We start from the raw sequence: 117,692 nt of genomic DNA on the forward strand, positions 1-117,692 counted from the left end.
AAAAGTACTCCTGGCCATTGCTGCCACTTGAGCTTCCCTATTAGTGCTACGTCAAGGAACACGCGCAAACGGTGTGCTTGGTCCTTCACGGGGAGCGCAACTCTATGTAGGAATGAATGCAACCCTTAACAGGATTCTCTGGCAAGAAAAAAAGTGGTGGGAAACACAGGAGGGTTACAAATGCAAGACAATGACATATGGGCTCCCCCCATAAAATTCCACGAATGTGGCAGTGCAATTACACAGCAAAACTTCATCTGGAAGCACTCACACTGCACAATATAAACAGAGAAAACAAAGAGACGCCTGTATTCAGGATCGATTCCTCTTACGAGCAAGCAAGTACATACTCTCCTTCTGGATCCCCCTTTGAGTGTTGTAATTGGGCTTTCTGTCCAGTTGATATGCTTATAATGAACAATATCTGATATGATGCCCATAGCAATCTTGGCAGATTCTTTGACTGAAATTCAGTAATTTGCCCGAGGCATTTCTTTAAATCAGAATGGTAAGAGATAGAGTGTTCTGTTTTAATAGCAATCTATTTAAACAGAACCATCTGGCCTGGTTCACATGTAACGAGAAGCCACCGTGGGCAAATTTCCCCATGGGGCTTTTTGTTGCAGTGGGGTCCACCATTTTGAATATTCAGACTCTGGCGGAGGTGTGCTGTAGCTTCTCGTTATGTGCAAACCCAGTGTGGGTGGGTTGTTGGGGTGGTTGACAACCCACCTGCGACCCTAAAACAGCCCATGGGTTCTGGGTGGCTTGTCAACCATGCCGGGTTCACATGTAACAACAAGCTATGGCACTTCCCCACCACAGCTTGAATATTCAAAATGGCTGCTGCCGTGACAAGAAGCCCTGTGGGGAAATTCACTCACAGCGGCTTCTTATTACGTGTGAACCAGGCCTCTGTCTCTTACCGTACTGATATTCTTAAGAAAACTCAACTGATCTGATTGGCTTCTTTCATGCTCTGTTTTACAATGGCTTACCTAACCTGCCTATTGGGTTGGATCTTACTGACAGCACAGTCCTATGCATATCTATTCCAAAGCAAGTCCTACAAGTTACTGGCTGGGTTCACACAATCACCGCAGCCCACCGTGGCTTACAACCCACCCCTGCTGGCTTTGAACAGCATTTATTTCATTTCTATGACAATATTCATAGAATGGTTGTCCACATGTGCCACAACCTATCGTGGCTTAAGTCAGCCATGGTGGGCTGCTTGATCTTCCAAACCAGCCCAATTGGTCTTATTCCCAGGTAAGCATATATAGCGTTGTAGCCTTAGTTAGCTGTAACTAAGTTCCATTGATATCAGTGGGAATTAAGACATGACTATCTTGTCCCATTGATTTAGTTTGGATCCAACCCATTGCTTCTTCTTGATTTTATGTTAAGAATGTTTTTAGTATTAGCGGGATATTCTCGAATACCCTAATTCTGATAATGTTTACTTGAATGACCCACTGAGTTTAGGCTGAATGAAGCCTAAATGAACATGCTTAGATCTTCTTTGGGATACTGTGCTCCATATGCTATCCCTGGTTAAGATGTAAGTAGGTGGATATATGGGACAGGACCTTCTTGATTGTGGAGCCTGAAAGTAGATTCTCTGCCTCTTTCCCTGGAATGTTCCTGTTAACAGAACCTACAGACTCAAAATACAACAAGCAGAAGTAGGCTGAAAGCAACCCAACATTTACTTTAAAAGTCATTTGTTCAAAAATCAGTCCACATAATGGTTTTAGGGAAAACAATATCATACTTACTTTGGTTACTAATTTGCTGGTCACATATTTCCTCACTAGTGACAACATTTTCTGACCACTATTTTCCTTTTTAGTTTTAATAAAAATGTAAGTGTGATCAATATTTTCTTCTACTGAATGGCCCTTCATTTTCTAAAATCTTCCCACTTTTAGAAAGATACTTCGATTGTACCTAGGCATTCCAGTAGGTTTTATTAAAGTAATTATTTATTATTATTAATTTAATAATAGTACATTTAGTACATTGGGTGTGCTTCACATACACTCTTGGTTGTTTTCCTTGATTTAAACTGGAGCCTAGATTGATTTGCATCCATCATTGTAAACTTTCACTTCTTGCTATAAAGCTTTATGTCAAATTGTATGTCAAATTAGAAAGGTAGATATTGAAAGAATGTGGGGGAAACAGAGACAAATGAAATTTTGCTTTCCTCCATTGATCCTGTATTTTGTAAGAGTCCAAAGGATTCACTCATTTGTCTCCCTTCATACATACCTCTACCACCCTCTTCTATATTCAGAACTGACAGCTTCCATCCTTATTCCGTAAGTGGAATTGTCATAAAACAGCCCAAGGTGCTATCATCAAGGTGCTATCACCACCCCACCCACCCCCCGCCCTCCTGGATTGAACATGCTGCCTGTACATGGCTCCTTGGCTGATCAGGGAGAGAGGCAGACAGGGAAAAATAATTAAATTCAGCTCTACTTGATGGCAATCCAGAGTGCTGCCAGGATATCCCCAAGCAAATCTGATGTCAAATCATTAATTAACTGTGAAGACAAGTGATCTGAGACATGCCAAACCTTACTTTTTTCAGTAAACACAGTTTTGTAATGTTATTTGACAATCCCACATAATAAATAAGATGCACACTTCACAACTTAATCCAGATGGCTGAGTCGTCTCTCCACTCAGATCCAGAGTGTTTGACAAGACCCTTGTGAACACAGAAGGGGGATAGCTAGAGATATAGGTCCAGCCAGGTAGATAATGGATAGCTAACAGTGCAATGCTATGGCACAAAAGCGAAGTTCATAGAAACTAATCTCTAGTAAAATGTTTGTCTCAAACATGATATACTCTTCTGATCAACACATTTAATTAAGCATGTGGACAAATTAGTAAGGAGGCATTCAAGATGAGGCTGGACAGCCATCTGTCAGGACGCTCTGACTTCGATTCCTGTATTGAGCAGGGGGCTGGACTCAATGGTCTTATAGGCCCCTTCCAACTCTACTATTCCATGATGGTATGATTTAGAGCCTATGGAAATTATAAAGGACCTGCAAGGAAAGTCCTATGAAGCAAAATTAAAGCTGCCTTCCCCAACCTGATGCCCTCTACATGTGTTGGACCACAATTCCCATAATTCCCAGTGACCAAGTTTCAGAAAGAAGTAATGGTTTTCTTTCCCTGCCCCAGACAGAGGACAAGATGTAATGGGCTTAAATTACAGGAAGATATATTTAGATTAAGCATGGGGTGGGGATGTGCTAAATATAAAGAGAAGTTTAGAAATTAAATCAGTTGCTTAAGGAGACCATGAAATCTCATTGCAGGTTTTCAAGATAAAAAGTTGGACAAGAATAATAAGAAACGGCCAAAACAGATATCCACAATACTTGTTATTACCAGAAGATAAAATGCAGACAAGCACATAACCAAGGCTCTCTCTCGGTGTACTTGATAATTCCCTTTCAAGGATACTTTGGAACTATTATGAAAAACCAAGAACAAAACTGCTTCAAACCAACATTTGCTATTTATTCTTCCAAGCCAACAGAACAAGTCAAAATAATGTTAATCTGAAATGAAAGCATTATTTGCAATGGTTAGTATATTTTCCGGCATCCATTAAGCCTGATCAAAACCATCTGGGAAACATCTCAACAAAGATATCAATCTTCATGGTTTCTCCTCGTCTTTCATTTGTAACAAAAGTAAATAAGGGCGCAATCCTATGGGGATAGTCGGCCACCTCCGAACTTGGAGGCAACTGACTACCCAATGCATGGCAGGTGGAGCGGATCTTCTCCTCTGCGCTCCAGCCACCCCGCATTTGTGGCTAGATGGCCAAGTTTGGCTGTCTAGCTGGAGTGGCCAGGACTGGGGTGGGGGAGTGGGGAGGAAGGCTGGATGGCACATAGGAACGTTGTACCGGCGCTTCCGCCATCCCTGCCCCTCCCTGCCCCCAGGAACACCCCCTTTGCCCCTGCTTCACGCTGCTCTTCCAAGCAGCCAGGGACGAACCACACCACCTACAAGGTGGTGGGGGTGGGGGCAGGAAGGAGGTTTTCTGGGAACCAACCTTGGAGTGCTGGCTCCGGGGTCGGTTCCTGAAAACCAAAAAATCCCATGGCCGTCTAGCCACTGCCTAGCGACCATAGGATTGTGCCCTAAGTTCCTTTATCATCATGGAACCAGATCCACTAGATCCACTCAGACCATATAGGCAGTTCCTGGTGTGGCCTTTGAGATAAGATGTTATTTGGAACAACAAATTCTAAGTTTATGGAACTCAAAGTACTTTTTAAAATATCAATTGACATTCTACTTCTGCTCAAGTCTACAATAAAAAGGTTGTTGGTTGCAAGGAAATTTCTTCATCTTCAAATGGCATCAGAATGGGCCGGTTGGCATGATCAGTGTGGTTTAAACATGCCACAGTGGCTTGTTTAAACCATGATGCATGCCGGGCATATTTGCCAAATCACCTGCCTGAGCATAGCTTGTTGTGTTGTCCGAACCTGGGTGGCATGGCTTGTTGGAGGGAGAAACAACCCACAAATAGCCCATGGGCTATTTTAGGGTTGTTTCTTCTCCCTTGAACAGGTCATGCTGCCCAGGTTTGGATGACACAAGCCACATCCGTACAGGTGATTTAGGCAAACCACCATGGCTTATTTAACCCACGATTGTGTAAACCAGGTCAATGAGTCCAATCATGCCTCATGTGTTCAGAATAGGTTACGTGCTGCCAGGAAGAGGACACTGACCAGTCTCTCATCCTCAGTGATTGAGGGCTTAGAAAGGGTAGCCATACGTACCCTAGCAACTATTTATTTCTAACTAAGGAGCTTAGGGTAGCATACATAGGGCAGCATCCAATGCTGCTGCTCCGCTTATGCCATCAGCAATCTGGTTTTAACCTATAAAGCCTTACATGGCTCAGGACTGCAATACCTGACAGAACACTTTTCCCAGCTCGAACATAGCCATACACTACACTCAGCATCTAAGGTCCTCCCCTGGCTGCCTATTCCGAGAAAGGTTCAGAAGACAGCAACTAGGGAGAGGGCCTTCCTGGTGGTGGCCCCCAATTATGGAATGATCTCCTTGATGAGGCCTGCGTGGCACCAACATTGTTCTCTTTTTTGCGTCAGGTCAAGACTTTTCTGTTTTCCCAGTCATTTGGCAGCATGTGATGAGTTTTAATTGATCCTGGATTTGTTTTAAGGTTTGGCTGATTTCTCAAAGTTGTTTTTAGATATATGTTGGCTCTGTGTATACTGTCTCTGTGTTTGTTATGTTTTTAAGGGAGCAATCCTATCGAGATAGGTGGCTGCCTCTGAACTTGGAGATGACCGCCTATCCAATGCAGGGCGGGTGGAGTGTGGAGGGGATCTTCTCCTCTGTGCTCTGGCTGCCCTGCATTACTGGCTGGATGGCTGACTTCAGCTGTCTAGCTGGAGTGGTTTAGAGTGGGGGCGGGGTGGGGTTGGGCTGGCCGGCTGATGCATAGGAAGCATTGCAACAACGCTTCCACTGTCTCCCACTAAGGAATGCCCCCTCTCCTCCCGCTCCGTGCTGCTTTTCTGAGCCCGGAGTCTGGGACAATCCGCACTGCCTAGAAGGTGGTGGGGGTGGGGAGGCAGTTTTCTGGGAACCAACCTCAAGAGTGCAGGCTCCGAGGTCAGTTCCCAAAAAATCCTATGGCCTTCTAGCCGCTGTCTAGAGGCCATGGGATTGCACCCTAATTTTTTCATATTGTATTTTTAAAGTTTTTAAACTTTGTAAACCGCCCTGAGAACTTTGGCTATGGAGCAGTATAGAAATGTAATAAGTGCTACGCCACTATTGTAAGCTGGCGTGATGGGTTTTCTAAAGAAACCAGTCATGCCAGCTTATGCTATTGGCATAGAACTAGAGATTGCTTAAGCTAGTGCTAAGTCAATGGCATAAGTGGAGCAGCAGTGCTGGATACTACCCATAATTTCTCCCTGCCTCATTTTATCTTCCCAAATTGATAAGGTAGGTTAGATTGAGAGATAACTAGCAATGCCTGTTGTCATCACTGTGGCTGCTCAGATGCCTGGGATGTCTGTAGGCCATTAAGAGCATAAGGTCTCCCTGGTACCCACACAACAGTTGCCCACTGATGACAGTTGCCTTGGTATGTGTCCCCGGCCCTGCTGGCAGCTGAGTTGTGGTCATGCAGATCCCCCCCCCCCCCCATGCATGAGTGCTGCAAGCTCAAGTATATGCATGTGTGTGTATATGGAGGGGAAGAGACGGTCCTTGTCAGGCAAGGAACAGCATAATTCAGCCATGGCATGGTGGTAGTTTTACATGTGACAACATGCTGGGACTGTATCACAGCAGATCTACCCAGCTGCTCTCAACTCTTCATGTGCCTGGCTGCCCACTGGACTGTGTCTGATAAAAGCACTCTTTCAACCATATTTTAAATTTTCATCTAATTTTGAAGAATATGTATGGCTGAACTCTGGAAACCAAGAAAACAGAAGGAGGTGAGCATCCAAAGTAAATCACAAAGAAGAGGAACAGGTTCTCAGGATGCAAAAAAAAAAAAAAATTACTGTAGGGAGCCCAACACATTTCAGCCTTTTTCTTATTCTTAGGCCTTCTTCAGGGGGTAGAGAAAGAAGTCTGCAGAAGTTTTTCCGCAAAAGATTGTCTCCTGTGTCAATCTACAGGCAACATTTTGAATCCCCGGTTGCAACCATGGTCTACATTAAAAAAGAAGTGTGTTCCCTTTTAAAGTAGGTTATGCCATTCTGAATACAAAAAACAGAAACAGAAAGACAACTGTAGAATGAGGACAAGCTATTTAATAATATGATAGCTATGTTAAGTGAACTAGTTTAAAATGTAAACATCTGCTCTGTAAGCCTATTAACACAGATTTTCAAAATACAATGTAAACCATATGGTTCTACTTCTAAAGGGTAGTTGTACATATGAGGATGAAAATATTTTGCAACAAAACAACAATCAATCTCTTCTACAGACCTAGAATTTAGTATTTCACACAAATATAATGAGAAGATTTGCATCCATGTTGCCAGTATAACTCAGTGAGTCAATTTATCTTGCAAAAAGAAAAAAAAATCTGTTTAAATAGCTTCATTTTGGTCTCCATTTAATGTCCTTTACACCATGAAACTGTCTTTTCAAGGCTTGACTGTCAGCCCATTCAGAATCTAAAAATGAATCATCATCATTTTCTTCTAATTTCTGCAAAAAGAATTAGCAAAGAAAATGTGTTATAAATTTCAAAAATGTTTAGCCATCTTGTTTTCTACAGTATAAATATTGCAACCACACTTGATACCTTGAGTTCCTCTTGCCTTCTGTGATAGAAAAGAATCATCTGTTTGTGTTCTTCATTACTTATGACAGGCTCACGGGCTGGGGCTCCTTGTCCTTTCTGGAGAAATAAAATAGTACACTTTATTCTGTAATGATCCTGACAACAGACTAATGTTACAAGTCGCATGACATAAAAGTTCACAGCACTGTCATGCTCTAGTGTGATACACACACACACACACACACACAGAGAAATCCAAATGGCGTTACACAGATATGAACAACCTGTATTCCCAGGATAGAGACAAGGGGAGTCCTATTTATTTATTTGACTTATACTCTGCCTTTCTATCAAAAATGGCACTCAAGGCAGCTAACAATCACTAATTAAACTTGATAAAAGCAATAATAAAACAAATACATTAAACACAATTAAAATCACAACAGTAACAGAGTAAAAGCAGCCTGCAGCCCAACAGACCTGCTTAATAAAATGCTCTTTGCTTGCCAGTGGAAGGGCTGCAGAGAGGGAGTGAACCTAGCCTCCCTCATCATCAGGGAGTTCCACAGCCAGGGAGTAGCCACTGAAAAGGCCCTTTTTAGTGTTGTTGTCACCAAATGCGCCTCTGAACACATTGGTCTGAAAAGAAGGGCCTCTCCAGAAGATCTTAAGAACTGGGCAGGCTCATATGGGAGAAGGCCATCTAGCCAGTGAAGCTGCTGTAGCAAGGGAGTCACATGCTCCCCCCTGTAACCAGCCCCAGTCAACAGTCTGGCTGCAGCATTTTGGACCAGCTGAGGTTTCTGAACAGTTTTTGAAGGCAGCCCCATGGAGAGTGTGTTACACTAATCCAAAGTGTCCTAGAAGGCACCCCTCATTTCCCACTATGTAAGCGAAGAGTAGCACAAACAGTATTCACTACTGTGGGGAACACTGCTGCACTTGGGGACAATGCTGTGGCAAGGTGCCCCTCCACTACTGACACAGGGTAACCAAGCCTAGCTGACAGCGACCTTACCGGAGGGTGCAAGGCGTCTTGCCTGCACAGATCTTAGTATTTGTGCAGTACACAGGAAGCAGCCTTACACTGTCAGACTGTTAGTCCATCTAGCCCGGTATTGTTGATACTGACTGGCAGCAGGTCTCCAGGATTTCAGGCAAGATTCTTTCCTAGCCATACCAGGAGATGCTGGGGATTAAACATGGGACCACTGAGCTATGGCCCCTCCTTCATGAGCCCTGCCTCCCCACATACCTCACCCACAACAATGATGGCATTTTGATATTCTGAAATAAAGGCCAGAATCCAGGAGACCACAAGCAGCAGCAGAAAAACAAAATCCTCATTTGTACAATTCTATGGGTGGATGCACAAGCATCCTGTACACAATAGCTAAGCAAAACTGTCTTGCATACACATAAGAGATTCTCCAAAAGCGTCTTGGTAAGTGGAGACCTGTCTTTTCTATTTCATTCTATTTTCTTACAGTCACCCAGTGATCCATTCAAAAAAAGCCTCAGGCATTTCAAAACCAACTTGAGATGAAGCACAAGGAGCTCCACAAAAAAGATGGGCAACCGCACAGGGTGCCATATAAGAGAATAAAAATGACAAATTCCTGAACAATTGTTCTGGGACAGTGAGAGAGAATGGAAATGTAATGAAATATGGCAAGAGCGCTGGTTCTGGACACAGCCTTAGACACTGGCCTGGTTTGCATGTCACAAAAACCCAGGTTCTTAAAAAAAATATACCGGTACTATAGGGTTCCAACTCTGGGTTGCCTCTCCCGCAACAACCCACAGTTCCAATTTGCACACAATGGAGCGGCCCTGGGTTGTCTGCTCCCCCTGTAAGCGGGAGGGGCTAATCAGGTGGCAGCAGCCATCATGCTTGCTTATTCTCGCTCAATTCTCAACAACCACAGGTTTTTTTAAAAAAAAGCTGGTTTGTTGTGATGTGTGAACCAGGCCAATCAATATAGAACTCCATAAAAAGACTAGGAGTTGTACTTACTTTCTGTATCTTGACAATAATTTTGGTTTTCTCATTTTTGCCCACATAGCTGGAAAGCTGGTTTGTCCTTTTCAACTGCTTTGCTGCCCACCACAGTTGTGCCTCAGGTTCCTCAATAATCTCAAGGGCAGCCTATGACAGATGAAGCCATTCAGTGCAAAGGGTTTTCCACAACAAATATACAGCTTAGAGCTTGTAGTTTCCTTTTAGGGAGGAGCAGGAGCAACTTGTCTGACAGCACTATGTACGCCCTACCGCCAAACAGGTCAACTGAACAAACAGAATGGCAAGAGAACAGAAAAGACTGTTTGCCTCCTTTTAATAACAGCAACAAAACAAACAAAAACAGGGATGCAACATCTGTGGCTGGTGCAGCGGAGTACGCGCTTTTCAAAAAGAGTGTGTACATCAAATATTGGCGGGGTGGTAAGTACCTCCACTACTATGGAGGTAAGGGTGTAGCCTCACTTCTTTTCCTTTTGCATCATGAGCTTACACTTAAAGTATAACATTACCATTGTCCATGGGGTGAGCTTTCCTTACAGGTGACTGATTATGCAAGATGACAAAGAGTGGGGTTTAAGGGTACTCTGGTTTCGTTGTGATGGGAAGCTAATTCTAACGAATTCACCAAATTCTTGCTAACTTTTCTATTCATTTCAGTGTAATGCAACAACAGTTTCTTCAATACAGACTTCAGCATTTATGTCTAATAACCACATACGATACATGTTTTTAAGATGGATTCTTAAAATAATTGCTATCCTAAAAATCAGCTAAATGGTAAGTTAAAGGAATGTCATGATTTCTAATAAATGTTAGTTTGCTGAATTTTCACAAAGCTGACATCATTAGGATGTAAGCCTGCTTCCCCTGCCTTCCAAAAAACAATTCTATAGAAATGGTCAGTTGCTCTGTCGTGCAGAAGCAAGGAGAAGGGGACTCTGGCCCCAGTCACCAACCAGAAGTAGCAATGCTGCTGGGAGGTTGCCCCGCTACCTCCCAAAAACATCGGCAAGGGGGAAAACCATTTTGAATGTAAATGTATGTAGTTGTATAAGCCACTCAGAGCCTTTGGGATGAAGGAATATATAAATCAAGGGTGTTGAACCTCTTTCAGCCCATGGGCTTCCATTTTGGAGAAGGGCTTAGGGGCCACATTCCAGTGATGGGCGAGGCCAAAAGCAAAGGGGACAAAGCCACAAATACCAGCATATTTTGGCTTATACCACTTTCTGCCAGTAACGAAGCCTTAAGAGAGGTGTTACAGCATTTTAGAATGGGGAATAAACTGCACAAATGCCAAGGAGCTAGCAAATGATCAGTGGTTGGGGGAAGGGCATGGCCTTTTGGGGACCCCTCGAGGAACAGATTTGGTCCCAGGGCCTGAGGTTCTGGAACCCTGAAAAAAATAAAATACATACATGAATAATAAATACATGTTCTACAGAAGCCTCAAACATTTCATTCTTGAAAGGGTAGCATTTTTAAAGCTAGAAACCATGTAACCCGAGTGAAATTATTACTTGAGTTCCTGACAGATCTTCTTTATCTTCAAACTCCAATTTAATTGGGTCATATGGAGGGAGTCCCATTGGATAAACAATCATTACAGCTCCACGGAGCTGGTCCAGCGCATCTTTCACCATATCAGTATTAACACACACATTGGCTTGCATTTGTTTCTGCAATACAGACAGAAGCCATTTCATTTATCAAACTTATAAAGCACAGAGAAAAACAATGTTTTCCTTTCAGCCCACAATGTGACTCAGCATGATATCTGAGTAAAGCCAAGTAATGAAGTATGCTTCGCTTAAGCACCAGCATGTAAATGTTTGTCTTACTGTCCTTATAGAGCAGTAGAGCAGTTTAGATTGGCCACGTAGAAATGAGATCTCTTACAAAAGATTCCATTTAAAATAGCTGTGCCATATATGTATAACAACCAGGTTTGTAGTCAGCACAAAACTGGATATGGGATCACTTTTGTTTACTATTTTTTCCAGAGTTATACAATTAAAAAATTACTTTCTATATTAGTAAAAATGAGCACCATGATCTACTCAGAGCTAAGCAAATTAAAAGTCCTTTGACGTCTGCTGGGGACAAACTGAGCACCTGTTTAGTTTTCCTACTGAAATCAATGGTACTTGCAGATTTACATTTTATGTTTTAGTGGGATTCTTATAAAAAGAAATCACCCTCATCCAAAAAATTAGATCCAAGTAGGAAACTGGAAAGAGGGAGACTCCTCGTGGACAAGACCTGTATTATTTCTTCCGTAGCTTTGAGACAATTTTGATTGGGAAAAGTTATTTCTGTGGAGGAGAGGTCAGACATAGGAACATCAATCACGAATCTCCTGAATCACAGCTAATTCGGCCTTAATAAAACTCAAGTGTACAAATGTTTATGTTTTCGCTATTACTAACTGGTGTTCATACTTTGACAACAAAAAGGTTAATGCCAAATTAAAAGGTTAATGCCAAATTAAGTGGACGGATCTGGTGGGGTTTAGCTTGAAATAAAACATATTCAGGTACTATAGCATCTGCAATCTGTTTTCTTTTACACAGTTATTCCAAAGAAACTTAAAATATACAGGAGTCAATAGCAGCTGCGGAGCTCTTAAGGGTATTTCTAGATAACCACCATTTTCCCAAGCCATGGGCTGATAATCTTTGGATGGCTTGCAATGCTACACTGCTCCAGCTACAACTGTTAGCACAGACTCTTGGGGTCTGACCATCAGTTGTTCCTTTGAATATATAAGTCACTTTACTCCTGAAACAACTGCTTCTGACAAAACAGAAGTGCTAATAGTCATTATGTCCAAATTAAGAAGTGTCAATTAAATGTCTCATATTTCATACTAAGAAGACAAATATCTTACCTCAGATATTAGTGCCTTAGCTTCTTCTACTGTTGCTTTCAAAACCTGTTTCATTTTTTCATTTGGAGCTTAAAATAAGAAAGGTGCATTTATTACCACATGACATCTTATAAACAGTCAGGCTGTTTGAAAAAGCCAGTGGGCAGTATTCTATACTGCCACTGTGCCTTCGCTAGTTCTGTTGCGCCTGCAGGATTCACTGCTAGCGCAACAGAAACTAGTGCATTCAAAAGCAGCCTTGGAAATGCTTGTTTCCAGACCAGGACAAGTCGGCAGAACTCACTTTTGTGAGCTCTGCTGATCTGCCCCGTTCCAGAAATGAGCGTTTACACTCTTTCCAAAAGCTTCAGGAAGTGCACTGAGTCCCACTAGCACATGGACAGCATAGGATACTGCCCGATGTTTTTGCATTAAGAGATGCCACTGGAAATGCCTCCAAGTCAAAAGCCAGGTATCATCAAAGCTTATACTATTATAAACCTATTAAACTTATAGAGACCCCAGTGGTGTAGTTAGGCAATTATAGACTCTGGACTTAATGCTTGTACAACTCCATCCTCTTCAGAAAGGTTAGATGGAATGTGTGACTGGCCCAAAATTTCAAAGCTGAGTGGAGATTTGAATCTGTATCTCCCCAGTCCTAGCAAGTGTATCCCAGCTGCCAGCTTTCATACCCAGTTAGAGAGGGTGGAGGCAGCCAGGAGCGCCCATCACACAGGGAGAGTCTTGAGAGCTAACTGAACAGAAATAAAATACTTTGCTACCGAAAATTTCTCATGCAGCATCCAAGAAAATTTCAGATGGTCCCTCTTTCCAATAACATGACTGGAGAATGGGGAGGGAAGTCCATTTCTATCACCCCTGACAGAGACCAGCAACATTTGGACCTAGCTGTATCCAATGGATATTCATTCAACAATAGCATTTTGCAGCTAACCAGCAGCTTGGGCAATGACAGCAGAGCTTTTTAACCAGAAAAGAAAATGAAAAGGGGGATGTGCAATCAGTTATTAATTATTATTTATTTATTGCATTTATATCCCGCCTTTTTTCCTCTTGCAAGGAACCCAAGGCGGCTTACATTATCCTCCTCCTCTCCATTTTATCCTCACAACAACAACCCTGTGAGGTAGGTTGGGCTGAGAGTGTGTGGCTGGCCCAAAGTCACCCAGTGAGCTTCCATGGCCGAGTGGGGACTAGAACCCGGATCTCCCGGCTCCCAATCCAACACTCTCACCACTAAACCACACTGGCTCTCTTATACACACTGGCTCTCTTATACACAGTTCTTATACACATTTACTCAGGAGAAAGTCCCACTGTGCTCAGTAGCGCTTGCTCCTGAGTAAAATGTAGAGGGTTTCTGTTCAAACAAGCAAAGCAGCACCAACACTGCTGACAAGAGCGCTGGAGGAAGGAGAGAGCAAGAACAAAGCCAAGGAAAGAAAGGCAGCAGAGGCATTCCAGACAAGGGGGCACTTACTAGAGTTTCTAATGGGCAGGCTGGTCCTAATCAACAAATGTGTGAGTGGGGGTGGGGGGTGGTATGAGAGGGTAGCCAGTTGCTGCAGGAAATATACTGGGTTGGATCCAGGATCTGTCAGAAGGGCTTTGCCTGATTTTCAGAGATCTCCCACCTCTCCACTGCACCATAGCTGATCCCATTCAGCAAGGTCCCCTGGCCCTCTGTGTAGCATTTTCAGGGCAAGTTATTTTCTGTCAGCCCAGCTGCACATGCCGAAATCTGAATCCAACCCACTGTCATGATGAATGCAAACGCAGGCAGGTAACATATATTGTGCTTCTGACACTAGATTGAGGCAGGCCAGAGTATAGTGTTGGGCATAACAAATATTTGGGGCACACTTTTTTTGATCGTGCAGAAAGGCCCAGAGTATATATGTTATATGCATGCAAAGATATAAGTTTGATGACAAAGAGGAAATAACTAGTATTATTTCCGTAACTTATGTTCACCATTCAAGATGCAAAAGTATGCAATTATCAAAATACCAAATATGTTCTTTATAAAACCCTGCCCTGACTATTTATATACAGAAAGATATGCATGCTTAAGCTACATTTATTTATTTACCATGACCATTTCTCCTTCCAATTTCATCTTTTTTAAAGACGCTTCCACCACTGGGAATACATTTTTCTGCCCATTCATCCTTCAGCTTCAGCTCTTCAATCTGTTCATCTGTCAGACCTTGCATGTTAGGAGGTAAGAAAATACCATGTTCTGCCAATGATTCCATTTCTATAAAAATGTAAGAAAATAGGTCAAGAAGCTAATGTTATGTCAGATGCTCTGTAATGGCCTATTCAGTAGAGATGTCTAAAAACCAGAAGTACAAAAACTGAGCACTGTGGTAGCATTAGAACATAAGCTTATTTTATATCACACAGTCATGTTTAAAAAGATTATTACACCTTCATAGTCGACTCCTACATGGATATTCAAGAACCATTAGAATGCTTCCATTTGAAAATAAATAGCAGTCAACACCAGACTGAAAGAAACCTCAAAGTTAGCATAACTCGGCAGCCTATCAGTGTCATCAGGCATATTAACCTTTGCATGGCAGAACTAGGCCATGCAGTCTAGGAAGGACTCACTGCCACAAGAAACTACTGCACTGGTTGGTAGAGCCAGCAACAGGGAGAATTGTCTCCAACATTCAGAATCCTTATCCAGAATCATGGGAGCTTGGTACAGTGGCTCATACGACTGAGCCATAAAAAGACTGAAAGGGTCTCACTTATCAACAAAAGGAGCAGCATGTCTATATTCGCAAGGGTGTATGTTAAGACAGAAGGAAAGTGCTCAATTTCCTTGAGAGGGTTTGGGGAGAAAAGGCAATTTAATACGGTAATTTGGCACCTGCGCAAATACGCTGAACTTTGAGCCTTCCATTGTAGATCTTGGCCACTTCCCGTGTTAAATCTTCGATGGAAACGCTGCCCATTGTCTCCAGCAGGAATTGGCTCTCATCGCCATGCTTCACATGGAGCAGAACCATTTCTGCAAAAGCACACAGACCTAGGTCAAACCCAGGGCTGACCCAAGACACAATGTTGCCCAAGGCGGAGGGAAAAACTGTCCCCCACACCCTCCACCACATTCCATATACAAAAGCTGACTGAATGGGCAGTTAAATCTTACTTTAACACTGACAACTAGACAGCATCCGCCACTGCATCTGAAGGCAGCAGCGATATTCTGGGAACCCTCTCCATATGAGATGTCTTTATAAAAGGGTACATGTCGTTCTTAATTTAAGCCAGGACTCACCCTCAGAAAATGCAAGCTCCATCTGGCAGCCTATTTCCCTGGTAGTTCTGTACCATGAAACATGAAAAGCAACACTAAATAAAGAAGCCCTCTGAGCATATACAGAGTTTATATGCCACTTTTCTTAATTACAGCAGGGGTGGGGACTGAGCAGGGCTGATAGGAGCTGCAGTCCAACAACATTGGGAGGGCCACAGATTCTGCACCCCTGATTTATAGCTGCTAAACTTGGGCCTCCTAGTCTACATTTACTCCACCCTTAAACCAAGGAGCAAGCTGTCTAGTTCAAGGGTTTGTATTGGATTTCCATCTTTTTTATCCCCAGAAATTAACTACTGGGTATAGAGCAATAATAATTAATCTTCCCCTGTCTCTCTCTAAAATATTTGAACCTTCCTTCCCAATCCTCCCTCACCCCCAAAACATTTTGGTTAAAAAAGAAGTCAAAACACGTTAAAAAGAGTGTAGTGGGCTCCTACTTGAAAGTAGCTTATTTACTAATTCTAGTTCATTTAATACAGGGGGATGCAATATTGTGGGGCCTATGGGCACATCTGGGAATTTGAGAAACTTTCCTGGGCACCATCACAAAATGGCTGCTATGGGAGGCATGGGTAGTCTCAAAGGACAAGTAACCTGCCCAAAGGACTGAGCACAAGGCAGACGTTGCATCTCAGACTCAACACTCCTTTGAACCCACAGTGTTCAGCGCCAACACAGATCTATTTCACAGGCGGTAAACTCTTATTTCCTCCCGCACTCCTTGCCAGCCAACACATGCATACAGACACATCACATGCCTCCATTGCATGTGTGTGTGTGTGTGTGTGTGTCTCACACACACACGCACACTCACCTCCCTTCTTCTCACTGCAAGCACACAAAAAAACATACTTTTTCAGGAACCCCCCCCCCCCAGGCAATTCCTTCTCTCCCCCTCTTGCTTTGTCACACTTGTGCAGACGCCATCCATTTAGGGCACAATCCTAAGGAGATAATCATCAGCCTCTGAACTTGAAGGCTGACTATCCAGTGCAGGGCGGCTGGAGCATGGAGGCAATCCTCGCCTGCGTGTTCCAGCCACCCTGCATTTTTGGCTAGACAGGCAATTTCACCTGTCTAGCTGGAGCGCTTTGGAGCAGTAAGGGAGAGAGGTTTCCATGGTCTCCCCACTGCCCCTGGGACCGCCCCCTTTTCGCCATCTCCACACATGTAGCTGGTGCATAGAGAACCACACGGGCTATGATGGGCCGGGGGAGGCAGTAGGGGGTGCAGTTTCTGGGCTCCGAGGTCAGAGCCCTAGTTCTGACCTCTGAGCCCAGAAACCGAAACATCTTATGTTCCCCAGACACTATCTAAGAGACATAGGATTGCTCCCACCGACATACACACTCACAACACTCCCCAACCTCTCAGCTGGCTCCCAGTGTCTGCTGGCTTTCTGCTGCTCTCCCCCTCCCCGCTAGCTTCCTTGGCCCCACCTCCCATGCTGGCTTCTTGCTGGCCTTCCTAGCTGCCCACCTGCTCTCTCTGGCCCTTCGCTGCTCGCTTTAGCCCACTGAGCTTACCAGACAGAAGTGACAGAGGTCCTTTTTTCTCCCCCTCCCCTTTTCTTGGTGGCTGGGCCCACTGTAGAGGAAAGTATTGGCCTACCATCTTCATTTCCTATGACATGTTTATGAATTGTGGCCCAGAGAGATTCATGGGAAATGAAGGTGGCAGCAACTGGAGGCCCTTACTTTGCTTTGAAGCAATCCCAGCCGCTGGTAAGAAAATGTTAATTTCTTTTTCTTTGTTTTAAAGTGGGAGGGATAAGGCACCTCACCTACTGCCAAGAAAAGTACCTGGGGGACACACTGGTGCCTATGGGCCCCACGTTGCCTACCTCTGATTTAATGTAATGTCTCCCAGCTTTTATTCTTAGATACTAGAAGATATGGAACTGACACGTTCTTACATAAATGTTTCACCCTTTCTTCTTTTAAAATAGCCTAATTTGTTTTACAGAACTGGTAGCTATGCGCTCAAGGAACGTGTCTGTTGGCAAATTATGTGCACTAATAGTGGGGCGGGGGTGGGAGAAGGAGCGGCAGATCTTCCACGACATTTTGGAGCCACATCAGTGTGAGATTAGGATAAGGGGTTGCATATGAACTGGTGTGGGGTTACCACCTTTCCTTTTCTGGAAGGGATCCTCTATTTGTCAGTGGCACAAGAGGCCCAAATTCCGCTGCTGTCCTTTCCCCATCAGTGCATCTCCATTCTGGGGAAAGAGGTAACTACATCGTAACTTGCCTGTCAAGAAGCTGTTAAAAGGCACACAAACCTCGCAAGAAAATAAAAGTAGAGGAGCTGTGCGCATATACAGAGGAGACTGAAAACCTGGAATCTGGGAACCGACTTCAGCCTTGTAACTAGGTGGCCGGGTTGAAGGAGGCCAGCTGAAGATCAAGAAAAGGAAAAGAGAGGGCGAGGGCAGCGGGGGGGGAGAGATACCCTGCACACTCCGATGCTCCGCCCCCTTCAACTGTTACTTCCGTATCCATGGAAACCAACAGGCGCAGGGAAGGCAGTAGGCGAGCAGCCCCTTCACCTTCCCTCTCCCTCAGCGACCAGAGCTCGCAGAAGGTCCTCACCTGGAACTGCGGACGGCCCAAGCCCCGGCCGCCCCTCCTCCCACTCTTCTTGCTCCGCCGCCGCCGGGCCTCAAGGTGGCACGCCGTAGATAGCAGTACCAGCTCTCGCGACCCCGGAAGTGTTCCCCTTCCAGCCAATCCCATGCTTCGTACCCAGGGGACGATCTCGCAACTTGCCCGTCACTCAGCTGCGCTGGCCCCGCCCCTGCCCCTATAACGGGTGAGAAAAGGGAGCCGGAAAAGAAGCGCAGCGCTGCATTTTTAAAAAGCCAGGCCCCTATTAAGGCGCGCTTTGCCAAGGTGAGGAGAACGCAGAGCAGACTTGAGCGCTAAAGTAGCGCATTGCCCATGGCCGAGCGTGGCGAGCTCCCGGAGCGGGCGGGGAAATCCATTCGTAAAGCGCGTGGGTGGCTCCAACACGGGTTTGCTTGTTCCCTCTCCAGCTGCATGCAACCCTTTCTCGGAAGGCAGGCAAAGAACCTCTGGGAGACGGGCATTTGTTTTGCCCCTGATGAAATGGAGAGGTGTCCCCAAAGCGAAGGTGGAACCGAGAGCAACATGCCGGTGATTCTGTTTCAGATGCTTTGAAACGGCCCAGTGGTGCTTGCATGCTTTGAAAATGCGTAGCCGTCTCTGGAGTGCCTCCGACCACTGACAGCCCCATCTTAAGCATCTTTACTGGGCAATAAATCTCGCTGCACTGCTCTGGTCCCAAGCGAGTGTGCACAGGAGAAAAAGACGGAATAGCCGCACGATGCCTTCGGGGCTTCACACGGAGCTTTTATCCTGCGATTGAGATTGCTCCCTCACCGAAGTTTGCTGGCTCTTTACATGACGTGACCCTCCAGGGCCTCTCCTGCACTAAATGCCCTTTGTTCCGTTTTTAAATAGATCGCAGATAATGAGCTATCAAATTACCCTGTTGTGTTCCGCTTGAGTTCCCTCTGTAAAAAGAGGGAAACGGCAAGAACAGGAGCGAGATCAATGAATGGAAGTCTCAGATGGGGGGGGGGAGGAAGCAGGTGAAAAGGAGTCGTCGTGATCCTGCATTTAAAACTGAAGCAGAAAGCCCCGTTTTAAATGCAGGATTTTAAGCTGTAGAGATGCCCTGGGACCTGTGAGCGGAATGTGAACACCTCACAGCACCCTTCCCCAACCTGGGTCCCTCCAGATGCGTTGGACTTCAACTCCCAGATTTGAAGCCCAACACATAGCTGGCTAGGGGATTTTGGAGGCTGGAAGGCTGCATCACAGCAACAAGTAGTTACCCCCCCCCCCAACCAACCCACCTTGTCCCAGGGATGAGAAATGAGCAAGTCTCCCTAACTGACTTGAGGTAAACACTAAGGTACACCGACTGAAGAACATTTACTTCTCAAAGTGTGTTGGGATAAAGCAAAGTATGTTTTGCTTGCAGAGAACAGATTAAAAGGTGGGAAAAAACACTTCTTTCCAGCAGAGTTCAGGGGAAGTGAAGCAGTGAAGGTAAGTGCTGGTTTCTGGCTCCCTTTGTCAGTGAACCAGTATTCCTGCTCCATCTTAAATATTTCTGATGTAGCACTTTACAACAAGGCCTCTGTCTCACCCAGCTCACTCAACACCAGGAGAAGGGAATGTGTGGCCTTCCAGATGTTGTTGGACTGCAACCTCCATCAGCCCTACTCAACATAGCTAATGAATTGATAAAGAGTTGCAGTTACAACATCTGGAGGGCCAGAAGTTCTACATCCCTGTCCAACACAAACCTATAGAAACCAAGGACATTCCAAAGGGGAAAAAATTGAGACACCACACCCTCCACAGGGGCAAACATACACCTCTGCCATACAACATTTTCAGAGCTACATCCATTAATTCTGCACAATCCTTTTCAACCATGCTGGAAGGTGGGTCAGTATTATTCCCAATTTGCCGATGGCAGCAAGGAGAAGAGAGCCTGAGAGAGTTCATGGAAAGGTGAAATCTGACCTTCTTGGTAGCTAAGTTCAGTCTCTAACTTACCACCCTAAAATAATAAATACAAGAGAGACAGAAACAACTGCTATCACTCCATCTCTCACAGGGGCCATTCCATCCTACTGCCTATGAGCAGGAGGAAGAAGCCAGTCAGGCAAACTGCCATCATTGCCTTCCCATGTGCTGCTGCTTCATGAAGCAGGGACTGGGCCACTCCCCCCATCACAGAGGCCATTCCTACCAGCTGCCCTGTGAGCTGGAAAGGAAGAGCAAGTAAAAGTCACCATCAACTCTTCAAGTTTTTTTTTTTAAGCAATTTGAATTATATAAATCCTCCTCTTATTCCATGTGTGCCATGTCTTAAATTTAGATTGTAAGCCCAAGGGCAGGAACTGTCATGTTTTATATCTCTGTAAGCTACTCTGGGAGCCTTTTTGGGAAAAGGGTATGGCCTTTTCTGCTGTGACACCCCAGCTGTGGAATGAGCTCCCTAGAGAGGTTTGCCTGGCACCTATGTTGTACTCCTTTCAGTGCTAGGTGAAGGCCTTTTTATTTTCCTGGCATTTTAGCACTCTAACCTTTTAGTTCTGGTGTTATAAATCTGTGTTTTAAATCTCTGCATTGTGGCTAGTTTTTATTCTAAAATATTTTATATTGTACTTTTAAGCTTTCATATTTCATATTGTTTTATGTTGTACTTTGTGGTTTTAATTTTTGTGAACTGCCCAGAGAGCTTTGGCTATTGGGCAGTATAGAAGTGAAATAAATATAAATGCTATAAATAAGTAATCTCTCCCTCCCCTCCCTAATAAGGTCTAGTTTTGCACATATGGCTGTTGAAAGCAGGGAAATGCAGGGAACCAAAGCAAAACAATTTCACTGCAGATGTTATGCAAGATTATACATGAAGACATGGAGTAGTTAGGCCATCTGAATAATAATAAAAAGTCGCACATTTTTCTTAGTACCTGAAGTCTGTGTCCCTCCATAAAGGGATAACTCTGAGAAGTTGGACAGCTAAATATCTGAGGAAACAGGAGTAAGCCAAATCTTGAAAACATCAATAATTGGAGATTTATATTCTGAAAGATGGGTATATTTATTTCATTAATGCAACATCATGTTTCACAGGATATGTATGGAATATTGTAGACCATCAAGTTAATACTGCTTTGTAATGGATATAGTAAAATATTGTGTACCACAAGCAACAATTTGTTACACATTAACAAAGCAATGTGCCACAGGGAACACACTCCATGAAAATATATAGCATTTTTTACATAGTTGGTAATTTTTGACTTTCTACTATTAATTACCTTTAGCAATATACATCGTTTAATTATTCATCCTATGCTTGTAGGTGCTTCATTGCAATTTTTGTTGTACTTTGCTGCCAGATTTTGTAATCCAGTGAAGGTGCTAGGGGCCTGCATTTTAAATATATTATAGAAAAATTATAGTAATTGAAATTAAATATTTAAACAAGGACCACATATAACTGAACTGTAATTTGCACTAACTTTCCAGAACACAATTGCTTTGCTAACATCAGATTATACTAAAGCACAATCACATAGATGTTAATCATTAGAATTTTAACTAGTTAAGCCACATACTGAAGCACAAAGGTTATAGTACCACTGCTGTTTCAAAATGTACAAGTACTTTTAAAAGCATAATACAGAAGTCACTGTGTTTACTTTTCTAGTCAACTACAGTTAATGTTTGTGGACTGTTAGATGTGATGATTTATATAAATATGCTGGGGTAGTATTAAAGAATGTAGAAACAATTTTATTTTTGCTGCTCCATGGAATGCTGTGCTTTACTCAGATGCTATAAAAGGAATACATTTTACTAATATAGTCAATATAAGAGCAGACTGCTAAGAGCAATAAGAACAGCCATATTTGGTGAGGCCCTTCTCAAAAAAGATCATTCATAGAGTTGAAAAAGCAAGCAATATAAATAGCTGCAACAACATGAGTAAGGAGTCTATAACTTTCCTAACAAAGTATTGTTGAAAAAAATTGAGTTTCCTTCATGACAGCAAAATACTACATTTAAATGCCAGTTGTTGCAAATCCATGGGGCAGGAACATCTGCAAGTTTACAAAGCACTGTGCAGACTGACAGAATCTCCTTCCATAAATATGACATGGCATTAACATCTAAAAAGCTTGATAGAACAGAACACAAATGGTATTTGTTCTGCTGAAGCCAAATTTGAGACACAGCATCTATACATAGCAAGGGAGGAAGTGAACAAAATTGAAATACATGGACCACATATCTGATTACTTTTTCACCCAGGCCTTCATGTGCGACTACAAAGTTTTCTTCAATTATGAGATTCTGCTCTTTAGGTTAAAATGATTTTTTCTTCATTTTTCTGAGAAGTTAGAACAGGACAGTTCTTTAATATGAGCAATGTCCAAAGCAAAAATTTAATGAAACTGGTTTTTAAATCAAACCACAAAATTTCCCATTTGTGCAAAATAATACACGTGCAGTGGCAGATAAAATATATTACTATATGCTGTTTACTTTAAAAATGTTTCTTTTGACTCTTATGTGGAATTCACCTTTACAAATCTTCATAAACCTCTGGTATACAACTTATTTTCTCAACATTACCCTTAAACAGTCAGTATTTTAACTTTGGCAGTTCTTTGGTAAATACTTATAAATTATCAGATACTGGAAGTGATTCTAGGTTCTACCAGCCAGAAGGATATTTAAAATAGTATTTAAATTCTTATGTAAGAATCAGAAAATTGTAAGAATTATGTGCATTATCCAGCAAAAGTAATTTGTGCATATTGCATTGAAAATCAGTAGAACACCTAATTTTGTACTTCAATATTATGGAATTTAAATATGCATAACGTTCCCTGTACTGTGCCCTATTAGAAGTGACATAGTAAGATCATTTGTGGAACTAGCTTTGTGCATAACCATATATACACACATATCTTTAAAGTTTGTACATAGTGAACTAATATTTAAGGTTCAGTGCATCTGACAAAATTATTGCACACACAGAATTACATCAATGCCCAATTCTACTGGATACCCTTAGCAAATAACATCCAGTTTTAAATAATTTATCTTTCCATAAAATCTTGTGTTGGCAAAACTTTAGGTGCTGGGGAAATTAAAGGGTCTGTAGCTGATTTGGTGCTGGTGGACCTGGATGGTACAGGGGGTGCAGGTGGGGGTCTTGCTGGTAGTGGCTGGAGAGAATCAGAGCTTCTGTTCTGGGCATTGTAAATGGTAGAGTCTGAGCCAAAGATATTTTGTCCAGTGCTCAGTGAACTTGGAAAAAACGGTGCATGCAGGGAACTAGCTCTTTTTAATTCAGTGGAATTGTTCTGTGACCTTAACACAAAATCCTCTTCTTCAAATGTTACCCATCCTTTTGGTTTTCCATTGTTAGCTATAGAAGATGCAGTTTGCAAATTAAAATCATCTTTAACCATATTAAAATAAAATGTAGCCTTGCTTTTATGATGACTGGGAGGCTTTAGAGGTGGAGAAGGATAAGCAGCAGGCCCTTCTGTTGAACAATGTGAAGGTGCTCCAGATTCTTGGGTTTCTGTTCTAAATGGATTTCCAGCACTAATAGCCTTTTCAGTGAATGGATTTGTGCTGTTTAGTCTGATAGCAAATGGATTTGGAGAACTACGCATATGTTCTTCAGGTTTACCATAAGTTGAAATAAATGGCATTGCTGGCATGCAATTTATATTATACAAAGTATTAAAATCGTCTGTTGCAGAAGGCAACTTTGTCAGCTCCTTTTGGTTTAAAGGTACAGTTGGTGACATTTGGACTGATGACTGAATCTTGGATGCAGAAAGCAGCTGAAGGGACAAATCTTCAAAAGGATCATTGTTTAGCTGTGTTTCAAGCTGAATGGCATGAACTCCATTTGCTCTAATCTGAAAAGTAAATACAATGCTCAAACATATTACTTGGAAGCCAAAGGATATTTCTCCATTGTCCATGGCAGAAGCTGTGGATTTTGGACTTTTGCCTTTTGTAATTTGCTTTATGTTCTTAAAATATTCCTGTCTGATTTCCTTTCTACACAAAACAATTTTCACAACCTTCACTGCCCTACCATTGGCAGAATATATACAAGCAAATCTACTAGACATTTAATGTATCTCCCTATTAACTGATGCAGCTGTAATGTTTCAAACAATCTTCTGAACAGAACGGTACATCACTATGGAGTAAAAGTATTAGGCTTTACTATTTGAAAAATTTAAATATTAAATATTTTTTAAAATGTAGTTATACTTTCACATGCAAAAAGGGATGATGTTATTATGAAGTATTTATCACAATGAAAGTATTAGTAACATTGTTTTGAACTTTAGGCTTCTCGATTTTTAAGCACATTTTTTTGGGAGAAAGTGTTAGGGCACAATCCTGTGGCCGCTATGCAGCGGCTCGATGGCCATGGGATTATTCCGGTTTATGGGAACTGGCCTCGGAGCCAGTGTGCCAAGGTCGGTTCCCAGAAAACCACCTCCCCACCCCCGTGTAAGAGGCGTAGTTCGTCCCTGGCTCTGTGCTTGTAAGAGCAGTGCAGAGCGGGGGGAAAAGGGGCATTCCTAAGGACAGTAGAAGCGTCATTACTACGTTTCCTATGTGCCATCCGGCCTCTCCCCCGCTCCGCTCCGCCCCAGCTAGACAGCTGAAATTGGCCATCTAGCCGCTAATGCATGGTGGCTGGAGTACAGAGGCAGCTGACTATCTCCATTGGATTGCGCCCTTAATGTGGTAAATTGTCTGGTTGATGGTTTGGAATCAGGCCAAAATATAAAACATTTCCTCTATTGAACTTCCAGACCAATACTAAGCACACTTAGAAGTATTTCTCACCAATTTCAACCGAACTAGAGCTCATCGAGAATGGAGACCAAACACAGGCCTCATTCCCAAGAAACAGGCACACTAGCAGGTCACTAGCACAATATGACATCAGCCTGATGGGTACGGTAAGTTCAGTACCTACTCTTGGCTAATCCATTACGAATGGCTTGGTTGGTTCTGGGGAAGTAAAGGAGCTTGGCTCAAGTGCAGGATTAAGGTGTTCCTCACCTTTAAGATATATTCTATATTTTTCATTTCTTTAGGTAATTAAGACTGTAACATTTGAGTGTAAGCTCCAATGCACTTAGTGGGACTTCTCAGTGATTAGATCTACTCTTATGTAAAAACGGGGATATTTATGATTACACAAACCTATCTTAGACACTCTAATCCAATATCAAGTCTTACATTCAACAAATCTAAATCAAAGTTTTAAATCTGAAGGTCCACTGCATACTTTGTCTCATCTAAAAAACTCTGCTTTTTGTTTAAAGCAATGATCAATGTTGTCCAATTATAACAATGAAGCTCAAAAAGTAAATATAAATTGAACCCAGGTTAGCATAAGGCAGTTTTACCTGCTGTTTTTATGGTGTAATTTAAAATTTCCAAGTCTAAGAATACTAGCACCACTACTTCGTAAATTTAACTGAATATGTTTAAGCCTCAGATATAAAACTGCCTTTGTCATTCAATGATCCAAGGCTATTTTCATATTAGTCTTGATTAGATAAAATGTAGTTTTTGCTAACATGTCAACTTTTCCTGAAGTTGAGAGAAATGTTGATTCACTTGAAAGATAATTTGAAACCAATGTTATATTTCCCCCCACAATATCCATTTTGTTTCTTCAAAGGGGTCTCAAGTTACCAGCGTTGATCAGTGTTAAACAGTTTCAGAAAGAGAAGTGAAATCAAGTACTCTCTATAGCAACAGTTCTCAAAGTGTGAAGCAGGTCTCCTTAGGCAGGCAAAAGTGAGGCTTCCAACTCATTTCACCATGTTAACTAAGTTATGGAACAGTACTACCACCACCACCCTTCACCAAAGCAACTGTGGGAAGTTATGTATCCCATCTCTTGTATTAATTGTGAGTGCCAGGGGCAGGACTAATAAGGCAACATTTTGAGGCCTTTTTGCTTCTCTAATGTCCTGTCTTAAGCCCCTGCCCCAGTTTTAGAAGAGTGCTTATTACTAACAGATACATTTTTAAAATCTTTTTGTTTTCTTTATTTAGGGAGAGGCTTACATGATACAGTTTGAGAACTTTTGCTCTACTGGGCCATAGTATATCAAGCTAAATAAAGTGCTTTATGTGACAATATGCTACAAAAACAAGAAGGAAGCTATGGCATGTCTGCTATTTATATGGGCAGGTGATTTCAAAGCAAGGGCAGATGTATGAAACAAAACTATTCATACATCTTTTTTGCTATAACTTATGGAGAACACAGAATGGATGGAGATAACATAAGATCAGTAAAGAGTCAGGTACCTTTTACCCTGATGGTTGATCCTGCTTGTGAGAAAGAGACAGACATCAAAGGGAAAGTATTAGGAAGAAATCCAAAGTAAAATGATTCAAAAGTGACTCAGCACTATGTTGGTTGAATTATTTGAGTGTTAGCTATTATTCCAGTAACTTATACATGCAGAAACACTCTACAGCATTAGCTGGACTGGCTACCATAACAATACTTCACTCTAGCCCTGATCTTATGAAGAAAAATGCCTAAGAAGTTATGCATATGTGCAGGACAGGCTTTTTAAAAACTTTGACTGGGTTCAGATGACACAGCAAGTTATTTAATCAACAGCAAGCTGTGGCACCTCTGGGTGCCAGGTTGTGTATGCAACCCTGCTCGGGGGTTGTTGTGTCGTATGAACCCGGCAATTGTGGGTTAAGAGAGGGTTAATCAACCTTTGCATAGCCTGCGCTCACTGGGTTCGCATGACACAACTCCTCCTGGGCAGGGGTTGCATATTCAAAATGGTGCCCAATGTGGTGCTGCCTTACCATGGGTTAAATAACTCACAGTGGGCTGTCGTGTCGTGCAAGTAGCCCCATTGTGTCTTACTCTAAAAAAGAGAGTACTGTTCCATTAATCTTTTCTGTTTTACAAAAAATGAAAACATCAGTGCTTCAAATAACCTGAAAGTTGCCTTACTATAGATTTTGTCCGGCTGCCCAGCCAGTGTTTTGTAATTTTGAAAAAGATAATATAATCTTAGTGACCAAGCAACTATTCATACGACTGTCTCAGCCTCTAGCAGATACAATTTTAGGTTAGCTCCAGTTGACCTTTAGCCCTGGTGGTATGGGAGCTGAGATGGTCATGTAACTGACTAGCATCTTTAGAGGTCTACATGAGTGGGTTTTGGATTCTATTGCAGCCACAGTTTTAAAGCAGGCTGAGGTGATCAGGCTGTATTGGCTTCCAAGGCTCAAAAGCTCTCTTTTGAGCTTGACTGAACTACACCACTACTAAAAGACTACATTTAGATACATTCTGCTGATCTATTCTACGTCTCATTTAGAGATGTGAAAGCCAAGAAAAAAACCTGCAAAAATTCAGAAAAAATGTTTTGTTTTTCCTGAGGACCATTTGTCCCCCCCCCCCCCCCCTGGAAAAATTGAATAGCTTCAGACTATGAAATATTTTCTTTTAAAATTTAAGACAAAGTATTTATATATTACTACCCAGCTTTTACTCCCCCCCAAAATGATTTCTAAAAACTATGTAATAAAAACACTTTTATAGAAAGACTAGAGATGTAAAATGTCTGGAAATAATGCAGCCATGGGGAAAAACACTTTTTAAAATCCACTCTGTAAGAATTCCAGCATAGTTAGTTCTTTCATTCCTTATTAAAATTATTAATCTAAAGTACATTTTACTGACAGACATTTATGCTCATTTCCCAACATGTGAGTAGAGTCACCATTGTGCATTCTTAACAGTAAATGCACATTCTTCACAGCTTGGTTTTTGTTCTAGAGTCCAGTGTTTTGGATGCTGTAGCAGTCATTTAACAGTTCTAATCTATTCAGACAATAATGACAAATTTACTGAGTTTACTTTTAAAAGTTTTAAAATATAATGATAATTTTATGAGCAAACTAAGCCATACATAAAATAGCTTTAGGAACAGAAAGGCTGCTTTATGTTTCCAAAGCAGCCCTTCCCAACCTAGTGCCTTCTGGATGTTTTGGACTACAGTCCCCAGCATTCCTGACCATTGGCCATTCTTCCTGATGCTGATAGAAGCTGAACTTCAAAATATCTGGAGGGCAGCAGGTTGGGGAAGGTTGTATTAAAACAACAAAGTGACTTTAGATCTGTAAAGAACACTAAAAAAAGGTATTGCTTATTTTTCAATTTTTCCAAAAATTCCACCCCCACAAAAAACCTGTTTTTTTCTCCAGAGCCTCAAAATTTCCAGAGATTTTACATCTCTAGTCTCACTACCAGTAGATGATGTTAGCAGCGCTGTTTCAGCTCTGCTCCAAATACCTCTTTGTACACTCATACCAGTTTATTTAGGGAAACTGTATGAAGGACACCATGTACCTGTTTTCTAATTTGCCATGAAAATGGATGTTCAGTTGATTCAAAGGTATTTTACGGCCTTTTCTAATACCTTGCAGGATTTTTGACCCAACATATAGAAGTAAGACTCATCTATTGTTTCCATTGTTTATGAAAAGGGTGGATGAAAATAATGATGTCATCATGATAGGCAATCTAAATTTAAAAATTACACTTGACAGTGTTAAAAGCGGAGCTTTGAAAGTGACATTTCAAGATAAATATTCAGTGGGAACATTGAACAGATTCTGCAATATTAATAAGGGCTGTAAAAAATGTCTATCATCACTTTCACATCACATCCACCCATAGTACTAGAGACTGCGGGAATTAATCACCGCAGAGTACAGTGGCAATCTATGGTTTTCAAACTTCTTATCCTCAAAGAGCCCTTTCCATACAGATTTATGTACAATGAATCCCTGTTTGTTGCTTAAAGAACCCCTGCAAATTGCAGAGAATCCTGGGGTATGTATCAGCATACATTCAGTTTGCATGGGGAACCCATTCTGGCTCCATGTAAACAGAGAGTGTGACCCTTGCAACGTTCCCCATGGCTGTGTGTTTTGAGGAGAGAAGTGGACACACTGTCTTTCAAAGGATTTATCTGCCATTACTGATCTTCTCACTGAAGAAATCTTTGTTTCAATGAACTTGAAGGTTCATAGCAATGCACTTTGAAAACTCGCACACAAAGCAACTCAGGGAAACTTGGAGTACTGAGGGTTAAACTATACATTGTTATAAGCATATTTAAGTAGTGTACTTATAAAACTTAATTGCATAAGTTGAGGGCCCCCCAATCAGGACTCGGGTGGGGGTGGAGAAAGAAGGATTTCACCCACTCCATGGCATGGCGGGGGAGTATTAAACCCACTCCAATGCACTGTTTTCCTGCTGAAAATCCCCTGCCTCCCCCTCACACAGCTATTTGCCCCAGAAGATGCAGCAAGAAGCACTTTGGGAAGAGTTCAAGGGGAAAAATGCTCAAGTGATCCAGATCAGCGCACTTCATGGCTGCTGTCTGATTTAAAAAAAAGTACTGACCATGCCTCTAAACCACACTATTTGACTAACATGTAGTTTGGCTTTTATTTTCTGAATATCAGAAGCCGAACCAATAAGGTTCCACATTTCTTACTTTGCTTCACAGTCTGGGATCAGCATGGCACAACCATCTTTCCTAATGTGACATCTGAGCATCAGGATAGATTAAAATCAATATTCTAAATTTAGAATTAGAATCTACATTTTAAAAAAAATAATTTTTACTTTTTAATAATCAGATTTAAAATTTTCAATTTCAATAACTTAAAATAGACGGAGTATATTATGAACACATTAAAGCCTATATGTTCAGGTCTTAAGACAATCCATGATCCTTTTTCAAACACTGTGAGTTAAAGGCAACTTTTTCTATATAAAAGAATGAATCCTGGAAGAAAATACTAATACATCTGTTAGTCTTAAGGGTGCCAGAAGACTCTTTTTTGTGCTTGTTCATGTAACAGAGTAACATAGCCAGCCCTCTGAAACTTGAACCCAGCTGAGTGATCTTGTACTCTCTATGCCTGCACATCTACAATATGTTAATTTCTCAAATTATGAATAGTTACGACATATCAACCAAATGTCATGGAGATTTACTTCCTATAGTGGACTGAAAAAACAACACAAGATTATTTCACCCAGTAACTATCAGCCCCTTGTTCTGGAAAGCTCTGGATACTTATAGCCCAAGTACTATACATGTTGACTAAAGAAAGAAAATACCACTGAGTTCAGTGATATTTGCTCCCAAGCATGCCTTAAAGAATCCTTGCATGAAGTATAGAGCCAAACAGAAACACATTAATTTTACAACTGCCTCCTCCCCTTGCAGCTCTAGAGGTGCACCGACCTTTCAGAGAGGTGCACCTGCACCGACATTGTGGTCTTTTCAGCACCAGGTGAAGACCTTTTTATTTTCCCAGGCATTTCAATCTTAATCTTTTAGTACTTTTTGGATTCTTCGCACTAATGTTATTTCCCACTGTTGGTTTATTTTAGTTTTAAGCTGGTGCTGGTTTTATTCTGTTTTAGACTTGATATTTATATTTTACTTCTTATTAATTTTTTAGTGTAAAGTATCCAGAAAACCTATTGTGTGCTATATAAATCTTGCAAACAAAGAGATTAATATAAAATGCTCCTAAATAGTATAAACATCCTATTTAGCTGCAAACCAACGTATTATTGTTATAACAACCAAATAGTGTTCACCTTCGTTCATAAAATACATTTCTGAGTACCCATAGCATATGATAAAACAGCTTATTATGAAACTAAGGCTGTAATCCTATGGACACGTTCCTTTGAGTAGCCCTATTGAATACAGTAGGACTTACTTTTGAGTAAACAAGCACAGGATTTCAATGTAAGGAATGCTTACATGTGAGTAAGCCCCAATGAACTCAGTGGAACTTACATTCCAAATAAATATGTATAGGATCAGGTTTGTAATTGCTCCAGTGTCACGTCATATCACATTAAATAGTAGTAGAACCTCCCTTGCCACCACTTCTAAAAGCAGACATGGAAAGCCTCTCTCATCACCCTTCCCTTGCCAATTATGTGCAATGCAACAAAAATATTCACTGATTAACCCACCACAAAGAAGAAAACTAAATTTACAGCCAAATTCAGCTGCACTGTCTTCTTTATCAACTGGTTTAACAAGTTCCCTTTGTGCTTTCCTTCACGTCACTTCTCACAGCCCTGTACTAAGGATTCAAAAGTAAAAGAATGCTGCTATTTAGCCCGTTAAGTGGAGCTGTGCAGAAGCAGTGCTAGATGAGTTGCGCCAAAATATAGTATTAAAAAGAGATTGCATACATACTTGTTTCTGTGAAGGATTGGGTTCAGAAGGCAAACTTTGGGATGATTTGCTACGAGGGGGAGGCTGTGGTGGTGCTTCCAGATTTTGTGGAGAAGCTGTGTGAGATGTTGCTGTCATAGGTATAAGAGGTTCCTGCATCTTTGGGACAGAAGAATGCTGAGAGGTGGGATGAACAGGAACTGCAGCCTGTGGTTTAAGTGGTTCAGGAAGCATAGAGGATCCTAGAGATACAAGCAATGTATACTTCCATGTAATTAGATTTTCTCAGTTAACACAAACACACTTTCTGTGGTTGTCACTCAACTCCAGGCACTCTTGAATGAAACTGATTATCTAGATCCATTTTAATTGGGCTTCAGGCCTGGCTTTGAACAGAAACTGCCTTGTTCGCCCTGTGGGATGACCTTTGCCAGGAGAGGGTCAGGGGGAGTGCAACCCTGTTGATTCTCTTGGACCTCTCAGCGGCTTTCAATACCATCGTCCATGGTATCCTTCTGGACAGGTTGTCTGGCTTGGGAGTTGGAGGCACTGCGCTGCAGTGGTTCCGCTCCTACTTCGAAGGCCAATTTCAAAAGGTGCTGCTGGGGGATTATTGCTCTGTGCCTTGACAGCTATGTTATGGGGTTTCACAGGCCTTTATTCTATCCCCCCAAGCTGTTTAACATCTACATGAAACCACTGGGGAAGGTTATCCAGAGGTATGGGCTGAGGTGTCATCAATATGCAGATGACACCCAGCTCTTTCTCTCCTTTTCATCAAATCCAGGTGAGGCAGTTGCTGTTCTGAACCAGTGCCTGGGCATGGTAATGGACTGGATGAGGGCCAATAAATCGAGACTCAATCCATACGAGATGGAGGTACTGTTAATGGATGGTTCATCTGCCTGCTAAGTGATGTTCAACCTGTTCTGGAGGGGGTTGCACTCCCCCTAAAGGATCAGGTTCGTAGTTTGGAGATGCTCTTGGACCCAGAACTGTCACTCAAGGCGCAGGTGAACTTGGTGGCACGGAGGACTTTTATCAGCTTAGACTATGTCCTTATCTGGACAGAGACAGCCTAGCTGCAGTTATCCACGCTCTGGTAACTTCTCATCTGGAATACTGCAATGCGTTATATGTGGGGCTGCCTTTGAAAATGGTCCGGAAGCTTCAGCTAGTCTAAAACAGGGCAGGAAAACTGTTAACGGGGACTGGCCAATGCAATCATATTATGCCAGTACTTTTCCATCTGTGCTGGCTGCCAGTCCATGTCTGGGCCCGATTCAAAGTTCTGGTATTAACATTCAAAGCCCTAAACAGCTTGCGGGCAGGTTACCTGAAGGATTGTCTCCTCCCGTATGTGCCCGCCTAGACCAGAAGATCGTCCTCAGTGGCCCTTCTCCAGAAGCCCCTGCTGTGGCACCCTGGTTCTCGAATGAGCTTCACAGAGAGGCTCACCTGGTAGCCTACATTGAACTCTTTCTGGCACCAAGTGAAGACCTTCTAATCTTTCCAGGCATTTTAATATTATGGTTTCTATTTTAAGTCTGTTATTGTATTTTAAATCTTTGTATTGCTGCTACGTTTTATTTTGATTTTTACATCTATTTTATACTGTGGTTTTAAACATTTATAGTGCATGTTATATTGGATTGTATGGTTTGAATTGTTGTGAACCGCCCAGACAGCTTTCGCTTTTGGGCAGTATAGAAATGTATAAAATAAAATAAAAATAAAAATCTGTAATTCTAATGAATAGATGAATATGCACATTCTATTGCAGTATTTGTAAACATGAAAACACTCCAAAAGTGGCCACAGAAGTTCTAAGATCTTCTTTCCATAGTAGACCTATGTTTTATAAATTTCTTGTAGGTGTGTAATTGAGACTTGAGACTTTATTCCCATCTGTTTCAAAATTAATGCAAGAAACAGCTTCCTAGCAGCATATAACATTTATAGGTCACCTAAGGTTATTAATGGAACAAACAAGACACTGTTCACAGAATAGATTATATGAAAGGAAGAATACAGTGGGATTATCCAGTGTAGGTTTATCCTTTAAGATGTAGAATAGCTACATTTAAAGAGAAAAACACTAACAAATTTTACCTCTTGGTGGTTCTGCTGGCTTGGGCTGGAGTTCAGGTGTGTGTCTTCCCACTTGAGGACGGACATGGCTTAGAGGTGCACTAATTACTCCAGCTCGGGGAGGAATTGTCTGAAATACATTGTGCAGAGATTCAGTTATGGCTATAATTTGAGGGCTTCTATGATCTGTGAATGAAAGTTCATTTAACTTCATAATGAGCAGCTTGGAACCCCTTAAAGCTATTGTGCAGCTTTCCAGCTATTAGTAGAATCCCCAAACCCTTATCTTTATAGAAGTACATTGCTATGCCTTGTGGCTTAGCAGAAAAGAATGAATAGACAATGGGAGACATTTATCATGGAATTTCTAACGCTGAGCAATTTGTGCTCCCCAAAGCTTCATTTATGAAACATATTTATCTGGATTTTCTGTTTTCAGAAAATGTGCATTGTTTCCAGGATGCTAAGATATGAAACTATTTTTATGCAATACTTACAAACCAGGAGGTAAGTCTGAACACACTGTAATGCCTTCAAACTGCTGGATCACACCAATACGAATAGTGTAATGTGATAAAACATGCCTGTCAGTTCTACTGTGAGCATTGAATCCCTGAATACACTAGGGATTCCATTCTGAACAGCAATATACATAGTTTATTTTCAAATGTATAGCCTGCCCCATCTCACAGAACTGGGATAGGTACCAATAGCAAAAATCAACAAAACTGAGAATTACTACCACTCTCATGGATTTCACCTCCATTTCTAGCTTTAGCTCTAAGACCCGAAGACCTGCTCACATACACTTCTGAAAGATGCTGAAGTCTAGATTTTGCACTTTCCAATGGAGCAAGTTTCATAATTGAGATCAGGCACCCACGCCACTTAGGGACAACTGAGATGTGAGAGAGCAGCCACATTTGTTGTTCATGTGTCTGCCCCATTCACCTATAAAGTAGGCTGTGCGTGCAGGTCTAATTTTATCAAAAGGGCAATATGGGTGATGAGAACTGAATCCTTACTCTCCCAAAAAACCTCCATTGCCCAAACATCTCTGCCCTAGCATACCTCAGAGACTGAAAGTGAGCCAGGCTGGGTGGAAAGTGGCTGCGGTGACGGACTGCAATAAGGCTTTGGTTTCCTTTAGTTTCCTTACACACACCTGCCTTACACACACACCTTCTTTCCTTTGGTTTCCTTACACACACACACACACGTACGTTAAAATTGGACTCACATCCTTCATGCCTGAATGGGGCATGAACATGATTAAACAAATATAGCTGCCCCCATCAGATTTAGTTTGGATGGATTATTGATTGTTTTATGGGTTTTTTATTGAATTATTACCCCACTTTGAACTGTGCCCAAGCCAGAACAGAAGCTAGTGCAAACTTTGGAACACTGCTCTAAAATATTCATTTTAGAAGGCTATGAGTAAAGGACTGGCCATATTTGTTCGACTAGGTGCTTTTAATGATTTGCAAGTCTTATGGAAAATATACCAAACGATCGTCTTCATAAGCAAAGACTTGCAATTGAATGGTGAGTTCAAATTGTATGAATGTTTAATATTTAGGAAACTAGTAACTGGGGAAAGAAGATAAGTCCTAAAATATTTGTGCTAGCATTCAAATAAAATAAAACGATATTAGAAGGGAAGATGTACTCTGAGGTCTTTTTGGTGAGTATAACTAAACCTGAAAAAGTTTTCCAAAAGCTTCCACAATTGTTATGTTCTTCTCCAGAACTTTGGAAGAAAGTACAAAACCCTTCAAGATGCATTACCACAAAATCTGAATGCCTACCGGTCGACATGTACTGTATCCAGATGTGCCTATGCTTGTTAGTCCAGTTGGAGGCGGTGACTGGCTATGAACTATGAAAAGAACAATGTTACTAAATTAGAACACATTTCAAAGTTCAGGTTCTCTGCAATTCAGTAAATATTTAATAGTAATATATGGTACCTATGTCTCGTCTTTGTGGCCCAGGGCTTTTCTGAGCTTTGATACATGAACAACAAAAAAATCAGTTTGTATTATAGGTCATTTAAGGCTTCATATAAATGAGTGATGTTTATAATAAAATATTCAAACATCTAATACTAAAGGCTTATACCACTACCATATCTTCCCCTATCTGCAACACTGGCCTGGTTTGCATAATCAGAATAAGCCATGGTAGCTTATTTAAGCCACTTATTTAAGCCATGGTGGCTTATGTAAATTGTGGCGTGTGATTTCCACAATCACCACCTGGGTGCAGTTTAAACTTGGGCAGCATGGCTTGTTGGAGGGGGAAAACAATCCTCCAATAACCCATGGGCTGTTGTGGGGTTATTGTTCTGATACTCTTTCACTGGCATAGAAATTGCATGCTTTATTCTAAGCACTAATGAGCCAGCATGGCATGCCCCAGAAATGTGAAATGCTCCTAACTGCAAGATATTCTATGAATAGTCACTTTAGTTCTCATCTTCACAATGCATCTAGTTTGCAAAATGGCTTGTCAAAAGTTATAGTAAAATGCCTATTGACTCCAAATAGGCTGAATCTCCTCCAGTGAAGTTTATGAGAGCAGTGTGACATTTCAGTTCCTACTCTATACTATGATTATGCAGTTTTCTATTTCTCAAAAGAATCATTACGCTTTCAGTACAAAATCTGTGTCTAGAGCATATTCACAAGTTCCCTGTGAAAACACCTGCCAGACCATGGCCTCAATAGAAGTGTTGTGATCTCAGTTTCTGTTCAAGATACTATCAAAATTGATAGTAGCAAAACTGATATAGTGAAACTGATAATTTGTCACTGTAAGATTCTATGAATACACACGCACACAGCAAACCCATGGAATACATTTGTAACTTAGAGGTGTTTTTTTTTTAAGTATCCCTTCCTTTATTAATTCCTTTAAAAATGATTGCATTTGCCATAATTGTATATTAACACAAAATGTGAACACTGAAAATTATGAAGTACAAGCAGGAGCCTAAAAATTCACTACATGAATCAAGTTTGGTACAGATCTATACTTATAGATCTGTGTATACAATTCAAAAATCCAGTGTGAAATTAGGGAAAATAGTTACCTTCTTCTCTCCTAGCTACAACAGGGCTGGGAGGAGCACCAAGACCTTATCAGAGAAAAGGAGAAAAGCAGTATATATTGTATAGGGGCAGATTAAGAAAAGGTAGGAATAAACAGATGTGCAAGGCTTTTGTTTTGAATAAAGTTGTCAAAATACACTGCATTACGAAAACAGATGAGCAAGCAGAGAGTTCACATCTAGAAAGGTTAAAGAGCTTTAGTTTTACTTTTGAGTGATAGGATCAAATTTATTTCATAAAAAAGATAAAAATACACATTTAAGAATTTATGCTGCTTGGTCAAGACCTGCATTTTTCAATTATAATGCAAAGTTCAGTGCGCCTTCTCATGTGCACACTGCCATAAAACACCAGTCTCCGAAGGAACCCTTGAATGTGACCCTTCAGTGCAAGTTGGTAGTAGTAATGCTTGTTCACAGAAACATTTTTTCAATATCCTGTAATCATTGTTTCAGCAGGTCTTTTGCTAGGACTCTTTTCAAATTCCCCAAGTAGCTGATATATACTGGGCAGTATCCAATACTGCTGCTGTGCTCCTGCTCAAACCATTGTGCAAGTGGGACCCACTTGCAACTTGTAAAGCAACCCTGGCAAAACACTTTTTTCCAGATTGGGCCAGATCATTGGAGCTTCCTTCTGCAAGCCCCGCTGACCTGCTCCATTTTGGAAATGATCATTTCTGCTAATTTCCAGCTGCTCCTGGAATCACTAACTTCTTGTTGCACTAGTGGTGGGTCCAGCTAGCATGTGGGAAGGATTAGATACTGCCCACTGTCCTGTACATCAAGTCTACTGTTAAGTATTTGTCTTTTACTTGACAGAAGCATTATAGCTTGGACCCAAAGGTATTCCGCAAAGTGGAAAGTTATTTTCACTCATGCAATTGGGGGCACCTTTATTTTCACTGATTTCCCCTTCTGGATGCTTCCCCTTCTGCCACTTCCCATGCTGTTCCAAGACTCCCAACTCCCTTCTGAACAAAATTGGGAAGGGGGGGAAGAGACAAGGGGCTACAGCAGGAAGGGAAATGTGAGGAAGTCCTATCCTAGCCTTCCATAACCTGGTGCCCTCCAGATATGTTGAACTACAACTCCCATAATCCTGGCTGGGGGTAATGAGAGTTATAGTCCAACACATCTGGAGGGCACCAGGTTGGGGAAAGTTGCCCTGTCCTGTGAGCTTTCAAGCTTGTGTGTATGTGTGTGTGCATGTGTGTGTGAATCTTTTGTTCACTGCTTTGGATATTTTTCTTTAAGCAGAAAAGCAGGTAAGTATTTAAAAATAAAACACTATCAAGTTGCCCTCCAGCTAAAAAAATGAATAAAAGGACAACCAGATCCTAGTTACCAACTTGAGCACTAAGGGCTGCTGTAAGAATTCACCACTTCCCATCCATCAAGAACCTCTCTGTCAGCATTGCTGAGTCACTTCCATGGTGTAATAGTTATTTTGAGGGCATGGGCAGAAAATTAAGGGAAATTTCTCTCTTCTTTTAGAAGACATTTTCTCGTTTTCTGAGCTAGCTGTCCCAAGTTCAAGGAATAGACCTGTATGTAATTCAAATAAACCAATGTACTCCCCACATAATCTCAATTACAGGTTTATTCACTTTTATAATCCATATTACTTTGTTTAACACTACCTTTGAGACTGAGGCACTAGGTGATGGCTTTACTATGTTTAGGGAAAGATAGCATCTAGACTAAGAATGTGTCATACAATGCTTTGTGTTTAACAAATATATTGCTATATATATGTTACCTGACACAAAATGTTTACTCATTATTTGAGTTACATTTCAACAGATATTACCTCCAAATTCTTTTCTAGCAGGTGCAGGACTCTTACCCCCTTAAGAGTACGAAAGAAATGCAGCAGTAAAGAAGAGTATCAATTGAAAGAATTATTAGAAAAAACAAAGAAATATCAATAAATTGCCCATTATTTTATAGTGCCTGAGGGCTTCATGTGCTTAATACATAACATTAAATATGACAACAACTATGACCATCAGCACAACTGAACACAAAGAAATCAATGCAGATGTAGCACAGAAAGCTGAGAAACGTAGCCAAAAGATTCAGATATGTTAACATTGATCAAGGGATCCAACCATCTGTTAAAAGTTACTTTAGTCACAGAGTTAACACAGCATCAATAGAAAGATAACAATGTTCAGATATCAAACTAAACCATACATTAGTGTGACAAGAACGAGCCTAGATCTTGTACTCGCCCTCCCCTCTTCTCCTCTGGTGTGGCCAGGAGGAGTTTGGAAGCTTTTGCTTCCTTTTTTGCTTAAGTACTACTTAATCACAGCTTGTCACATTGTTTGAACCAATAAAGTGTGGTTAATGTTAACTATGGCTTGTTTGAAACAAGCCAACTTGAAATCAATAAGCTGTGGTTATGTCATGCCCTGACTGGAAGAGTCCTCCTCAGAAGACGAGCTAGAGGCCCCAGAAGCCCAGGGTACCCCAGACCAGGGACTGCCACCAGACCCACAGGAGCCTGAACCCTCAGGGGAAGTGGCTGCAGGGCCATCCTTGTCAGGAGAAAGGAACTCTGTCTTTGAGGCAGAGGCTGAGCCACCCCGATCCCCGGAAGCATCATTGCCTCAAGCGACAGATTTTGAAGCTTTGGGGAGGAAACTCAAGAACTTTGGGGCCCAGATAGTTTTCTCATCCATACTTCCAGTAGTTAGAAGAGGGATAGAAAGGGAACAAAAAATACTCAGAGTGAATGCCTGGCTACGAAGGTGGTGCCGATGAGAGAGATTTGGATTCTGGGACCACAGGCTACACTTCCTGGAAGATGGGCTGTTGGCAAGGGATGGTTGCACCTCACAAAGGATGGGAAGAATGTGTTTGGCTACAGCATGAAGAACTTCATCAGGAGGGCTTTAAACTGAATCCTACGGGGAAGGGAGATGTAAAGTAACAATGGACATAGGCTCATGCACTGCAACAGAGAGAACAGCTCTAATAGTGCCCAATAATAGTCTTCAGACACATGTAGGAAGAAAGCCAGACTATGAAGCACATGGTCTTCGATGTCTATACACTAATGCCCAGAGTATGGGAAACAAACAGAACGAACTTGACCTTTTAATACAAGAGGGAAATTATGACTTGATAGGTATAACTGAGACTTGGTGGGATGACTCTTATGACTGGAATACAGCAACTGAAGGATATAACTTGTTCAAAAAGAACAGGAGGAACAGAAAGGGAGGTGGGGTTGCACTGTATGTGAAAAATACATATCTCTGCACAGAAATTCAGGAGGATGAGCTTGGTAGCCCCAGCGAGAGCATCTGGATCAAAATAAATGGAGCAAAGAATAAAAGGAACCTGGTGGTTGGAGTCTACTACCACCCACCTAATCAAGGAGAAGACGAGGATGAAACTTTTGAAAAGCAAATAGCCAATGTTTCAAGGAAGCATGATGTAGTAGTAAAGGGGGACTTCAATTTCCCCAATATTTGTTGGGAGACAAATTCTGCAAAACATGGCCCTTCCAGGAAATTCCTGACTTGTGTGGCGGATAACTTCCTCCTACAGAAAGTAGAGGAAGGAACTAGAGGATCAGCTATCCTTGACTTGATCCTAACCAACAGAGATGACGTAGTGGATAAAGTAGCAGTTACAGGAACTCTGGGGGAAAGCGACCATGTTGTACTTCAGTTCTTGGTTCTAAGGGAAGCAAAAGCCAAGTGTAGTCAAATGCGTACCCAGGATTTTAGGAAAGCTGATTTTAATAAACTCAGAACAATGATCAGTAAGGTCCCATGGCAAGCGACTCTAACGAGAAAAGGAGTCCAAGATGGGTGGGAGCTTTTAAAAAAGGAAATTCTCTAGGCACAATTACAAACAATTCCAACAAGAAGAAGAGGTGGAGGACAACAGAAGAAGCCAATGTGGCTTCACAAAAAGCTTAGAGATGACCTGAAAAAAAAAAGGACACATATAGGAAGTGGAAAGAAGGCCAAGTAACAAAGGAAGAGTACAGGCAGGTAGCACAGAATTGCAGGGATGGCGTCAGGAAGGCTAAAGCTGAGAACGGGCTGAGGTTAGCGAAGGATGCTAAAAACAACAAAAAGGCTTTCTTCAGCTACGTGCATAGTAAAAGGCAGAGGAAAGAAATGGTTGTTCAGCCATTAAATAAGGATGGCAAAATGATAACAGATGACAAAGAAAAGCCAAAGGTGCTTAATACCTACTTCGGCTCAAAAGAGGGTCTATGACCCCCCTGGCAAAGGCAAAGTACAGGCTGAAGGAGCAGGATTGCAGCTTGAGATCAATAGGCATATGGTCAAGGAACACCTCATTACTTTGAATGAGTTCAAATCTCCAGGGCCAGATGAACTGCATCCTATAGTAATAAAGGAAGTGGCAGAAGAACTCTCAGAACTGCTGTCTATTCTCTTTGAGAAATCATGGAGGATGGGTGAAGTGCCAGATGACTGGAGAAGGGCTAATGTTGTCCCTGTCTTCAAAAAGGGTAAAAAGGAGGAACCTGGGAACTACAGACCAGTCAGTCTGACATCAATCCCTGGGAAAATTCTGGAGCAGATGATAAAGCAATCCATCTGGAAGCACCTTGAAAACAATGCAGTGATTACTCGAAGCCAACATGGATTTGTCAAGAACAAATCCTGCCAGACGAATCTGATCTCATTTTTGATCAAGTCATCTCCCTTGTGGACCGTGGGAATGCTGTAGACATCATATACCTCGACTTCAGCAAAGCTTTTGACAAAGTGCCCCATGATATCCTGATGAGGAAACTAGCTCAAAGAGGGCTAGATGAAACAACGATCCAGTGGATCCACAGTTGGCTACAGAATTGGACTCAAAGAGTGCTTATCAATGGGACCTTCTCAAACTGGGGAGAGGTAACGAGTGGGGTATTGCAGGGCTCAGTCCTGGGCCCAGTGCTCTTCAACATTTTTATTAATGACTTGGAGGAGGAGGTGCAGGGAATGCTGATCCAATTTGCAGATGACACAAAATTGGGCGGGATAGCTAATATTTTGAAAGACAGAAACAAAATTCAAAGTGATCTGGATAGACTGGAGCGCTGAGCAGAAAACAACAGAATGACATTTAATAGGGATAAATGCCAAGTTCTGCACCTAGGAAAAAGAAACCAAATGCACAGTTACAAGATGGGGGATATGTGGCTCAACAACATGACAAGCGAGAAGGATCTTGGAATTGTTGTGGATCACAAGCTGAATATGAGCCAACAATGTGATGTGGCTGCAAAAAAGGCCAATGCTCTTTTGGGCTGCATTAATAGAAGCATAGCTTCCAAATCCCGGGAAGTACTAGTTCCCCTCTACTCAGCACTGGTTAGGCCTCACCTGGAGTACTGTGTCCAGTTCTGGGCACCGCACTTTAAGAAGGATGCAGACAAACTGGAGAGGGTTCAGAGGAGGGCAACAAAGCTGATCAGGGGACTGGAAACAAAGCCCTATGAGGAAAGACTGAGAGAACTGGGCATGTTTAGCCTTGAGAAGAGAAGACTGAGGGGAGATCTGATAGCGCTCTTCAAGTCCTTGAAAGGTTGTCACAGAGAGGAAGGCCAGCATCTCTTCTCGATCATCCCAGAGTGCAGGACACGGACTAGTAGGCTCAAGTTACAGGAAGCCAGATTCCAGCTGAACATCAGGAAAACTTTCTGACTGTTAGAGCAATACGACAATGGAACCAATGACCTAGGGAGGTAGTGGGCTGTCCCACACTAGAGGTGTTCAAGACGATGCTGGACAGCCATCTGTCAGAGATGCTCTGACTTGGATTCCTGCATTGAGCCTTGGCCTTGTAGGCCCCTTCCAACCCTACTATTCTATGATTCTATGACAGGCTAGCAGGGCTCCCATGCGAATGGAGTGCTCGCCTCCAGAAAATATCTCCTTAGGAGAAAGGGACTCCTCAGGAATAAGCTTTGAAAAGGGAGCTCTGATTGCTGCAGCTGAGCTCTGGGTGGGGTCTGGCTGGCTTTGGGCTTAAAAGCCTTCACTGGAAACCCAGCCTTTGCCATCTACCTTGCCTCCTGAATCGTGCCCTGTGACTGAATCGTGCCCTGTGCCACTATAAATGTTCTGTTTCCTGACCTTTTGGACTGTTCAACAATCCTGCTTCTGGGCTGCGTAACGTACACCTGACTGATTTACTGTGTTTGACCTCTTGCTTGTTATCTTCACTACCCCTGCTGCTGCCTGATCCTTGTTGCCTGCCTGCCTGTGTTGACCTCTGCCTGGATTCTGACCACTCCTGCCTTAGCTTAAACCTCCTTGGACTGAAACCTGTGTGCTTGACCATTTGCTTGCCAACTTGATTACCCTATTGCATCGTTCTCTGTACTTGCTTGAAAACAGCCACAACTCGATCTAGAGCAGGACAGGTTAAGTGAAAGCTTCCAAACTCCTCCATGCAGCCATGTCAGAGGAAGAGAGGAGAGCATGCAAGCCTGAGGCTTGCCTAGGCTCATTCTTGTCGTGCTAAACTAGGGGTGGGGAATGAACTCCAACTCCCTATCCTTAGTTGATGTTGGACTCCAAACTCCAACCAATCCCAGCCAATAGGGCCAATGGTCAGAGATTATGGGAACCATAGTTCAACATCATCTGGAGGGCTACAGGTGTCAAGGGCTCCTTGGAGGCCTCTCAGTCTAATCTAGTAACCAAGTCCAGACACAGACAAAGGGATTCCTTTCAAAGCTTTATTCTTCTTTTACAACTTAACAACTCTACAGGTAGCAACTAGATCTGAGCAGCAGAGTACCTATGCCCTAAGTTGAAACAGTTGGTCCCCGTTTGAAAGGGAATTACTGGCAGACCCCTGAACTTAAGGACTAGGGAGAGTCCCTCCCCTTTTCCCTTGGATCCTCGGGGCGCAGCCGTTGTTTGCGCGCCAACCAGGCACTGCGCCTCCTTTCCGCGCCCTCCATCTGGCACCGCTCTCTGCGTCTGCGTCGCGCATCCACCAAGTCTACTATCTGTGCTCGGTCACTCCCTGGACTGCTTTCTAATCTAGGAATGCTGGTGGGAGGAATCTCCGTCAGCTGTGGGCCCTGGGAAAGAGGAGCGCGCTCCTCTCCCAGGAGCGACTGCTCTTCCTCAGAATCAGAACTACTCTGGGATTCTATGGGCTCAGTGTCCACCCTGACAACAGGTTCCCCATCCATGTGCTAAACGATGGTTTAGTGTAATGTCTGGATGTGGCAAGTATCAAGAATATCCAGTTAAGTTAGTTTACCACAAGTAACAGAAGAACTTTCTAAGGGTATGATTTCCAAATTTTACTGCCTTACCTGATGGTGGAGGGGGTCTCTGTGGTGGAGCAGGACGAGCAGGAGGTGCTCCTGGGCGAGGTGGAGGTGGGCGTTTGGGTTCCAAGCCTTGACTAGACTCTCTTTGTTGAGTAATTGGTTGAAAATCTACTGGAGAACCTGACAACAGTAATTTATAGACAAACTTATTTCAAAAACCAAAAATATTCTTACATCCATATAAATATGGAGCATTTTTTTTTCAAATTACATTATTCAAAGCAGTAGCACACAAATCCAGTACAGAAAAAAGTCTAAGCTAAATCAGTTGCAACACATTTAGCAGTTAAGACAATTGGTTTGAAATATCATAAAGGGCCCTTAAATGCCAGTCACAACAAGAATGCCTTTCAAGTAGTGTGTAAATTCCTGCACACTAAGACAGATGTATCTCACTATTTCAGCTCTTCCAGAGTCTGAGGGGCCCTACAGACCAACTAGTGACATTTGGTGGTTTTGCCCCCACTTATATTCCTTTGTAACACATAGCTTGGCTCATTTGCATAAGTTAGCTGGTTCCTTTAATACAATCGAACACTCTTCACATTGCTTTACTGCTTCCATTGCTCCAACAAAAATATATTTCTGTACGTTTTTTGTACAAAGTTTGCCATATTTGCCTTTCTATCCAAGAAGCTTACACCTCACCTACGTATGTATATATGTATTTTATATCTTAGCTGCCTTTCAAGACCATGGTCTTCCAAATGCAGTGTATAATACAAAACAGTAAAATTCAGTGTCAAATTGTAAAAGCACTTTACATTTAAACAATTAAAAATAAGTCAATTAAAATAAAATACAATTTCAAATATCTAACAGCAGCAATTACCATAAAACATTTTCAATTAAAAATCAGACAACAAATATGTTTTAAAACCCCTTTTAAAAGTAGGGACAGAAGAAGCCAGCCATCTCTCTTTTGAGGGGTAATTCTACCTACCTGAGAAGTAGGGCCTCCTATGATGATCTTAAAGCATGGGCAGATTCATATGGATGTAGGTGGTCCTCCAAATAACCTGGACCCAAACCATTTAGGACTTTAGGGGTTAAACGCTAGCACTTTGAATTATTCCTGGAAATGCATTGGCAACCAGTGCAGCTGGTACAGAACTGGTGTAATATGGTCCAACCAACTAGACACAACAAGTTTGCAAGCGGCCACATTCCATACCAGCTGACGTTTCTGAGTCATCTTCAAAAGCAGCCCCATGTAGAGCACATTACAATAGTCTGGATGTAACAAGGACATACATTACTGAGGCTAGGCTTGCTTTCCCAGATAGGGCTGCAGTGGACATATCAACTGAAGCTGGTAAAAGGCACTCCTGCCTACTGCTACCACCTGTGCTTCCATGGGCACTGACAAGTCCAGAAGGATCCCCAAGCTACAGATTTGGTCCTTTAGGGGAAGTGCAACCCATCCAATACCAGCTGAACCTCTCTATCCAGATCAGAAGATTTTTCTGTCCAAAGTATTTCTGTTTTTTTTTTTAGATTTCAGCGTGTTCATTCTCATCCATTTCTAAACCATCTCCAAGCACCTATTAGTGTACCTGCAGTTTTTGATCTTCTGGGTGTGTAGATAAAGTTGTTTGCCATTTAAACTGATGAGGTGCATTTCATCCTCTCATATCCAATTTACTAAATAATCCTCATTTGTTACATCTAAGCCTTCAATTGAGCCTATATTTGTGTGTGCATGTTTTTGTACAAATAAGTTGATGCAGACATATATGGACATGACAGCCTTCAAGATCAAACTGCAGGACAAGGAGAGAAACATTTGTTAAGACATGATAATACCTTGAGAAGATAAAGGTGGTCCAGGAGTCTTGTTAGGTGCTCTGCTTGGCCTTGATGGAAGAGCTGGAGGTGGCCCATCTGACAGTGTAGGTGACTGGCAGGGGCTTGAACGAGGTGAAGAGCCAGGCGAGGCTCCAAAACCAGAACCTGCTGCTAACTGTAGATGCTGAGGAAGAATTTCTTCCACTTCAGCACTATAATCATCAATATCACCTTAAAATGAAGTAAAATATTCTTAACTAAACAGAACTACAAATCTGTTCAACAGGAACACAATATAGAAAGAGAACTTTTAAAAACTGTTAAATAGAGCTATACAATCTCAATAATCAAACTTCAGTAATATAGGTGTATCCAGAATGGATGGAATCTAGACATCTAACTGCAAATGGGAGTTGAGTTTTCAACTGCTTTAGGTTCCTGAAAATTTCAGTCTATTTTTAAACACGTTTTAAAGTCATGATCTTGCAAATATGTGCCAAATAACAGCTAATCGCTTAATTCAAACTAGTGTTGCTGAATTGATTCCAGAGAGCAAGAATGCAAAATATGTCAAGTTAATTATAGAACCAGTTTTTGTTGGTAAACAAGTATATTTACAAGTTATGAGGTAACTAAACTGTGGTACTATAATACTAAATAGCTGTAAATTATTTGGATTCTGTGGTTTCATTTTTATTCATACTGGCTGGTATAAAAATGGATGCAAACTGAGATGTGTTGCATTTTAGTAATGTGCCACTCAAGCAGTGCAGAACAACCTCTATAGTACAGATTCAAGTCTGAGTTTGGCAAACCTTCCATTTCGTAGTCTGCTGAAACCTCTGCATCTTCACAAAGCAAAGTGGAACTCGTTGATGATGGCAATCCAAAATTAACTCTCTCCAGAATGATCTCTTCTTCCAAGCTCTTAATCCAATCTGGGTTTTTCAAATTAATGTTGATGGTTTTCCCAAGGAGCTGAATTTCAATCAGAGAACACTCATATAGACGTAATAAATTTTTAGATTTAATGGTTTACATAATTCCTTAAACGATCTATTTATATTTTTAAAATGTAAGTAAGAGCAGTTAAACACCTTATAGAGAAATGGGAGAGAGACCAGGCTAGCCTGGAAGGTGCGGTAATCCACACTCAGATGATCTTAAAGGCTACACATTCTAGGAATAAGCTGGAAATACAGAGGTTAAGAAAGTCTGTACATTAATTTTTTTAAAAAAGCAGCCTCAAATAGCCCTGTGAGCTTCCAGGAACTATGAAATGCTAAGGCCACAGAGTTAAGAAAATACTACAGTAATTCGCCTTTGTCAAGAGAGGTTCACAGTGAACACCAAATACAGGTACCTTCAAAGCTTCACTGTTTTGTTTGGCAGCTGGTGGGTGGGAAGACCAGCAACACACTACTGCCCAATCATGGTTATGCTAAAATCCTGGGTTTTTAAATATTCTATCAGCAGCTCTCATTTCTATCCAGGGTGAGAACCTCCCCCCGCCCATGTTCTAAAGCACCGTTGGGCAATTTGTTTGGCCTGCAGCTTCCATCAGCCCTAGCCACATAGCAAATGATGAGTGATATGCCTTGCTGTGGTGAACGGGCTTGTGTAACTCAGTGAAGCCATAAGCTATGCCGTGCAGGGCCACTCAAGACGGACAGGTCATGGCAGAGAGTTCTGACAAAATGTGGTCCACTGGAGAAGGAAATGGCAACCCACTCCAGTATTCTTGCCAAGAAAACCCCATGGAACGTATCACAAGGCTAAAAGAGATGACGCCAGAAGATGAGCCCCTCAGGTCGGAAGGTGTCCAGTATACTACTGGGGAAGAGCAGAAGGTATTTCCAAGTAGCGCCAGAAAGAGTGAAGCGGCTGGGCCAAAAAGCTGAAAGGACACTCAGCTGTAGATTTGTCTGGTGGTGAAAAGAAAGTCCGATGCTGTAAAGAACAATATTGTTTAGGAACCTGGAATGTAAGATCAATGAATCAAGGTAAGCTGGAGGTGGTCAAACATGAGATGGCAAGATTGAACATCAACATCTTGGGAATCAGCGACCTAAAATGGACAGGCATGGCGAATTTAATTCAGGTGACCATTATATCTACTACTGTGGGCAAGAATCCCTTAGAAGAAATGGAGTAGCATTCATAGTCAACAAAAGGGTGGGAAAAGCAGTACTGGGGTACAATCTCAAAAACGATAGAATGATCTCAGTACGAATCCAAGGCAAACCATTCAACATCACAGTAATTCAAGTCTATGCCCCAACCACTGAGGCCCAAGAAGCTGAGGTTGATCGGTTCTATGAAGACCTACAACACCTTCTAGAACTAACACCCAAAAAAGATGTCCTCTTCATCATAGGGGATTGGAATGCTTAAGTAGGAAGTCAAGAAATCACCGGGATAACAGGCAAGCATGGCCTTGGTGTACAAAATGAAGCAGGACAAAGGCTAATAGAGTTTTGCCAAAAGAACACGCTGATCATAGCAAACACTCTTTTCCAACAGCACAAGAGGCGACTCTACACATGGACATCACCAGATGGTCAATATCGAAATCAGATTGATTATGTACTTTGCAGCCAAAGATGGAGAAGCTCCATACAGTCAGTAAAAACAAGACCTGGAGCTGACTGTGGCTCAGATCATGAGCTTCTTTTTGCAAAATTGAGGCTTAAATTGAAGAACGTAGGGAAAACCACTAAACCATTCAGGTATGACCTCAATCATATCCCTTATGAATATACAGTGGAGGTGAGGAATAGATTGAAGGGATTAGACCTGATAGAGTGCCTGAGGAACTATGGACAGAGGTCCGTAACATTGTTCAGGAGGCAGCACCTAAATCCATTCCAAAGAAAAAGAAATGCAAGAAAGCAAAGTGGCTGTCTGAGGAGGCTTTACAATAGCTGAGGAAAGAAGGGAAGCGAAAACCAAGGGAGAAAGGGGAAGATATATCCAACTGAATGCAGATTTCCAGGGAATAGCAAGGAGAGACAAGAAGGCCTTCTTAAATGAACAATGCAAAGAAATCAAGGAAAACAATAGAAGGGAAAGACTTGAAAGATCTTTTCAAGAAAATCGGAGATCTCAAGGGAACGTTTTGTGCAGAGACGGGCATGATAAAGGACAAAGAAGGCAGGGACCTAACAGAAGCAGATGAGTTTAAGAAGAGAAGAACTATACAGGAAAGATCTTAATGTACCTGATAGCCATGATAGTGCGGTCACTGGACTTGAGCCGGACAACCTAGAGAGTGAAGTCAAGTGGGCCTTAGGAAGCATTAGTAACAACAAAGCTAGCGGAGATGACAGTATTCTAGCTGAGCTATTTAAAATCCTAAAAGTTGATGCTGTTAAAGTGCTGCACTCAATATGCCAGCACATTTGGAACACTCAACAGTGGCCACAAGACTGGAAAAGGTCAGTTTACATTCCAATTCCAAAGAAGGGCAATGCCAAAGAGTGTTCAAACTACCGCACAACTGCACTCATTTCACATGCCAGCAAGGTGATGCTCAAAATCCTACAAGCTAGGCTTCAGCAGTATGTGAACCGAGAACTACCAGAAGTACAAGCTGGGTTTCGAATAGGCAGAGGAACTAGAGATCAAATCGCCAACATTCGCTGCATCATGGAGAAAGCAAGAGAATTCCAGAAAAACGTCTATTTCTGCTTCATTGACTACGCTAAAGCCTTTGATTGTGTGGATCACAACAAACTGTGGCAAATGCTTAAAGAGATGGGAGTACCAGACCACCTTACCTGTCTCCTGAGAAACCTGTACGAGGTTCAGAAGCAACAGCAAAAACCGGACATGGAACAACCGATTGGTTCAAAATTGGGAAAGGGGTACGACAAGGCTATATATTGTCACCCTGCTTATTTAACTTATATGCAGAGTACATCATGAGAAACGCCAGGTTGGATGAATCACAGGTCGGAATTAAGATTGCCGGGAGAATTATCAACCACCTCAGATACGCAGACGATACCACCCTAATGGCAGAAAGCGAAGAGGATCGAAAGAGCGTCTTGTTGAGGGTGAAAGTGGAGAGTGCAAAAGCTGGTTTGAAACTCAACATTAAGAAAACTAAGATCATGGCATGTGGCCCCATCACTTCCTGGCATATAGAAGGGGAAGAAATGGAAGCAGTGATAGATTTTATTTTCTTGGGCTCAAAGATCACCGCAGGCGGTGACTGTAGCCATGAAATTAAAAGATGCTTGCTCCTTGGAAGGAAAGCTATGGCCAACCTAGACAGCATAGTAAGAAGCAGAGACATCACCTTGCCGACAAAGGTCCGTATAATCAAAGCTATGGTTTTCCCAGTAGCAGCATATGGCTGTGAGAGCTGGACTATAAGGAAGGCTGAGCGCCGAAGAATTGATGCTTTCGAACTGTGATGCTGGAGAAGACTCTTACGAGTCCCCTGGACTGCAAAGAGGTCAAATCAGTCAATCCTAAAGGAAATCAACCCTGACTGCTTATTGGAAGGACAGATACTGAAGCTGAAGCTCAAATATTTTGGCCACCTAACGCAGAGAGAAAACTCACTGGAAAAGACCCTGATGCTGGGAAAGATTGAAGACAAAAGGAGAAGGGGACGGCAGAGGATGAGATGGCTAGATAGCATCACCAATGCGATGAATATGAACTTGAGCACACTCTGGGAGTGAGCGGAGGACAGGAAGACCTGGCGTGGTATGGTTCGTGGGGTCACGAAGAGTCGGACATGACTTAACGACTGAACAACAAAGGCCAAAATCTGGAGGGCCACAAGTTGCCCACCCCTAGTCTAAAGGGTTTGGAAGAGGGATGGAGTGCATGTATCTAGCTATCAAATCTATGGCTGATGGCAGGTGAGTCATGGAATGTTAAAAGCTGAAAACACACACGCAACTTAAAAAAGAAAGAAAGGAAAATACAGAAAAATAGGAGGGAGTGGACTTGCCTCAGCTGAGATGCTCATCTTGGAGATGAGCATCAGGGTTGGAAGGGATGCGTGTCATGAAGTTTAAGAACTCTCCTACACACACTATATTCTCCCCCTCCAGCTATATACCAATGAACACCTAAGATTCAAATCTGGAAGTCAGCTGTGATCTTGAAGCCCTTGACAGTATATTGCACAGCGGAGGAAGGTTTCAGCAGAGGAAGGTTTCAGCAGAGTGGGAAGCCCCCCACCCACTCAAGAGCACTACAAATGTTCTTGTTTCAGGCTGGCTAGAATTCTGAATGGAAACACTCCTGTTGGGAGGCCAACCGTGAATTGTAACATTTTGTTCCAGGTGTCCATTTTCCAGATACACTTTTGAATCACGGCCCACTGGAGAATTATATATTTTCAGCAGGCCTCAGCTCAAAATTAAGCCCTAAAATTCACAAACTATGCAAGAATGATTCATTGGAAATCTATCTCCTATGAATAAAGAATCCCACTCTACAACAATCAATCAATATATGCTTAAAGTACTAGTACTTAGCAAGCGACAAATATGTTTAGAAATGTTTGTTACCTCAACACCATTCAGGTTAAGAACATTCAAAGCAGAACTCCCTTCCAAAAATGTCACCCACATTTTGTCTTCTACAAATCTAAATTGTAAAATATATCAAGTATTAAAGAGATAAATTAAAATACATTTATACTGTTACCAGAGAGCACCAGCTCACTTCCATTTTGTCCCCACACTTCCAGAGCAGTCTTAGCTTTGCCATTTTGTCTATAAAGGTTAAGAGATGGCTACCCAGGACAAAGGTGTGTTTGCAGGACTAGTCATAACACCATACTGACATGTATGAGAAAGCATACTGGCTGTCTATGCCTCTGTTTAGGGAGCTCTTAGACGCACAAAAATTGATTTCTCAATATCCTAATGCAATCAGGACATCTTGCCACTCATTAATTGGCTATCAAGAGCCCTGGGCTCATGCAATCTTCCAAATACTACTGAAATACTCATCTATTCAAATTATAAGTGGTCTTGGATCCCTGAACTCAGTGATCTTCATGGTTTGTTGTCATTCATGAGTGCTCCTGGAGTGGAGGGTCATGCAAGAGAAATGTCTTGTTGGGCCCTATGCTGCCACAATCTTTTCCTCCCCAAGTTCCCCAACAGGTATCTGCTGTACCCCCTTTTCTGGATTTTTGTCCATTGCTTGAGAGTGTCTCACAGGCAGTACTCTGTCTAACCTTGGAAGTTCTGGTATTGGTGGCTGCTAACACTCTAACCTTCTGCAAGCCTGCCTGATAAAGTCTTCCAGTGCCACCAGAATGCCGGTTTTCATCCCTGCCTTTGGATCTACCCTGACGTTTTGAACTCCCCTCCCTCTGACATATTTCTGACAGATTATAAAGGATGGACAGGTATACAATTTCCAAACTCTCTGCCTCTAACACTACCCCCCCCATCAGCTTTTTAGCTTCCAGTGCTCTCCTTCCTTTCTTCTCCAAATGCTGAAGCATCACCATACAGCTCTTTCCTCTCCCGCCTGTCTTGCTTTGACTGTAGTAAATGCTAACTGCAGTGATGTCAGCAAACCTTCAAGCCTATGGCTGGTTATCCAGTGGGGTTCAGGCTACAACAGAGGTGGTCTAAATTTAGGCAGAAGTCAGAACACAGGCACTCAGTCAGATAAAAAGGATCAGCAGGAGTGGTCACAGTAACAGGCAAGATGTCAAACACAGTAAATCAGTCAGGTACGTTACGCAGTCCAGAAGCAGAGTTGTTAGGTGGTCCAAAAGGTTAGGAAACACAGCTGCAATCACAGGACGTAGTTCAGGAGGCAAGGTGCATAACACAGGCGGGATGGACAAATTTGTTCCAACGCTGGCTGGGTTTTCAGTGAAGGCTTTTAAGTCCAACACCTGCTGTACCTCAGCTGCAGTAATCAGAGCTTCCCTTCCAGACCCCTACTCCTGAAGAGTTGCTTTCTCCTGAGGAGACTTTTTCTGGAGGTGAGCACTCCTTCACACAGGAGCCCTACTAGCCCATCGTTTGAGGCAACCTAATACAGGGGTCGCCGACCTTTTCGGACCCTTGGGCACATTTGGCATTTTGAAAGTATCCTGGGCACCACCACAAATTGATTGCTGTAGGGGAGTCGGATGCCAATCACAAAAATGTCAGGAGTGTCCCTTTATCTATGTTTGTGTGTACGACTACATGAAGTGCATCCTGTGTGTGCGGTACCCACTCTGGCTTCTCTCTCTCTCTGTGGCTTTTCTCTCTTTTCTTTTCTCTGGCTCCTCTTTCTTTCCTTCCTTCTGTCCATCTCTCTGGCTGTCCTTCCTTCCTCTCTATGCCTGGCTCCTGTTTCTCTCTCTGGGCCAGTTCAGACGACATGACAGCCCATTGTAGGTTAATTAAACCTTGAGGGGCTGCAGTGTGTGCCATCTGATATTATAAATATGCAACCCCCAATTGGGGGTTGCCGTGGCTTGTTGTGTGGTGTGCACCCAGCTGGGGAGGGTTATCCAAGGGTTAAACAGCCCTTGTATACCCCATAGCCTGTTCTAGAGTTATGCAAGAGTTGTTTAACCTGTGATTAATCCTCCCTGGTGGGTTCAGATGACACAACAGGCCACAGCAACCCCCAGCTGGGAGTTGTATATTCATAATGGTGGACCACACGTGCTGCAGCCCCTCAAGGTTTAATTAACCCATGATGGGCTCTTGCATCATCTAAACGAGGTCACACTCTCTCTGTTTCTTCTTTCTTTCTCTGCCTTTCTCTCTGGTGGTTCCTCTTTCTTCCACCCCCTCCCCCAGCACATTTCTTTCTCTCTCTTTTTCTGGATTTCCTTTATTTCTTATTCTCTTTTTCTCTCTCTGGCTCCTCTTTCTCTCTCCCTATCCCTATGCAACTGGATACAGCAATTTCTTCCTTTGCATGGGGTGAGAAAAAGCTTCCTGCCAAAAATCAGCTGGAGAAGGAGTGAAGTCCACCCCCCGCCAAGGACCATTGCCACAAGGGTCTTTGGTGGGCGATGCACTTTGCCCCCACTCCAGCCTTTTTTCAGCAGGATGGTTTATTTGCTCCCTGTACAAGCCTATGAGGAATCGCTCCATAGGCCTATATAGGGAGCAAAAAATAGCTTGGCGGTCGTTTCAACCTGGCCTTGCGGACACAGTGGCACCTGTGGGCCCTGCTTTAGAGACCCTGACCTAATAGTATAGGTGGCCCTTAGACATATAAGGATGCTTTCATTTGAGAAGCAGGACAAATATCAATTTAGAAAACTGACAAGTGTAGAAAAAGTTGTAGTCTTTTTATAATGAAGTTGCTCTAACCTTATGAGTATAACTTCACCATAAGTTGCAAACTTTTGAAGAAGTTCATCAATCAAGTTGTCATCAAAATAGTTCTCTTCAGATGAAGATCCTTTGATGGAGATCATTATAGTACCGTCAGGTGGTCCCTGCACTGCAATTACTTCCTTGTAAATGTTGTGCCTCTCTTCTGCATCAACTTCAAAGATATCTATATCAACAAGTGCAACAACAGGCCTGAAAAAATACCAGTAAAGGTTACAAAACATTTGGTAGCTGAGAAAAACCATGAAACTTTTTCAACAAATTAGAAGATATAACAAAAGTTCAAGTTCAAACCTATGATCAGATGTTTTCAGCTCTGCCCTTCCATAATATAACAAAGTTCCAGGATTCCAGGTGTAAATAAGTTTACTTTCATCATGAAAACTGGAATTCAGAAGATCCATATCTTCCGCTAAAAATCCATATAAGAAATTCTATGAATATGCTATAAACATGCAGATTATAAACTTACAATGGGGAAAAGAAGCCTGTCTGGAGGAAGATTTTCACTTTGGTTTTGTACTCAGGTATGTCTAGCTGAGTACAACATACCTGGGTATCTCATCAAATGAGAAGGACACACACAGAATTAGGCATGCATCTATTTAAAGTTAGTGTGAAATGGTCGCTAGGAGAACATTGCAACTTTGCTTTGAGTTTCTAAAGAAAGACCTCCACACAATTCTCCAAGTGTACAGGGTGCACATGCATTTTATACTTCATACTTAGCATTTATGTTGCACGTTTCTAGTGTTTAAACTGCTTTACACACCTTTCATTTATTTGGGCATATGTATTCATGTACAGAATATAAACACAAGGCCATTAATTCCACAGAAATTTTAAAATCTCTTGTGTGTCTCTGGCTATTACTGTGCATATTACAAGAGTCACAAACTATATAGCCCAATAACCCAAAATGAACAAGTTATTTCATACATTGTTTCAGTATTAAATAAAAACATGAACCTTTAAGAATTATACTATCCTATCAGAAGTAGTTATACTACTTGCACTGATAATACTCAATTATCTGACCTGATCGGTCAAAAGGCCATTTTCTTCTCCTCCACAGTATGCGATCTGTCCAGGCTGGTGTACGACATTTTTCACTAGTATCATAGTCATCCGAAAACAAGTCATATTTGTATGTTGGGGCAAAGGCTATTTTTCCTTCCAGAAAGCCTCTAAATATCTGTAGGAAGGAAGGTACAGCATCAGGCAAGCTGCAACATTACAATGCTGCATGCCAGGTGGTGTTTGAATATTCAAGCCACTTGTTGTGTCTTTGCCAGGAGGCGCCCTAGTGGCCTCTTTCAGTAGACTCCAATAGCCAACTCAAGACACAGACGAAAGGATTCTTTTCAAGGCTTTAATCCTTTTACAACTTTATGACTCTTTCAGATGCTAATCACCAGTGACTAAGCAAGGAACAGCAGAGTGGCCTATGCGCTGAGTAGGCAGTTGATACCCGTTTGAAGGAGAGTCACTTGAAGACCCTGAACTTACGGGCTAGGGAGAGATCCTCCCTCTTTCCCTTGGGTCCACGGGAGGCGGCCGTTGCTTGCGCGCCAAACGGGCGCTAAGCCTCCTTTCCGCGCCCTCCATCGCTTGTCGCTCTTTGCGTCTGCGTCGAGCATCCAGCAAGCCCCCCTCCCGCACTTTCTCACTGCTAGGATCACTATCTATCTCAGGAATGCCGGCAGGAGGAATCTCTGCCAGCTGCTGTGCCTGTGAGGGATGAGCTGGCTCTTCTCCCACGGATTGCTGATCCTCCTCAGAATCAGAACTGCTCTGAGGCTCTATCGGCTCAGTTTCCACCCTGACAGTTGTCCAAATTCAGCAAGGGTGAGTTGTTGGCATCGTTAACAAACCACACGGAACCCACGGGCTGTTTTAGGGTTGTGGGTGGTTTATTAACCATGCCAACAACCCACCCTCGCCGGGTCTGGACAACATAACAAGCTGCAGTCACGTCTTGAATATTCAAAATGGCTGTCCTCTTGCACCACATCCCACTGTAGCTTAAATAAATAAGCCATGATGGGCTGCTTGATCATGTGAACTAAATTGGAAAACACACTTTGTATATAAAGCAGTCATTGATAGGACAAACAATCTGGTTTAAAATTCCAGCAAATGAATTTCAAACTCGTACTTGTTTGAACGTGTATATAGATAATGAAATAAGGTGTGTGTGTTTTTTTTAAAGTAATAATATGTATTCTTAAACTACCTTAGGGTAAAGTTGATTTTAGAATTTTTGTTCTATCATTTTGCCATGTAGATTTGTTTCTGAAATTTTGAGTACTACAAATTGAGAGATATATTTTATTAACCCCATAATAAAAATGGGCTATATTAAAGAGTTTGCTCTTCTACTTTTTATTAGGTAATAATCTAAACATAAGTGCTAAACACTATATACATCATATACACCTTTGATCAAAATTATTCAAAGTAATATCAAAGTAATATCAACGATTGCAAACCAATAAACATATGTTCTAGAAAGAATGAAGATGGTTATTTTTTATGGTGTTGCAATCATCAATGTTTTATGGTGTTGCAGTCATCAATGACCACCAGATCTACTACTGTGGACAAGAGGACCACAGAAGAAATGAAGTAGCCTTCATAATTAATAATAAAGTGGCTAAAGTAGTGCTTGGAGACAATCCAACAAATGACAGAATGATCTCAATTCAAATTCAGGGTAAGCCATTTAACATCACAGTGAGCCAAATATACGCCCCAACCACAGATGCTGAAGAAGCAAATGTAGATCAGTTCTATGAGGATCTGCAGCACCTACTGGATAGTACGCCAAAAAAAGATGTTATTTTCATTACAGGAGATTGGAATGCTAAGGTGGGTAGTCAAACGACAACTGGAATTACAGGCAAGCATGGTCTGAGAGAACAAAATGAGCAGGACATAGGCTGATAGAATTTTGCCAAGACAACTCACTGTGCATAAAAACACTCTCTTCCAACAACCTAAGAGACGACTTTATACAAGGACTTCACCAGATGGTGGACACTGAAATCAGATTGACTACATCCTTTGTAGCCAAAGGTGGCGGACATCTATGCAGTCGGTAAAAACAAGACCTGGAGTTGACTGTAGTTCAGATCACGAACTTCTTATTGCACAATTTAGAATCAGACTAAAGAGAATAGGGAAGACCCACAGATCAGTTAGATATGAGCTCACGAATATTCCTCATAAATATGCAGTGGAGGTGAAGAATAGACTTAAGGGACTAGATTTAGTAGATAGGATCCCGGAAGAACTATGGACAGAAGTTCGCAACATTGTTCAGGAGGCGGCAACAAAAAAGTCCCAAAGAAAAAGAAAACCAAGGAGGCAGGATGGCTGTCTGCTGAGACACTGGAAGCAGCCCAAGAAAGAAGGAAAGCAAAAGGCAACAGTGATAGGGGGAGATATGCCCAATTAAATGCAAAACTCCAGAGGTTAGCCAGAAGAGATAAGGAATTATTTTTAAACAAGCAATGTGCGGAAGCAGAAGAAGATAATAGAATAGGAAGGACAAGAGACCTCTTCCAGAAAATTAGAAACATCGGAGGTAAATTCCAGGCAAAAATGGGTATGATCAAAAACAAAGATGGCAAGGACCTAACAAGAGGCAGAAGAGATCAAGAAAAGGTGGCAAGAATATACGGAAGATCTGTATAGGAAGGATAATAATATCGAGGATAGATTTGACGGTGTGGTCAGTGAGCTAGAGCCAGACATCCTGAAGAGTGAGGTTAAATGGGCCTTAAGAAGCATTGCTAATAACAAGACAGCAGGAGATGACGGTATCCCAGCTGAACTCTTTAAAATCTTGCAAGATGATGCTGTCAAGGTGATGCATGCCATATGCCAGCAAATTTGGAAAACACAAGAATGGCCAACAGGTTGGAAAAAATCAACCTATATCCCCATACCAAAAAAAGGAAGCACCAAAGAATGTTCAAACTATCAAACAGTGGCACTTATTTCACATGCCAGTAAGGTAATGCTCAAGATCTTGCAAGGTAGATTCCAGCAATTCATGGAACGAGAATTGCCAGATGTACAAGCTGGGTTTACAAAAGGCAGAGGAACTAGAGACCAAATTGCCAATATCCACTGGATAATGGAGAAAGCCAGGGAGTTTCAGAAAAACATCTATTTCTGTTTTATTGATTATTCTACAGCCTTTGACTGTGTGGATCATAACAAATTGTGGCAAGTTCTTGGTGGGATGGGGATACGAGGAATCTGTATAACGACCAAGTAGCAACGGTAAGAACAGACCACGGAACAACGGACTGGTTTAAGATTGGGAAAGGAGTATGGCAGAGTTGTATACTCTCACCCTACCTATTCAACCTGTACGCAGAACACATCATGCAACATGCTGGGCTTGATGAAGCCAAGGCTGGAGTTAAAATCTCTGGAAGAAACATTAACAATCTCAGATATGCAGATGATACCACTTTGATGGCTGAAAGCGAGGAGGAGCTGAGGAACCTCATGACGAATGTGAAAGAAGAAAGTGCAAAAGCTGGCTTGCAGTTAAACCTCAAAAAAACCAAGATTAGGGCAACCAGCTTGATTGATAAATGGCAAAAAGAGGGAGAAAATGTGGAGGCAGTGACAGACTTTGTCTTTCTAGGCGCAAAGATTACTGCAGACGCTGACTGCAGCCAGGAAATCAGAAGACGGTTACTTCTTGGGAGGAGAGCAATGACAAATCTTGATAAAATAGTTAAGAGCAGAGACATCACACTGACAACAAAGGTCCGCATAGTTAAAGCAATGGTGTTCCCCGTAGTAACCTATCGCTGCGAGAGCTGGACCATAAGGAAGGTTGAGCGAAGGAAGATAGATGCTTTTGAACTGTGGTGCTGGAGGAAAATTTTGAGAGTGCCTTAGACTGCAAGAAGATCAAACCAGTCCATACTCTGGGAAATCAGGCCAGACTGTTCACTTGAGGGAATGATATTAAAGGCAAAACTGAAGTACTCTGGTCACATAATGAGAAGACAGGATACCCTGGAGAAGATGCTGATGCTAGGGAAGGTGGAAGGCAAAAGGAAGAGGGGCCGACCAAGGGCAAGGTGGATGGATGATATTCTGGAGGTGACAGGTTCAACCTTGGGGGAGCTGGGGGTGGCGACGGCTGACAGGAAGCTCTGGCGTGGGCTGGTCCATGAAGTCACAAAGAGTTGGAAGCGACTGACCGAATAAACTACAACAATCATCAATGTCCTCAAAAACAAGAATCTTGTAGCACCTTAAAAGACTAAACAAATTTCTTATTACTAAATGGGTATACTCAGAGGATCTCTCAGACTATTAGTGGACAAAAGTGCTCACTAACAATTAAAAGCAGCACCTTGAATTATGCCTAGAACACAATAGGAAGTTTGTGTAGAAACTTTCACTGATGCCTGGGTTGTAAGGAACATAGAATCATAGAATAGTAGGGTTGGAAGGGGCCTATATGACCATCGAGTCCAACCCCCTGCTCAATGCAGGAATCCAAGTCAAAGCATCCCTGACAGATGGCTGTCCAGTTTTATCTTGAATGCCTCCAGTGTGGGAGTGCCCATTACCTCCCTAGGTAATTGGTGTTATATAAGTTTCCAGCAACTTATATAATATGTTCCGAACAACCTATTCTTGTCAAAGGGTGTGGTGCTGCATTGTGCATTAGCAATAGCTTCTAGCTAGTCAGTCAAAAGCAGACCCACATAGAACACATTACTGTAATACAACATTGAGTTTACGAAGTCATGAATGACGGCTGTGGTATCTACATCCAGTACAAAAGGACCCAGCCTTCTTGGTGAAAGACACTCCAATCCACATCTGCAATCTGCATCCTCAGTACTGTGCCATATCCAGAACCAACATTGTTCTCTGGCTGGAGAAGATTGCAACCTATCAGTGAAAGCAATTCCAATGCACTTTTCTTCTCTAGGTCACACAAGCCGAGCTCTGCTCAAGCTGGTAAACCAGTCTGGGCTGTACCACTTCAGGCTGCAGGTGTGGGAGTGGGGGACTCTCATGACAATGCTCTTCCATAGAAAAAAATCCATCCATAAAGAAACTAGCATGTAAGGGAAAAGAGTTCTGGCCTATCTTTCTCAGTGATATGCTAGTTCTTTATGCACAAGGATTATTTGGTTGGAGGAGGATTATTAACCAGACTAGACATGGCAGGGGAGTCCCAAGTATTTATTCATGTCTGCCCCATTTACATTTAAAATAGAGTGGTGGTAGCAGTGTGTGTGTGTTTTAGACAGGCAATGGAAACTAAGCCATCCCTTCTCCCCGCCTTACTTCACACATCTATCTCCCAGTCCAGCTCTAATACTGGGAATGAGCTCTGCTGTGAGAAAACTGCTTCAAGGAATGGAGTGCAAAGTAAGGGAGCAGAGTTTCAGTTCCTTCCCCTGCACACACAATGGCTTGAAGGAAAAAAAGACACCCCCTCACACTTTGTGTGTGAGTGGGGCATACATATGAATAAAATGTACATGCTTCCCAATCATATCTTATTTGGCCCTCAGTTATGTGTGCCCCCATCTGCATTCTACGTCTGTGTTGTACTTCAGGATTACCACTTCAGCCATAATCAAGCCACAGCATGCCAACAATAGAGATATCAATCCTACCTGGATTCAATATCAATTGGCTAGTCCATATCAAGTCCCCAACTATAGCAACACACTAAGTACCAAGAAAGCATGATCTGAGTTGAAAGGTATAAAGGTTAATGGAACCTAATGCCATACATCTGAACAATTCACCAAGTATCCTCATATATAAGCTGATCAGGAGTGGGACACAAGACAAGACTGAACTTGTAGGACCACTAGCAGAGAACATTAGCAACCATCTTTCATCTCCTTCTAGGACTTCCCTAACAGGAATAAGCAGAGCAGAACCATTTGAGAGATCCTTGTGCTGATCCCCCAATGACAAGGAATGAACCTTTATGGTATAAGAACCTACATTTTCAGGATAGAGAGGGGGCAGGACTATTGTTGCCCTTTGCACCCTAGGTGCTTTCAGAATGCTCCAAGACTCCTAACACTAGCTGCAAAAGTTTCTATTTAACAACAAGTGGGACAAAAGCTTTTGCCTCTGCCTTGCATGACTCAGGATGCCATTGTAGTAACTGTTGTGTAAGCACCTGTGCCACAATAGATCCAGCTAGGAATAGTACCAGACTAGTGAGTTTTAAACCAGATTATTTCTGACCATGCAGAATTGCCCTGATGAATGAGCAGACCAACTTCTACAACCCTCAACAAAGAATGAACACATCCGTAAGGAAACTTGAAATGTTACCTGCCCAGCATTTTTCTGATTAATAAGTTGATCTCCTGCAATAAGAGTATCCCAATTCTGCTGCCGAATTAGTTCTTTTACTTCCTCATTAGGAAGATCTATACGGTAATTAAAATCGCCACACCAGAATACATAGTCATGGGAAAAAAGCATTCTTCCCTGGAAAAAAGAGAACACAACTAAAACCAAGTTTGAACCCAAGTGCTACATCTACTTAAAATCATAAAAGAACATATGAATTTACATTTTTGTAAAAATGAGTAAGATCCATGTTTTGTCAGTCTCTAGGATGTCTGGCCTTTCAGTACTTGAAAGACCAGGTATCCTGCCCTTCCTCCAAAAAGCTCAGGACAGTGTACATGGTCCCCTCCATTTGTTTTCATAACCCTATGAGATAGGCAGGCTGAAAGAGAGTGACTTGCAGTGTCATATTTCACAGTGGCTTGGATGAGGGAAACATTAATTAAACATCATCATTCTTTAAACTCACATTGAGTTAAAATGTGCTGATTCTCACTTCCTGACATCAAGTTGTACAAATGAGTGCAATTATGGGTTGGAACCATACTGAGCATTAGAATGTGTTGACAATAAAATCAACTGGATTTGAAGACATTGCACTGTTCTACTTTGATTTTGGAAATGAAAAGAAAAGGTTATCTTTATTATAAAGCCATTTTTATAAAGCATAAAAATATATTGTACTAAGCTAGCAGATTCAAAATGACCAGTCTTGGCTGATGATTTCACAGTTATGAAACACATGAAGATTAAACAACAATTTAAACTTATTAAAATTATTGCGAGTCCCTTCAAATTTCCTTGCTTACTTCCTGTAGCATGCAAGGTTAGTTTACAATAAATTTACCTTATTATAAATACTTGGTAAACATCATGGACAGAAATAAAATACTATGGAAAATGTATGGAGGTAGTACATGGGTTCCCCTTCATGGATCACTGCCTTGTTGTGGCGAAGGGGCTTGCGTAACTCAGTGAAGCCATAAGCTATTCCGTGCCGGCCCACCCAAGACGGACAGGTCATGGCAGAGAGTTCTGACAAAATGTGGTACATTGGAGAAGGAAATGGCAACCCACTCCAGCATTATTGCCAAGAAAACCCCATGGAACGTATCACAAAGCTAAAAGATATGATGCCGGAAGATGAGCCCCTCAGGTCGGAAGGTGTCCAATATACTACTGGGGAAGAGCAGAGGGAATTTCCAAGTAGCGCCAGAAAGAGTGAAGCGGCTGGGCTGAAAGGACACTCAGCTGTGGATGTGTCTGGTGGTGAAAAGAAAATCCGATGCTGTAAAGAACAATATTGTTTAGGAACCTGGAATGTAAGATCAATGAATCAAGGTAAGCTGGAGGTGGTCAAACATGAGATGGCAAGATTGAACATCGACATCTTGGGAATCAGCGAACTAAAATGGACAAGCATGGGCTAATTTAATTCAGGTGACCATTATATCTACTACTGTGGGCAAGAATCCCTTAGAAGAAATGGAGTAGCACTCATAGTCAACAAAAGGGTGGGAAAAGCAGTACTGGGGTACAATCTTAAGAACGATAGAATGATCTCAGTACGAATCCAAGGCAAACCATTCAACATCACAGTAATTCAAGTCTATGCCCCAACCACTGAGGCCCAAGAAGCTGAGGTTGATCAGTTCTATGAAGACCTACAACACCTTCTAGAACTAACACCCAAAAAAGATGTCCTCTTCATCATAGGGGATTGGAATGCTTAAGTAGGAAGTCAAGAAATCACCGGGATAACAGGCAAGCATGGCCTTGGTGTACAAAATGAAGCAGGACAAAGGTTAATAGAGTTTTGCCAAGAGAACACGCTGATCATAGCAAACACAGCACAAGAGGCGACTCTACACATGGACATCACCAGATAGTCAATATCAAAATCAGATTGATTATGTCCTTTGCAGCCAAAGATGGAGAAGCTCTATACAGTCAGTAAAAACAAGACCTGGAGTTGACTGTGGCTCAGATCATGAGCTGCTTCTTGCAAAATTGAGGCTTAAATTGAAGAACGTAGGGAAAACCACTAAACCATTCAGGTATGACCTCAATCATATCCCTTATGAATATACAGTGGAGGTGAAGAATAGATTGAAGGGATTAGACCTGATAGACAGAATGCCTGAGGAACTATATACGGAAGTCTGTAACATTGTTCAGGAGGCAGCAACTAAATCCATCCCAAAGAAAAAGAAATGCAAGAAAGCAAAGTGGCTGTCTGATGAGGCTTTACAAGTAGCTGAGGAAAGAAGGGAAGTGAAAAGCAAGGGAGAAAGGGGAAGATATATCCAACTGAATGCAGATTTCCAGAGAATAGCAAGGAGAGACAAGAAGGCCTTCTTAAATAAACAATGCAAAGAAATAGAAGAAAACAACAGAATGGGAAAGACTAGAGATCTCTTCCAAAAAATTGGAGATCTCAAGGGAACGTTTTGTGCAAAGACGGGCATGATAAAGGACAAAGAAGGCAGGGACCTAACAGAAGCAGATGAGATTAAGAAGAGGTGGCAAGAATACACAGAAGAACTATACAGGAAAGATCTGAATGTCCCTGATAGCCATGATAGTGCGGTCACTGAACTTGAGCCGGACATCCTCGAGAGTGAAGTCAAGTGGGCCTTAGGAAGCATTACTAACAACAAAGCTAGCGGAGATGACAGTATTCCAGCTGAGCTATTTAAAATCCTAAAAGATGATGCTATTAAAGTGCTGCATTCAATATGCCAACACATTTGGAACACTCAACAGTGGCTGCAAGACTGGAAAAGGTCAGTTTACATTCCAATTCCAAAGAAGGGCAACGCCAAAGAGTGTTCAAACTACCGCAGAATTGCGCTCATTTCACATGCCAGCAAGGTGATGCTCAAAATCCTACAAGCTAGGCTTCAGCAGTATGCGAACCGAGAACTACCGGAACTACAAGCTGGGTTTTGAAGAGGCAGAGGAACTAGAGATCAAACTTTCGTTGGATCATGGAGAAAGCAAAAGAATTCCAGAAAAACTGATGCAATGAATATGGACTTGAGCATACTCTGGGAGAGAGCGCAGGACAGGAAGGCCTGGCGTGCTATGGTCCATGGGGTCACGAAGAGTCGGACATGACTGAACGACTGAACAACAACAAGTACATGGGTTCCTCAGAATAAGAATTCAAAATACGTCAGTATCACAGAAAACATGATCAAAAGTTCATGTCAAGATCGAATGATTTCTGGTGTTGAAATATGAGTAAAGGAATGGATTACAGTCAAATGTTTCTCAGAGATTATATATTTGTTTCATTTCATTATGCAAGCTAGGACTCCTTTATTAAAGGTTCTTACACAATGCCTGCTTTTGATTGCTATACAAGATTTCCTTTCAGGCACCTTGAAAATGAATTAATTGGAAATTTGTTAAAATGCTTTTTAGGAATTATCCCAATGAGGTGATCCAATTACTCCTTACCATTGGGAAGCTCAGTTTTCGACATATTTCCATGAAATCTTCATTTCTCTCTTTGACTTGTGACTGTCCTGCAGCAAAGTGACTGCACACAAAGCAAAGACTGGACGTATGAAACAACATTCGAATTGCTACTGCACCTTTATTACCAGTAGCTCCTCCCATGCCAGTCTTTACAGTATCAACTGCAACATCCCTACAATGATAGTTAAAACAAATTCAGTTGAGCTTTTAAAAACTTGTTGGCAACAGGTTCTAGAAGCTTCATTTGCTTCAAATAAAATCAATTCTATTTTTTTTTTTAACTGAAGGTAATCCGAGCCTAATTTTACTAATCTGTCCTGGCTGCACATATCTATGTTAGTTATTTTTGGCACACACAGCAGGGAACCACTTATTTCCCAGTTTAAAAAAGCTCTCCTGCCTGATCACCTGCAGATAGTTCTTATTTTTCACAGGCAACTGGGTAGTTACAATGGGCAGTGTACAATGGGACGCTTAGGCCCCCACTGATTCTGTTGTGCTCCACTGATTCCCTTCTGCAAGCAGTGCTTGAAACAGAGATTTAGCACTTTGGAGGGAAAACTGGAAACGAGCTAAAACGTTTATTTGTGAAACAGGGCAGGTTAGCAGAACTTGCATATCTACTGAACAAATAATAATGCATTCACAACAGCAAATGCACTGCTCAGTTAGCACAGCTCAGTATTTCAAGTGATATTTCTCCCTGTTATCCGAGACCATGTTCTCCATGAAGTTTAAATGTTCCTTCTATCGGCTTTTGTATCGGAAGTGCTGCCTAACAGAGTCAGCTATGACCTCTTAGCAAATGAGGCTGGTCCTGATGTAAACACAGTAGCTTAAATATGCAACTGAAATATACTTGTCAACCTAAGTTAATTCCCCTTAAATGACTTGAACTTATTTGTTTTAGCATGTCGGTTCACTGACCTGATAAACGGTGCATGCTGAGGTCTGATGAATACAAAGAGGCAAACACCCACCAACTGTTCTGAAGCCAGCAGAACATATTTGTAATCTCTTGAGATAGTCTTCTGCAATTCAGCAGCCCATAACTTTTGATTGGTTGTACTGCCAGTGTGGGGAAATAACACTATTTAGTTTTTACAGAACATAAGGGCTTGCAAACTTTGCCCAAGACAACAAAAACAATGTATTTGTTCTTGCACATGGGATACAATACAAGATGCTAATTTAACAGAATAAGAAACTATAGCAAGGACAGTTTGCTGCAATATTTTAGCCAAATAGGAAAGATGTGTAGACCAAATAAAAGTGACAGCTGTGGTTTGGAACCAATTTCTTTAATTTATAACATGAGTTCCTTAACTCTATCACAATGTGAACCTTGGATTGGACATTTTTTTTTTTATATTTCTGTAGTGTTATAGTATAGTAAAAGAAAATATTTCTAAGATAGACTCCAAAAAGAGCTGTGTAGCCTGAAGACTATTTTAAATTATTATAAATAAGCTTTTCTGACAAGTTACTATTATGGTGCCAGCACAAACCCATGTAGGACTGCAATTCATAAGATAGCATGTACCATAGTAAGTTCAACATTTTGTTCTTAACAGCATTTGTTATACTGCAAACTGCCTCTGACATTCCTCCAGTTTAAAAACCAGCTTGTGATATGTTTCAGATGGGCTGCCATTAGGGGTCAAAGGGATAGACACTGCTGTGCATATACAGGTAACTATAGAATTCCCTAGACACAAGTGAATCCTATATCAGGGACAGGTATCAGCATTTGATGACTAGGTTTTGAATTGTTTAGCATAGCAATACGTTTTCACAAAAATTCTGAAAATTTAACAAAATCTGCTTAACTTGCTTGCGTGTTTTATTCAGCAATGGCACTTACCTTGCACTCACAATGTTTCCTGCATTTAGCTCTACCATTTCTTCAAATCCTATAGCAAATATGTCAATTGGCTTGCTCCTTCGATCTGCAGCTAATATACAATAATTTTAATTATTTTAAGACAACAAAATCAGAATGACTAAAAATCCAAACAAACTGATAATATGGTAATGACTCTCACCTTGGCATTCACTGATACCAGCCACTTTTGGTGCATCTAAAAGCCAGTCAGTGAGGGTCTGGTTTCTAAAGGCAATGCTTCGAAACTGCTTTCCACCATTGACATTCCATGTTCCAACACAAATTCGAATTTTTTGGGGCCTTGAATACTTATAAAAATTCTCACACATGTTCTTCAGTATTTTTGCTGATGCTAGAAAACATTAAGATTCATTTCCTTACAAAGGAATATTTTTGTAAACAAAATTCTAGAACCCACAAGTCAGCAAGCCACACATTCACAAGCTTTTGAGCTTTAATATCTACTGAACAAAATATTAATGCATTCACAACAGCAAATGCACTGCTCAGTTAGCACAGCTCAGTATTTCAAGTGATATTTCTCCCTATTATCCGAGACCATGTTCTCCATGAAGTTTAAACTAGAATTTTTCTTGTCTTCCACTTAGCTATATATAAAAATGAATAGTTTTTAAAAGTTTGAGGTTCCGCATGATGTTTTCCCAGTGTTGGAACTATTTCTACGAAACCAATTTTAAGTTACTGCTCAACAGGCTGTTTTACAACATGCAATAAAACTGAGTAAATTTTATTTTCACAAAGATTTTAAATATATCTGCAGTCAGACTGCAATTACATTAATAGGCTGTTTAAATTATCCATTGGATAGTTGCTATAGCAGTGAATAGTTTAATAGGCTGTTTAGATGTTAGAGCAGTGAACAGTTTAATAGGCTGTTTAGATTATTTAAACTAACTACTTTATAATGGATAATTTCAAAAGCATTTTCATCCAGTTGTAATTAGATGAGTTAAATTTCTTGTGTAATAAAGCAGGGTTCCCAATCATGGTGGGAGTTCAAATGTGTGAGTAAACTCCTATTCAGACCTTGCCGTTGGTCTGAACTGAGGTGGGAGGGGCAGCATGCATGGCCCCATCCCAGCATACGCTTTGAACCCTCATGCATTCTCTTGAATGCCTAAATGGGGCTACTGTCTTCAAGCTAATCTGTATAACACTAATCAGAAATCTCACATTGTAGCAGGGCTTTTCTAGTCAAAATGAACAGTAACAAAGAACTACTCTGCACTACATTCATGTCTGTAAGGCTACAATCCTATACACACTTACCTGAGAGTAAGTTCCAAGAACTCAATGGGGCTTACTTCTGAGTAGACATGTATAGGATTGCACTGTAAATTACTTTACAGTTCCAAGAACATGATTCAGTGCTAAATCTACTTGTTTAGGCTACTGCCAGTTGTAGTATGTAGGAAGTCAGATCATGCATGTTCCGTAAATACGGCACTGAACATCTTATAATATTGAAACATTTATTATCAGTCATTCTGATATTTTAACTGTAACTAAGCATTACATTTTAAAATTTAAGTCGTTTTTGCACTTCACCGTCAATGTGCAGTAGAAAATTGTTCAGAAACGTTTCCACTGCTGTATTTTTTGTGGGAAATTTTCCATTTCTAAGAAATATACAGTTTTATAAAATGAATTTGTAAACTTAATGAATGAATACAACACCAATCAAATTCAGTAGTTCCAAAGTTGTAATTAAAGTTCCAAAGTCACCTTTTATCAGATCACTATAGCTATATTCAGGCGTTCTTAATCTGTGGATAGTTAATGCATGAGGAAGCGGAGCGTGGTCCACTCCATTGTTCCTTTGTCGTTCTCTACATGTGGAGAACAACTTTGTGAAGTGGAGAGCATCCACTGGGACTTTCCACACAATCCTGATTTTTCAGCATTTTCACCCCCTCTTCCCTTTTACTTGCTCAAGTTTTTTTAAATCTGTTACATAATCTGTTACATTACATGTTACAACAGGACATTTATATTAGCATTTGACATGGAATTCACATTTTGTTCCACTAAGTCTAGGACTGTCCAATAGTGCTGTGAATACTATCTTAAATCTTTTCATTCTGCTCTCAAGCAGATTAAGAGTTATTTTAGATCTCTTTAAATTGCTAACATTCTATTAAGATGTCAGCAATGGGGGTTGGACTCGATGGTCTTGTAGGCCCCTTCCAACCCTATGATTCTATGATTCTAAGAATTAACATTTGCTATATAAAAGTTATCATCTGTAGTACCATAATTAAAAGGTCATATTGATAGAGTCAGTTGTTAAAGCAGAATGTCACTATAATTTTCTTCAAGCATGTATTTTGGACTTCACATCTTCATTTGTACTGTGGTACAGAAGAGGTGTTGACTTGGAAGGGCCTACTACAGAAGAGCCATTTGATATAGAACACAACTGTAATTATCCCGTCCACACTACTACTTCAGCTACATAAGTAATTGTAAAAAAAAGGGGGGGGGGAAGCCAGGCTGTGCTTTCTATTCCAAGCACCAGAAAATCCACAATACTTTAATACCCGAGCTGACTAACCCCATTTTAAAAGCAAACCCATATATCTATCAGGGATTCCAAGCCCTCCCACTGAGTAACGAGGCAACTGAGACTCCTAACTGTGCAATCCACACTCTTTATTCCACTAATAGCACTTCTTCACCTCTGAAGCAACTACGAAAGCTAAGAGCTGTCCTCTAGGCCTAATTAGCAAAATAAATCTTTTGGTACAAAAGCTACTGAAAGTAGGGCAGTTGCCTTTCAACTGAAATGGACAGGTTTCCTTGGTGTGCTCAGCCAGCTCTTTTTGGTCTCCTTCCTTCAAAGAAGTTCCTCCCAGGCCAACTTCTGATGGACAGCCAATTGGGTGGGACGCTTCCCACCTCCTCTCAACTTCTCCTGCTTAACTCTGTGGCAGAGTCTGACATCTGCCAATCCTGATGCTTCCTCCCCCTCTGACAGGGGTCAGGCTCCCGTAGGGGGAGAAGGTCTCTGAGCCTGGCCCTCCTCCTCGCTAAGCCCCTGGGAAGGTTCTTTGTTGATACCGGGGGAGTCTTGGGGAATTTCCTCCCCCACACCCTGTCTCTGCTGGGCTTCTTCTAGCTCCGTCTCTGAATCTGAATCAGAGTCTGAGTCCGAAGCCAAACCAGAGGGCCTGGGCTCAATCCTAACAATATAACCTATCACGAGCTTATGGTAGTAACAGTGAACAACTTGTAAAGCATCTTGATCTCAAAAGGGAGAAAAGAAAACATAAAAGTTAGAAAACTCAAACTCCAATACAGAAAATGTTGGAGACCCGAACTTTGTACGGCTTTTGTCATTGCTTCCTACTCCAAGTGATCTTACTGTTAAAGTAGTCTGAACTTTAAAAAAAAAAAAAAGCTAAAGATTCCTGAGAAGACACATTATTGACAAGTTCATGCCATCAACAATTGTGGGTATTAGGCAAGCATGCATCATGATTAGAACTCCTGATCACATGGATTTTGCCTTTAGGGCCAGTTCATATGCCCCCAATCGATATGACCATTATTATAACTGTGTTCTAAAAATAAGGTTGCAATCTTAGACTGTTCTTGCATATACCATTGTTACCCACAGGCCCAATTCATATCCTCCACATAATCAGTGGTGATTTGTATATGCAGTTGCCACTGGTAGTGTGAACTGCCTACATATACCTACGTATGTCAGTCATCATTAATGTGAACAAATCTTTACAAAAGGTTTTCTATCTGGTTGCTTAGAAGAGATTCTCATTTGCCACATACCATAAAGTGGGTATTTACATACTTGGAGTAGTGATCAGAGTTGTATATATTCATGCATAGTGCAGAATAAAGTTAAACATGACCCAAGTTCCACTGGGGGCTTACTTTTAAGTAGATGTGCTTACGTATGACTATCATCTTACTGAAAGCAAACTTTTTTGGGTAGGCTTCATCTCTGAAAGTATGCAGAAAATGTATCTTAAAGGCTCAGAAACTAAGAGGGATTAGACAGAAGGGCTTTTGAGATCTGCATATCTTTCCTGCTCTGTTTCCAAACTCAGTCTCTGCTGTCCCTTTTGTCTTCTAGCTCTATTGAAAAATATATATTTAACAATTCAGCAGAATACTAATCAATCCAAATTAAGAATGTATATTTGCTAATATCTTTGGAAGATAGGCACTTGGGGATTTTGTACAAAATTTTGTTCAGAATATATGAAGTATATGCTCAAATATATTCAAAAGAAGGAAGTGTTTCTATGCTATATAGTTCCTTGTCACTGGCATGTTGTTATGCATTCAAGTAATTCTACTTTACCTAGAGACTGCCCATTGGGTTGGATCAGTACCATCTAGCCTGCACTGCCAACTATCTCCGATTCTCTCCCCTCTATAATCCTTGGATCTATGCTGGAAAGGAAGAGGCACAGGAACATCAAAGTCTTTACTAGCATGTAGCCCTTTCTCTCACCACTGAATCTTCCCAAGCTATTGTGTGACTTGGAAAAGGTGCCAGGTTTATTTCCAGGCAGCTCCAGCTAGGGGATGGAGAGACTCCTTTCAGAAAAACTGGAGAGCCAGTGCCAACCAGTGTAGGCAATACTGAGCTAAATGCACCAATGGTCATACTCAGTACAAGGCAGCTTCCTATGTTGCCTTGTAGATGACAGGGTAGGATGCGAGTACATTAACAGAAAGACCTTCTCCTTCTTTCTTGCACTTTTCTCCTCCTCACAGCACAGAGAGGAGAGGGATCTGACCTGCCAGTAGTGTAAGAGTGTATAACAGATTCTCTTGGATGCATTTCAGAATGAGAAAAATCTCAGAGAAATTTAACATGATAAAGTATCATCCCAGATGTTGATAATTATGGGTTCTATACTATACCTGATTGCAAAGCCTGTTCTGAAACTATGGATGCGATAAGGGAGAAAAGAAAACAAATTAGTTGAACAGTTATATATGATACCAAGCTACAGTGTAAGCTTCCAGAACACTTCAAAGTACACTTTTCATGTCTTAACTTTTAACAGTTAGACTTGCTGCAAAATTACAACTTCCTCTCTTAAATGTCCGAACACTACATCGCAACTGACCACTTTAGTTCATTACACATTTCTTCATGTAATATCACCTATTGTATAATAGCTTTGTTATGCCACATGTCCCTGAAAGAATTGCAATTTAACTCAGCTTTGCAATTACCACTCACCTCCCAAAACCAGATTTTTTTTTTAATGCTCATCTGCAGGTCTGTGCTAATAGGCATTTAAATTTACAGAACATAAGGGTTTTTGTCTTCTAGAAACTGATTCAGTTCATAAAGTAATACCTAGGTATGATAAACCTGATTTTCTTCTACAAATGTATTATGAAAATATTCATTCCTTTATCCTTCTCGATTCCTCAAGAATAGTAATCCAACACTATTAGTTAAGCATAGCAGACTATTTATAAGCAGATTTCTGTGAAGATGACATTAGCACTCTGAAGTTGTACTTAAATACACAGAATGTGGGTTGGCTCCAAAAACCATGTGTGGAAAAAAATAGATGCTAGTGCTGACCCTCAAGTGCTAGCAGAAGAATTTACGTAGTGCTATAATATGTAGACTCTCAAGCAATTCTTATGCTTCTACAAGAACTTGTTCAAGAAGAACATAGTTGGATTTAGTTTTGCTTTTAAGAACATAAGAAGAGCCATGCTGGATTAGACCAAGGGTCCATCTAATCTAGCATTCTGGCATTTTCTTACACAATGCTCCAGGCACAAGGTGTAAAACAGCCCTCCTGTGAGTGGAATATACCTTCTGCATGCAGAAAGACAGCTTTGGATCCAACCATGGTTTTTATTAGTACTAGCTGATGATATATAAATGAAGAACCTAGAAACACATACCACGTAAACTGCCGGTGGTTAAGAGAGCCCGTGCTTTGTCTGCTAAATCACTATTTAGGGTATTTCCCAACAACAAAACGTCAATAGCTTCCTGCTTTGAGCTATCAAAAAAATTATTTTGAATTGTTCTGGTCACAGAACGTGCACCATCCTTCAGCTTCCCAGCCTGTTAGGGAAAAATACGTATAAATGTTTTATAGAATTAAATTACAGAACACTGGCAATTACATACATGCTACTCTAAATCAATGTTAAAGTTGCAACCTACCAACAGTGAGCTAGTTTTTGTGGAGTGTTTAATCTGTTTAGTTTCTATGAATGTCTCTTAATGCTATATGTGGAGTCGGGGGGTATTGGTAGGGTAAGATGAGAAAGATATCCCAAAAAATCCTTTCCAAAAATTGCTTGGGGCGGGGGGGGGAGAAATCATGAAATGCCTGTACCCAATGCAGTGAGACATGAACAAGCACTTAATGCCAATACACAAAATATGCATATACTACATACAAATATGTTTTAGAAGCACATGCTTTAAAAAATATGTTCAGTCCTTTTAAAGCAATGGGTTAAAAATGGAGAGGAGGAGGATCATGTAAGCTGTTTTAGGTTCCTTGCAAGAGGAAAAAATGTAGGATATAAATGTAATAAATAAATAAATGGTATCCAGACTTTCACTCAGCAGAGTTCTGCTCGCACTGGAGGAGGGGGACAAGGCACTGACTTTTGCCAATTATTCCTCCCCACACAGGTGCTCTGCCCACTGAGAAGTTGCTATGGAGCGTTGGGGGTGCCTCTGGAATAGTGATGTGGTGGTGCTGGGAGCTGGAAAAAATTACCAACCCACCCACTTCCTCTAGCAGAAAGCCTCCAGTGGATCCTACTTGCCTCTGCAAATGGAGAAAGTCCTTCCATTCATGGCAGGACAAGTCTGGCTCCAATCCAATGTCTTTAAAGGAATTCTCATTTCGTGTGTGTGTGTGTGTGTGTGTGTGCGTGCATAGAGAGAGAGAGGGTTGACTGCCTAAAAATGTACTGTTACTAAAATCCAAAGATCACTGATAATCCTTTGCTGATCAGATTGTTGAACAACATTGACAAGACACAGTGCAGTGTTGATATATTAACATGTGTGAAAATAAGTAACGTATACAGACCAACATGCATTTTCAGCTACGCTTACAGCCACATTTATAGTGCATATTATACATATATATGCATAACAGCTACTGATGCATATGCTTTTATGCACATTTAAAAAATGCAAATGAAAGAAACTGGAACCATGGTTTCAACTTTATAACTAAGAGTAGGTAGCATGCAACATTTTGTTTGGTCTACAGGGTATAGTGAAAACCTTCAAAATTACAGCTCTCATTTTCAAACGGTTTCTAGATCTGATGGCTGTGGGTTGTATCCATTGGTGTTGTTCCACCAATGGGAGACAGCTGGCAGAACAGATTTCCCCTCTCTCCCCCCCCCCCCCGCTACAGCCCCAAATCTGCTCCAGAGGGTTTGGGGAACCTCTGGAGCAGATTTGAGGAGGTACACAGGGGCTGCAGGGGGAGGAGAGAACAAAGAAGACCCACTGAATAAACAGACTTCCATTAATGCGACATTGGCTCCAAGCCTGAATACCTACTGAAATGAATGCAAAATATCTACCAGATGTTTGGCATGTATCAGGTTCATGAAAATGACAGGCAAATTAAGGCAAATATAAACTTTCAATATGCATATCAATTGTGGCCTTCCAGTCTATGATTTTTTTCAATGGGAAATCGAACACTGAGCCACCTGCCCATGCACCAAGTTCTGTCAACATGTTTCTTCCTCATGCATTTGCATCTTCCCAGTCATTAAGTTTTAGAAGTCAGGCTATGTCTGTCATATTTGTTGTAACTTTAATATATTTTTAGTTGCTGTCTATTTTTACTTCTGATTTATCTGTTTTAGGCCATAGATTTCATTTATTTTTCAGAAATGGTGGAAGGTAGGATGTAAGTTTTCTAAATTTAAAAAACACTTTCCATTTATTTAAACTAGATATGTATGTTTTGAAGAATGAAGTAATGATGCTTTCAAGGATACAATATAAGACATTACTGTTTAAGAAATCTACTATACATTTCAATACCTGTATTTATATTTACACAGTTATTTATATATTCTCTGTAGTTCTTACAATTCTGTAAGATAGATCAGTATTAGTCCCATATTAAAGATATGGGGCTGAAGTCAATAAAAAGCAATTTGCCTAATGTACCTAGAGAACTCATGGCTGATCTGCCATTTAAACTGGAGGCTTCCAGTGGCTGGAATCCAAAGAATCATGGAACTAGTTGTGTTCACCCTAGGAGGCTTTGGGCTTTTGATTCCCAAACAGCAGGTCCCCGTACCACACAGCAAAGCACTTTTGACATTAAAGGAAATCTTAAGAAAAATTTATGATGTGGCATGGGGATACGTTCAAAAGCAAAAAATTCTTCTGCACATGTCAAACCTTTGAGCATGCCTAAAGTAGTTCCTTGGGCTTCCAGGCAGTAACTTTAAAAGGAAAACAGTAAAAGGCATCTCAATTTGATTTTATAAAAGTATAGTGCTACTGGATTCAGTAAAGGAGAAGCACATCATTAAAATCAAACCTTTACCATTTTTCCTTCAACGATTTGGGAGGGAATATTTAAAGTTTTATAAATATAAAACATTTGACAGCAATCAAAGATTAAACTCACCAGTTACATATCAGGCAAATAATTGAAATGAACAGAGGAAAGCAAAAGAAACGTTAGTTAAGATGTTAAACAGTAACACACAGTTTCTAGAAAACATGAAATATTCATTGTTATTTGAACACACATTTTAGGTTATAATTTGAATAATCTTAATTGCATGGTTTGAAAAGCCACAAGTCCTATCAGACAAAAAATGAAGTGAAAACATTGCAAAACCTGCCATTTTTTCTTTCCATTTAACACTTATGCCCCAGAAAGACACAATTCTACAAGGCCATAGGCAAAATACACAGAAAGCCATAGCTAAGAATACTGTATCCAATTCTGTCCTCAGATGTAACACATACATCCTACCCAAATAAATGCAACTAGTATTGAACTCTTAGCTTGTTTCACTATTTGTAACTATGTGGTACCTAGGGATGGGCGGATTCCCTACCTGTCGTTCCGTGAGGCAATCCACCTGTGGGGCGAGGAGATCCGTCCCTCCCCCCGGAATCAGTCTAGGCTGGCTGCATTTAGGCTAATCTACCAGCTTTACAGATGCAAATGGTGCCCACTACGCCATTTGCACCAGGAGACTTACTTACAGCAATACGGCATGGCAATGGCTGCTGGCCGTATCGACATCCGCCAGCAATGGGGAGCTGGTAGCTGGCTCCGCAGGATCGACGTGGAACGCAGCCGGCCTGGATGGATTCCGGGGGGAGGGACGCATCGCCTTTCCCCCCGCAGACTCCTCATTGGAGTCCGTGGCGGAATTCTCTGCCATCCCTAGTGGTACCACTTAATGCTGCTTTGACAATTGTGTGTGAGCAGAAAGCTTTCTGACATTTTGCTTTCTGAAACGCTGCTCTAAATTATTAAGTCAGGCCTATTAAGTGACACTGAAACACATTTTTACAAGATATGGGGGGACAACACAAATAGGTATTTTTGGCTGAGCCATTTAATATGAACTTTGGATAAAGTGGAAAACTTAAATAAAGGATTGCAGAGAAAGGAGTGAGAGTAGTTGAAGTGGACACATAGTGGATAAAGACAGTGCCCACTTATCCCTCACTTGGTAACAATATAGGGAGAAATATGAGAAGAACCAGTTAAGACACTGGTACATATTAAATGTAAGCAGGAACATGATGTAGCCCTTCAAAATTATAATACACACATTTTATGATTAAAACATTATTTACCTTTGCTTTTCCTTCAAGAGCTCCAGTTCCAGCATATATTTTACTGACTGAATCACCATTAACAGACCACATAGACCGAAACACTTCCTGGAATCGAGTAACCAACTGAGGTTTTTCAGTTAAACCTAGCACTTCCAGTTGTTTTGTTAGCATCTGCAACAGTGAAAGAGAAAAGATTTAAACATAAAACAATATAAAGCCATTTTATTTAGGAAGGCTTTTTGGTGATCTTAACTGACATTATATGGTTTGGTTTCCTCTTCTATCTGGTTAAGAAGCAATAGATTATACATTATAAAGTGACCTGGTTTGCACATAACACTAAACCAAGGTTTACTTAAACCATGGTTAGCCTGTGGTTTGTTGTCCTACCCAGGGATTGACCTGGTGTGCACAACATGACAGCCCACCATGGCTTAACTGACTCATGGGGGCTGTCACATCATGCATGGGGGCTGTCGCATCATGTCATGTTATTCTAAATAACCCCCAAACAAGCCATGGGTTGAGGGTTGCTGAACCCTCAACAACCCTTGCTGTCTAGGTTTGCACAACACAACAAGCCATGGCAAGTCAGGCACCCACAGGTGCCATGCAAAAATATCACTTGGCACAATGTGACAGCCCCTGCAGGTAAATTAAGCCATGGTGGGCTGTCGTGTTATATGAACCAGGTGTCTGTCTGGCAGATGATCAAACAAACTCTGGTTTGCTTTCTCAACTCCTGGGTTGTTCACTTCCCTCCTCCTTCATCCGCTCCCTCATTGTATCCCATATACCTTTGTGGCACTGTAGTACTGGCTGGAAGAGAGGCTGGGGTTTTTGACCACTCTTGCCCACCACCTCTGTAGCTTGGCGAAACAACCCATGAACAATCCATGGCTCTGGGTTCACATATAATGACAATGTATGGTTTAAATAACGCAGAGTTCACAACTGAACAGCAAACTATGGGTTCTCTTTTGGGGTTGTTCATGGTTAACAAAGCATGGTTTGTTTGCATGGCTGGGTTCACTCATCACAACAACTCCGAATTCAAAACCCATGGGTTAGCATTATGTGCAAACAAGGTCAGTGCCACCAGGCCAAGGTGCTTTAAAAAGGAATATAAGTACTCCTATCTGAAGGAATTTACAATCCATAATCTTGACATCAGCTCAATTAAGAAGATTCTCCAAAACCATGATTTTGAGGATGGGAAACGAGATGAGGGCTCCATCTCTCTTTCCTCATGCAGCTTCACTTTCCTGTTTATCACTAACCATAGTTCCCCATGACACTGAGATCAGCAGACTGAAGTCACTGCTTACCCTCCAAACCAGAATCAGAAGCATGGTTTGAAGTGGTATTCCATTTTTGATTTGGACTGCAAGTGCCAAGGAGAGTTTGTCGGTTTGGACATCACAGCGAATTAGGGCTAGTACTAAACTGCAAACTGAAAGTGATGGGGAGAGCATATACACACATGTCTCATGTCCCATCTTCTATGGTTCAGAGGATTGTCCAAATTGAGCCAGTGTGGTAAAGACAGGCTAGTAGGTACAGTGAAATTTATGGCACAGCACCAGCAATTAGGCCATAATGCGCCACAAACCAGAACATTGGTACTTACCAAGATGGTTCCTTCTCGGTTGGTGAGTGGAAGGCATCCCACAGTGGGTTGGAAGTGGAAGGCATCCCACCTCCCTCTATTGCCCAGGAAAAACAGAGACCCACTTTACTGAGTTTTAAATACTCTATCCGTCCAAAGGCCAGTTCCATTTGTGGCTAAAGCTCCGAAATTGAGGAAGAAAATGTATCTTTGTATCAGAGGTAAAATCAAAGGAAAGGAAGAACGACAGAGGAATATATAGTTTGTCAGTAAATACATAGAAACCAATCAGAAAAACAAATTCTGAGGATCCTTAGCAGAAGGTCTGGCTAGTCAAGTGCAGAGACAAGCAGCCTGATTACTTATGCAAACAGACTCTGTGGTGCTTCAGGGTGTGGTTGGGACACCTTCCACACACCAACCCAGAAGGAACCTTCTTGGTAATTACCAATGTTCTGTTCCCAGGTTGGTGTGAGGAAGGCATCCCACAACGGGACATGTTAACTAAAACCCTTATTTGGGTAAGAAAAATATCAGTCTGCATCTATTGTACTGCTACTATCTGCTGGAGGACTCTCCTGCCAAAGGAGGCAACTGCTGAGGCATATGTCTCTATTTGTCATGCCTTTTGAAGGAATTAGTATTTGTCCAGGTGGCCATCTTGCAGATTTCTGCCAGGGGAGCATTAGTACTTAAGGCAGCTGATGTGGCTGCTGCCCTAGTGGAGTGAGCTGTGATCCTAATGGCTTGGGGAGGCGTGAAGCCTCATAAGCTGAAAAAATACATGCTTTTAACCACCTAGCTAAAGTAACCTTCTTGCCCATAGCAACAGGGTGAAAGGAAACAAACAGTGAGTCAGATTTTTGAAGGACTCTGCCCTTCTTAAGTAAACTTTAATAGCTCTGTGGACATCCAGCTTCTGCCAGGCCTTCTCCCATGGATGAGAAGGGTTATGGAAGAAAGAGAGCAGAACAAGCTCCTGTGACCTATGGAACAGCAAGCTGAACCTAGGGATAAAGGCTGGGTCTGTTCAAAGGATGACAGAATCCCTATGGAAGGTAATGAGGCCTTTTCTGATTGAGATGGCGGATAACTCTGAGATTCTGTGAGCAGATGTGATGACAACAAGGAAAAGAACTTTTTGTAACAGAATTCATAGTGGGATAGATCTAACTGGCTCAAAGGTAGGTTTAGTCAATAAGGAAAGTACAACTTATAGGCTCTAGGAAGAAAACATATGGACTGTGGGAGGACTCTTTAGATCTGCTCTGCAGAGGAATCTTTCGATGTGAGGGTATGAACTTAATGGCTACCTACTCAGCTTGGAAAGTACTGATGATAGGGTTGATGTTTGTCCGCACAGGGTGCTTGGTTTCAAACCCATCCAGAGGCCTTCCTGGAGGAAAGCTAGGAGTTCCTTGATGCCTGCTGCTTGTGGAGTGAGTTTTTCCCTTTCACTCCATCTGCAGAAGGCCTTCAAGGTTGTTTCATATATCCTGGTGGTGGAATCCTTGCGGGATGCCAGCAGGGTGTGCATGACATCCCCAGAATAGCTCAGGGTTCAGCAAATGGCCCTTTCAGCAGCCAGGTGGCTAATTTGAGCCTATTTGAGTCTGGGTGGAGTATTGGTTCCTAAGACAAGAGGTCTGACTTCTGGGGAAGGAACCATGGTCCTTGCATTGCTAGGGCTATGATCATGGAGAACCAAGGTCATCGCGGACACAAAAAGGCTATTAGGGTTAGGGATAGTGGAGGAATCCAGCTGAGAGGGTCAAGTTCACTGAGCTTTTGGTGGCTGGGCCTCCCCAGATTCCAGTTTGCTTGTCTGCAAGCTGGCCTGACTCGATATGTGCATGAGCTTCTGCCACCAGCACTGCCATGCACAAACCCCTCACACTCTCCTTGCCAGTGTCAGCATCAGCAAGGAGAGCATAAGGGGTTTGCGCACAGTTACAGTGAGAGGCAGCGGCAGGAGTCCCGGCTGCCACCACCAGCACCACCGCCACCACTGCTGGTCACTGTGCACAAGTCTTTCCTTCTCCCTCCATGCTGGACATCTCTAATTACAACTACAGTCGCTCATTTCTTTCTGATTTTCTGCAGAACACTGGCTAACCAGGGGGACTGGAGGGAATGCATGGAGCCTTTCTTTCAGCCAGTTGATGCACAGTGCATCTATTCTTTCGGCTCTGTAAGACTGGAATCTGGAGAGAAATCTTGGGAGCTTGTGGTTGTGTCTGGATGCAGACAGGTCCAGCATGAGTGGGCTGAAGTGGTCTATGATTTCCTGGAAGACTGCCAGATGTAGGTTCCATTTCCTGGGTTCTATTTGTTGCTGACTTAGTCCACTGTATGGTTCAGAGTCTCTTTGATGTGTTGGGCTGATATGGAGGCTAAGTTATACTTGCCCCATAACACCCTCTAGGTGGAGGGAGTGGAATTCTGGGCCTCCAGGTGGAGGAAGCAAGATTTGGTACCCTCTTTACACATTATGTTTGCTTGTGCTGTAATATTGTCTGTCCTGATTAGGACGTGAGAATGTAGCAGCTGGCGTGAGAAGGATTTCAGACCCAGGTGGACTGCCCTGAGCTCCAGCCAGCTGATACTGTGCCATTTTTCCTCTGCATTCAATTTACCTTGGGCCGGACTCAACCTTGGGGGAGCTGGGGGTGGCGATGGCCGACAGGAAGCTCTGGCGTGGGCTGGTCCATGAAGTCACAAAGAGTTGGAAGCGACTGACCGAATAAACAACAACAACAAAGGGGTGAGTTGCAATGGGCTCCCCATCGTTCAAAGTTGACATCTGTCATGAGTGTGATCTGTCTGGCTCCTGGAAGGAGCTGCCCACCTGTAGATTTTGGAGGTGTTGCCACTATTTGAGGGAGTCTCTGATGTGCTGAGGGAGATGCACAGGCAGGTGCTCCCTCTTTGCTATTTGTGCTTGGAAGGGCAGTAGAAACCACTGAAGGGGGTGAGAGTGCAGTCTAGCCCACGGGAGGATGCCAAGACAAGAGATCATCAAATCCAGAAGAAGTGCTGCATCCATTAAGTTGGTTGTTCTTTGATAATGAATTGCCCTTGAACTGTCCTGAAGCTTGACTGTTCTCTCCAGGGAGAGGAATGTGAAGCCCTTGGCGGCAGCGATGAGTGCTCCTAGATGAGGGAGGACTAGGGTGGGTCTAAGGTGGTTATTCTTTCTGTTTATGATGAAGCCGTGTTGTTCTAGACATTCAACAGTTGTCTGCAGATCCTGTGAGGCTTTGTGACTGGAAACGGACCGGACGAGGTGGCTGTTCAAATATGGGTAAACATACATGCCTTTTAGCCAGAGGTGATCTATTAGTGACACTGTGAACTTGATAAAGGCATGGGGCGCCGAGGATAGGTCAAATGGCATCACTCTGTACTGGTCATGACAATTCTGGTAGATGAAGCGTATAAATTTTCTGTGATGCGGTGGGATGGGAATATGCAGGTATGTCTCTGTGAGGTCTATTGATGTCAAATATTCTGTTTTGTAAAGGGCTTTGGAGTGTCTCAATACGGAATTGTTGGTATTTGACAAAGTTGCTCAGGTGTTTGAGTTCCAGTATAAGTCTCCAGCCTTTGCCCTTTTTGGCAGCCAGAAAGAAGATGAAATACCTTCGTATTTTTCATGAGATGGTATCTCTATTGCTCCTATTTGAAGTAGATGCTGTACTGCAGTAGATATGATGTGATTCTTGGCAGCAGATTGCAATGTGGGGGATGGGATGAACCAAGGAGGGGGTTGTTTCCAAAACTCTATAAAGTAAATGCAGGAGATGGGGTCCAGGACCCAGCAATCCTCTACGGATTGTTTCCATGCTGGGAGGAAGTGCTGGAGTCTCCCTCCTATAATAGGTCTCCTGGTATTAGAACTGTTGTCATCTGGACCTGGATGTCTGGAAAGTAGAAGGAGGTTTGGCAGAGGAGTTAGAGGAGCTGGTGCTTCTCGTCTTGAAGCGGGATCTGAGCCATGTTGCTTTCGAGAACCTATAGCTTTTGGATCAAAAGGAATTTTGGTTGGTGCTCCAGAATGGGTGAAAAGATGCATAAGACTGGGCGAGGAGTTTTTAATCTTCTCTTCGAGAGGATAAGGGATAACTTTTTTCTTATCCTTAGTTTGTACGAGCACATCTTTTAAGGCCTTTTCCCCAAAAAGGTGTGCCCCTGTGAAGGGTACGGAGGCAAGATTTCCCCTTGAGGGAAGATCAACGTTCCAGTGCTTGAGCCAGATAGAGGGTCTGGCTACGCTGGTAGCTGAAAACTGGAATGCATCTTGTGTAGCATCAGCCAGGAAAGCAAAATATTTAAAGAGTTTGATCAGTCCTCTGTATAAAGTGGTCTGATCTAAATTCCTTGTTGTTTATTATGTCTTCCACCCATAAGATAGAAGCTCTTGCAAAATAAGATAATACTGCTGAAGCCCTTAAGGCCAAGGCCGAAGCTTCATGTGCCTTTTAAAAAGTTGTATCAGATCTTCCTTCCCGTGATCCTTTATGGGAATGTCACCATCTTTTGGCATTACAGTGCCTGAGAGCAAGGCTGCCACAGGGGCATCTACTAAGGGGACTTTTAGTTCTTCCATCACATCATGTGGAAGAGTAAAGTTTCTGTGCTGTAGAGGCTCCCTTTTTTCCTTGGGGAGGAGGTTTCCACTCATCAATCATTTGTTTATTAAAGGAATTAGGAAAAGTTACCTCTATAATGGTTGGCTCGGGTTGCAGAAAAATTGCCACCCCTCTAGATAACGATTGCTGTTTCGCTAGCTAGGGAGACAATTACTGTAGACAATAAAGATACAAAGTCCTCTTTGTTAAAGAATTAACTGGATGAAGAATGCTGTGTAACCTCTATGTCTGACCATCTACCCTCATCCCCTTCTGAAATGGACTCCTGAAGTGAAATTATGGAGGAATCACTGTCAGGGTGGGGCTCAGCCAAGGTGGTCTTGGGTCTGTTAGTGAAATTTTGGTTGCAAAGCATGGGCCTGAAGAGCCATCCCCAGAGCCTACTGATGAGTGCAGACTATGGGCAGTGCTAGGTCATTTTGATTTTGAAGTTTTATTTTTATTTTATTTTTGTTTTCCAAGTGAGGAGGAGGAGGAGAGGAGGAAGACTTGGAAGTTCACAAGCTTCTGGTGTGCTTTGCAGAATGGCTTGATCTCAAGGTTTGTTTAACTAATAAATGGTAAGTCAGGTTGTCCAGTACTGTCACAGTGATCTGGGATAAGACTGATTTATCTAATTGAACCATGCATGTGATAGGTGTGTGTGTGTGTGGGGGGGGGGTTTGCTATCTCATTGTTCACCATCTGAGCAATGGAGGAGGGAGAAGAGTCTTCCCTTTGCAAGCTGGAATCAAAACTGCAACTTCAAATGGCCGCCCACTTTGGTGGGAATCCTCCAGGTGGGGGAGAAAAAAGGATTCTATCTCACCCTTGATGTTATTGAAGCTTCTTGCCTTTGTTCCTCTGTTGCTTCTTCCTCCTGAGTGGAGAGGGTGGTGTGCGGGGCCCCAACTTCCTCAGGCTCAGCCATTTATTTTGAGGCCAGGATCATGCCCTTCCTGGTGTCTAAAAGACTCAGTGAGCAACCAGAGCCAGCTGGCTGGTAATCTCTTATTTGATCATCCTGGTTGATTGTCTTTTTGTCTGCTGCTGGCTTCCTAATGACTTTCACATGAGTCATGTTTTCCTTTCTTTTCAGGCTTTGAAATAGTTTTCTTCTCCAGAAGGACCATGGAGAAAGCGATAGGCAAGTGGCAGAAAGTAAGAAGCAAAAGAGAAACTTTTTTTTGTAAGGGAGGATGAAAAAATAAAAGCTGTGAGAAAAAAGTAAAAGAGGTAAGGAGTTTAAGAAATTTTAGAAACAGAGATAAGTATAGGCTTGAGTTAGGAGGAGATGAGAATTAGCTCTGTTCTGGGCAAAAAGCAGGGACAAACTAGGTAGGAGGAGCTTTGGACTGACAGAGTGTTTATGTGTGTCCCTGCTTTTCCTGGCCAGTAGGGGAAGCTAACACATTGTGGGATGCCTTCTTCACACCAACCTAGAGAATAGTCTTGTTGAAAATGTAGGAGAATTCTATCATCAGTGACGTCCTCCCCCAAATCCAAACAGTCTTAAATAAGACAGTCATCCAGGAGCTCAGGATCCTGAATATATCTTGTAGTTCAACTTTGTCATGCAGAATTGAGGCCAAGTTCAGAACAGGGACCTGGGTATGCAGAATGGCCTCCTGTGTACTTGAAAATCATGGACACTCTAGAAAGATGCATTTAACAGTGAGAGGAACATTGCAAGGCATGCATATGGGTCTATTAGGGGAGAAAGAAATAACATATAAATGGAAAAAGTAATATTTAGCCCTGTACATTGTAGCACCTACTCATCCACTATATAGAACCCAATCCTATCCTTTGCTGCTCAAGATAGTGGAGCTTAGCATGATGTGCTGAATTCCCTATGCTACAGCCAGTAACACCACCCATCCTGCAATAGGTATTTTACTGATGTTGTAACTGCACTGCAGAAATGTTCCCTATGAAGAGCTCCACAATAAGCTTTTCAAAGGGGAGGGAAGGAAATGTAACATTAATCATAAATTCCTTTGGAAACCAAGCATTTCTTCTACATCTAACAGTCAAACTCAAGATAAGACTTGGAAACAGAATAAATGAACAGGATGAACAAGCTGTTTATCATAACAGCGTAAGTTAGTAGAACAAAATGCTTCCAAAGGATAAATATTAATTGTATATATTAATTTACTGCACTGGCTGAAGTAATTTACAAAATTATAGATAGAGTTCCAAACCACATTAACAGTGCAAGCTTATATAAGTCTACTCAGAAATCAATCCTATTGAATTACATGGGGCTTACTCTCAAGTCAGTGGGTATAAGTTTGCAGTCTAAGCTTAACTACTGAAAAATCCTAACATGAAATATTTGCTCCTTTTCTAGTCACATTTACCTAAGCAAAAGAAGCATTATTCAAAATATTTATTTTGTTAGCAGGTGCCTATAAAATGGACACATTAAAGAAAAACCGATGAACTTGTGAAAAAAATACATTCAGGAAGGAGTCTACACTTCACACAGCACGTATTCGTGGATGCCTGTAGACACTCAGATAATGATGCATGCATGTGACAAACTAGTGTGTCTGCACCTTTAACCCTGGGACGTACGACAGGTTGCAAGACAGCCTTTGTCTATATTCCTCAATGGTAGATTGCCACCACCCGCATATTAATAACTCTTATTTAATATTAATATTTTATAACTTGTAACCTGGACACATGGGAATCCAGGCTTATGGGGTTTTATGTGGGGAGAAGGATAGGCTCCTTTTCCAGAGCTTTATTAAGAACCTGGTTGGTGTGTTTGCCAAGCAATCAAGTGCAGGCTAGGCAACAGAATCAAATAACCACCAGCTTCCAGTTCAATTATATTTAATAAATATACTGAATTAGAAACCCAAGCAGAGAGAAGTTGAGAAATAGCCAGTTGCTTTTAAAATAAAATGAAACATCAAACTAGCTCACTAAACCTTACTTATCAAGATCTTAAGATTAATTGACCAAAGCAGCTTCCAGGGGGCTTGTCCCCTTGGGCTTCCAGGGGCTGAAGAGTTTTGCCATGACTCTTTGCCAACCATCCAGAAGACGAAGAAAAGATTTCCTAACCACAGTATTTCTATGGGGGCTAGGCAGATCCCTGAGAGGGAACATTCAAACTAACCAATCAACAGCCTGGGAGGACCTGATGAGGCATCTTCCAGGTGCTTTCTACAGTGCCTACTTAACATGAGTTGAGTTAGTCTGGAAGGGGTACACAACTGCAGATTTGGGGGTCTATTGCTGTCTGGCCATGATCTTTGATCAGAAGCCTTTCCAGGAAGAAAGGGGGAAAGTTGAATTTGTTATAGTGCATTTAGACTTTGCTCTCTGGTTTAGGCTCAGCAATTCCTCCCATTTCTAAGCAGAACACAAACAGAAATGGCCTAATCATGCTTCCTGGAAAATCTGTGACAATACCTCTGTATCCAAACAGTATTTGGTATGTGAACTTGAAAAAAGTTAATTTTCTTCCCAATAAGATAACAAGTTTTATAAAGGTCTATACTACCACACATTCTTTGAAAATGGAAGCCTGATCTACAACAACACAAAACATTAAAATGAGAGTTTTCTGCCATGACTTCATGATGGTGAAGAACACACTCAGGTAGGGAAATAGGACAGGGGTGGGCAACTTGCAGCCCTCCACATATTTTGGCCTACAATTTCCAGCAGCCCTCACATTTGGTTATGCTGGCTAGGGCTGATGGGAGTTGTAGGCCAAAATTTCTGGAGGGCCACAAGTTGTCCATCCATGGACTAGGAAAGTTAGTACAGAAAGTTGTAGGGATTCCCACAAAAGAATAGGGGCTGCCATCATGATGAATCATTTTATCCTCTCATAAAACATTTCAATATTTCAGATATTAGTCATCATTTCAAGCAGTATCAATATCCACATCCCCCTCCCTCCCTCCCTCCCTGAAAATATATCAAGGGCAATATGATTACATTCCTACCTCTAGGCCAACGAAAGCCTGCACACTGTTTGTTCTATCCAGACAGTCCAAGCAGTTTGTTCTTATAGTACCACTTTGAGATCTGTGCCAAGTACAACAAAAAGAGGAAAACTGAAAACTCTGCATACAACAGCAAGGCCTTAAAACAGAGTTTTTGGTCAAGGTAATAAACAGAAGTATTATCATTACTACCCTTCCCCCGCAAATGTCTATGAAAGTGAGAGACCTGGATGATCTCATCTCACTTTTACCATTCATTTTCCAGAACTAGGAAAAGGCCCTGTCACATTAGTATATTTAGAGAGAGACATATACCCCATCTCAACTCTGCTGTAGTTTTTAAGGGAAAACATCTAGGTGAGAGGAAATTTTTGGCAAAGTAGAAAATTTCTATTTAAATTCAAATTAGAGGCAAAACAACACATAGAATTCAAATGGCAACATTTACATTTGTATGAGATTACAAAACAAAAATAGCTATTGAAGCCAGGTCAAGAAACTGAAGAGTGGATGCCACATTTATTTTGTAAATAACTTGAAGAATGATGGATCAAAACCAGCATTTATACTTAATAGCTGTTAACCTATACTGCCAAGTCTTCTGTATTGTTCCACCTATCAACTATTTGCATCAACCATTCACTAAAAAAATAAAAATGTTACTAATTGATATAGCAATTGGGGAAAATAAGTGGAAGTCTTGCACTAAGGTTTAACATGTGGGAAAAGTTTTTTATTTTCAAAATATGCCAGATCCCAGCTAGATTTGCTTCTCCCAACTCAATTAGAGACTTCTGAGGAATTGGATTCTTGTATTTACATTAATCTTCCATTGCAATTTCAAAAAGTTCAGATAAACCCAAACCAGTAATCAGGGCCTGATGTCACATTTGAGGCAGGCCCACTTGACAGAAAGACTGGGTGTAAGTTTAAAAGCATAAAAACGTCTTCTTCTTCTTCATCATCTTCACATTTCTATACTGTCCAATAGTCAAAGCTCTCTGGGAAGTTTACAAAGATGGAGGGAGCAATCCTATGGCCTCTAGACGGCCATAGGATATGTGGGTTTCCAGGAACCCACCTCGGAGCCCACGCTCTGAGGTCGGTGTCCCCCCCCAATGGGCCCGTGCTCAGAAGAGGAGTGCAGAGCGGCCAAAACAGGGCATTCTGGGGGGCAGTCCAGGGCAGGGAAGGTGGAAATGCTGGTATGACACATCCTATGTGTCGCTTGGCAGCCTCCTCTCCCTCTCTGCCTTCCTGTAGCTAGACAGCTGAAATCGACACTATAGAGATTGAATGTAGGCTGCTATTGTCCCTCTCTCCACCCAGGAGAAGGGGAAAATAAGAAAAAGCAGCTAGGAAGGCAAATGTGGCATATTAACTGGCTGCACTCGAATTCTCTCTAGACACAGGAAGGATATGAATCCATCCAACCCAGTGTACAACTTTCAACATGGTAGAAGAGCTCTTCTTCTTCCCCTCTCTTGGAAGAGCATGGGGAAAAAGAAGAGAGCCCATTACAACATGCTGCCAAATGGAGTGTTGCATAAGGCAAACCTAAAGCAGCACTGCTCAGTCTCTCCAAAGTTTGCACGAAGGATTGGCTGGAGCGAGAAAGGAAGAACCCCACCAAGCACTTAAAGGGGAGTGGGAAGAAAGCAAACACAAAAATCCAGCCAGCCCACTGCACCCTTCAGACTTGTAGAGCACAGGACTAGACATGAGGACTTGGGGGGGGGGGGCATGACATACACAAACAGCTCAAGCTTTCATAGAGCAGAGATCCCTATTTTAAACCCAGTTCTGTTGTGTAAGTGAAATACAGGGCTAATTTTCTCCTCCTTCCCAAGGAGCAGTGGGAGCCCTTTGCTTTGTTTCCATAACACAGCTCTATTTTAAATAGAGGACACTGCTCTGAATGCTAGGCTGTCTCTTTATTTATTTCACAGAGGGAAATGTGAGCACTCTTGCCACACAGGGCTGTCTCACAGGCTGCCTAGAGGCAAGTTTCAATTGTCCCAGGCAAACAGGCAAGTAGCTATTTGCAAGGCTCAAATCAAGAATTTGTCAGTGTAATCCCACTAACATTAATTAGATAAAAACTGGCTTGAATTTGGTTAACTGATTTGTGAATAACAGTATTATAGTCATAATTGGTTCATTTTTCTGCACACTCTCCATATTAATACAGTTAAAAAACCCAACTGCCAATGGTTTAACTGAATTACTCAAATGTAGGTGAATGTTCAAGTAGATAAAGACATATGGCTGATGAGCAAATTTTAAATATAGCTGTATCATGTTGCATGCAAATGGGAAATATACACTCAGAGAGCACTCACGGAAAATGCCTGTGTGAGATAATGGATTTTTAACTGTCTTGGATGGACTGAACATTTGAAAGAAATACAAAATTATTCCTGCTTAGTAGTCAAAGATCATTTTTAAACCTGAACTTGACTAGTTTTGCCTTTTGCAAAGTTAAGGCTTTATGAAAATCTCTGGGATCATCACTAAAGCCCAGAGTAGATGTAATCTTCTGTATCTCTTTATCATGGTTAAGGGACTGGGAGCGGTCTCTGTGCATTCTTTCTTCCCACCTCCACATCTTTCTGGTGTGAAAACCCCCTTCTCTTCCCTCGTTGGCTTTAAACACTGGCTTATCATTACTGCACTGAAGTTAGTCACACTGAACACTAATCACAGCATTAGGAATCCCTCTTAACCAGGGGTTACAAACCTGCTTAAACCCAGGTTAACCTTAGTGCAGATGTTACACCAAACTGTGGTTAAAGCAAACAAGTGAAGGGAGGAGGGAATTTGTACTGGGAGGGCATGCGCAGGATCATTAGTGTCTTGTCTACCACATTTTACTCCTGGATGATTAGTCTCATTTTGTTTTTTGGTTGTTGTTTTTAAAGCACCTGTTCAGCTTCTTTTTTTTGCACTACTAAAAAGGCTAAACCAGAAACATCTTCCTTTTTGCAAAATAACAGAAACTAAGTAATCAAACCTTTGAATGTCCTTTCCATCAAAGTAAAAAAATCCACATTCTAAGAATTTCTGGATCTGTGGTTTAAGAATGCTGTGTAGCTTTTCTGCCTTTCCACCTTTGACCATTTGATGATAGTCAAAGTTCACCATTTTGATGTCATCAGCATGTTCAGATGCTTTCAAATGGCTCTGATGAGATTGGTGGAAGAAAGGAAAAACCAACAGGTAAATGTAATGGAATATAACTTTGGTAGTTCCAAACTGTGATACTACAATGTATTTTAACGAAACTGTCTTTACTATTTACTTTAATACTTGTAAATAATATTTCTGACAAAGAGCTATGCTTGCAGGCAATTCATCACATCTGAAATAGTCCTTAATAACTAATATGCAAAAGCAATTTCTTTGTTAAGTCTTTGGTGGAGGATCTTGTCAAATACTTTTTTAAAATCAAAGAGCACGATGTTAATGGGATTACTGATATACTACTACTGATGCTATGATTTGCCATTTATGAAGCTTGATTTTCCTCTGAAAAATCCGTATTTTCATTAGCATGATACTTTTTCATGTGTTATATAGGAAATTGATATTAGGGAGAGGGTATGTATGCTAGAGTCCTATTTGTATTTTTACAGCTCTTCAGTTGCTACAAGGGCCTGATCGAAACAACCCTCACATAAACTCAGAACAAGCCATGGGTTATGTGAGGGTTGTTTAAGCCTCACATAACCCCTGCTGCTCAGATTCGGACAACATGACAGGTCCGGGCTTGGATATTCAAAATGGCTGCCTATAGGCACCAGCACATGCTTAAATAAGCCATGGTAGCTTATTTGAGTGTGCGAACTGGCCCACTGTGGTTTGTTCCTGTCACACTAACCCATGGTTTACTATGACATGCAAACATGGCCAATGGTTTCTTCTACAAATCACTCTTTTGCCTTATATGTGAGGTAATACTTATCAAGTAAACCTTTAATTAATCCTTCCTGAAGGTTCTGTACTGCTCTTTTAAAATTAGCTACTGACATGTAGCTGTTCCTGTTTTGTTCTCATTAACATTTAATGCTGGGATAACAGCAAATTAAATTAGAGTGCAATCCTATGGCTGCTAGTTAGTGGCTAAATGGCCATAGGATAGGTTGGTTCCCAGGAATCAACCTTGAAGCCCATGCTCCAAGGTCAGTTCCCAGAGAACCAACCCCCACCCCCTTCCGCACCGCCTCATAGACAGCGCGGATCAGTCCCATGCGCTGCGCTCCGAAGAGCAGTGCGGAGTGGTGAAAACAGGGCGTTCCTGGGGGTGGGGCAGTAGGAAATGCCGGTATGACACATCCTATGTGTCGTCTGGCTACTGTTTCTCATGCTCCAAGGTCCCACAGCTGGACAGCTGAAATCAGCTGTCTAGCTGTGAAAGCAGGGCCGGGGTAGCGAGGAGAACCGCTCCTCACCATTCCTCCCGCCCTGCACTGAATAGGCGGTCGCCCCCAGGCTTGGAGGCAACCGTCAATCCTCCCTTAAGTAGTAAAATTTATAATATTCTTACCTGAAAGACTTTGCTAAGCATATGCTCCCCTTCTTTTGACCCAAGAAGATTCACAATTATTTGCTTGCCATATATAGTTTTAAGAGTACGAAAATGTCTGCAAGGTGAAAAAATCTGTTATTCTTGAGGCTAGTAAAGGACTAGCATATTTAAACCTCTGACTGGAACATAAACTTCATCTTTAACCATTTATACTGATACAACTAGAGTAGCAGCTAAATAGATAGATGTCATTACAACAATCAGTGAAATGAGAAAACATTAAACCAGTACAAAAGAATTGTGACATTTAAGCTGGGGTCAGCTTACATCTGACATAAAATTCATTCCTAATATAGATGAAGCCAAACACTCAGCAAAAAAACCCATGATGAAATTATTGCTTTTAACCTCTTCAGAATTTAATTTTAAACCTTCTCAAATTTCCATGTTAAACAATGTTACCTTGTTCATCAATACACATGCTAACCTAGGGGCTTGTATTACTTCATTCAGCTCCCACTGGACTACTCACAAGCTTAAGAACTCTACAGAAATATACTACTACTGTACTCAAAATGAATAGCTTTTGTTAGAAAAAAGGATTTTTACCTGTCAAACGCTGGTGCATTTGCTTCAAATCCTCTTGACATTCTGACACGATGAGATCCAACCTGAGACAGAAGAAAGACTATATTAGTCTTTCTTTGCATGCATTCCTTGTGTGCGTCCAACATTTTGGATATCATATTTATAAAACCCTCAAATTACCACATTGCACAGTAATTTTTTAAAAAAGGCAATTCCCTGCCCTCAGTTTAAAATTGACTGACAATAGGAAGGATAAAGAAGCAGAGAGGGATGGAGGGAACCAAAAGGAAATATTAAAATATTATTTTCTATTTTCTGAAGCACAGTGATTTGGTAATTAACTGTGTTCTCTTTTGCATGTGTGTCTCACTCTATTTTTAGTGTAAAAGCACATAGTTTCCCCTGTATTTTTTAGTCTCCTCATTTCTATTTAGAGATTTCATTTCTCAGTATTATAATATTTAGGTATGGCTCTAATTAAAGTAGGGATAAAACAAATCCTATAGCACTGAGTAATCAAAGAACTTTAACATACAGTTTAAGATCACTTGAAACAAAAGAAAACCGGCTTGTAGCAACTTTATCTCCTATTCGACCTGACAGTTTCAATTTTAACAATAATGCTTTCTTAAGCCTCCTTCAAATACATATCCTGTAACATGTTCTCTGAAAATAACTGAGACTTAATTCTTGAATAAGCAGATAGAAGACTTTCAACTAATGTGAGAAAATACAGTAGAAAAGTTATAACCCTCATACTTGTAAACCAGGTTGCTCCCAAAATAAAGGAACAGATCCACGGATTTGTATAAAAGATGACACACATTCATCTAGGAATATCACCTGTTGGAGGAATAATATTTATTGTATTAGTTGCCTTTAAGTGATGCCATGCGCACATCTACTTTTTACAAATCCTTCCATGCTATGCTCCTTCATATTTAAAATTTACTCCTAAGATTACATATATGTAATAACCCCTAAAGCTAAAAAAGAAACTAAGAAACTTTGCACCAAAATTTAATGGTGATTTCAATAAAAGGTACATCAGATTGTATTCTAACTACATAATTTATGTATTAATCCATATAAAATAAGCAACTGCAGGAATATTATATTTCAATACATTACTGCTTACACAAGCCTTCTCTAACCGGGCATCCTCCAGATGTGTTGGACTGCAACCCTTATCATTCCCAACCAGCATGTGCCTGCTGGCTGGGGATGATGGGAGTGGTAATCCAACACATCTGGAGGGTGCCCAGGTTGGAGAAGGCTGGCTTATATTATATGGGCTGCCATCAGAGAAGCATTGTAATACTTCTTCTATAGAGCACGCATGCATGCGAACACACACACCCCATATCTAAAGTGTTACATCCAATGCTGTGTGAGTGCAGGGATGATCATGCAAAGGGGGTTCCCCACCACTTCCTCTTCAATGTAACCTGTCCTGATGTTGAAAGCACCATCAGGAAAGGCCTGGGATGTGGGGTACACCTGCAGTGGAAGAATGGAATTGGGGAAAATGTGAGTGGGAAACAGTCAAGGTATGCCACTGGAAGCTACACCATCCCCCACTGGAAAGGGCAAGTGAAGAGGAGCCAGAAGGGCTAAGTTCCATGTGGACTGCAGGTGACGTGACTCTTTCTGGGGAGAAACCATCTTCATTCATCCAGAGCTGGTGGCTGCACTGACAGCACACGCAAAAGGATCATGCTAAGGACATTAGCATTCTAGTGAGATCATCCAAAGTAAAAAGACAAATGCCAAGGTTTCTTTCCATCCGACTACTTTTTCTTACAAGATGGAAGATACCTAGTGATCGACTCCAGTGCAAGGTGGATATGAAGATGGATAATGCCGAGTGTGAATGAAGTGATAAATAAACTCACTGGATCCAAGTACAGACTTTGGAATTTGACTGATCAACTGCTGGATGAATACAAATAACGAATGATCAGTCAAATATCATCCTTACTGACTGCTACTGGATGAAAACTAATGATGACATTTAATTTAAAAACACTGGGAGGCAGAGCAACAAGGGGTAGGGTACCTGTTTACTGAATGGAAGTGGCTCCCTAGAATAAGCTGGCAGCATACACGAGATAATGTGATTCAGTCAGCTGTAATCTCCATGCAAGATAAATTAAGCATATTTTGGCACCTGGCATTTCACCATTTATTACTTACAAGCAATTCAAGGAGGCTAGGATTACTGTTTGGATGGAACATCACTTGTCATGATGATTTTGTTGAGAATGGGATTACTGACTAGGTCCGCACAACTTTACAACCCAAACTCAAGGCTGAGTGTGAACTGTTGGTGAACCGTGGGTTGTTGTGTTGTGTGAACCCAGCCAGGCTAGCAAACCATGGTTTGTTAACCATGAAAAAAAACATACCATGGGTTCTCTTCATGGGCTGTTCGTGATTTGTTAGTGCGGCTGAGTTCACACAACACAACAACCCACATTTCAACAACCACCCATGGTTCAATGACAATCCACTCAACCCATGGTTTGACCCAACTTTGAGTGTGGGTTGTTGTGTTGTGCAAACCCAGCCACTGGGCCAATTTGTGCGATTACCGCAGCCCACCAAGGGTTATTTAAGCCACTGTGGGTTGTGGCACATGCCGGTGGCCATTTTGAACATTCAAGCATTGGTGCACAGTTGCCATAGCTTATCACGACGTCCAAAGCCAGTGGGGGGGGGAGGGGAGATTGACATGGTAACAAACTACCCACAACCCATGGTCTGTTTTAGAGTTGTGGGTCTATGTTAGCCATGCCAACAACCCAGCCTCACTGGGTTTGGATATCAGGATAAGCCACAGCACCTGCCCACCCGCTTAATATCCAAAATGGCCACCAGCATGCACTGCAATAATCCATGGCTTACAAAAGCCATGGTGGGCTGCAGTGATTGTGTGAACCGGGCCACACAGACACAATAAAGGAAGTAAAAAGTTCAATTTGACTTTGTTTCCAAGCACTAATATTTCAAAGTCTATGCAAACACTTCTAAAATTCAGTTTTCAAAATGTCTGATGCTGGTCTACTTGCACATTAAGATTTTCTGTCACTCATACAGGTCAAGTGGGGACAAGGTTACACACAAAGTCTACTAGTGAGACTGGCACAGATATGTTTAATATACTGGAAGGATCCAGTATATAACACGATATTAGTGTGTTATTTTTTGACGATGGGAAAGACACTTTTAGGTACAAGACAGGGATTTGAAATCTGTATGTGGGAAGCATAATGTGGCTATGATAGAACAGGTGCAACATGTCCAGCACCAAGGATAGGTTTGGAAGCCATCATGTGCAGGAAAATTATACACAAATTATGTAATAATATATAAACTAGAAACAGTTCCCAGTTCTAAATGAATTAGATACCCCTCCTTGATATATTCTAAGCTGATTAATACAAATGAGCAATGAAGTACACTTATCATACCTGCTCGGTTTCAACAAAATTGGCCACATGGCCATCATCATTTGTTCCTCGAACATTAAATCTGGTCCCAGCTCGTTCACAACTTAGTCGTGAAATAATGCAAGCCTTCGCCTGTTTGTGAGCTGCATAAATTGTTCTAATCTCTACTCCTCCGCACATGAGACGCAACAGCCAGTCATCACAGTTCACTCCATAATGCTTAAGATGCAAGTGCAGCGACTGGTTCCTATAAAAGAAGTGATTCAGTTTAGCATTCACTGAAAAAATTTAAGAATTTCACTATAAAGCATGGACCTTGAAAGACTAACAGCAGCATGGTAGAAAATGTTGTCATGCATGTCTTAGCAAGTATGTTTGAACAGAATACAAGATAACTTTTCAAATGTTTTCAAAATGAGTTTCAAAGTAATGGATTCCTGGTCAAGGTGGAGAGCCAGGGCCTGCAGGAGAAGCCACCACCACCACCACCACCACCACCACCACCGGGGAAGAGGCGTGCTTGCCGCCGCTGGGCCTGCTGCTGCCGCCGCTGGGCCTGCTGCCGCCGCCGCTGCCAGCACTACCAGGCCTTCCTTGTGGACTTCTGCCTGGCAGACCGCCAGTCCCTGCAGGACCAGGCCCCCAGGTACCGAGCCAGCTGTGCTGCTCCACCTGCCCCTCCCTGGAGGGGCTACATAAGCTGGCTGGTTGAGGTGGCCTGGGAGAGCCAGGGCCTGCAGGAGAAGCCACCACCACCACCACCGGGGAAGAGGCGTGCTTGCAGCCGCTGGGCCTGCTGCCGCCGTCGCCGCTACCACCACCACCAGGCCTTCCCTGTGGACTCCTGCCTGGCATTTTTAAGGGGATTTTAATTGTTTTGTTTGTTTTATTTTGTTGGGGGGGATTTTGTTGTGTTTTTAGGGGTGGGTAGCCTGCCTGATAGGCGGGAGCGAGGGGGCATGTGTCCACCTGATGGAGGCAGTGGGGGGAGTGTTGGGGGCCAGAACATACCGAGGCTGGGCGGCAGGCGCTGGCGGAGCGCTAGGGGCAGGCCATGCCAGCTAAGGGGAACAAGGGAGAGATGTGTAGTATCTGTCCCCTGCTCTGGGCCTGTCCAGAGCCAAAGGATGGCTGGGGGAGGCGTGACCCCATCTTCTGGCCTTCGTTTGCTGCTCTGCAATGCCAGGTCTGTTACCCAGAAAACCTCCCTCATCCATGACATGATCCTGGATGAGGGTGCAGACCTGGCATGTATTACGGAGACCTGGCTGGCCGAGGCTGCTGCTCCAACCCTTGCAGCCATGTGTCCAGCTGGATTTTCGTATGCACAGCAGCCGAGGGCTGGGGATCGGGGAGGGGGAGTGGCTGTTATCTACCGAGAGTCCTTGGTCTTCACCAGACCCCCTCTCCGGGAGACCAAGGTTGTTGAGTGCATGTACTGGAGGTTGGGCCCGAAGGGCAGTCTGGGGATTCTGCTCGTGTACCGTCCACCCCGCTGCACGACTGACTCCCTGGCCGAGGTGCTTGAGGTGGTCTCTGATGTGCGTGTACAGTCCCCTAACTTACTGGTGTTGGGGGACTTCAACGTACATTCGGAGGCCATCCTCACAGGAGCACCTCGGGACTTCATGGAGACCATGGCCTCCTGGGAGCTGCACCATATTCTAACTGGGCCCACCCATGTAGCCGGTCATGCACTAGACCTTGTGTTTGTTTCTGGAGAAGCGGGGAGTGATCTGGAAGTCGGGGGTATATCCACCACCCCCTTGTCATGGTCAGATCACTATCTGGTGATGTTGGACTTCTCGGTTCCACAACCCCTCCGCAGGGGTGGAGGACCCATTAAAATGGTCCGCCCCAGGCGTCTTATGGATCCAAATGGATTCCTGAACGCGCTTGGGGATTCTCTGGGGCATGCCAACGGCCACTCGGTTGAGACCCTGGTGGGTGGCTGGAATGCCGCAATCACTGGGGCATTAGATCGGGTGGCTCCGAAACGCCCTCTCCCCCTGAACAGGGCTCGGACTGCACCATGGTTCAATCCGCGGTTACGAGCTCTGAAACAGGAGGTGAGACGGCTAGAGCGCCGGTGGCGGAAGTCTCGCTCCAAAGACGATCAGACACGGGCTAGAGCTATATCTTCAGCCTATCACGTGGCGGTGAAGGCAGCAAAAAAGGAATATTATGCTGCCTCCATCGCGTCTGCAGAGTGCTGCCCCAGGAGGCTGTTCCAAGTGGTCCGGGGCCTGGTCGGTCCTGTGGCTCCGGAACCACTGGAGCATTCTAAGGCCTCCTGTGAGGCTTTGGCAAGGCACTTTGCAGATAAAATTGATCAGATTAGGTGTGTTACTCTGCACACTGTGGATACAGTTAGTGAGCAAGAGGCGGCCTGTGGCAAACCAGTTTTGTGGGATCAGTTCCAGCTTCTTCCTCCTGATGAAGTGGACAAGGTGCTTTCATCTGTAAGGCCAACCACCTGCTTACTTGATCCTTGCCCATCTTGGCTCATTATGAGCTGCAGAGAGAGACTGGGTGAGGGGATCAAGGCGGTGGTGAATGCCTCCCTTGAGGAGGGAGTGATGCCATCAGCCCTCAAGGAGGCAGTGATAAGACCGCTCTTAAAGAAGCCCTCCTTGGATCCTCAAGTTCTGAACAACTTTCGCCCAGTCTCAAATCTGCCATTTTTGGGCAAGGTGATTGAGCGGGTGGTGGCGGTGCAGTTGAAGGCACACTTGGAAGAAACTGATTATCTAGACCCATTTCAGTCGGGCTTCAGGCCTGGGCATGGGACAGAAACGGCCTTGGTCGCCTTGGTGGATGATATGAGGAGGGCTCTGGATAGGGGTGAATGCTCCTTCCTTGTTCTCCTCGACCTCTCAGCGGCTTTTGATACCGTTGACCACGGTATCCTCCTGGACCGCCTGGAGGGGTTGGGCATTGGAAACACTGTATTGTGGTGGTTCCAGTCCTTCCTCTCTGGCAGGTACCAGAGGGTAGCACTGGGAGAGGAGGTTTCGGACCCGTGGCCACTTACTTGTGGGGTGCCACAGGGTTCCATCCTCTCCCCGATGCTATTTAACATCTATGTGAAGCCACTGGGGGCCATCATCAGGAGGTTTGGGGTGCAGTGTCATCAATATGCGGATGACACTCAGCTCTACCTCTCATTCAAATCTTCACCAAGGTTGGCCGTAGAATCCCTGTCCAAATGTCTGGAGACGGTGAGTGGCTGGATGGGGAGGAATAAGCTGAAGCTGAACCCTGACAAGACCGAGGTACTTTTGGTGGGAGACAAGAGGAGGCTGGGGGATGTTGACCTGGTGTTGAATGGGGTACAGCTACCCTTGAAAGACCAGGTCCGCAGCCTGGGGGTCATTTTGGACTCCCAGCTGTCCATGGAGGCTCAGGTGTCAGCTGTGAGCCGGACAGCGCTGTATCAACTCCATCTGATACGGCGGCTGCGCCCCTACCTTCCCGACCATCTGCTCCCATCGGTAGTACATGCCCTGGTCTCCTCTCGTTTAGACTACTGTAATGCGCTCTACGTGGGGTTACCCTTGAAGACGGTTCGGAAACTGCAGCTGGTACAGAACGCGGCGGCTCGCCTGATTAAAGGCAGCCGCCGGCGAGATCACATCACTCCAGTGCTGAAGGAGTTGCACTGGTTACCAGTTGTTTTCCGGGCCAAATTCAAGGTGTTGGTTTTGACCTTTAAAACCCTATATGGTTCCGGCCCAGCCTATCTTAAGGAGCGCCTCCAGCAACACCAGACAGGCCGCTTAACAAGATCAGCCTCGGATGGCCTTCTCTCTGTCCCATCAGCCAGGACAGCTAGACTGGTGGGGACGAGGGAGAGGGCCTTCTCTGTGGTGGCCCCCACTCTGTGGAACTCCCTCCCTAGGGAACTCCGTCATGCCCCCTCTTTAATGAGCTTCCGTCGTGCATTAAAAACGTGATTGTTCAGGCAGGCATTTGGGGTGGGTTAGGGTATTTTTTTAAAAAAAAATTTATGGTAAAATTTTATTGTTTTAAATTGTTTATGGTGAGTTGTACATCGCCCAGAGTGGCTGGGTGACCAGTCAGATGGGCGATTAATAAATTTAATAAATAAATAAAAATAAATAAACTGATCCAGAGAAACAGCCAAGTGCCCTTCTGACACTACACAGGGTTTGTTTTGAGGCATTTTACCACCATGAGATACATTGGGATTTGGCTCAGAGTAGTAAAATGTCCCAAAAACTGTTTGTGTAAGTTTTACTGTCCTCTTTTCTTTCAGTGTTTGGAGACACTTCAGAAATATTTTATTTATTGCATTTATATAAATATTTGATGGTTCTATTAGAATTCTCTATAAAAGTGTTTCTGATTCTCCAGACTATCAGGTGGTAGCAGCAGTTCAAGTAAAGGGAGATTTTGGGGGAGTTCCTGAACCCTGCTTTTAACCCAGGATCTCCACTACCTCTGTCAGCTCAGACAGCATTATACATCTTTAGAAGCACCTTGGACAGTTAAAAGATTATGCATTGAAGTTTTTAAGCAAAAAATTCTCAAGGCTGTGCACATTTTATGCAAATACAAGAAATTTGGACTGGGCACAGAATCAGAATCTTGAGAATTTTACAGTTATAAGGGCTGCTTATTTTGCATAATTTATTCTGCTTTTCCTGTCACAAGGAGAAGTACTGAGCTATGCAGAGCACTGTAACCTCCATTCTTGAGCACTAGAATCTTACTTATGGTTGAAAATGGGACTGGGGGAACATCATTGCAACCACAGAGACTAGAAACATGCTTTCTAAAAGTGCTGAAATTCTTATGTTGAATTCTGTGCCCAATTCCGAATTCTGCCCTTCTACTAAACTTGAACAGAATTGCTAAATACACAAAAGGCATTTAATATTTTACATTATAAAACTCTATTCACAATTCTATAAAGGGATAAGAGATGGTTCGCACATAATGCTAACCCGTGGTTTATTTAACCCATGGATTGTTGAATTCTGGGTTGCCATGATGTGTGAACTCAGCCACGCTAACAAACCATGATTTGTTAACCATGAACAACCTAGGAAAAGAACCCATGGTGTGTTGTTGGATTGTGAACTATATGTTGCCGTTATGTGTGAACCCAGAATAGTGCTTTGCTCATGGGTTGTTTCACCAGGCTACAGAGGCGGTGGGCAAGAGTGGTAAAAAAACAGCAACAGTATTCCACTTTTCAGTACTATAGCACCACAAAGATATTTGGGATACAGGGAGGGAGCGGGTATAGGAGGACGAAAGCAAACTACCTAGGGACTAAGAAAACTGATCAGTTTGTTTGTCTACCAGAAAAACCCTGGGTAAGTCAACAAACCCTGCATTAACCATGGGCTAAATAAACCATGGGTTAGCATTATGTGCAAACCAGGTCAGTGTACACACATAAATCTGTTAAAATTACGGATATCTGCTAAAATTTCCACTATATCATTTGCATTCCGTGCTATTAATTTCACTTCTCCTTTGTACAGTTGCAGATGGGTGGAACAACTCTTCCGACAACAGCTAAACATGAGTTTCCAAAATGGTTCCTTCTATTTTTTTAATGCATAAAAGGGGATATTTCAGTAGTGAACACAGTAAACTCCTTAGAACTGGGAAAAGACAAAATGCAAAAAAAATTGTTTTCCAATTTAAGCCATCTTAGTTTTTGAATGAAATATATTTAACACGATCTTGCAGTACCCGGTTTCTGCAGAACAGTGATCCAAATAGCTTTCTTCTAAATGATAAAGCTTCATGCTCAAGGACAGAGGTGTTTAGACCACAGTCCAACACCACAGGACTGATCTCACCAAATTAGTTCTCTGATTAACAGGAAACACTCAAGTTGCTTTCTTTTTTTATTACGGATATTTACCCACTGATATGTTGCTATTTTATATTAAGAAATGCAACCTCAAAAAGGTAGAATTGTACGAAATATCTTAACTTATGCAATGATGAGAAACTTAACAAGTCAAAATACAGATGCACACATAATGTATCAGATTTCCTAAAGCTTATCTACTCACCAGAAGAACCTGTTATCAGTGCTTTGTTCTTGCATGCTACGGTGGGCATTTAGACTAAGATCTAAACTGACCCCAGCAGAAGACCATGCAAAATAAAAGTTTCCTGAATTCAAAACTTTGCGCACTTCAGAGATCCGTTCTTCATCTGATGGGTCAGTTCGCAATGATATTAAATCAGTGGAAGTAACACGAAAAACTTCAGATTCTTGAATCTTTCCTACAGACATACATCCTGTGACAAGTGCTAGATAATGTAGCAATGTGTCTCCTGTAAGAAATAAATATAAATAAACTATCACTGAGTGGAACATTTTTTTTCTAATATTCAAGAATTGCTGTAGTTCTTACATTTCATTGAGAAAATTGTGTAATTCTAAAATGTTTACTTTTCAGCAGCCAAGCTTCCATGAACACTCAGCATTAAATAAATCAAGGATGCAAAAAGTGCAGCACACGACCTCCAGGCAGCCCTCCAAACCCTTTCTGGTGGCCTCCCAGACCCCAGCATCTACTACCGCCGAAAAAAGAAAATAGGGAAATGGAAGCCTAATTCCTAGTGTCCTAGGAAGCAGAACTCAAAAGTTCCTGCCTGCTAGGAAGGAGGCTTCTGTGGTAGGAACCATAGAATCATTCTTAGAGTGTGTGTTTTTCTTTTTTTGGCAGAGGGAAGGGAAGGGTTAAAGTTATGAGTAGGGGTGTGTGTGTGTGAATGAGTGGGGGGAAGTTACTGTGTGGGTAAGACAGTGTTGGGGGGAGTGAGTGGATGTGTGTGGGTAGTGTGTGTGTGTGTGAGAGAGAGAGAGAGAGAGAGTGAGAGAGAGGAGGGCACAGGGGGACTCTGGCCCCTGACAAATTACTCTTATGGGAATGCAGCACAAGTTGCCCATCCTTATATTAAACTGAAAGTTTTAAAATATTAGAACGTATACAAGAAAAGCACAATGTGTGTGAGTGAACCGCATGTGCATGTGTGGTTGTGCAGCCCCCATGAAATAAATGCTGAGATGCCACCATGCCTACTTTTAGGATGAGCATAATTATTATTTTATTTTGGCTTTTATAATTTATTTTATTTATTTACTTAAAACATTTTTATAATTACTGATAGCATATGCATAAATAGGTTACCAAGAACCTTAGAAAAAGAGAGTATTAGAAACATCAACATCCCTTTATAAACAGCTCAGAAAAAAATGAACTTCATGTCTACATCAGAAGTACACCAGCATGCCTCATGTGACTGAAAGGAACAGCACAGAAGAAAACATTTAATTTGCTGGTGGTGGTAGCAGGTGCTCCAAGCAAAACAAGTGTTTAATGTATGCTCAAAGGAAGAGTGGATGTCATCAGGAGTTTGCCTCTGCCCCATCTACCATGGCAGTTCAACTCTAGCCCCTTCCCGACCTCACACATGCCATACCATATTTAATAGGTTGAGACTCAAAGCTTCAAAAGTAGTTTTCCAGATGGTGCAGGGGATTGGGAGTGAGAGTATTCAGAAAAATCAAATAAGCATCACCTAGAAACAAAGCTAAAATACCCTGCTAAGCACACTGAACTGGTCATTAAATTCCCTGGACTATGGTGGTCACATACCAGAAATGGTACCAACAGAAGGTTTGGCATAAGCAATCTGAAAAATATATATCTTACAGCTGTTATTGTTCTCAGGAAGAAAGGCCATCCTTAAAATGAGATGATTTACTCACCAAGATTTAATCTTAATACACCTAGCAGTCCATATGCATCCATTACCTTGGAGTACATGTGCTTGATTGCCTCTTTCTCTGCAGATGCTATTTAAATAAAAGTTAAGAATTAAGAATTCTGGCAAAAGCATTTTATTTATATTAAGACATTCTGAAACTCTTCCTTTTCCTTGTTTTCAATATTTAAATAGCAAAACAAGCAATTTAATTGTCATAACTAAAAGCATCATTATGAGCTTCTTAAGCATAATTGCTTAGTGCTTTTGCTCTAGAATAAACACAGTATTATAACACTGTAGGCAGATTTTAATATTTAGACCACAGCAAATATCAACGCCAGGATCCAAAGAGCTTGGATCCAAGGTCTTGGCCATCTCCAGTGGGATTTTGAACAGTAGATCCCACACCATATCACCAAGTTGCTTTTGTAAAGTCTGCATAATCTCAAAAGGGGGTTATTATTGTTGAAGTGATTTGCCCAAATCCCCTTTCAATATGCAGAACTAGCTGCATGTTTCATTGGATCCTAGCCCAATCTTTTAAAGCAGGGATGTGGAACCTCTGGTTCACAGAGCCTGCAAATAGTAGTTACTGTATTGTTTCATGATGTATTGTTTATTGCCTATTATTTCTTGTATTTTAATTAAAACATGTGAAATAACAAAATCAGAGTATCTATCTATTCTTTCAGTACATATTATCAAGAATCCCATTAGATTTTGAGAAACAAAAGAATCAGAGTATTAAAACGATGGAAATCCACATGTACTGACAAAAATCCATTTATTTTGAATGGTTGTTTGAACAGTAGTTGATGATCCCAAACCCAATCCATCCCTTTAATGGCACCATAGTGTCAGCAGTCTTGATCATATTCAGACAAACAAATAAAATGTTACTATGTTAAACAATATATTATAACATTTATTTAAAACAGAGGATAATGACGAAGAATCCAGTAAATATATATCTACAATACTAAATTTATTTAAAAACCTAGGATTGACTCCAGACTTTCCCATGCTTAAAGTAGGCCCACTGAAATAAATGATACTTAATTTAACCACCTCATGATGAAGGTGAAAGAAGAAAGTGCAAAAGCTGGCTTGCAGTTAAACCTCAAAAAAACCAAGATGATGGCAACCAGCTTGATTGATAACTGGCAAATAGAGTGAGAAAACATGGAGGCAGTGACAGACTTTGTCTTTCTAGGCGCAAAGATTACTGTAGATGCTGACTACAGCCAGGAAATCAGAAGACTTTTATTACTTGGGAGGAGAGCAATGACAAATCTTGATAAAATAGTTAAGAGCAGAGACATCACACTGACAACAAAGGTCCACATAGTTAAAGCAATGGTATTCCCTGTAGTAACCTATGGCTGCGAGAGCTGGGCCACAAGGAAGGCTGAGCGAAGGAAGATAGATGCTTTGGAACTGTGGTGCTGGAGGAAAATTCTGAGAGTGCCTTGGACTGCAAGAAGATCAAACCAGTCCATACTCCAGGAAATCAAGCCAGACTGTTCACTTGAGGAATGATATTAAAGGCAAAACTGAAGTACTTTGGCCACATAATGAGAAGACAGGATACCCTGGAGAAGATGCTGATGCTAGGGAAAGTGGAAGGCAAAAGGAAGAGGGGCCGACCAAGGGCAAGGTGGATGGATGATATTCTGGAGGTGACGGGCACGACTTTGGAGGAGCTGGGGGTGGCGACGGCCAACAGGAAACTCTGGGGTGGGCTGGTCCATGAAATCACGAAGAGTCGAAAGCGACTGACCGAACAAACAACAACTTAAGTTCCATTTATTTCAGTGGGTCTGCTCCAAGTACTGTTAAGTCTGGGTCCAACCCGTAACATAAACTAAAGCCTAAATAAAGGGTAATTACATTTAATAAAAGTAAACAAAGCATCAGAACCATATATTTTAGATTCTCTACAGTCTTAAGGTAGTTTTAATACAAAATGACAGGGGAAACAGGGCCATTCCACCAGCCCTGCTGAAGACTCCTCCATGAAGGTCCCTCTTCTGTCAACTGTCGCCACCAGCAGCCATTTCAGCAGGCTGTATTGAGTGAGATTAGCATGGGAAGCAGGGCCATTCCACCAGCCCTACTGAAAGGCTACTCAATTTTTCCTCTTTTTTCCCCATTCCTTTTTCCTTGTGTGCCATGTTTTTTAGATTGTAGGCCTGTGGGAAGGGGTTTTCTTGTTTTACAGTTTATCTGTAAGCTACTCTGGGAGGCTTTTTGGCTAAAGAATGGAATAAACGTATTTTAAATAAATAAAATGATATAACCTAGGTGTAGCGGCTGTCAGAGGCAAAACTCATCCCACTTAATGTATTTAAAAAGTACCCCAATTTGATTAATATGTACAAACAAAAGGCACTTATCTGAAGCAGGAACATTCAGACCTTGAAGTAAAATTAATCGTTATTTAATTTTTATTTTTATTTTAAAGAAGCTCATATCAACAGTCTAGTTGTAAAACCTGTATCTTTGGCTTTTGCTTAGATAGATCATGTATAAGAAGTCCAAATACCATAGACAATTAATGAAGCTGTATTTAGACTTTTTTTGTTTTGCTTTCTATGATCACTATCCATATCAGGGAATTATGGGAGGGGGTTATAGCAGGACTGACATGGTTGAAGAAATCTATCTTTCCCCCTCACTTTCAACCCTTCAGTCAGAGATTTCTACTTCTAAAATGCTTTGAGGGTTAGCTTAGAGCAAAGTAAATAAACACTTCTGGATATAACAAAGCAAATTCATTAATTTGTTGCTACAAACATTTTAAACTATAACAACTGGGCAAAATACTGAAAAAATGGTTTCTCTTCCTATATTTTTAAGCTGGGAGACAAAGTACACTTGCCTATTCAGAAGGATTGAGTTGGGGAGACTACCAATTTGGGCAACACAAAGATAAAGTCAACTATCTCTCTGATCTTGAAGCCTTTTGTGTTATTGACCATCTGTCTATGGACCGGAAGCCACTACAGTGCTGTAGCATCGGTTCCTATCTCCTGCTAATATAGGTCCTTCCATGATTGTTGACAATTACAGAAGATCATAAGTTATTGGGAAAATTCCATTTGCAGCCCAATTCACAAAGCACTGAAATAGTTTAACAGTCTGTAGTGATTCCCTTGCTGCCCATATCAGCAGCTTACAAGCAATGTGCAATGGGTCTAGAAATAATGCAGAACTGAAATTTGCACTCTGGAGGCAAGCATGTGAATAGGAGGCAGGCAGGCCTCGAATTCTCCAGCTCAAATTTGAATCCAGTCACAGAAGAACTACTTTTGGGGTTATAATTACGAACTAACAAAATTCACGTTTTTGAAGCAGTACATATATACATTTCAACAACATCACTAATTCCTAAGGTCCCTAGGGATGCCAAGGATAGAAATAATTCCTTCCTGTACACCAACTTCCACTCACTTAAAGGCAGCGATCTTCGAATCTTTAAAATCCTGCTGTGTCAAAGCAAGACTTTGGAGCCATGATGAAGCAATATCATGGCATAAAATGACAGCAAGAGAGACACTGAGAATCCAGTTCAGTAGTAGTAGCCTCATTTGCAGGAGGTGGAGGAACAGACCTGCAACGTCATAACCCTGTCAACAAATAGGGGGTCTCACTCCAGGACTGCACTTTCTGCCAAATTTAAAGTATATTTTCATTTCTGGAGGGCACCAGATTGCCTACCCCTGCTCTATAAATTAACTAATTGATCATCAACACTGAAATCTGACACTTACGAACTAATTCTCTTGGCAACTTCCAGTTGCTACTAGTGATTAGGCGGTCCTGAGGAAGGGTAAAACCATGCATATCTAGTCTACCTGACATCTGAAGTTTATCCCCACCCGCCTGCTCATTTTCTTCACACAATTATTGCATCTCTCCCCCTCCCACAGCTTGCTTATAGTACACTAGCTAATAAACTGTAAGCATTAGATCCAGGATCTGCCTTCTGTGGACTGGAGAGCTTCACTCATGGAAAGTGGCTGTGCCCAATTTTCAGAGATCTCCCCTCCGCACAAACCACAGCTCAACCCATTCGGCAGCATCCCCTGACCCTCTGTGCAGCATATTCAAGGGGCTGGAGGGGCAAGGATGTCCATTTCCACCAGCCCAGTTGCACAAGCCTAAATCTGGATCCAACCCAAATATTGAGTGAAATCCAACTGTGTCCATCTGCTAACAGAATGGAATCAGTGAAGTAGATTCCCCCTCCCCGCAAATTGACATTAGAGGGGAGGGAGACGCTCCGGAGGTGATTTTGGGGGCATGAAGGAAGGTACAGGGTGAAGGAGAGGTCAGGAAAGTTCCACTGCACAAGTTCCACTTGTGCAATGCTGTATGTCACCATAGATTATGTTCTTTAAGCATACATGCATCAATCATTCCTTGTACGTTCTATAAAACCCAACTAGCATTATACATATCAGAATATCTAATCTGAGGGAATGAAATAAAGCAGAGAAGCGATCAGCTCCTTTTTTTAATGCTTCAACAGTTTAGTCAAGAATTTGTTGTTGTTGTTGTTGTTCAGTCGTTCAGTCGTGTCCGACTCTTCGTGACCCCATGGACCATAGCACGCCAGGCCTTCCTGTCCTGCGCTCTCTCCCGGAGCGTGCTCAAGTTCATATTCATTGCATCGGTGATGCTATCTAGCCATCTCATCCTCTGCCGTCCCCTTCTCCTTTTGCCTTCAGTCTTTCCCAGCATCAGGGTCTTTTCCAGGGAGTTTTCTCTTCGCATTAGGTGGCCAAAATATTGGAGCTTCAGCTTCAGTATCTGTCCTTCCAATGAGCACTCAAGGTTGATTTCCTTTAGGATTGACTGATATGACCTCCTTGCAGTCCAGGGGACTCGTAAGAGTCTTCTCCAGCAAGTCAAGAATTAGAGGGCATTAATTTGGGCACAGAGCAGAGTTGTAAAAATGGAAGACAGGCAGCAAGTTAGATGACACGTAGTCAATGCTTGCATTTTCATTAAGGCGAGATCACATTTGTCTTTCTACATTGCTGCCTTGATGAAAGTATAAGAAGTTTGATAAGTTTGTCTCCCAATGCAAAGAGCTACACTTACTACAGTAAATTCTAACAACTGCTCTATATCAGAATGAAAAATACATTCTCAGGCTGCAATCACTTACTTTGGAGTAAGCCTATTGAACACAGTAGGACTCACTTCTAAGTAAAAATGCATAGGATTCTCCAGCAAGTCAAGAATTAGAGGGCATTAATTTGGGCACAGAGCAGAGTTGTAAAAATGGAAGACAGGCAGCAAGTTAGATGACATGTAGTCAATGCTTGCATTTTCATTAAGGCGAGATCACATTTGTCTTTCTACATTGCTGCCTTGATGAAAGTATAAGAAGTTTGATAAGTTTGTCTCCCAATGCAAAGAGCTACACTTACTACAGTAAATTCTAACAACTGCTCTATATCAGAATGAAAAATACATTCTCAGGCTGCAATCACTTACTTTGGAGTAAGCCTATTGAACACAGTAGGACTCACTTCTAAGTAAAAATGCATAGGATTGTGTTGCAAAGATTGAAGGTGTTAAATACCTACCTTGCATGCATATAAACATGCCTCGTATTGTTGTGCTGATTCATACTAACGCTTGTTTTCAGTTTTGAACAGTTCAGCCCTAGAGACTTCATTCTTTCACTTAGCTACATCCATAATTTAAATCCTTTGATAGTAGATATTAAGTATGTGTTAACAGAAGTGACAGATATAAATTTTAAACCTAAATTCATATTAAGAGCTGCAAACTGTTTTAGCGGCTGTGGTGCAAACAGAGGTTCACACTGCTATATCTTGTTAATTTTTCCACACTCCTATATCTAACGGAGTTTAAGCAGCCTGTCCCAGTCAAGTCAGGCAAAGCTGTTGACCTCTACACCACTTCCCTCTAAATAAGTAAGAATAAAGTTTATCTTCCTCTTTTCATAATATATTGGCCAACAGGAAAAAGAATCCTATTCCAGTTGCATTGAGGGGAGATTTGCTAATGCAGCTTATTCATAAATGTTAGAGAGACAAAAATAGATTCAACTCTCTCTTTTAAAAGTTTTTTTCTGTACTAACTGTTCTGGTAGTTATGTTGATCAAACAGGGAAAAAACCTTTTAGGGAGCAATCATATGGCCACTAGACACTATCTAGAGGGCCACAGAACCTTTTGGTTTCTGGGAACAGTGGTCAGAGTCAGGGCTCACACCTCAGTTCCCAGAAACCATGCTCCCTACTCCCTCCCCCACCCCCTTATAGCTGGTGCGTTTCTCTCCACGCTGGCTATGTCTCTGCACCTGGAAATGGAGCGTGGAAACTGGAGATGGGGAAAAGAGGGCGGTCCTGGGGGCAGAGAGGAGACCATGGAAGCCGAGTTATGCGGCTTCCTATGCACTGCATGGTGTCCCTGCCTCCTGTTCCAAAAGTCCCTGGCTAGATAGGAGAAATTGCCTCTCTAATCAAAAATTCAGGGCAGCCACTTCTGCAGGGCAGAAGTGAGGATCCCCTCCATGCTCTGGCCACCCTGCATTGCATAGTCATCAGCCTCTGAATTCAAAGGCTGATGACTATCTCCACAGGATTGCGCCCTTAGAAAGATCACATAAAACTAAACCAACTAAAAAGTCAAAGAAGTCCCAAAGGAGACTGGGATTTTTTTTTTACCATGTTCAACATCTTTCTTTCTCCACACTTAAGGGCTGTTGCTGTTTTTGCTTAACAACCAGTCTGAAGAGTTTTGATGAATGTGCATAAACCAGCACAGCTACCTGCAGTTATTTTTGTCAGCTTTGGAGAATACTGAATTATATATGGGGGTGTGGAGAGATGACCTTCTACCACCTAATGATGAGACTTTGGCTGTGGGAGAATTAACTTCTCCATCAACCAAGTAAGACTACTCAACTTAGCTTCTATTGGTTTTATATTTTAGGTGGCGCACTAGGTATGATTAGCTTTGCTAATATAATATCTAACATACTTTTCTTTACTTCTGCTCTCTTCCTTACAAGAGACCTGCATGCTCCACTTAGAGCTAATGGCAGATTCAAATAACTGCTGGCTTTTATTTTTCCAAAGGGAGAGAACCCATGAGTATCTATGGCCTTTGGTGCAAACTGAGTTCTTTCTACACAAAATGCAGCCAATCTAATTCAAGGCACAATTCGATGCATGTTTAGACATTAAAAAGTCTTACAACTCGCACCATTCTCCAATGCTAGGGAATGCTGGGAGTTGTATGATTTTTACATCTAAACATGCATAGGATTGCACCTTAAGTCAGAATAACATCTCGTCCATTTCATCTTAAGACTATTACAAACTGCAGACTGGAGCTTCTTCATCATACCCAAACCGATATATTTCTCTCTCCCATCAACCTTTTTTGTTTTTGTTTTTCTTAACATTCAAAGTTATGAAGAGCTTTGATAAATGTGAAACCTTGCTAACTTTGTGACTTCTTACTTGGTCCTATTAAAGGTATTATTACTTTTATTTTTATTATTACTCTTCAATTATAAAATTGCACCTAAAATTTTCATGCTGTTATTTTTGGATCACAGCACAGTCACAAATGGGTATTATCTTTTCAATATTTTCAGTTATGGCATAAGAGTATTATCATTTCATGCTTCATTTCATTCATTTACATTGTTTCATTTTCACTTTTCCAGTACTCCATGTATCTTGGACTATATGTTTTGGTTTTGAGATTGTCACAACAATGTGTAAATGTCAAACTCTCAAGGTACCAATTATGATGGTGAATGCACAACATTTTGACTTGGTCAAGTGGATAAATTTAATATGAAACACTACTAAAGAAAAGCTCTGTTTTTATATGGAGGGATAAAGAGATTGCTAGACTATTCAGATATATTCATACTATATAAATTACATTGTTATAACTGTATACAGTCTTGAATATAACTAGACAGTATTTTAGCAAACAGGAAACCAAAGTAATATACAATTGGGGGCAGGGAGAGATCACAGCACATTAGCATTAGTCACACCAGGTCAATTAATACAATCATCATACCAAACTATGGTTAAGGAAGCTAAACCAGATTGACTAGGGTTTAATGTGATGTCTCAACAAGCAAATCTGAATAAGAAACCACAGTGCCAACTATGGTTGGAATGATGCCTGAATTGACAAACCATAGTTACGGCTGTTGCCAGCGTCCAGAGGCCACTGCATCTAGAAATTGGGAGTTCTGAGCACATGGAAAATGAAAGCAGGCAAATAGTTCCATACCACAGTTTGGCCACAAAGTTTGGCCAGTAAGACTGCAAAGAGACCTTATGTATTATGTTAACTTGCATAATAGTTTAGGTCTCTGTTTTCCACAATAGCCTGGTTCAGACATCCCACTAAACTATGGTTTCGTTTAATGTGCATGAGCCTTGGGCTCATATGCTCACCCTTCTCCTGCTCTAGCACAGCTGTGAGATCAAAAGCTTTTACTGCCATTTTCATCTGTTGTTTAGTGTTACATTTGAACCCGTAACTGTAGTTAATCTTGGCTTGTTTCAACAGACCATAGTTAAAATTAACCACAATTTGTCTAGATTAAAACATAATGTTAAACTATAATTAAAGACAGAAGCAAAATCTTCTCATCTCCTCACAGCCACATCAGAAGAAAGGGGGAGCTTGAGGTTTGTTCATGAAATGCTAAACGAATTTAGCATTACGACCAAACACAGCTATTTGAGAATGTCTTCTTTATATTACCAACAAATAGAATTACACCAAGTGGTAGGTTTTTTGGCAAATTTCAAGACATACCAACAAATACCAGAACCCTAAAAAATGCAGTAAGATGGAACACCTTTAAGCAAAAAAGACTAGGAAATGCTCAAAAGGACTATAAAAGCACTGGCAAAACAGATATGGTGACTCAACAGTTCATCTGTTTCCATGTTTTACTGTTATGGATTTTATCAACTTAGCCATCTGCTTATATCTGCAGAATTTCTCAACTTACAGAGAACAGCCACAGCTCCAGACTCAAACATGAGACATTCTTCCTTGGTTCTGGCTTCTACTATCACACTGAATGGTGGTGGGTCCAGTTTATGATAGATACGATAACCTTTACTGAACGCCATTTTTCCTTTGTCAGAGGCAGAACTGTGCAACAAAATACAAAAAAAAAGTGTTAGGGGGTTCTCGCTAGAGACATCCACTGTAAAACAGTCAAACAAACTTATATCTAACTGACAGAGCAGCACAAGTCTGTATTTATGTCCACTGGAACTCAAGATCCTGCTGGATTGCTATTAACAAGCTTGACTTCCAGCAGCCACTCCATGAAAGCAAGAAGTTACATTATGATTAGCTGAGAGCATCCAATTCATAATAGTAATAGGTGTTATAGGTAAAATGTGATCAAGTTTGCAAATAAAGTATCAACAGTTATTTAATACAACTGGCCTCAGACATTCATGCCCTGGTATTCCAGGTTGAATTACAGTGATGTGCTCCATGTGGGCTGCATTTTAAGACAATTCAGGAACTTGGTTCAGAATGGCTGCCAGGCTGCTGAGTGGAGTGGGCAGATTGGCAAATGTAGCTCTGATTTCAACTGCACTGGCTACCAATTGAGTTTCTGGACTCAATTCAAACTGCTAGTTCTAACCTTTAATGTCCTAAATAGCCTGAAATCAGAGTGTCTTCAAAATCTCTTCCATTCACTGTATGAATCTGCACAGCCTTTGAGATAGTCTACTGGAACCCTGCTCCACCATGTTTCTAAAGTATGCTAGATGGGCATGAGGAAGAGGGCTTTTTCTATGCCAGTGCCAAGACCATGGGTTGTATCCAATGTGAGTCTCACTTAAGTCCCATTCATTTCAATGGGTCTACTCTAAGTAGAACTAATATTGGATACAACCCAATGGCTGGGTTTATACAACATGACAACCCATACTCAACCTTGTCACATCCTAAAATATTTAGTTCAGGTTTGTTGTTTATAAAGTATGGTACATTTAAGAACACACAGAGGAGTTTTCTATTTTATTTCTACTGAACATTTCACATTTAGTCAACCTGCTAAGCTCAGGGCTTAACGTGAGCTGAGGATCATCAGGGCTCAGCTCCAGAACAGTACTGCATTTGCTTCACTGCTAAAGGAGGATAAAAATCCAATTCCTAGTAGCAAATTTTCCAGACACTCCTACTGCTCTTCTACACTGATACACAGTCAGCCTAGAATCCATCTAGTCAAAATCAGCACCACCAGAGGAACCTAACATGTAATTCATTGTATTAAAGTCCTTGTTACATCTAGGAAACTAGTAGTGGCAAATTCCATACCCTTACATATTTCCTTTTAGGAATTACATCCCATGTACATTTAATTTGTTATATGCTAGAGGCTGAAAGTATATAAGCAATAAGCAATAGCCTCAGGCACACCCACCACCCACAATTACATTTTTAATAACATAAGAACATCTGCTTTATTAAACAAGTGAGGTATAATGGAGTGGGATATAACTGTGCTGAGTAATGTTTTTGCTTTTAAGTAGCATTTCAGTATTCCCTTGTCATCTGTATCACAGAAACACTGCACCACCGAATATGGAAATTGATTTCTTAATGAAACACAAGCGAGAGAAAAATGATTACTAATGGTAGCAGTAACGGAAACACAGAGGGGAACAGTGCAATGATTTTTAACCGAGAGCTCCAGCAGTGAAAACAGCACTTTGGGAACTATGTATAAAAATACAAGGCAGTGCAGAAATGTTTTGCAAAGGCATCCTGCGCTGACAGTTCTCCCCCACCACGTTGCCCCCTTCAGAAGTGACCCCCCGTTTCCCCAAGGCGGGCCAGTGGCATTCGAGCGGGGTTCGGTCACTCTCTTCGTTACCGCTACCGCCTTCGTTTCAACGGTGACGGGAGAGAAAGAAAAAGATCTATTTTCGCGGCCTTCGAGGAAAAGGGGGGCAAAAAAGCAACCGCAAAGGCTCGTCGCATGCCGGAATTATTAGGGGGCAAGGCAGGCAGACGACCCGACTTCCCTCGACGGACAGTTAGGTAGGCAGGTGGGTGGCAAAGAGGCGCTGGCCTCGCCGAAACCACACCAATAAGGCACCGGCGGGGGGGGGGGGGATAACAATATAAAAGAAATCCGAATTCCTGACGCCCTCGCCGTGACAGGCCGAGGAGAACGGGCAGAGAGCCGTGTGGGTGTCGCTGCGGCTCACGAAGCCTCCATCTTGTGCTGAGGAAGCCGCTTCCCTTCTCCCCTCAACGGCTCCGCCAGCCCAGGAAAGGTGGCTCCGGCTCCTTACGACAGGGGGCTCAGGCTGGAAGCAGGCTCGCTTAGACAGACAGAGCGAGAAAGAGATGGTCGCGGGGAGAGAATACACTGACGTCTCGTCTGATCTTCCCCCTCAGTTCAGTTTCCCTTACCGGCTCCTCCGCCACCTCCAGGGGCGCTTCTTCGTGCCGCTGCCTGAGGCGGTTGCCTCACTTCCTCTCTGGCAGGGCCACCGCTTCCGCATCGCACCGCCCCCACACCGGAAGCAGTGGGGGGGTGACAGGGGACGGAGAGGACGGCGTGGAACGTGCGCCAGCGCCAACGGCGGGTGGGGTGGAAGGTTCGCTTCTTCCTTCGCTCAGCAGAGTTACGGAGGGGTTGTCGCCTCTGTATATCAACTTTCCCTTCTCTCTCTGTCTCTGTGCTTCTGAATATCTATGGCTGCGATAGTACGCCCGCTGGCTTGAGGGTGAGTTCCATTGAACTCAGTTGGGCTTTACGTCTGAGTAAATGTGCATAAGCCCGGGTGGGCACCTTGTAGCCTTCCAATTGGTGTTGGACTACAACTGCCATCATCCCTCGCCCTTGGCTATGCTGGCTAGGGCTGATGGGAGTTGTGGTCCAACAACATCTGGAGGGCGACACGTTCCTCACCCTGACCTGGCTTAGACGGTTAGTGTTCGTCAGATGCAAAGATCCCTCAGCTTGGTGGCGGACGCCAAAGCAACGGGGTCCCTCTCTCTCACCGGCTAGGGTTGGATTACCTGAGGATGGCCAGCTAAGAAGTGGAGGCGCTTGTGCTGGGCTTTGAAATTCTAGTTACGGATAGAAGGCAAGGCGGATGCTAACATGACTAATAATAAAAATATTAAGCCCAGTGACTTTACTACAGCAAGAGCTTCCTCTTTAGTTAGGATAGTTGCCGCCTAGTCCAATCCAGCTGGGGTTTCAAACGCATCTCCAGATGAAGAATTTTGCCTCATTTTTTGAGAGTCTGAATGATACTGGAAATGTAAACATGCTTTTCAGCCTATCTCTGTTATATTGTCTTGCTAATGAAATATTTAGCTGCTGGGAATTCTTTTGATCTCAGCTACATTACTGCTTAACAGGGTAATTCTATGCACGCCCACTCAGAAGTAAGACCCACTGAATTCAATGGGATTTACACCCAGGTAAGTGTGTGGGATTGTACCTTAATCCAATTAAAGTAGTCCCTGATGACCTATTTAAGACATTTCTCTTATTTTAAAGAACACTAGACTTTACTCGGTCCAAGCAAATAACAGTTTTATTTTTAACTGAACATTTACCCCTGCTCCGTGTAATTCAAAACAGCTGTGTGTAATTCAAAAACATGTTTCTTGCTTTTTACCCATTAATAGTTTTAGGGCACAATCCTATTCAGATAGGTGACCGCCTCTCCAGTGCAGGGCAGAAGGAGCATGGAGGGGATCATTCCCTCCGCGCTCCTCCAGCCCTGCATTTTCGACTAGACAGCCGATTGCGGCTGTTTAGCCACGGGGGGGGGGGGGGGGGCTGAGCAGGGGAGGCTGCTGTACGACACATTGGATGTATTGTACAGGCATTTCCACCCTCCCTGCCCTGGAACACCCCTTTTCAGCCGCTCCGCACTCCTCTTGCGAGTGTGGAGGATGGGGCTGTTCTGCCTCAGAGGCAGCGCAGAATTGGGGGGAGGTCTGTTCTCCGGGAACTGACTTTGGAGCACAGGCTCCAACGTTGGTTCCTGGAAAACCAGATATCCTATGGCCGTTTAGCTGCTGTCCAGCGACCATAGGATTGCTCTCTCCATGTGTTATTTTTAAACCTTTGTAAAACTTCAAATCCTTCCTAGAAAGACAGCATGATGTTTATATATAAATAATGTGTTACTAGATGCCCTTTCCGTAATGCCCCAGCCTTTGGAAGTTAAGTGGGGAGTGAAAATGGTATTATTTGCCCATGCAGTCGTTTTTATTGCTAGTTTATCCTGCTTCTTTAGGGTGGCTTTTTAAATTGTTTCGACTAATATTGTTTACTTTAACATTTGTGTAAGATGCCTTGGTAACGTTTTAACTGAAGGCATGATAGAAATGTTTATCATCCGTGTATTTATGATGCACTTCTGGCAAATCATTGCAGTAATACGTTTTTGTATCTGCACTGACTTCAACCTGATTCTTGCAAAGAGCTTTAGGACTGCAGCCAATGTCTTGTTCTATTTTTGAATGACACGTTACCTAACATTGCAAAGGTTAGATGTGCCATTTACCCAGTTGCCTGTATGCAGTTCCACGTTAAACTAAATGTTTCAGTATGTTCTAGCAACATTACTGATATAACAGTTTTATATGCATATGATTTCTCAGGAACTAAAATAGGACTAAAACCATAAGGAAAAATATACACGTCCTGAAGTAGATCTGAAATATTAGCTATCACTTTAGTGGGAAGAAACTAATATATTCAAACACTTTATTAGTAGAAGAAATGTTGGTATGTCTTCAATACTGTGATTTCATTCCAGCGCTCTTATTCAGCTATTGGGACATACCCACTTATAATCAATATTTCTAAAATGATAAAATTTATGATTCTGAGAGGACGTTTTTTAAAGCAATTTTAACTTATTTCAATATTCTTTTTTCAATATACAGATAATTTTTAGCTTTATAAAACATATATTGGATCTTAGTGGTATCTTTTAAATAAACCATAAAAAACAAGCCTGTTTTTCAGTATACAACTTCTGTTCCTCCAAGGATAGCCAAGTGCAGACTGCACCAATGCAGCAGCACAGAATAACCTCCAAGTGGAGAAATTCTGTAACTGTAGAAAGACTAATTTAAGGTATGTATGCCTGTTAGCTTCAGCCTCCATTTTCACAAAAAAATTATGGTTGCAATCCTATGGATGCCTGGGAGCATGGCCCATTTCAACACAAAGGGATTTATGCCCAAATAAACATATTATGCACAGCTACATCCTATGTATGTATGTATGTCAGTGTGACTGAAGCAATTTTAGGTAAAAATCAGATGGATCAGATCAGTGTCCCTTGATGACATTTACCTGTCATGCTTTTTATTGT

The 117,692-nt window shown here is 42.0% G+C and overlaps 2 protein-coding genes and 1 long non-coding RNA gene across 16 annotated transcripts; 1 reads left to right on the forward strand and 2 right to left on the reverse strand.

The window, feature by feature from the left end:
• Nucleotides 1-6,839: 6,839 nt before the first annotated feature.
• Nucleotides 6,840-18,258, reverse strand: CFAP298 (cilia and flagella associated protein 298). Of its 4 annotated transcripts, none has more exons than XM_084843611.1 (8): nucleotides 18,187-18,258; nucleotides 15,140-15,280; nucleotides 14,348-14,515; nucleotides 12,253-12,320; nucleotides 10,883-11,041; nucleotides 9,357-9,488; nucleotides 7,361-7,456; nucleotides 6,840-7,263 (listed from the first exon to the last, which is right to left on the reverse strand). In XM_084843611.1, the coding sequence occupies exons 2-8, from the start codon at nucleotides 15,276-15,278 to the stop codon at nucleotides 7,153-7,155; spliced, it is 873 nt and encodes a 290-aa protein (XP_084699737.1). In that variant the 5' UTR covers nucleotides 15,279-15,280; nucleotides 18,187-18,258; the 3' UTR covers nucleotides 6,840-7,152. The 4 variants fall into 4 exon arrangements, with proteins under 4 accessions (XP_084699737.1, XP_084699736.1, XP_084699738.1 ...); XM_084843610.1 differs by lacking the exon at nucleotides 18,187-18,258 and adding an exon at nucleotides 15,551-15,648; XM_084843612.1 differs by lacking the exon at nucleotides 15,140-15,280.
• A 135-nt stretch (nucleotides 18,259-18,393) lies between these two features.
• On the forward strand, nucleotides 18,394-22,684 carry LOC146349847 (uncharacterized). Its single transcript, XR_014789096.1, has 2 exons — nucleotides 18,394-18,486; nucleotides 18,630-22,684. It is a non-coding gene; the product is annotated as an uncharacterized LOC146349847 (long non-coding RNA).
• Nucleotides 20,838-114,911, reverse strand: SYNJ1 (synaptojanin 1). Of its 11 annotated transcripts, XM_084843593.1 has the most exons (32): nucleotides 114,754-114,910; nucleotides 112,316-112,461; nucleotides 103,278-103,364; nucleotides 101,569-101,836; nucleotides 95,531-95,756; nucleotides 92,817-92,900; nucleotides 92,079-92,140; nucleotides 91,488-91,584; nucleotides 89,955-90,124; nucleotides 86,942-87,023; nucleotides 76,746-76,898; nucleotides 72,821-72,986; nucleotides 71,810-71,833; nucleotides 67,053-67,244; nucleotides 66,872-66,962; nucleotides 65,935-66,075; nucleotides 64,987-65,179; nucleotides 61,501-61,659; nucleotides 55,186-55,342; nucleotides 54,442-54,559; nucleotides 54,124-54,339; nucleotides 51,346-51,424; nucleotides 46,627-46,789; nucleotides 45,830-46,042; nucleotides 44,006-44,143; nucleotides 38,498-38,536; nucleotides 36,667-36,711; nucleotides 35,543-35,578; nucleotides 35,381-35,451; nucleotides 33,591-33,699; nucleotides 31,500-31,720; nucleotides 20,838-24,089 (listed from the first exon to the last, which is right to left on the reverse strand). In XM_084843593.1, the coding sequence occupies exons 1-32, from the start codon at nucleotides 114,843-114,845 to the stop codon at nucleotides 23,253-23,255; spliced, it is 4,875 nt and encodes a 1,624-aa protein (XP_084699719.1). In that variant the 5' UTR covers nucleotides 114,846-114,910; the 3' UTR covers nucleotides 20,838-23,252. The 11 variants fall into 11 exon arrangements, with proteins under 11 accessions (XP_084699719.1, XP_084699726.1, XP_084699730.1 ...); XM_084843600.1 differs by lacking the exon at nucleotides 92,817-92,900 and having other exon boundaries at nucleotides 114,754-114,911; XM_084843604.1 differs by lacking the exon at nucleotides 61,501-61,659.
• Nucleotides 114,912-117,692: the final 2,781 nt, after the last annotated feature.

The sequence above is a fragment of the Heloderma suspectum genome, chromosome 3 (assembly GCF_057233095.1).
Source record: "Heloderma suspectum isolate Gila_16-S chromosome 3, 16-S_ref, whole genome shotgun sequence".
In the NCBI taxonomy this organism is placed as follows: Eukaryota; Metazoa; Chordata; class Lepidosauria; order Squamata; family Helodermatidae; genus Heloderma; species Heloderma suspectum.

Excerpts from the sequence above, each read along its gene's own strand:
- SYNJ1 (XM_084843593.1), bottom strand. The coding sequence starts at position 114,845 with ATGCGGAAGCGGTGGCCCTGCCAGAGAGGAAGTGAGGCAACCGCCTCA. Across the intron at positions 92,141-92,816 it reads GGGAGCAACCTGGTTTACAA|GTTGGATCTCATCGTGTCAG; the intron begins GTATGAGGGTTA and ends CTTCTGTCTCAG. Across the intron at positions 66,963-67,052 it reads TGGTATCAGTGAATGCCAAG|CTGCAGATCGAAGGAGCAAG; the intron begins GTGAGAGTCATT and ends ATTGTATATTAG.
- CFAP298 (XM_084843609.1), bottom strand. The coding sequence starts at position 15,380 with ATGTGGTGGAGGGTGTGGGGGACAGTTTTTCCCTCCGCCTTGGGCAAC. Across the intron at positions 12,321-14,347 it reads TGGAAGGAGAAATGGTCATG|CTCCAAATGAAAAAATGAAA; the intron begins GTAAATAAATAA and ends TCTTATTTTAAG. Across the intron at positions 11,042-12,252 it reads CTAAGGCACTAATATCTGAG|AAACAAATGCAAGCCAATGT; the intron begins GTAAGATATTTG and ends TCTGTATTGCAG.